This window comes from Erinaceus europaeus, chromosome 1, assembly GCF_950295315.1.
Source record: "Erinaceus europaeus chromosome 1, mEriEur2.1, whole genome shotgun sequence".
In the NCBI taxonomy this organism is placed as follows: Eukaryota; Metazoa; Chordata; class Mammalia; order Eulipotyphla; family Erinaceidae; genus Erinaceus; species Erinaceus europaeus.
Window position 1 is genome coordinate 152490668 of NC_080162.1, and position 144179 is coordinate 152634846.

At 39.0% G+C, this 144179-nt stretch overlaps 1 protein-coding gene, 1 long non-coding RNA gene and 1 other non-coding gene across 10 annotated transcripts; 2 read left to right on the forward strand and 1 right to left on the reverse strand.

The window, feature by feature from the left end:
- Positions 1-2882: 2882 nt before the first annotated feature.
- LOC132540468 (uncharacterized) lies at positions 2883-5025 on the reverse strand. The gene is made up of 2 exons (XR_009551666.1): positions 4622-5025; positions 2883-3068 (listed from the first exon to the last, which is right to left on the reverse strand). It is a non-coding gene; the product is annotated as an uncharacterized LOC132540468 (long non-coding RNA).
- Positions 5026-5120: 95 nt separating this feature from the next.
- On the forward strand, positions 5121-100985 carry ATP6V1H (ATPase H+ transporting V1 subunit H). 8 transcript variants are annotated; one of them, XM_060198370.1, is made up of 15 exons: positions 5123-5257; positions 7996-8146; positions 18713-18815; positions 20723-20812; positions 23120-23233; positions 26366-26470; positions 29199-29252; positions 44356-44453; positions 48485-48677; positions 56437-56615; positions 59489-59614; positions 69851-69952; positions 84317-84380; positions 91997-92087; positions 100477-100979. In XM_060198370.1, the coding sequence occupies exons 2-15, from the start codon at positions 8034-8036 to the stop codon at positions 100614-100616; spliced, it is 1572 nt and encodes a 523-aa protein (XP_060054353.1). In that variant the 5' UTR covers positions 5123-5257; positions 7996-8033; the 3' UTR covers positions 100617-100979. The 8 variants fall into 8 exon arrangements, with proteins under 8 accessions (XP_060054374.1, XP_060054353.1, XP_060054392.1 ...); XM_060198375.1 differs by having other exon boundaries at positions 5124-5261; positions 100477-100981; XM_060198391.1 differs by lacking the exon at positions 7996-8146 and having other exon boundaries at positions 5121-5257; positions 100477-100829.
- A 7314-nt stretch (positions 100986-108299) lies between these two features.
- Positions 108300-108464, forward strand: LOC132542501 (U1 spliceosomal RNA). Its single transcript, XR_009553511.1, has one exon. It is a non-coding gene; the product is annotated as a U1 spliceosomal RNA (small nuclear RNA).
- The last annotated feature ends 35715 nt before the right edge of the window (positions 108465-144179 follow it).

Genomic DNA, 144179 nt, shown 5'->3' on the forward strand with positions numbered 1-144179 from the left:
ATTTTATTAAAGTTTTTTTTTTTTTTTAAACAAAACCAGAGCGCTAATAAGCTCTGGATTTTGGTGGGGGAATTGAAACTGGGACTTGGAGCGTCAGTCATGAGAGCCCCTCTGCATAACCACTATGCTATCTCTCCTACCCTTTACTACTGGTTTTAATGAAAGATACAAAGGACACACACACACACACACACACACACACACACACACACACACACACACACACAGAGTATTACCCAGCTCTGGTTTATGGTAGTGGTGGGGATTGCACTCGGTACTTCAGAGCCTCAGGCATTAAAGTTCTTTTGCATGACCATCCTGCTGTTTCCCCTGCCCCTTGCCCTATGTCTCAAATATTTTTACAGAAATTTACAAGTTGATTATATAATACATATGGTACTATAAGGAATTCAGGCTATCCTAAACAGTCTTACAATAAAAATAAGAGTTGGAAGATTCATACTTAATATTTTTACCAGAGCATTATTCAGCTCTGGGTTAGGGTGGTGCTGGGGATTGAAGTTGAGAATTTTTGTATAATCATATACAATCTCCATGGCCATTCATATTTATTTATTTATTGTTAATTTTGCCACTGCAGGAGTTTCACTATTCTGCTTTTTTAAATTTTTATTTATAAAATGGAAACACTAACATAACCATAGGATAAGAGAGGTACAATTCCACACAATTCCCATCATCAGAACACCGTATCCCATTCCCTCCCCTGATAGCTTTCCTATTCTTTATTCCTCTGGGAGTGTGGACCCAGGATCATTATGGGGTGCAGAAGGTGAAAGGTCTAGCTTCTGTAATTGCTTCCCTGCTGAACATGGGTGTTGACAGGCCGATCCATACTCCCAGCCTGTCTCTCCTTCCCTAGTGAGGAGGGATCTGGGGAGGTGGGGCTTCAGGACAAATTGGTGGAGTTGTCTACCCAGGGATTTTTTTTTTTTTTGATAAATAAATAGACTACACATGAAGCTTCCTTCACTGTGTAGGGGCTGAGCTTGAATCTGGGTGGTGCATATGGCAAAGCAGTATAGTATCCTGGCTAGTTATTTTGCTTGCCTGGAAGAATCATACTTATCACATGTAAAATTTGCCACGTAGCTGCAGGAATTAAGATTGTGTAGTTCTGACATAAAAGGGTAGATAAACTGATCGGCAAAATGGAGTGCCTTAAATAAATCCATACATTTATGGTCTGTTGACTTTTTGACAAGGTGTCAAGACACTGATGAAATTTATCTTATACAACAATTTGGATGGAACTTGAAGGATTCCTGTTAAGTGAGATAAAGTAGAGGGAGAATAAACACTAGACAATCTCGCTCCTAGGTGGGACCTATGAAACAAAGAAAGGGAGGTGCCGACTGGTAACTCACCAGGTAGAGCACCCACATTACCATGAGTGAAAACATCTGGTTCCCCCCTGCAGGGGGCAAGTTTCACCCGCAATGGAACAGAGCTGGAGTTGTCTCTCCTCTGTTTCTCACTCTCTATTAAAAATGGCTTCCAGGTATTCTGGAGTCATGTAGGTACTAAGCCCCAGCAATAACCCTGGTGATACATATACAGTTTATTTAAAAACAAACAAATAGGGAATATACAGGGTAAAACTTAGAAATGGTTGATGCAGCAGCTCCAAAGATCCTAAAGGAGGGAGGTGGGAAAAGACTGGTAAAAGGGAGTGGGTACTCAGTGTCCTGTGGTGGGGAAGAGGACAAGTTGGTGGATGGTGTGCTGTGCTGACAGTACAGTGATCTATGAAATGAAAGTATTTATTTACATATTTCATCTAAGAGACTAAGAGGGAGAAAGAAGTGAGGGAGAGATGCTAGAATACAGCTCCTCTCTGGCAAATGCAACACTGAGAGAGAGAGAGAGACCTGTAGCTTTGCCTCACTGCTTGTGAAGTATTTCTTCTATAAGTGGGGGCTGGGAGTTTGAGCCTGGGTCCTTGCACATTGTAACATGTATGCTCTACCAGATGTGAAGCTGCCTGATCCCTGAACCAGTTTTATTTTTTTAAATTTTTATTTATTTATTTATTCCCTTTTGTTGCCCTTGGTTTTTATTGTTGTAGTTATTATCATTGTTGTTGTCGTCGTTGTTGGATAGGACAGAGAGAAAAGGAGAGAGATGGGGAAAGACAGAGAGGGGGAAAGAAAGACACCTGCAGACCTGCTTCACCGCTTGTGAAGAGACTCCCCTGCAGGTGGGGAGCCAGGGCTCGAACTGGGATCCTTACACCGGTTCTTCCGCTTTGCGCCATGTGCGCTTAACCTGCTGCACTACAGCCCAACGCCCTTGAAACAGTTTTTAAAGTGATTATAATTTTGCATTATCAGAGTTTTTGTAAAAACAGACTTAGAGGACCCTCCCAACACTTCATCTGCACTATTCCAGACTTTAGGTCCATGATTGTTCAACAATTTGTTTGGCTTTGTATGTTAGCTCTCTTTTCAGCCACCAGGTTCCAGATGCTAGCATGACCCGTGACCAGACTTCCCTGGACAGACAACCCCACCAATATGTCCTGGAGCTCAGCTTCCCCAGAGCCCCACCCTACTAGGGAAAGAGAAAGGTAGACTGGGAGTAGGGACCAGCCAATCAACATCCATGTTCATCGGGGAAGCAATTACAGAAGCCAGACCTTCCACCTCCTGCATCCCACAATGACCTTGGGTCCATACTCCCAGAGGAATAAAGAATAGGAAAGCTATAAGGGGAGGGGATGGGATACGGAGTTCTGGTGGTGGGAATTGTGTGGAGTTGTATCTCTCTTATCCTATGGTTTTGTTAATGTCTCCTTTTAAAAATAAATTAAAAAAATTAAAAAAAGAAATAAAAAAACAGACTTAGAGCCATAACATAAACATAATTAAGGGCCCATTTATTTCTTCACTTACCAAATTATGATAAGTGTATATAGAGAAGGGCATGACCAAAAGCTGGGGGTGAAGGCAAGGAAATGGATTCTGGGGAAGGCAAGGAAATGGATTCTCCTGCACAGCCTTCAGAGAAAACTTGGCCTTTCAATGAGCTCAGTATCCACTTCTGATCTAGAAAACAGTAAGACAATAAGTTGGTAGCAAGTTGTTACAAGAACAATTGAAAAAAACCACAATAATTATATACTGTTAAAATATATGATTATACAAAATATATAATGTGGCTCTGATTTTTTTCTTTTTTGCTATGGCATTGCCCAACTCTGGCATACGGTAGCAATGGAACCTGGTACTTTTGATATCCCAGACATTAAAGTGTTTTAAAGCTAACCATAATTTATTATTATTATTTTTTTACTAGAGAAGCATTGACTAGACTTAGGAATCTTTTTTAGTGATAAAAATATTATTATATATATATACAGAATATGTATTCTCTCTCTCTCTATATATATATATATACAGAATATATATATAACTAGCTGCAGTGTAGTATTGCATATTATGATTTAAAATTTTTAAATGTTTTTTATTTACAAGACTATAGTTCCACATCAAAACCTACTACCAAAGTTCTGTGCCCCTCACATCACTGACAATAATTATACTTCTCACAAAATCTTAATGGCTACTTTAAAAATACATTTTATTTATTTACTATATAGATACAGAAAGAAATCAAGAAAGAAGGCAAAGACAGAGAGGGAGAGAGGCAACCCTACTTCATCACTCATGAAATTTCCCTTCCCCTAAAGGCAGAAATCAAGGACTTCAACCTAGATCCATGAATACTGTAACAGATGTGCTCAACCAGGTGAATTACCACCAGACTGACCTTCTTTTTTTCTTTTTGTAATCCTCTTTTTCAATTCTGCATATTTCACATATGAACAAAACTATGCTGTAGCTGTCTTTAACTTCTCCCCTTATTTCACTAAGCACAATCACCTCCAGTTTCATCCATTTTGTCTCAAAGGACACATTATCATCTTTTAAAGTTGCAGAGTAGTACTCCATTGAATATTTATCTTGTAACCTCTGGATCCAATCATCGGTCCAAGGGTCTTTCAGCTGCTTCCACTTTGCCTATACTAAATAGTGCAGCTAAGAACATATATGCCTCTTCGTATTAATTATGATTTTTTTCTTAGTGAAAGAAAATATTGGTTATGTGACAAACTAAAGTATGTATGTCTTAGCAATAAACTCTTAGAGAAAATTACATTTGATGCTTATGTATATGTGTGCTTGTATTTTTATTTAATATATATTATGTTATTAATAGTTTGTTATATAAGATTACAATGTGTAGTTCCACACCACACCCACCACCATAGTTCTGTATGCCCATCCACCCACCTCCCAATGATAACCACCTTACATGTCTTACAGTGTTTGTGTTTTCTTAATTAGGGAGTTAATGGTTGTTGTACAGTTGTTGGCACATAAATATAACCTTTAATCCCCCCATGCTAGGTGTCTAGTTGTCTGCAAGATACTCCCCAAAATTATGATCTTAAGACAAAGATAATTGAGGCCTTGAATGGTGACAAAGTTGGACTAACGTACAATTGTCAGGTAAAGTACAGGGTATTCCGTTACGTTTGCACTTTAGCTAAGCAGGGATTTTTTTTTTTAAGTATAATACATTGCGTGGAACATACCATTACTTGCTCGATCTGCAACTCTAAGACTAGTAACTTTGGTGACTTAGGTCTCAGCGTCAGTTTCTCATTTTAAATCGGAAGATCAATGTTTGTTGCACTGGCAAAGTTATTAAACCCAAGGGAAAGTCAAATCTATTTTTAAAGTACCAAACTACACTTTTTCTAAAGAGCGATGGAGGATAAAATGGGCTTGCGGCTGGCTCCAGGCAGGCCAGGCTCTGGGTTTGGGGGTCCTCCAGGAATTCTCCCTTTCGACCTCTGCGCCCGCACCCCTATGAGATCCAGATCTCTCTCTTCTCCAACGCAGATGCAGTCCGGGAATAAGCGCAAAGCTGTCTTCAGGCTATTTTGGACCCACCCGGCCTCCGGCTCCCGCCTTCCGGGGCGGTCACGTGCATGTGGTCACCTGACCACCACCACTGTCATTCTACTGGGGCGCCGCAGCTTCCTTCTGCCAGTGCTGCCCTTAACGTCTCCTTGGTGCGAGTCTTTACGTTTTCGGATGTTTTGAGTCTCCTGCTTCCACGCAGGCCTCCGGACGGGGCAGGAGACACCGACGTGTCTCTGACTCATCCCCCAACCCGGCTGTGGTCCGGTAGCTCTGGACCGCCGCCCGCTCCCTGCTTCCTTGGGGTGAGTTGTAGGGACCCCAGGTTGAGTTTCCGTGGTGGATACGTTTTTCTTGCCGATCGGGGCCTATCAACCCTTCCTTGTCCCAGGATTCCCAGATAGCTTCTTTTCCTAATCTCCGCTGGATTTAGGGAACTGGAGCCTCCTTACCCCCTTACCCCCGTCCCAGGGCAAGAAATTCGAGGGGGTGGGGTGGGGGGACTGGAGTAAAGCGGGAGCTCTGCCGAGGTTGGGCCCCATCCCGGCCTGCTGGAGGTAGTGGTTGTTCAGGAATCTGCGATGGCCGCCCTACAACTCCTTGGAGCGGCCACGGGGGCTGGATCTGTTTGGTTTCAGGGTTTCGGCCTGGCCTGGGTAGAGCTGGTTTCTCTCTGGCCTTTCCTGTCCCAGGTTCTTGCTTGTTTAGACAGCAGATCCGCAGATGGAGAGATTACGCTCCAAACTAAGGTCAGAATAGAATTTTGAGTATGCTTATGGCTTTTTTGGGGTGGCTGTTATCATGAGCTTTTGTTTTGTGAACCTATGTTTTGTGTGTGATAATGTTAGACTTAAACTTTCATCTGTAAGTGTAGGACTGAAGATTACTCAAAAGGACATTTCTTTTTTTAAAAAAAATATTTACTTATTTATTCCTTTTTGTTGCCTTTGTTTTATTGTTGTAGTTATTATTGTTGCTGTTATTGATGTCGTCGTTGTTGGATAGGACAGAGAGAAATGGAGAGAGGAGGGGAAGACAGAGAGGGGGAGAGAAAGATAGACACCTGCAGACCTGCTTTACCACTTGTGAAGCGACTCCCCTGCAGGTGGGGAACCGGGGGCTCAAACCTGGATCTTTATGCTGGTTCTTGCCCTTTGCGCCACCTGCGCTTAACCCACTGCGCTACCACCCGACTCCCAAAAGGACATTTCTGTAGGTGGTTGTTATCAGATTATTCTGCCTTTGCTAAATGGTAATTGATGTTTGTTTCAAAAATACTTGATTGATTTTTTTAAATACATATTTTGTATAGAGACAGAAATGGAGAAGGAAGGGAGGGATAGAGGAGAAGAAGAGAGAAACACCTGCAACACTGCTTCACCACTCCTGAAGCTTTCCTGCTGCAGTTGGGCTGGAGGTCTGAACCTGGGTTCTTGTGCATGGTAATGTGTGCGCTCTACCAGGTGCACCATTGCCCCTTCCCATTGATTTTAAAAACTACACTGAGCTTTGGTAAAATAAAGTTGACCTTTCTAAGAAATTAGGGTTCCAGTTTTGACTGAGTAATTTAAGGAAGGTCTTATGGGTATTATTTATTTTAAAATTATTTATTTATTTTTTGTTGAGTAGAGACAAATTGAGAGGCAAGGGGGAGATAGAGAGGGGAAGAAACAGAGACACCTGCAGCCCTGCTTCACCACTCATGAAGCTTTCCCCCTGCAGGTGGGGACCAGGGGCTTGATCCCGGTTCTGTGCATTGTAATGTGTGCATTTAACCAGGTGTGCCACTGCCTGGTCCCAGGATATTTTTATATATCATTTTAAAATGGTGTGAACAAAACAGTTGACTGAATCTGTTCTACAAGTTTTTGTTTTTTTCTTTGGCAGAAGGGGATAGTTGATTCCAAAAGTCTATATCAAAACATTTTTCTTTTCACATGCCTATTCCATTTAAGTATGATTTTTTTTTTTAACTAACATTTTTATTTACTTTCATTAGAGAGGGTGAGAAACGTGAGTAGATCACTGCTCAACTCTGGCATATGGTAGTTCTGGGAGTTTAACTTGGGAGATAGCATAGTGGTTATGCAAAGGACTTCCATTCCTTAGACTCTGTGGTCTCAGGTTCCCCAGTACCAGTGTAAAACCAGAGCTGAGTAGTGCTGTAGTTTCTTTTGCTCTCTTTCTCATTGTATCCCTCTTTTAAATGATTTTTATTATCTTATTTATTTATTGGGTAGAGACAGCCAGCAATTGAGAGGGTAGGGGGGAGGTAGAGAGGGAGAGAGACAGAGAGACACTTATAGCGCTGCTTCACCACTAGCAAAGCTTTTACCCTGCAGGTGGGGGGTCAGGGGCTTGAACGTGAGTCCTTTGCACATTATAACATGTCCACTCAACCAGATGTGCCACCACGGGACCCCTCTCACTATATCTCTCATTTAAAACAAACAAACAAGCAAACAAAACCCCTGTGATTTCTGGGGCCTCAAGCATACAAATCTGGTACCCTACTGCTGTTTACCTCTCTTTTATATTTAAGCATAATTTCTTTTTTAATATTTATTTGTTTTTTTATTTGACAGGACAGAGAGAAATTGAGTGAGGAGGGGAGATAGAGAGAGACAGAGATACACCTATAGCACTGCTTCACTACTCATGAAGTGTTCTCTTTGCAGGTAGGGCTGGGGGCTTGAACCCAAGTCCTTGTACATGGTAAAGTGTGCTCAGCCAAGTTCACCATCACCCAGCCTCTAAGAATAATTTCTGATACCAGTAATTTAAGTGGTTACTTAAAAAACCTGACCACATGAAATATCAGTGTCAATAATGTAAAAACCTTTTCTGGGAAAGTATAAAGCTATAGAGAACAGTTTTATGAAATAGTGCTTAATTGGGAGAGTTATGAAATAGATTGATAATACTGTTTAATATTTAGGATATTTAGTGTTAGAGGTGAATGCTTTTGGCAGAGTAAAGCAACGATGATGATGGTTATTAGAAATAATACTTGGTATTCTCATTTTTATTTTAATCTAAATAGAAGATTCGTTGAAAACCATTTACGATCATAAAAGTTAGATGACCAAGATGGATATTCGGGGTGCTGTGGACGCTGCTGTTCCAACTAACATCATTGCTGCCAAGGCTGCAGAAGTTCGATCGAACAAAGTGAACTGGCAGTCCTATCTTCAGTAAGTACTGAGTTATTGTGATTCATGGACAATCATGTGTTTCTGCATCAGACTTTTTCATGGTCATGTTTCTGTGAGAGAAATACTGGAAAAATACAAACGTGGAAGAAAATACTTCCATCTTAGGACAACTAGCTGCTCTAGGAAGAGAGTGTAGTATGGTGGAAGCAGTTTGATCTCTAGAGAGGAGGAAGAGCTGCTCATAGAACTTAGGCTTTTTTTTTTTTTTTTTGATATTAACACTATTCCCACCACCAAAGGTCTCCCCCCCCCCCCCCAAGTAAAGCTGAATGTCCTCATCCTCCACTCAGAGATTTTTAGTTTGGTGCCTTATTACTCAGTCAGATTTTTTAAAAAGTTTCTTTATTGGGGAATTAATGTTTTACATTCCACAGTAAATACAATAGTTTATACATGCATAACATTTCTCAGTTTTCCACATAACAATACAACCCCCATTAGTCAGATTCTGTTTTGGATTTCCTTTAGGTTTTTATATGTCTGGAGAGTTCTACTTTCTGAATGAGTTGGGAACATGGGAGGTATAGTCATAGGTTGTGGAGGGAGGGAGGGGGAGCTGACTAGCTCAACATGCGTTATGGCTGGTGTGAGGGCATAGCTGTTGCAGAAAGGTTCAGACAACTGGTAGAATGCACAGGTATTTGAATTTTAAGACCTGGGTTTGAATTCTGCTTCTGGCTACTAGTTTGGTGACCTAAAGTAAACCACCTAACTTTTCTGAGATTCAGTCAAGAAATTGTGAAATGGGGGGGTGGGGGGTTGGGGAGTGGAGCAGGCATATTTCCCACAGGGCTGTTAAAATGATGTCTTTAAAGTATTAGTGAAAAAATAATGGATTTATCTATCTGCCCAACATCTCGGAGTAATAACAAATTTCTGCATTTCCATCCTTTGTGCTAAGGGAAAAGAATTATTTTGAAAATTGTACAATATGTAGGACAGGGTTCTTCTTGCAAAATATTTTCCCTCCTACTTTCTTATTTCTGTTTTTAAAGTCTCACTATGGGAGGCAGGGCTGGAAGTTAGGGGACCTGGATTCTTTTTAAAAAAAATTTAAATTTTTATTTTTTTAAAGATTTTATTTATTTATGAGAAAGATAGGAGGAAAGAGAAAGAACCAGACATCACTGTGGCACATCAGGATGCCGACCAGACGTCCCTGGACTGAAGACCCCACCAATGTGTCCTGGAGCTCCGCTTCCCCAGAGACCCACCCTACTAGGGAAAGAGAGAGGCAGACTGGGAGTATGGACCGACCAGTCAACGCCCATGTTCAGCGGGGAAGCAATTACAGAAGCCAGACCTTCCACCTTCTGCAACCCACAACGACCCTGGGTCCATGTTCCCAGAGGGATAGAGAATGGGAAAGCTATTGGGGAGGGGATGGGATATGGAGATTGGGTGGTGGAAATTGTGTGGAGTTGTACCCTTCCTACCCTATGGTTTTGTTAATTTATCCTTTCTTTCTTTTTTTTTTTTTTTTCCCTTTTGTTGCCTTTTTTTTTTTTAAATAATTTATTTCTTTATTGGGGAATTAATGTTTTACATTCAACAGTAAATACAATAGTTTGTACATGCATAACATTCCCCAGATTCCCATTTAACAATACAACCCCCACTATGTCATTCATCATCTTTCATGGACCTGTATTCTCCCCACCCACCCACCCACCCACCCCAGAGTCTTTTACTTTGGTATAATACTCCAATTCCATTTCAGGTTCGACTTGTGTTTTCTTTTCTAATCTTGTTTTTCAACTTCGGCCTGAGAGTGAGATCATCCCATATTCATCCTTCAGTTTCTGACTTATTTCACTCAACATGATTTTTTCAAGGTCCATCCAAGATCGGCTGAAAACGGTGAAGTCACCATTTTTTACAGCTGAGTAGTATTCCATTGTGTATATATACCACAACTTGCTCAGCCACTCATCTGTTGTTGGACACCTGGGTTGCTTCCAGGTTTTGGCTATTACAAATTGTGCTGCCAAGAATATATGTGTACACAGATCTTTTTGGATGGATGTGTTGGGTTCCTTAGGATATATCCTCAGGAGGGGAATTACAGGGTCATAGGGTAGGTCCATTTCTAGCCTTCTGAGAGTTCTCCAGACTGTTCTCTACAGAGGTTGGACCAATTTACATTCCCACCAGCAGTGCAGGAGGGTTCCTTTGACCCCACAGCCTCTCCAGCATTTGCTGCTGTTACCTTTTCTGATGTATGACATTCTCACAGGAGTGAAGTGATATCTCATTGTTGTCTTGATTTGCATTTCTCTGACAATCAGAGACTTGGAGCATTTTTTCATGTGTTTCTCGGCCTTTTGGATCTCTTCTGTGGTGAATATTCTGTCCAAGTCCTCCCCCCATTTTTGGATGGGGTTATTTGTTGTCTTGTTGTTGAGTCTGGCAAACTCTTTATATATGTTGGTTATTAAACTCTTATCTGATGTATGACATGTAAAGATCTTCTCCCATTCTGTGAGGGGTCTCTTGATTTGGGTAGTGGTTTCTTTTGCTGTGAAGAAGCTTTTTAATTTGATGTAGTCCCATAGGTTTATACTTGCCTTAGTATTCCTTGTAATTGGATTCGTTTCATTGAAAATGTCTTTAAAATTTATGCGGAAAAAAGTTCTTCCAATATTTTCCTCTAAGTATCTGATAGTTTCTGGTCTAACATCCAAGTCCTTGATCCACTTGGAATTTACTTTTGTATTTGGTGAAATACAGTGATTCAGTTTCATTCTTCTGCATGTTTCAACCCATTGTTTCCAACACCATTTGTTGAAGAGACTCTGCTTTCCCCATTTAATAGTCTGGGCACCTTTGTCAAAGATTAGATGTGCATAGGTGTGGGGCCTCATTTCTGGGCTCTCAATTCTATTCCACTGGTCAGTGTGTCTGTTCATGTTCCAGTAACAAGCAGTTTTGATGACAATGGCCCTATAATACAGTTTGAGATCTGGGAGTGTGATGCCTCCGGTTCTGTTCTTTTTTCTCAAGATTGTTTTGGCAATTCTAGGTCTTTTCTGGTTCCAGATAAACATTTGTAGCATTTGTTCTATTCTCCTAAAAAATGTGCTTGGGATCTTGATGGGGATAGCATTAAATTTGTAGATGGCTCTGGGTAATATATTCATTCTGATGATGTTAATTCTTCCAACCCATGAACATGGAATATCTTTCCACTTCTTTGTGTCTTTTTCAGTTTCTTTGAGTAGTGACTCATAATTTTCAGTATACAAGTCTTTCACTTCTTTGGTTAGGTTTACTCCTAGATATTTTATTGTTTTTGTTGCTATAGAAAAAGGAACTGATTTCTGGATTTCAATTTCTTCTTAGTGTTTGCATAGAGGAATGCCACTGACTTTTGAATGTTAATTTTATAGCCTGACACCTTACTGTATTGCCTGATGATTTCCAAAAGCTTCTTGCTGGATTCCTTAGGTTTTTCCATGTATACTATCATGTCATCTGCAAATAAGGAGAGTTTGACTTCTTCTCTTCCAATCTGTATGCCTTTAATTCCTTGCTCCTGCCTGATTGCTATGGCAAGAACTTCCAACACTATGTTGAATAGTAATGGTGATAGTGGGCAGCCCTGTCTAGTACCTGATCTGAGTGGAAATGCTTCCAGTTTTTCAACACTGAGTATGATGTTGGCTGTAGGTTTGCTATATATAGACTCCACTATCTTGAGGAATTTTCCATCTATTCCCATTTTTTGTAGTGTTTTGATCATAAAGGGATGTTGTATTTTGTTGTATTTTTCTTGTTGTTTTAACCATTTTATATATTATGTTATGAGTTCCCTTTATCAGTACTTTTCAAATTATTGATCACTATTGCCTGGATTGACTTGTGTCTAAGTAATTTAATTAAAGGTTTTACCGTGGTGGAAGTTAACAGTTTTTTCAATCCCTGAGTTGGAGCTCAGTGGTGTAAAAGCCTCTTTTTTTTTTTTCCCCTGTAGGCTATGGGAGCCTGAGGGCTTTTAAACTATCAATAGGCTTCTTAGCTTAATCACTGACTCCTGACCAAGAGATAAAGCAGGGTGTGGCAGAGATAATCCAGTGGTTATGCAAAGAGACTTTCACAGCCCCTCAGCTATGCCACCGGGGTATAGGTCTTCTCCTGAGTTTCCCAGTTAGATCTCTGTCCCCTGGTGTCCCTCCCTGTTGCTGCTCCAGATTCTGAGGGTATTAGCAAGGGAGACTCAGAGTTGCACTTGGTGAGTCTCTGGGGAGTCCTCTCCTCCCTTCAGCTGTCTCCTTGTTGGTGGAGCAGACTGGAGGTGGTGTCTCCTCTGATAAACTGTCGAACTGTTAGCAGTCACTAATCTCTCCTTAGGCCCCTCTCTCCTCTCTGTCACCAGCCACGCGTGTTTGTACTCACGGGTGATTTAGTGGGTTCCTGTGGTCATTCTAGTCCTGTCTTGTTTCGGTCAGGGTGGTCGCCTTTGGTATTCCTAGTTGATCCGGGAGAGGAGAGGAGAGGAAAGGAGAGGAAAGGAGAGAAAGCGATCTGCTGCTCGTAGCTCCGCCTCCGGAAGTCAATTTATCCTTTCTTAAATTAAAAAAAAAAAAAAAGAAAGAAAGAAAAGGAGTATGGCTCCCAGAGGGTTAAAGAATAGGAAAGCTATCAGGGGGAGGAGATGGATACAGAGTTCTGGTGGTGGGAATTGTGTGGAATTGTACCCCTCTCATCCTATGGTCTTGTCAGTATTTCCATTTTATAAATAAAAATTAAAATAAAGAAAAGGAATATGAGACTGCTATTTAGAACTGTAGAAGCTATAGGCTCTTGAGTGAACTCCAGGAAGCCATCCAGGAGCATCAGGGAGCTTAACTCTCTACACATATGACAGCCAAGAAACCTACCAAACTCTGAAGTGTTCCAGCTGCCACAGAGTCCCTGTTGAATGGGGTCAGACCACCCTGCCAGTGAGAAAGTGATTTTGACCTTATAGTGGAGATTCCACTTTTAGGAATTAGTCTGGGAAGAGGAGGAGGTCTGGGATCTTCCAACTCTTCCCATGCCCCACTTCCCAGACTTGGACCCCCTTTTATTTTAATTTAATAATGATCAACAAGACCATAGGTAAGAGGGGTGCAATTCCACACAGTTCCCACCACCAAAGTTCCATATCTCCTCCCCTCTATTGGAGGCTTTCCTATTCTTTATCCCTCTTGAGAGCATGGACCCAGGATCATTCTAGAGTGCAGAAGGTAGAAGGTCTGGCTTCTGTAATTGCTTCTCCACTGGACACAGGTGTTGTAGGTTGATCCATACTCCCAACCTGTCTCTCTCTTTCCCTAATGGGACAGGGCTCTGGAGAGGTGGGGTTCCAGGACACATTGGTGAGGTCATCTTTCCAGGGAAGTCAGGTTGGCGTCATAGTAGCATCTACAACTTGGTGGCTGAAAAGCATTAAGATGTAAAGCAGAACAAATTGTTTAATAATGATGAACCTAAAGGTAAGAATATAGCAGATGAGATTTGAGGTCTCTATTTTGGAAGAGCTAGGAAATATACTTTAGATATATTCCAAGGGGCCCATGACTTTACTAAGTTTACCAGAGCCCACCAGCTAACATATGCAGGTGGGCTAAAGGTATTGCCTGGGGAGACGATGTCAGAGTTGGAAATAGGACCAGAAAGCTGGATCAGGGAAGAGAGTAACTCCCAAACATGGGAAGAATATATACATCAATACCATTAACTTTAAATCACATCAGTCTGATCTGGGGCCCATATTAGACTTTGACTCTTTTTAAGGGATATCAGGCATTATAATATTACTATATTGCTTCTTCAAAACCCCTCACTACAACTCACCTACAAACTGGAGCCCAGCACCATCTGCTGGCCAATAATAGAAACAAAACAGGTGGCTAAAATTAGGAGAATGCTGATTCTGCAACAGCAGGGTAACAGCCAGAAAGCTAATGGTGCAGATCCAGAAGTGCTATCATCAGATAAAGAATTTAAGGAGTACAATGTCAAGAAACTTAAAGAGATACGGAGCCCTCAATTTAATATGGAGAAATAGATTAATAAAGTAATCCATAATGTCAAAGAGTCACCTGATAGGAAAGTGGAAAACATGAAAACAGAATTTTAGGGTGTGAAGGACACATTGAATAGTAAGTCAAGGAAGTAGACATACTCATGTAGAAGAGAAAACATCAGGAATAGAAGATAAACTGGCCATAGTCTTTGACTTCAAAATAGAAGGAGGAAAAACGCTTTAGGAAAAATGAAGCAACTCTTCAAGAGATTGAAGACTCTATTAGAAATGCAAATATCAGAATTATGTATGTCTCAGAAGGAGAAGAGCAACAGAAGGGAGCAGAAGCCATAAGAAATAATGATGGAAAGATTTTCAACTCTGGGATGTGAACAGACTGTACATCTTCATGAAGCAGAAAGAACTACCAAATTCCTAAACCCAAATAGGCATACATGACACACCATTGTGAAGATATCAAAAGTCAAGGACAATGAAAAGATTTTACAGCACAGGTTTGGTAGTGGCAAATTCCTTCAGTTTCTGAATGTTTGCAAATATCTTTATTTCCCCCTCATATTGGAAGGATAATTTAGCAGGATACAGAATTTGTGGTTGGTAATTCTTACCTTTTAATACTTGGAATATGTCTTTCCACTCCCTCTTTGCCTCTTGGGTTTGTGATGAGAAACCTGAAGAAAGCTCAGTGGTTCTGCCTTTGTATGTGACTTTCTTCCTTTCCTGGCAGCCTGCAATATTTTGCCCTTGTCTCAGGTTTTGGATAGTTTTACAATGATGTGTCTTAGTGTGTGTCATTTTGAATTAAAAATTTATGTGTGCTCACTTTCTTGGATTCCTATATTTGGAACATTCTCAGGTATGGAAAATTTTCTAGGGGCCAGGTGGTGGCACACTTGGTTAAGTGCACACATTATAGTGAACAAGGACTCAGGTTCAAGTCTCTGGTCCCCACCTGCAGGGGGAAAGCTTCACAAGTGAAATAGGGCTGCAAATGTCTCTCTGTCTCTCTCCTTCTCTATCTCCCCCTTCCCATTCAATTTCTGACTGTTTCTAGCCAATAAAGATAATAAAAAGTAATTAAAATATTAAGAAAAGGGAAAAGTTTCTGCTAAAATTTGTTTGAATATGTTCTCTATTCTCTCCTCCTCTCCCTCTATTTCCTTATTCTGTTTTGAGGTCAAAGAGTATGGCCAGCGTGCCTTCTATTTCTGATGTTTCTCTCTTCTACGTGGGTATGTCTTGACTTACTATTCAAGAGGGTCCCACTAATTTGATGTTCATCTTTCTGATGAAGTCTGCTATTTCATTGAGAAGTGCTTCATTTTTCCTAAACCTTTCATCTCTTTAGAGTGTGGTGGTTGTGTCTTCTGGTGTTGATATTCTCTCTTCTACTTGACTAAATCTACTTCTGAGGCCTCTTTGTTTTTAATTACAAATTATTTATTTATTAATTGGACAGCCAATTAATAAATGAATAGAGACAGCCAGAAATTGAGAGGGAAGGGGGTGATAGAGAGGGAGAGAGACAGAGAGACACCTGCAACACTGCTTCACCAGTCACAAGCTTTCCCACTGCAGGTTGCAACGGGGGCTTGAGCCTGCATTCTTGAGCATTGTAACATATGCTCTCAACCAGGTGCACCACCACCCATCCCCCTCTGAGGCCTCTTACCTTAACCTGAACTGCACTTAAAGTATCCTTTAGGCCCTGTTGTTCTGTTTGGAGGGGTTTCCCCCCCATATTTTGTAATTCTTTAGTAAAATAATCACTGACTTATTGAACATAACTCTAGTTTTTTGAAGTGATTTTATAATGAGTTTTCTGAACTTTTATCTTTTTTTTTTCTTCTATTTTTCTAAATCTGTGCCTGTCTGGTCATTTGAGTTTTGTCATTGCTATCTGTGTATTTCTCAGTTTCCACATTTAGTGTTATTTTATTCTTGTGCCAGAAGGAAGTGCTGTGGATAAGGTGTTCAAGTTCCTTGTTTATATATCTTGATATATAAAGGAGGAGGGGAGATATTATCCTGAGTCACCAGGCCAAGTCGGTGCCCCGATGTCAGTATAGGGTCTCCTTGCTACTATTCTAGCCTTTTTTGGGGCAACAGCATTAAAAGCTCAAGAAGTCACAGTTGTAGATTGGTGAGTTTTTAGGTGATTTTTTTCCCCTTTTAAATAATTTCTTTGTTGTTTAAACTTGGTCCTAGAATTGGTATGGCTCAGCCACCAATCTCCCCCTCGCCCCTTCTTACCCCTTCCTCTCTTCCCTTCCCATCCCCTTCTTCTTTCACTTTCCCTGCTCTCCCCTGCCCTCCCCTCCCTTTTTTTTTTTTTTTTTTTGCCTCTAGGGTCATTGCTGGGACTTGGTGCCAGCACTATGAAGCCACATTCCCAGTGACCATTTTTTTCCTTTATTTATTTAATTTTTTTTTTTTTTTTATAAAACAAAACACCGACAAGACCATAGGATAAGAGAGGTGTTAGCAGGTCAATCCATGCTCCCAGCCTGTCTCTCTCTTTCCCAAGTGGGGCAGGGCTCTGGGGAAGCAAAGCTCCAGGACACATTGGTGGGGTCGTCTGTCCAGAGAAGTCAGGCTGGCATGCTAGCATTTGGAACCTGGTGGCTGCAAAAGAGTGAAGATAGAAAGCAGAACAAATTGTTTATTAATCATGAACCTAAAGGCTGGAATATTGTAGATGAAGATTTGGGGTATCTATTTTGGAAAAAGCTAGTAGATCTATTTTAGGTATGTTTCAAGCCTTTTTAAAAAAATTTTTTTAAAAGGTAGAAATCTTTATTCCCTGTTGTTGCCCTTGTTTTTATTGGTGTAGTTATTATTGTTGTTGTTATTGATGTCCTCATTGTTGGATAGGACAGAGAGAAATGGAGAGAGGAGAGGAAGGCAGGGGAGAGAAAGATAGACACCTGCAGACCTGCTTCACCCTGTGAAGCGACTCCCCTGCAGGTGGGGAGCCAGGGGCTTGAACTGGGATCCTTATGACGGTCCTTGCAATTTGCGCCACCTGCGCTTAACTTGCTGCACTACCGCCTGACTCCATGTTTCAAGCCTTTTCAAAAATTTTTTATTCAGTAGGACAGAGAGAAATTGAGAGGGGGAGGGGAAGACAGAGAGGGAGAGAGAAAGATAGACACCTGCAGACCTGCTTCACCACTTGTGAGGCGTCCCCCTTTCTGGTGGGGAGTTGGGGTTCGAGCCCAGTTCCTCGCGAAGGTCCTCACACTTAGTAGTATGTACACTTAAACCCAGTGTATCACCAGGCCCCTCCCCTTTTTTTCCTACTTCAATTTCTATACTTTCCACATCATATCTGAAAGGGTTGGCATAGATACTGAAATGCTCAGGCTAATGAGACTGGTGAGGCTGTTGTAATGCTGACATAGCCTTTCAATGTTAGGATTAGACTGGATTCTTTGTGTTGTGTATGAAGTGTTAATGAGTGTAGCAGTTGGGAGATCAAACTGGATTGGAATAGGAGGCAACAGGCTTATTTGTGGAGATTCTGAATTTGTGAACATGTTATGGTACATGTTCAAACAGCAAATAGATGGAAATGGTTTAGGAGAGCCAGATTGGACTCTGTAGACTTGGATCTCACTGAAAGAGTTTGGAAAAGATTGATTCCAAGAATTGAGCCATGGGAAAAGCCTTGAGGGGCAGAGACCCATTGAGGAAGGGACTCTGGAAGATGTAGGAAGAAAACAGAATAGTGTGGGGGGTCTTCTGGGAGGACAGGATCTGGATGGAGATGGTTTGCTGTAGAGGAGGATCATATTTTACTTAATTTGGAGGCAAGGAATATGCTAGGAAAAAAATAGTAGCAGGAGTTCATATGAAGTGGTATGGATCTTGATGAACTAGAAGGCCATGTAAATAGTCTTGTTTGGGGAGGGGACTATGCTGACTACCTCAAGTGGATTATTTAATTATGTCCTCAATTTTAACCTTTTTAAGACAGTGTGGTCACTTCTTCCCATTTTGCAGATCAGTTAATGCAGGCCCAGGGAGGTTGAAATATCAGTAAGTAGTGGAGTTAACTGTCTGCTACCTAATTCTCAAGTCAACCCTCAGTGTTTCTGTAGAGAGAGAGAAAAAAAACTAGGAATTCCTTTATCATGTGCTCGCTTTGGTTCTTTGGTTCTTTTTTTTTTTTTTTTTGCCTCCAGGGTTATCGATGGGGCTCAGTGGCTGCACTATGAATCCACTGCTCCTGGAGGTCATTTTCTCCATTTGGTTGCCCTTGTTGTTTTTGCTGTTGTTGTTGCCACAGGATAGGACAGAGCAAAATTGAGAGAGGAGGGGAAGACAGAGAGGGGGAGAGAAAGATAGACACCTGCAGACCTGCTTCACTGCTTGTGAAGAGACCTGCCCTGCAGGTGGGGAGCTGGGGGCTGGAATCAAGATCCTTGATTAACCTGCTGCACTACTGCTGGGAACCCTGGTTCTTTGGTACCTAAACAAGATAGATAAACCAATTTATTCTTATTTTCTAGGGGGCAGATGATTTCTGCTGATGATTGTGAATTCATTCAAAGGTTTGAAATGAAAAGAAGTCCTGAAGAGAAGCAAGAGATGCTTCAAACAGAGGGCAGTCAGGTGAGTGATATAAACTTACTTTTTTTTTTTTTTTTTTTTTTTTTTGGCCTCTAGGGTTATCTCTGGGGCTTGGTGCCAGCACTATTAACCACTGCTCCTGGTGGCCATTTTTCCATTTTTATTGGATAGGGCAGAAATTGAGAGAAGAAGGGGAGATAGAGAGGGAGAGAGAAAGACAGACACCTGCAGACCTGCTTCACTGCTTGTGAATCAACCACCCTGCAGATGGGGAGTTGGGGGCTCAAACTGGGATCCTTGCATTGGTCCTTGCGCTTTGTACTATGTGCGCTTAACCCAGTGTGCCACTGCCCAGCTCCATAAACTTACTTATTTTAAAAAAATTATTTAGTAGGAGAAGGAGTAATTGAGAAGGGAAGGGAATATAGGGAGAGAGAAAGAGAGACACCTGTAGCATTTATTACTTGTGAAGCCCTGTAGGTGAGGACTGGGGGCTTGAAACCTGGGTTTTTATACATGGTGATATGTGTGCTGAACTAGGTATGCCACCATTCAGCCTAAGTGTTATAAACTTATATCATGAATACTTATCTGTGTCATTATAAGCTTTAGAGAATTAAAAAAAAAATAGTTGTAACTGTTGGTATACATTATAATTTAACTAATAATCTTTTCATATTGGAAAACATTCTAATGACTTACAGTTTTAGTGCTAGTTTTTGAAAAATAATATATTGAGTATATATTATTTGTCTTTCTGAAAATTGTAGATTCCTAGAAGGAAAAGTGTTGTTTCAAAGTACATGGTGCCTTTAAAAGTTGATTTGCTACTTAAATTATTTTCATGAGAGAGACCAGGAGACCAGAGCCCTTGCTCAGCTCTGAAATATGATGGTATTGGGGATTGACACCCCCCTCCACCCCACACCTGTCTTCTCACTAGACAAAGAAGCAATTCCACCACCCATCAGATTTTCTGATATAAGAGCCTGGCTAGCTGAAGGAGTCCATGTGAAACTTATCTTGATCTTTAGGATAGTCCTCAGAAATTTGGCAAGGAACGTTGATGACTCCAGTTTCTGTTGAATTCCAGAAACTGTCTCATAATTCATAGGTAATAATTGGGTTGTTGGAGAACTCATGACACACTTTTGCATAGAAAAACAGAGAAAAAAATAAATGATGACTTTTTTTTTTTAAACAATCCAATAAAAAGGACTCAGGTTAAATCTTTGTGATTTTAATTCCTCTATTGTTTTTTTAGCTGCTTTATATGCTTCTGAGTCAGTGCCAGCAAACAGTCCTTCTCCCAAATAAAAAAAAAAAAGTGCTGATTTTCGATAGTCTATACAACTTAATCCACATATTATTGTGGATAATCAAAAGTTAGCATTGGCTAGGCCAATTTAAAAATAGTAAACTTGTAAAAAAAATAGTCACTAAAAATGATTGAAAGAACTGAGGGGGTCGAGTGGTGGTGCACCTGGTTAAACACACATATCACCACGCTCAAGGACCCAGGTTTGAGCCCCTGCTCCCCACCTGTATGCACGAGGGACGCTTCATGAGTGGTCAAAGAAGTCTTCAGGTGTCTATCTTTGTCTTTCCCTCTATGTCTCCCCTCCCCTCTTAATTTCTCTCTGTCCTGTCAAATAAAAATAGAAAGAAAATGGCTGCTGGGAGAGGTGGATTCATAGTGCTGGTACAGAACCCCAGCGATAACCCTGGTGGCAAAAACAAAACAGAACAAACAAAAAAACTAATACAAGTTATAGCATGGTCTTTCTCTACTTCATCACAATGCTTGTAAATGGTATTTATTTTCTATAATTGAACTCTGTTTATAGTATTCTATCCTAATTTATGCAACTGAATCATTTTTCTGAGATTTCATTAAAATGTTGTTATAGTTGAAAACAGTAATTAACATTAATTTCTTTCTTCTCTAGTGTGCTAAAACATTTATAAATCTGATGACTCACATCTCTAAAGAACAGACAGTTCAGTACATATTAACTATGGTTGATGATATGTTGCAGGTAGGTATATTCTTTAGTTAATACATTTGGTGACATTTTTTATTACTATGCAGTAACAACATTTTTGTAAGGTTTCACTTGTGTTGCTTCTCTAGAGTAATACATTTTTATTCATTATGTGATTTGTAATTTATTAATTGTTGTGTTTACACACAGGCTATCTTTGTTATTTTTCAGGGTGCCAAGTAATCATATATATATATATCCCACAGTACCTCAGCTTTGTTGAACATTGACAATGTTCGGTGAACCACTTGAGGTTTTCTGGAATACCCTTTTTACATGCAGATGATATGTAGTTCCTCTTCTTCATCCACTGAACAGATTTCAATGTCCCTGTGTCCAGCTCCAGGGAATATAAGTAAGATGCTTGAAGAATATAAGCAAGGAGGTTGATCCCAAAGTATGTGTCTCTGGCAAATGTTTTGCTTAGCATCTTAGACTTTTCTAGTTTCATAAACTTTCTGTTTACTGTCCCTGAACACAGAGGGTCCACTATAAAGGGGATATATATATATGTTTTATTGGGGGAATTAATGATTTAAAGTATACAATAAATACAGTTGTTGGTACATAGATAAAATTCCTCAGTTTTCAGCAAAACATTCTCACTCCCCACCTAGGTTCATTATGTACCAGGACCTGTACCCTCCCACCCCCAGTCTTGTACTTTGATACAATACTCCAAATCCATCCAGTCCAAGTTTCTGCTTTGTGTATCCTCTTTTGTTCTTATTTCTCAGTATCTCTCTATGAGTGAGATCATCCCATATTTATCCTTCTCTTTCTGACTTATCACACTGAACATAATTTCTTCAGGCTCCATCCAGTGGCGAGGAAAATGAGTTCACCATTTTTAATAGCTGGGTAGTGTTCTGTTGTGTGTATATATCACAATTTTCTTAGCCACCCATCTGTTGTTGGACACTTGGATTGCTTCCAGGTTTTGGCTATTACAAATTGTGCTGCTATGAACATAGTTATGCACAAATCTTTTTGGATGGGGGTGTTTTGTTCCTTAGGAGTTTTATATTTTACATGGAACAGTTCTCTCTCTCTCTCTTTTGAGATAAACCATCTGATTATTACATTTAGTGCTTACATGCCATATCTCAAACTTAAAGAGAAGTGTCCAGTCTGGCTACTTACTCTGTGTTCTGTAAGCTTCCAAGGACAGACATTTACTGTTGGTATAAATCATATCAAACATGATGTCATTGAGGATACTGAGGTAAGAATTGTGTAGTCTGCCTTGGTGCTGTGATCATGCCACTTATAGAAATATAGTGATGTTATATTGTAGATAAAGATTAATATTCAGCTTTGCCAGTCTCTGAATGTCCTTGTTCTCTCTCAACACCATTTCAATAAAAAGAAGTAAAGAAAAATGGGAAATGTGCGTCAGTGACCTCTTGGTTATTCTGGTTATTGTATGAACTGTACCTAGAATGAGTAAGCTGTGAGTTGGCAAACAAATCTCAATTTTATTTATATGTTTACACGTAAATGTATATGCATATACATGTCAGTATACTTATGCATATCTATAAGTAAAAATCAGGAGTACACCAATATTATAGTTTTCTGGTTTATCCTTCTTGCTTTTCTTTTCCAAAAATAGGCAAGAACTTAGTGTACTTTGTATTTCACCATCTTATAACAATGTATACATATTAAGATACATATTAAAGTACTACCTAGTAGGTATTCTTTTGATTTTTGAATGACTTACCAAAATATGCCAGAAATCCTTTTGTGTCAGTTCAGAGAGGTCTTCTGTATTCTTTTTTTTGCCATCTGTAAAATGGAGATCTTCCTCAACTTACAATGGGGTAGCATCCTGATGAAGCCATCGTAAGTAGATGATATATGTCAAAAATGCATTTACCACACTTAACTAGATGTGGGTATTAGGAGGGAAGTTCAGAGATTCAGGTTGAGAAGCTATTAAGAAGTGTATATTGGTATTATGAGACAATTTAGAGAGTTAGGCTGAGAAGAAGTAAAACCTAGAATGGTATACTTTGCAGGACTTGAGTCTCTTTCCTCAAATAACTTGACTTTAGATTATTCATAATAATAAAAGGTGATTTTATGTTAAAAATACCTATTTCCACTTTACCCCCACCCCATCTACTATGCCTCATAATAATAATGAATGAGGGAGACAAAGGGCTTGCACACTGGATATAGAAAGCATACTAATCCATGGGATATAAAATGAAAGGTTGAACAGTAGTGCTCACTTGGTATGATCCTAAGTAAAATATATATTCTGATTAGTAATAACTCTTCTTTCTTTTTTAGGAAAATCACCAGCGAGTTAGTATTTTCTTTGACTATGCGAAACGTAGCAAGAATACTGCTTGGTCCTATTTTCTGCCAATGTTGAATCGCCAGGATCTCTTTACAGTTCATATGGTAACATTTGCATTGATTGAATTTCTGATTTAAAGAAGAAACTAATGTGGGCCATTGGTAACCTTCTGCTTCCTAGAGGCATATCTGCTGTGATGTTAACTTTTCAAAATTGTGTTTCCTTATTGGTGTTTAGTAATATGAGGATATTGGGAAGTCACAGGACAGATGGTTGCTCTGAAACAGAGTTCTGTAGAGTATAATGAGCTCATTCATGAACTTTTGATTAACTTGTATACAGACAGCTCTTGACTGTCTCTGAGGAGATTAACTGAATTCTATTATGGAAGTTCTATTTTGAAGCAGACACTGTGTTTTAATTTTTAAAATTTCAACTAAATTACTTTAGTAGAAAATATTTTATTTATTTATTAATGAAAGAGATAAGAATAGGAAAGAGAAAGAGAACCAGAGCATCACTCTGGCACATGTGCTGCTAGTGATTGAATTCGAGATCTCATGCTTGAGAGTCCCAGTGCACTATTCCCTGCACCACTTCCGGGGCAGCCCTAATTGCACACTAATGTTTTTGGTGCACTCCTGTTTTAAACTTAGCCTGAAAGACTATCTTTGGAAATGTTAGCAGTCAACAATCTTTTTTTTTTTTTTTAACACTGTTCCTGTATCTACACCACACCCACTAACAAGTGCCACTAGCCATTCTACTCCCTTTACCTTTCCTCAGTCCCCCTCCCTCTCTGGTAACACAGATCAATCTCTTATGTAATATGGAGAAAGAATGAGAGAAAGGTTGAGTGGCCAGATCTTTTTTTCTTTCAATTAAAAAAATATTTATTTATTTATTTTTGGATAGAGACAGAAATTGAGGGGGGATGGATAGAGGGATGAGGAGGGGGGAGGAAAAAGTGTGTGAGAGAGACAGAGACAGAGAGAGAGAGACATCTATAGCACTATTTTACTGCTTGTGAAGCTTCCCTTCTGCAGGTGGAAGTCAGGGACTTGAACCCAGGTTCTTGTGTATTGTAACATGCTTATTCTACTAGGTGCGCCACATCTCAGCCCTGAGTGACCGGATCTTGTACTCCTGATGTAGAGTGGGCTGCAGGTAGAGCTCCAGAGACTGCTCATTTCAGTGGATATCTTTACTTTTTCTTTCTTTTTTTGGCTCTAGAGGTATCACTGGGGCTTGGTGCCTGCACTACAAATCCACTGTTCCTTCATTCATTTTTCCATTTGTTGGGTAGAACAGAGAGAAATTGAGAGAGGAAAGAAAGATAGATACCTGAAGACCTGCTTCACTACTTGTGAAGTGACCCCCCTGTAGGCGGGGAGCTGGGGACTTGAACTGGGGTCCTTGTGTGGGTCCTTATGCTTTGTACTATATGTGCTTAACCCCCTCAGTTTTCAAATTAATAACTACTGCCAGAGCAACATTTTGGAGCATACATGTCATGAGCATTATTTCTTTCCATGTGTATCTATTAATATATTCATATACTATGAAATGTATCACATATAGAAAAATAAAAATTAAAGACTCATGAAATAAGCTATATCATAAAATATTTCCTTTTATCAAAATGGAGAGTCTTACTTTCATTGTTTGGATATCTAGTTTATTATTTATTTTGATGGTTATTTTTTCCTTCATTGGGGCATAATTGACAAAATTATAACATTTTTGTATTATACAAATATAAAATATTTTATATAACATAACAAATGTAAATTTAAAAAATTTAAGATGTATGATATATTTTGATACATGTCACATATTTAATAAAATCATGCTTTGTTTTATAGCTTAGAGAAAATTGAGAATCTTTGAGTAAAGAGGAAGGATACTTGTTCATAACAAGAGATGGCTATTTAATCCTGAGAAAATATTTTTATTAGGGTATATATTTCTAATTTATTTATTTATGAGAAAGAGAATGGGGAAGAGCGAACTAGAGCATCACTCTGGCACATGCTATGCTGGTGATGGACTCAGAACTCAGATGGTTCAAGGCTTTATTCACTGCACGAACTCCTGGACCTCTCAAGGTTTAGACTTAATTGTGAGCAATTACAAAGGACTTGAAATGAGTCAAATAGTGCTTGGAAATTGTTGGAGAGATTATTCAGAATTCTGGCAAACAATTTGATGAAAGTCTGCCTTTAAGAAAGATTTTAATATTCTTTGGATTTTTAAAAAATTATCTTTTTTAATTTATTGTAGGTGGAGACAGCCAGAAGTCAAGAGGGAAAGGTGTTATATATATAGAGAGAGACAGAGAGATACCTGCAACACTGCTTCACCACTCAGTTCTTTTTCCCTGCAGGTGGGGACCAGGTCGGTGTGTATTGTAACATGTGCTTAGCCAGGTGCACATCCACCTGGCCCCTTTCTTTTAATTTTTACTGGTTTTGCATAATTAATTCTAGTCGTCCTTTTGTATCAGGACAGTCCTCTGTACTTTGAACCTCAGAATAATACAAAAAAAAAATCACATAATTTTTTTTCTCTTTATTTGGAGCTGATGCTTCAATGTGCATGGGCTGTTAATATTCCCGAAAATCATGAACTTTTTCTTTTTCTTTATATTTTATTATCGTTATTTATTTTTTTTGTAGTCACAGCCAGAAATTGAGAGGCTGGGGGAGATAGAGAGGGAGAAACTACTTCACCACTTGTGAAGCTTTCCTTCTGCAGGTGACAAGGGGCTTGAACCTTGGTCCTTGCACATTGTAACATGTGCACTCAACCAGATGCGCCACCACCAGGCCCCCTGAAATTCTTTCTTCTCGCTCTCTTTTTAAGATAGAGGCAGAGAGGGAGAGGGGATACTACTCTGAATAACACTGATGTTTCTGATAACATTGAAATTTCCTCTAATGTGGTGGGGGCTGGGTTTGAACTGGGGTCATAGCATGGCAAAGCATCACACTATGCAAGTGAGCTATTTCACCAGCTGTATCATGAAATCCTTAAAGCACAACTAGTTTTGCCAAACTTTAATGAAAACTTAAAAATATATATATTTTGAAAGTGTTTCAACATGAGTAAGCTTATTTTTGGAAAAATTCAGTGTTAAGACCATGTAACAAAATGTTATAAATCCTTATTTTTAAGGCATATTCTGTGATTTTTTAGGATTAACATAGTAGTTTAATGAATTTCTTATGTTTCAGGCTGCAAGAATTATTGCCAAGCTAGCAGCTTGGGGAAAAGAGCTGATGGAAGGCAGTGACTTAAATTACTATTTCAACTGGATAAAAACACAGTTGAGTTCACAGGTAAAAGACATTTCTTTTAGAGTATTTGGAAGGACCCTAATATCTATGTTCTCTTAAGCGACTTATGGTTGTAAAAAAGGTTATACTAAAGTAACACCATTTTTGGAGCTGGATCAGTAAGCCAAAATTACTTTTTAGGCATGGCAGCATGCTTCACTTTCTTTCCTTTTTTGACTGGCTTCAACTCAAACCTTTCTCTTTTTGGCTGCTTGAGATTTTTGCACTCTTGCTTTTCAGAGGACAGGGAGTATCTTCCTTCCAGGTAGCTGCCAAGATCGTTCAGGTTGGAAAACTGACAGCAGTCTGCATAACACCTAAGAGCATACTCATGGCAAGTTTGTAATAAAGGAGGAGAAACAGCACAGCAGGAGAGAGTTGACTTCCCCATCTGCCTTGGGACTGTGAATCACCATCATTTGCAGGAGATATGTTGCTTTCGGAAGTTCTCTCCAAAAGTTTCTAGAGGGACCTTTTCTAAACCCTTCTGTCATGTAACCAGGTCAGGTTTTTAAGCAGTCACACCAGTAAGCAAACTGGCCCAAAGTCAGCTTGTTGGTCACCTTGGCTGATTTCAAGCTTCTCTGGCTTAGCTTTCCAAGAAGGAAAATGGCTCTCTGGTATAATAACATAGGAAATGACAACTTTTCTTTTTTGTTGTCTCCATGATTTCCCAGAATAGGTGAATAGATAGGATGCTTTTATTATAACTGGCTCAGTGGAGTATTTCTTTTAGGTTTCCAGTGTCTAAGTATTAAGTGAGTAAGGAGGAAAAATTTGGAAGTATGGAAATGATCCTATAAAAAGGAGTGAAATGCAAGTAGGCAGGTGAAGATCATTCAGGGGAAGAAAGTGTGGGTGAGTGACATGAAGGAATGGGACTAGGCGATGTAGTAATGGTGGTCCCTAAGTTATTGTGAGATTACAGATAAACAACAATTTAAATAAATTTTTGAAAGTTTGTACTTTGGATTTAAGCTGACTTTGTTATTTTAGTAGATTGTATATTGAAGTATAGGAGACACTCCACAGTATTTCACTAAGATTTATTTATTTTTGTCCTGTCATTGCCTGCCTTTTAAAATGTAGTTTAATTGACTTATATTTGGATAGAATACCTTGAAGTGTCTTGAACAAAGTTAATTTTTTATGTCAACAGTATGAATTTTAACACTCTTTTTGGCTTAGTTTCAAAAAGTAATTTTACAGGAGCCATACTTTGATTTTTTTGTGATATATTTAAAAAAACTATATATTAAGAATATACATTATTTAGTATCAGAGTGCTTATTAAGTAGGTAGCTCATCCTTTTATTTTCTATTCTGAATTCTTCACTTGAGCAAACTATTTCTGCCTCAGTTTTAACTTTATGGACCAGTAGTCATGTGAAGCTGATTCAGTAATATGAAAAGTGATTGCAAAGTATACTGCATTTGCTGTTAGTGTTTTGGATTATTTTTTCATCTTAGACTTTCCCTCTTTGGAATAACATTTATATTGTACCTCACAGAAGACTTGCCGATTTTGGAATGATTAAGCATGACTGTAAACATATCCAGCAACTGGAGGACTATTTCTGTCATCATGAATGGAAACAAATATTTCAGTATCTAGAACTGTTTTCATTAAAACTGAGTTTCTTGATATTAGAAAAACGCTTAAGATCGCCTCTGCATCTTTCTGGAGAACTCTTTATCACGGCATCCTTGCCTTGGCTAAGTTATGCTGTGGTCTTTCTGCTTTGCGAGTTCTTCTGCACTGGTTACTCTTCTCAGTGCCCAGACCCAGCCTGGCTTTGCTTTTCAAAGTCTGGTCACTGCTTCTGCTGTGTTCTGGATTGCTCTGTCTTACTTGCTGTGGGTAAACACTTCTTCCAGAGCCTTTTACTGGGATTAAACTATAGACTTCTTGTTTAAGTAGTGAGTCTATTTACTACTTTGCTCAATGTTCTCTGCTAGTACTGTGCTTGGAAGTTCTCTTTCTCTTAGGTTTTTTCTAATTTCCAGGGTTCTAGTAGAAATAGATTCTCAAAGGTCCAAATAAGCAGTGAGCTTGTTTATTTTATTCTTTAGCATTATAGTGAAAATTAAGAGAACATTTTGAATATTTTCATTGTATTGTTTATGAGTTTTGATAGTTTTATAGCATATATTCAGGTCTGGCATTTACGTGACAGTTACTGCATAATGCAAAATAGAAGTTTTCATTGATAAATTTATTATCACTTTTTTCTTATACATTCAATCTATGATGTAATACCTTAATTTTTTGGGATAATTTATGTGCAGTTTTATTGTTATTGTAATACATTAACTGTACTGTGGATAAGGTGATTGAAAGTTCAGTATAGTGTCTTTCCTGTCAGGCACTTAGTTTTGAAAACTCCGCCATAGAATCCTGTGTTTGTTGTTCACCTTAAAGCCATTATCTTATTAGAAAAAACAGTTCAGTAAGTGAAGTTCTGATACTTGAAAATTTAATTAGCTTTACATATGAAGTTTAGTTGAAACTTAGCAGTCAGCTTATTTTTGTTCCATTTAAATAATTTATTAAGCTATCTGGAGGAACACAATGATATTTCTATTTCATATCATTCCCATGCTTTTTATTAGTTGATGATTAAGTAGGATTAATAAAAAATATAAAATTTCCTTAGCCCCCTTTTGTAAACATATCAGCTAGAATAAAATTAAAACAAAACTAAGTAATAAGTTATTTATTTCATAATAGAAACTGCGTGGTAGCGGTGTTGCTGTTGAAACAGGAACAGTCTCTTCAAGTGATGTAAGTATGTCCTCCTTATTCACTGGCTTCCTAATACCATGAATTCAGTTATTGAATCATACACAGCTAAGATTTTGGAGATGTTTATGCTACTTTCCCAAATGCAAATCTGTGAATTGAATATCACCTCCAGTTAGGTGAATGGTATTATAAAAACTGTGTTTAAATATTAATCATCTGTGGTGATTATGATTTCTGTTGGTAAACATGAGACTATTTTTCCCCTGTTGCTCTTCTGTTTTAGGGCCATTTTTGAATCACAGTAGGAATTTGAATTTAGATACACAGTTGGAGAACGTTATCATAGTTATTTTTTTGAGATTTCAGATTCTGATAATCTAATAGTTGTCTAACTACTGTCTAGTACATCTGTGAACACTGCATCAAGCAATTAAAAGTGTTTGAATTAGCTGATGGCACTAAAACTTACTCCTTGCACTGTGATTTTTTTATTTTATATTTTTTTTAGGGGTTAATGGTTAACACATAGGCACAATCTCTCATCTCTTGCTTGGTGTTTAGGAGACACAACAGAACCTATTGTCCCTTTATCTTGCCCCTCTTGTTCCTTCCCCAGAGTCTCTTGCTTTGATGCAATATACCCCACCCAGTCCAAGTTTTACCATATATTTTCCCTTACTGTTCTTTATTCTTATTTATTTATTTATTTATTTATTTATTTATTTATTCCCTTTTGTTTCCCTTGTTGTTTTATTGTTGTAGTTATTACTGATGTCGTTGTTGGATAGGACAGAGAGAAATGGATAGAGGAGGGGAAGACAGAGAGGTAGAGATAAAGGTAGACACTTGCAGACCTGCTTCACTGCCTTGAAGCAACTGCCCTGCAGGTGGGGTGCCTGGGGCTCAAACAGGGATCCTTACGCTGGTTCTTGCCATGTGTGCTTAACCTGTAGCACTACTGCCAGACTCCCCTGTTCTTTATTCTTAACTTGTACCTATAAGTGAGATTGTTGGTATTGGTCTTTCATTTTCTGGCTTGCTTCATTCTACATGGTGCCTTTGGGTTCTGAAGACAATATTGGGAAGGAGATGACTGTATCATTTAAAATAGCTACATAGTACTCCATTGTATATATGTACCACAACTTCCTTAGCCATTCATCTGTCTTTGGGCATCTGGTTGTTTCCAAGTTTGGGTTGTTATAAACTCTGCTGCTGTGAAAGTTGGTGTGCACAGATGTTTTGGATAGGTGTTTTTCTTTTCCCTGGATAAACCCCTAGGAGAGAGATTGCTGGGTTATAAGGTAGGTCCATTTCTGGAATTCTGATGAATTTCCAGACTGTTTTCCGTAGGGGTGGGCCAACTTACATTCCTACCAGCAATGTAGGAGAGACCCTTTCTTCCTACAGGCTCTCCAACAGTTGGTGTTTTTGTCTTTTTTAATGTATGACATTTTCACAAGTGTAAATTTGTTTTTATTTGCATACCCCTGATCATCAGTGACTTTGAGCATATTTTCTTATGTCTGTTGCCCTTTCAATCTCTTCTCTGGAGAAGATCCGGCCCTTATCTTCCCTCCAATTTTTTTTGTCTTTTTATTGTTGAGTTATTTTTTATTATCTTTTAAATTAAAAAAAAAATTATTGGATAGAGACAGCCAGAGATCGAGAGGGAAGGGGGTGGTAGAGAGGGAGAGAGATGGACACCTGCAGCATTGCTTCATCACTCACAAAGCTTTCCCCCTGCAAGTGGGGATAGGGGCTCGGGGCTCGAACCTGGGTCCTTGCGCACTGTAATGTGTGCACTCAACCAGGTGTGCCTCCACCAGGTCCCTATTGTTGAGTTTTTTAAAAAAATGTATTTTGGTTATCCGTAATCTGTTCAATGCATGATATGTAAAGATTTTCTCCTATTCTTTGGGGGGGGGGTCTTTTTGTTTTGGTGGCAATTCCCTGTATTCTGCAGAAGCTTTTTAGTTTGATGTACTCCCACTGGTCTTTTATTGGCTTTTTTTCCCTTGCAATCCGAATTGAATCATTTAAGATGCTGCAAAAACATGTATGAAGAGAGTTCTGCCTGTGTTTTCCTCTCTCTGGTGACTTCTGGTCTAACTTCTAAATCTTTGATTTTTTGGAGTTAACTTTTGTATATGATGAAATTAGGTGATCCAGTTTCATTCTTCTGCATGTTTTAACACAATTTTCCCAACACCATTTGTTGAATTAGCTCTCTTGTCCATTTGATGTTTTGGGCACCCTCGTCAAAAATTACTTGACTGTAATAGTGGAGGCTGATTTCTGGGCTGCCAGCTCTATTCCACTGGCCTATGTGTCTTTGTTTTGGTTCTATTACCAGGCTGTTTTGATTATAGTGGTTCTGTAGTATGGTTTGAGGTCAGGAAGCAAAACACCTTCATTTTTGCTCTGTTCTCTCACGATTTCTTTTGCTATCCTGGGCATTTTTTTTTTTTTTTAAAGTTCTGCATAGGGCTCTCTGCGGGCTGTTTTTTTCCCCTCCTCATTCCTTTCTTGGAGATGATAGTCTCTCACGTTAACTTCATCTTGGTTAGATTATTGTCTCCATTTGAGCAGTACTCAGAATAACTCAAAAACTAGTTGTAAGACTAGTGAGGTAAGAACTGACATGATTGGAGCCAACTGAATGAGAAATGGAGGAGGGGGTTAAGAAATATATGTAATGCATTTCTAGTTTCACTTGTTTGAAGTATCTTTGGAAACCTGAAAACATCTTTAGAATCATTAGCCTGCTTCTAATAAACTGAAATTTAGCCCTGTAGAAGCCAGTAAAGTCCATGTTAATAGCTATCTATTAATAACTGAAACTTCATAATCTACAGGGAAGTACCTGTATATGTGTGCTCTAAGACAACTGATGTTACAAAAGTTTATGAAATGAAGTCCAAGCACTGGTGACATGGTATTTATGCTTTTCTCTTTTTTGTTTGTAATGGAAAAACAAAACCAGCTAATTGAATTGGCAGTGTGTTATAGTGCTTTAGCTGGTAGACACACACACATATATATACAAATACCTCGGATGGAATTAGCATCAGGGGTAATTGTGAGTAAAGAGAAAAAGATGACCTTTGTTTTCTCACCTTCTTTCCATAATTGCCTTTCAACACTGAATGTATTTTGTCTTTTTTTTTTTTTGTAGATTTTTTCCTTTTTCAAGTTGCATTCAACTTGAAAATCAAAATTCTTCAGCAGTAGTAAAGTTTAGCCATCCCCTTCAATACTTGCATTTTAACAGAGAAATATGAATTGGTTTAGTTAACATTTTTTAGCATTTTCTATGTGTCTGCCATGTTTCACTCATTTTATATTTATATCTCTCTGAATATTCACACTTGCTCTTTGACATGAAGGACCTATGTCCTTCTATAAACTAAGACTTGTGGGTAAGCACTGCAGAAAGGCATGACCAAGATCATATTGTTAATAAGTGGAAAGACTCTTAAAACAAAAAATAAACCTGTATTAGGGCTGGCTGATGGTGTACCTGGTTGAGTGCACATGTTACAATGGCTCAAGGACCTAGGTTCAAGACCCTGGTCCCCACCTACAGGGGGAAAGCTTTGTGAATGGTAAAGCAGTGCTGCAGTTGTCTCTCTTTTTTCCCCTCTCCCTTTCTGTCTTCCCTTCTTTCTCGATTTCTGGCTGTCTTTATCCAATAAATAAATAAAGATAATAAAAACATTTAAAATATTAAGAAAACACTTGTATTGCTCTCTGCATTACTTTTGCAACAACTGATTTGAATTTATTCCCTTTTGTTGCCCTTATTGTTTTATTATTGTAGTTATTGTTGTTATTATTGTTGTTGTTGGATAGGACAGAGAGAAATGGTGAGAGGAGGGGAAGACAGAGAGCGAGAGAAAGACACCTGCAGATCTGCTTCACCCCTTGTAAAGCAATTGCTCTACAGGTGGGGAGCTGGGGGCTTGAACCAGGATCCTTACGCCTTGCCCCACCTGCACTTAACCCTCTGCTGTACCACCTTACTCTCCTGATTTGGATCTTTAGATATTTTTCAAAGTCATATAGCCCAGTTAGACTTTAACAAAACATTGTTATTACTAGATCATAGAAACAAAATCCCTCTTGACTTTCAGAGGCTCTAGTAAACCTGTTTTGCGAACTGCATTATATGATACTGCCACTTGATGTCAGTATAAGACAAACATTTTACATTGCAAAATAAGACCTAAGCATTATCTTTTCATATGACCACAAAAACATCATCTAGTTTTGAGTGGCTAATCACATTTTTATTTATTTATTTATTTTTTTAAAATTAAGGGAGTCGGGTGGTAGCGCAGTGAGTTAAGTGCACATGGTGCAAAGCACAAGGACCAGTGTAAGGACCCCAATTCAAGCCCCCAGCTCCCCACCTGCAGAGCAATTGCTTCACAAGTGGTGAAGCAGGTCTGCAGATGTCTTTCTCTCCCCCTCTCTGTCTTCCCCTCCTCTCTCCATTTGTCTCTGTCCTATCCAACAACAATGACATCGATAACCACAACAATGTTAAACAACAAGGGCAACAAAAGGGAAAATAAATAAATATTAAAAAAAACAAATTAAATCTTCTTTATTTTTATTGTTATTTATTATTGGATAGAGACTGAGAAATTGAGAGGGGATGAGGAGACAGAGAGGGAGAGAGAGAGACACCTGCAACCCTGCTTCACCACTCCTGAAGCTTTCCCCCTGCAGGTGGGGACCAGGGGCTTGAATCTGGGTCCTTGCACATTGTAACGTGTGTGTTCAACCAGATGTGCCACTACTTGGCCCACTACAATTTAATTTCCATTACCTCAAAAAACAAACAAATAAAAAGCTCCCCCAAACAAACCACATATCAAAAGGCATTCCTAATTTCTTCTTATTCCCAATCTCTAACAGACTTTTTTTTCTTTTAAAAATTTTTTGGGTATTATCTTTATTTATTTATTGAGTAGAGACAGCCAGAAATTGAGAGGGAAGGGGTGATAGGAAGATTGGAAGAGAGATACCTACAGCCTGTTTCACCACTTGCAGAGCTTTACACCTTCAGGTGGGGACTGGGGGCTCAAACCTGAACCTGAACCTGGGTCCTTGTCCATTGTAACATGTGCACTCAGCCAGATGTGCCACCACCTGGCCCCTGACAGATCATTTTCTATCTCTGTATCTGCCTACTCTGGATGTTTTAGGTAAATGAATCATATTATATGTGGCTGGCTATGATGACTATTTTCACTCAATTTGATGATCATAGTTACCTCTCTTTGTGCAAGTTCTAAGAGCATGACTTAACATTATTCTTTATTATTTTCATGTTCAATTTTCAGTTGCCTTTCACTTTCCCCCCTCTAATTGCCAGTAAAGTTATTGCTGAGGTTTGGTGCCTGCATGATGAATCCACTGCTCCCAGCAGCCCTTTTTTTTTTTCTCTTTTCTTTTTGCTACAGAGAGAAATTGAAAGGGAAGTGGGAAGAGAGAAGAGAGACACTTGCAGTACTGCTTTGACCCAGGCCCTTGAGTATGGTGTTCTATACACCTGGCCTTTATTTTTACTTTCTCATCACAAAAAATACTATTGAGGATGGTTAAAATTTTTTTTTTGAGGAAGATAAAATTTATGCACAGAATGATTGTATAAAAAAAAAAAAGGAAAGATAACCCATGAGGTTAAAATAATTTTTTTAAAGGTTTTTCTTTTTGGTTTGTTTTTTAGAAGGTTTATATGGAACTATGTTCTGGAAAGGCAAAAGAAAATTAAACGGTAGATTAATGAAGAGATTATTTTTTTATTATTAGTGATTCAATATTAATATGCAAAACTACATGTCAACATGGGTACCATTTCACACTGTTCCCACCACCAGAGTTCTCAATTCCTGATACCTCCATTCCAGTACACTGTGCTTCTCCCAAGGTTGCAGACATCTCTACAACTATCAGTCTACATTTGTACACAATTACCCCCTTTTTCTTCTAGGTCCCTCCCTCTCTTCCCCTCTAAGCCACACATAACTCTATTACTTCATCCAAATATCTCTCCCCTTTGCATCCTCTCTCTCTGAGACCTGGTAGAGCTTGAGTTTAGAGCCCTCTTGTCCTCTTTTATCACTTCTCCCCCACTGGTAGTATGGATCAAGATTGCTTTTGGGGTGCAGAAGGTAGGAGTTCTGGCTTCTGTAGTTGCTTCTCTACTGGAGATGGGTGTTGGCAGGTCGACCTGTAACCCCAGCCTGTCTCTCTCTTTCCTTAGTGGGGCAGGGATCTGGAGAGCAAGGTTCTAGGACACATTGGTAAAAGTGTCTTCCCAGAGAAGTCAGAATGGAATCATGGCAGTGTCTGAAACTTGGTGTCTGGAAGGTGGTAGGGCATAAAGTGAGACAAAAAGGTTGATGAGCAGGAACCTAAATGTAAAAATAGAGCAGATGAGATAAGGAATCCTAGGGTGGAAGAAAGCTAGTAAGTCTACCCATGGCATGTTTCCAGGGGCCCATGTCTATGGTAGTCCCTGACTGAGTTTGATAGCTAGCATGAAGTTGTATAAAAACATTGTCTGAGAAAATGGTGTCAAAGTAGAGAAAAGGGCTAGAAAGTTGGGTTAGGGCAGAGAGTAGCTCCCATTCTTGAAAATATTCTGTGGATAGAATTAAATATTTACCTCTGTCCACCCCATGAAGAGATTTTTTTTTTTTTTACATAGCCTTTGCCAAATACTGCATTGATAACACTAGTAAAGTTATGCATTAGATGTCTCTCTTTATAGCTAGAGTTGGAGAGATAGAGAGGTAGAGAAATAGAGGAAGGGGGGCGGGCGGGTGGTGGCACACCTGGTTAAGCACACACATTACAGTGTTCAAGGACCTGGGTTTGAGCCCCTGGCCCCCACCTGCAGGGGAGAAAGCTTCATGAGTGGTGAAGCAGGGCTGCAGGTCTCTCTCTCTCCATTTCGCCCCCTTCCCTCTCAGTTTCTGGCTCTCTCTATCCAGTAAATAAATAAAGACAAACTTAAAAAAAATAAATAGAGGAAGGGGAGAGAGAGAGAGAGAGGGAGAGTGTGTGTGTGTGTGTGTGTGTGTGTGTGTGTGTGTGTGTATGAGTGAGAGTATGTGTGTGTGAGAAAGGGACCACAACATTGAAATTTCCATCAGTGTGGTGAGGGCTGGACTTGAACCTGGGTTGAACACATGGTAAAGTTGTGCACTATCCAGTGGAGCTATTCCACTGGTCCTAGATGTAGTCTTGAACATTGTATATACAGCAGCAATTTGCAAGTAAATTATGTTTCCATAAGTTCCCAGTAACTTTCCTTAAAATAAAGAATTCCAAGTAGTTCTTAAAATAAAGAATTCATGTAGTTGAATTACATGGCTAAGAAAATTAGGTTGGAAATTATAATTGACCAATGATTTATTTGTAAATTAATAGTGAAATTACTATTTCTGTAAGACTGTGTCTTCTGTTAGTATGGGTATTCATTTAAGGTAGGAATTTTATGAGTGTCAACTAGAGTTTCTACACTGGATAACCAGCTCAAAGAGAACTTTAGGACTATATGTATTTTAGTATCTAAATGTGAGGTTCCAATAACAGTAGCAGACCTTTTAGTTGCTTAGTACTTTATAAAAAATAATTTGAATAGATGACTTTTGTAAGAATCTGCTAAGTCTGATGTTTTCCTCTATGATAAGACACCTCTGGTTGGCAAAACCTTGCTTCCTCCTTCCCTTTTTACTTGCCATCATTTTTTAAAAGTATGCTGACCTTTAAATAAAAAATGCAAGTTTATATGTTAATTGTATGAAAATGTATCATAGGGGCTTCTACTCACTACTTTTTCTTCACCTGTACTCCTGCAAAGGTCATTATTCTGGCACCTGTTACTGTGGATAAGTCTTGCCTGATCTTGAATTCCATATAAGTGGTATTATACATTATTAGTTTTTAAAAAATATTTATTCCCTTTTGTTGCCCTTGTTTTTTATTGCTATAGTTATTATTGATGTCATTGTTGTTGACATTATTAGCTTTTATATATGTTATTATGTTAGTGATATTATGTTAGTGTTATTATGTTAGTGATATTCATCCATGAAACTTAGTAATTCACTCTTTTTATTGCTATGTAGCAATCTATTAAATTAATATTATACACTATCTTCTTGGTAAGTACTTGGGGGTTCTACTTTGGGACTATTGTGAATAATCTTGCTATTAACAGTCTTGTCAATGTTACTTGGTAGATGTAATCTCTTGTGTTGAGGTATTTAATTAGAGAATGAAATCTTTGTGTTAATAGGGTTGATGTCAATTTAATTTAAGTAGATATTGTCAATTTTCTAAATTAGTTTACGTATCTGTTAATGATGTATAAAAATTCTAGTTGCTCCAGTTCCCTATAATATTTGATATTGCCCTGTTACTACTTTTTCTTTAAAATGAGTATGTGACAGAAGCAAAAAAGAAAAGAAAAAGAAAAATCATGTATAGGAAAAAATTCATTTAAAGTTATGAAGTATTGTATACATTGGAATTGTTAGCAATATGCAAAATATGCAGTATGCAAAATTGGCTTTTGAAATTTATTTGTTTGAAATGTTCATCTGTGTGCTTTCTTGATATAGATGTATTATTCATTTCCACACTCTGGAACAAATGTATCTTGCTATAGTGTAGACTTATTTTAAGTATCCAAAATTTATCTTACTCTTTCTCATTTAGTTTGTACTTAATATTTGCCAGACTACGGCTTGGTTGAGGCATATGATGATGTGGGGGATTGAACCTAGGGCTTTGGAGCCTCAGGCATGAAAGTCTTTTGCATAACAATTATGCTGTATCCTCTACCCTCTATTTAGTTTGTACTTAAAATCTGCATTCTGGATGTTGATATTAAACTTTTGTCTATATACATTTTTATGACATTGGTTTCACTTACGTGCAACTGCGTCAAATTTCTATTCATTTTTTTTCTCTACTTTCTGACTTGCTTTGTAATTCTGTATAGTATGGGTCACTGAGACAGTGTTTAACAGAAGTTGAGATCTAGAGTAGGAATTCCCCCATGATTTGATTATCCCACCATAAAGTACAGGAGAGTTTACATTTCCTGTTGTAACACAAAGAAACCTTGCTGAAACCTTGTACTGAGAGGCTGGATGCCTACTGACAACCTAAGACTAAATTACTATTTTAATCTAAAAAAATTACATTGCTTTTTATTTTTGTGTGGTACCAAGGGTTGAACCAGGGCTTATATCCTTGGTCCTGTATCACCTTTTAAAGCCTTGTGTTCCTTATCTGAAAAAAAAAGGGGGATATTATAAAAGGGGAGCTTTTTATCTTTCATTTACTTCATTAAATTTTGTTTTTGTTTGGATTTTCTTTTTGGCAGGTTTTTAAAAAGGTTTTATTATTATTATTTATTTATTGGATAGAGACAGAGAAATCGAGAGGGAAGGGGAAATAAAGTGGGAGAGATACAGAGAGACCCCTACGGCACTGCCTCACCACTTCTGAAGCTTTCCCTCTGTAGGTGGAAACCTGGTGGTAGCTTGAACCCAGATCATTGTACGTTGTAACATGTACTCAACCAGTTGTGCCACTGCCTAGCCCTTATGGCAGTTTTTTGATAGGCAAGATAATTAGAAGATACATTTTGATTATAGAAAAAAACAAATTTTTTACATCGAAGAACTATGGTTGAGTGACATTTAAGCAGATGATATTCAGAAAACAAAACAGTGCTTATCTAAATTATCTTTTTTAATTTAAAAATTTTATTAGTGATTTAATATTGATTTACAAAATTACATGTCAACAGGGGTATAATTCCAAATGGTTCCCATTGGAGTTGTGAATCTTCAGTCTCCCCACTGCAAGCCACTGCAGTTCCCCTAAGGTTGTAGACATGGGCCAACCATCATCTCTACAGCTAGCTGTCTACATTTGTACATAATTGCCCCCTTTTTCTTCCAGATCTAGCCCTCTCTTCTCCTCCAGGCCATACATAACCCTATTAATTTATCCAAAATATCTCTCTCCTTTTCATCCTTTCTCTCTGGGACTGGATGGAGGTTGAGTTCAGAGCCCTCTTGTCCTCTTCCTTCTATCACTTCTCCCCGACTGGGAGTCCATCTTACTACCACTAAATGGCCCTCTCCTTTTCCTCCTCTTTCTCTGAGTACTAGTAGGCTTTGAGTTCAGAACCCTCTTATCTTCTTCCTCCTAGCACTTCTCCCCCACTGGTAGTATGGAATCAGGATTGTTTTTGGGGTGCAGAAGGTAAGAATTCTGGCTTCTATAACTGCTTCTCTGATAGACTTGGGTGTTGGCAGGTTGATCCATACCCCCAGCCTATTTCTGTCTTTCCTTATTGGGGTAGGGCTCTGGAGAGGTGAGGTTCCAGGACACACTGGTGATGTTATGTGCCCAGAGAAGTCAGGGTGGAATCATCGTAGCATTTGCAACTTGGTGTCCGGAAGGTGGCAGGATATAAAGTTAGACAAAATGGTTAATGAACAGGAACCAAAAAGTAGGAATAGAGCAGATAAGATAAGGAATCTTAGGGTAAAAGAAAGCTAGGAAGTCCATTTTAGTCATGTTCCTAGGGGAACACACTATGGTACTTTTGCTCGAGTTTGATAGCTAGCCTGATGTCTGAGAAAATGCTGTCAGTGTAGAGAAATGGGCTAGAAAGTTGAACTAGGGCAGAGAGTAGCTCTCATTCTTGAAAAAAATTCTGTGAATAAAATTAATTATTTACCTCCATCCATTTGACCCAGGGCCCATATATACACATTTATATTTAGCACTAGAGCCTGTATAACCTCTGAGTCCCTATAAGTCTGAACTCACAGCTCATGGTCACAGCTGGGAACAGTGCAGGCTGCACTCATTTCAGGACCTAAATTATCTTTTTGGTATCATTTTTTTAAAATGTATTTTTGTTAAGTCATTTCACCTGGTAAGTGAATTAGTTTAGTAATTCAAATGGAAACAGTCCCCTTGTAAAGTGAGCTCTTTTTACCATATCTTCCCCCAACGCCCCCTTTCTTTCCCTTCCTTCCTTTCTCTTCCTCTCTCCCTTCCTTCCTGCGGTTCCTCCTTCATTTCTTTTTCCCCATTGGGAGTATCACTGGAGATGTTCTGTACTGAATAAATACTTTATCATACTATGCATAAAGCATTTTCTGTAAAATTCAGGCCATTAGAGGTCATGTATACAAATCCCAATAATGTTCTATATTAGTTGTCATTCATTCCTTTGATTTTTAAAATATAATTGATACCCAGCTAATCATATAGGCTCCTATCTTTGAGAGTTCTGAGACAGGAATCAGGAGGATTCATGGAAGGGTCACCTGGGAGAGGTGAAACTGTGGTATAGTTTGAAGGGAAGGCACAGAGATATACTTAACCTATTTGATTCTTTCTTGTGACAGTTGTTTGTAAAGAACATTATTGGATCACCTCAAATATGACCTTATCAGTTTGGTGGTTTTTGATATTGATTTGTAAGATAAAACATTTCTCTGCTTTTTTACTCTTGTCCTGTTTGTCTTTGAAATCTTGTAAGATTGCAGATTTTCTTTCAGCAGTTTACCTATTTCAAGAATGCTTTTCGCATATCATAATGCCTGCTAGTAGAGTAGGACATTTTAACAAAAAGAACTATACTTAGCAAACTTAGTATTTACAATTAATTTGTATGGAAAATAGTTGTATATTACTATATTGTCATTGGAGTCAGCTTATGGGAATTGATAATAAAAAATTTGGAGTCTTACGTACTTTGTCTTAAAAATAACATTATCTTCCTAGACAAAAACAAAAATCACTTTACTTAGACATAAAATCTTATTTTTTTCCTTCTAAGTTCAAATGACAAAATAGGAAAAATAATGATCCAGTAGAATGAGTATTCTGTTGCTCATTTAGCAAAGAAACACTTCTTAGAGTGCTTTTATTTACTATGGACTGTACTTATGTGTTGAGATTAAAGAAATACTTTTTTTTTTTTGCCTTTTGGGGCTGATTGTTATGTACACTCCAGGGCCTTGCTCCAGGGCCTTTTTTTTTTTTTTTCCTTCCCTAGAGTGTACTACTTAGCTATAGATTTTGGTGGTGCTAGGGATTGAACCTGGGATGTTGGAGCCTCAGGCATGAAGAATCTTTTTTCCCATACACATTATGGGTGTCTTTCTTCTTAACCATTATGCTATACTATCTTTCCTACATGCCAGATGAGTTAATACTTGATACAAGACTTGCAGCAAGTGAACCAATCTATATAGGATGGAGGATGGATGAAAAATTTCCACTAACTAGTTGGGGTGGTCTGGTTTTCAGGTGGTTCTAGTAAGTGATTGGAGAGATCTGGTTCTCAACGTAACTAACTATTGCAACTGGCAGTTGAAAGTCACAGGTGATTCTAGCACTTTCTGTTAGTGGAGTGATAAAATAGAAATAAGATTGGGTGAGCTTTTTAAAATTTATTTATTTATTTATTTCCTCCAGGGTTATTGCTGGGGCTCGGTGTCTGCACTATGAATCTACTGCTTCTGGAGGCTGTTTTTTCCCTTTTGTTGCCCTTGTTGCTTTATTGTTGTTGTTATAATTATTGTTGTTGTTATTTGCTGTTGTTGTTTTTGGATAGGATAGAGAGAAATTGAGGGAGGATGGGAAGACAGAGGGGGAGAGAAAGATAGACACCAGCGGATCTGCTTCACCTCTTGTGAAGCAACCACCCTGCAGGTGGTGAGCCTGGGGCTTGAACCAGGATCCTAAAGCCAGTCCTTGGGCTTTGTGCCATGTGTGCTTAATCCACAGCCCTTTAAAATTTATTTTTATATGCTGGGTGGAGAAAGATTCAGAGATTGGTAGGCTTAAGGAAAGTTTAATATGAGATAGGATTGATTATATTCAAACACTGAGGAGAGGAAAACTATGAGACTGAAGGAAGTCACAGGAGAGGGGGGTGATAGATGGATGGGGCACTCTGGGAGGAATGGGATAGAAACCCTGCTGGGGCTGTGGTTCCTGGACGAGGAGAAGGCCACCCATCTACAGATGAGAGAGGTAAAAATGTAAATGTTCAGTGAGAGGGGACGTGTTGGTAATGAGCTAACTAGTGGCCTTTTTTTTTTTTTTTTAATACTAAGGGTGAGGGAAGAGAGAAGTACACAAGGACCATGGCATGAGAACTGCTTTAGGGGAATGGCAGAGAGAATAGTCTAGAATTGCTTATAGTTCAGCAGTACTGCATTATTTTTGCATTAAGATTAATCATGGTGATAGTTTTGTTTGGTCAAAGGGTGATTATTTTCATTATAGAAATCACTGAGGAATTTTACACGTGAAACTAATATTGTATGTGAAAGACAAAGTTGAATGCAACCTACTTACTTAGATGCAATGAAAAATTCAGTCATTTACCAGTGTTACCTGTACTGTATGTTTAAAGAGTAACTTCTGGAATTGCATGTGGACTACCTCAGTAGGAGAGTACAATTTTGGAATGGTCATCTTTTCTAAGTTATTTATAATGTGAATCCTGAGGCTGTAACTAACAGAGGGTACATACTTAAAATGTGTCTTGTGTTTCAACATTGCATGATAGATGGTCAGAGAAAAAACTTGCAAAAATGGTTTTTTTTTAATGTTTGTGTGTGTTGAGAAGAAATTGATGAGAAATGTGAGAGCAGAGAGTACTCTAGATCACCTTTTTATTATTCCATATGAAAACTTAGACTGTTTCCCTAAACAAAGATGATAGAATTCCTCCTTTACATCAGATTACTGCCTGCTCACTTAGTTGAAAAAGCACATTTTTCCTCCCTACTATAGAACATTATTTTAATGCTGAACATTCATTATTTTTTGTCCATTAGTTCCTGCTGCTTTTGGGCAGCTATATTCATTCCTTTCTAGGTAAACTCTATAATAACCTTTTTCTTGTTAATGTTTGAGTATTTTATCAAAGATTCTAACATCATTGTGTTTTGTATTTGAATGTCTGGAATGTCTTTGAAGTGCTAGGTTTCATTAACTTTGTTTAGATTGTAACAGAACTTAGTAGCATTATCTATATAATGACTTTTGTAAATGTCTCTAACACCCATTGTTCTTGTCACACTGTCCTTTGTTTAGACTGAATTTCCTCTTGCTTTTCCTTTTGTTATAGATGTAGGGCTCATTGGAAATACTTAGAGAAGAACCCAGGCCAACCATTGCTACTAACTATGATAAAATAAAGAATCTTGCAATTTCAGGGAATTTTTTCAAGTTTCAGATTTAATCACAATTTCTCTAAGACTGGACCATTGAAATAATAGTTTTTAAATTTCACTGACAGTCTTGTTAAAGTATACTATGGTATAGTTTTTTAAAATTTGTTGAATATCAGTGAATTGACTAGCTGTATGTTAAGTGGATTCCTTCTAATTAATCTAACAGTTTATGTTTGGGAGTATTTGGGGTGTATCCACATTAATGAGGAAGGAATTGAGTATTGAGAAAGTCAGTAACTTTCCCAGTATCCTTCAGATAGATGCGTGTCTTAAAGCTTTCGGTTCTTTTAAATTTTATTATTGTTCTTTGATATTTGTAGTTATGAGGACCTATATCATCTCTAAATAGTGCCTCTTTGCAGAATGAAATGAGGTACTGAAAGGTAATGTGTTATTTATCCAGCTATATGAAAAATATAATTCTCAATACTCTATTCCTTCATTTCTTTAGCTATGTGTGGTAAATTATCTTGAACAGTGTTGACTTAATTGGACAGAGTAAAATCAATTTCTAAATAGGTAGAGAGAGAGACAAAAAATGAGGTTTGACTTTTGAGGAAAAAGAGCTGGGGAGACAGCATAACAGTTATGCCAAAAACATTGACATCTGAGGCTCTGAGATCCCATGTTCAGTCCTCATCCTCACTATAAGCCAGAGCTGATGAGTGCTTTGGTTTCGCTCTCTCTTTCTTGAACAATAAATAAAATATTAGATAATTTGTGTGGCCTGATAAGAACTTCTAGTGGAAAAAAACCCTAGACTTTTCATAATGTAAGATGCCTTGATTTTGAGTATGTTCTACTTTTAAAACCTTGTCCTTCTTCTGTAGAGCTCTCAGTATGTACAGTGCGTTGCTGGGTGTCTGCAGCTGATGCTTCGGGTCAATGAGTACCGCTTTGCCTGGGTGGAAGCAGATGGGGTAAACTGGTGAGTGCCCTTTTCCTTTTAAAGCAGAGGAACATCTAAAGTATTTATCCTTGACATTTGCAAAGAAATTAATATATTTAATCATCTAAATCAAGTTTTTTTTTTATAAATGTCTATTTAATGATGGGTTGTGCTAACCTTCATAGAAATCATTAGCTACCAGACTGAGTGTTTCTCCTTCCCCTTGCTTAATCAGAGCAATTACAAAAGGTTAAGGACTCCTAGACATATAATGCTTGAAGAACACATTTTTAATACTCAGGATGGGAAAGTAGTTATCAGTGTTTTGTGGTAAAGGCAAAAAGAAAATCAGTTGGAAAGAATGAATATAAACCATTTTCTGTAACGCTATGTAACTAATCCACTTAAAAATACTATTTGTTGGATAGAGAGGGAAGGGGGAGGTGGAGAGAGAGAGTGAAAGACACTTACAGCATTGCTTCACCACTTGTGAGGCTTTCCCCATACAAATGGGGAACAAGGGGCTTGAACCTGGGTCCTTGAGTACTTTACCATGTTCACTCTACTTGGTGCACCACCTCCTAGCCCCCTGCATATAATTTCTCAGGTGAACTACTTCAGCAAGTGAATTACATTTGAATTGTTATGAACTCTTAAATAATCACTGACTCAGTAAAGTAATAATCTTATATTAGTATGGAATGCTTCGATTTATATTCAACTGTCATTTTATCAGAAAAAACAGTATTATAATTTCTGTTCATTTTATGAGTAATTAATATAATTAAGAATAAAGAGACAGAGACCCAGGAGATGACTTAGAGGGTAAGAGGTGAGACCATGTGTTTGATCACTGGCTCTACAGGAGATAGACAGTACCAAGAGAATTCCATGGATGGTGGAGTAGTGCTTTGATGCCTTTCTTTCTCTCACTTCCCCTTCCCATCTTCCCTTCTCAAAATATAGAATAAAAATTGGGCCAGAGATCACACTCAGTGTTATCATATACATTTGTGAGGTCCTGGGTTCTTTGCAAGCACCACATTAAGGAGAGAGAGAGAGACAGAGACAGAGAGAGAGACAGAGAGACAGAGATATTAGAAATTTAACAGGAACATATATAGCAAACCTTTTTTGTAGTAAGTAAATTTTAGTACACAGATATTACAATAGATAAATCCATCATAGATCTTTTTAGCAAAATGGAATGGTGTAGGTTCTTACTGTAAACTATTGTGTTAAAATCTTTCATGTTGAATTAGGTGAGCATGTATTTCCTTCTTGTCCTTAGAGATATGTTGTTCACTTATTGATTTGTGGAGTTCGAGAAAGTGTATTTACAATAATAGAGGGCTGAAGACTCAGCCATTTGAAATCTTACTTATCTGACCAATTTCACTGTTGTTAGAGAATAGATTGCTGTTTTGTCCTATAGCTTTTATCTTCTGAGTCATCTGAAAATGGTGAAACACTTTCCTTAGATAATAGCCATTATGGATGGAAAATGTAAAGTTTTGGATTTTCAGACTCAGGATTTTCTCCTCCTTTTCTTCCTTCTTCTTTCTCTATGAGAGATTTTTATTAATTTATTAATGAGAAAGATAGGAGGAGAGAGAAAAAGAACCAGACATCACTCTAGTTGCCATGGATTGAACTTGGGACCTCATGCTTGGTAGTCCAATGCTTTGTCCACTGTGTCATCTTCTTGACTCAGTTGTTCTTATAGTTGAGATTTATAACAAGAGACAGTGCAGGAATATACAGCTGCTCCCTAAAAACTGTGATACAAGCTGAGTCTGGAGGTTTTCTTATGAAACTTCCTCTTCACTCTTTCCCTTGAGGAAAATGTAACATTTGTGCAGTGTTTCTGCCCAAGAAACCTATTTGATTCTTGACACCCACATTTTTTTTTGTCCCCAGGGTTATTGTTGGGGCTCAGTGCCTGCACTGTGAATTCACTGCTCTTGGAGGCGATCTTTTTCCCTTTTGTTGCCCTTGTGGTTTATCGTTGCTGTTGTTGTTATTATTATTGTTATTATTGCTGTCATTGTTGTTAAATAGGACAGAGAAATTGAGGGAGGAGGGCAAGACAGGGGGCAGAAAAAGACATCTGCAGATCAGTTTCACCTCTTGTAAAGCAATCTCCCCTGCAGGTTGGGAGCCAGGGGCTGGAACTGGGATCCTTAAGCCTCTCCTTGCACTTCCTGCCATGTGAGCGTAACTTGCTCCACTACCACCTGGCGCCTGGCACCCACAGTTTTTAATGGATGTGTATCCTCTGCCTTGCATGCAGCAAAATTCTATACTTTCACAAGGAAAGCGGGTGTCTACGCTAAATGTGAGCATATTGCTTGTACTAACAGTTTTGCACTATAAACGACCCTTAACATTAAGGAAAAGTTTTGTATTAGTGAAAGGAATTATGTTACCAGTCAGATTTCCAGGAACTAGCTAGGGCCCAACTTGCAAGCAAGTCTTACCCCCTCCTTCACTTCCTTCTACCCTCCCCTTCTTCTTTTCTATCTTTTTTGGAACTAGGCCTTTGTAATGTAAAATTTCATTGTTTCTCGACTCCTTCCTTCCTCCCTTCCTTCCTTCCTTCCTTCCTCCCTTCCTCCCTCCCTCCCTCCCTCCCTCCCTTCCTCCCTTCCTTCCTGCCTTCCTTTTTTTTTTATTTTTTTTACCAGAGCACTGCTCAGCTCTGGCTTATGGTAGTATAGGAATTGAACCTGTGACCTGGGAGCCTTGGCATGAAAGTCTGTTTTTTATTTTTTTGCCTCCAGTCGCTGGGGCCAGCACTATGAATCTACTGCTCCTGGCAGCCATTTTTTCCTTTTTTTTTTTTCATTGTTTTATTTGATAGGGCAGAGAGAAATTGAGAGGGGATGGGGAAGTAGAGAGGGAAAGAGAAAAAGAGACACCTGCAGACCTGCTTTACCACTTGTGAAGCATCTCCCCTGCAGGTGGGGAGTCGGGGCTCTCATCTGGGTCTTTGCTATTGGTGTTATGTGCACTTCATCAGGTATGCCACTGCCTGACCCTTGTGAGTCTGTTTGCATAACCATTATGCTATCTCCCTCACCCTTGACCACTATCTTACTCAGCTAAAGATAGCTTCATTGAAGCTTTTTTATTTTGCTGCCATAGCACCTCCCATATGGTGTTAGGGGCTTGAACCCATGGAACAAGTGTGACAAACCATCCTGGTGTGCTATCATGTGGCCCTGCAAGCAAATCTTTCCAAGGGATAACAGCTACAGAACTATGATGTTATTTCTTTTCTGTACAGAAGCCTAAATACACACTGCAAAAATAATGTTTTCAGTATTTTTACCTTCTTGAAAAATGTTTTGGTATTTTAGGATACAAGAATAACCATTTATTAAAATAAGAACAGTTATTTGTTTCACTCATTTCTTTATAGGTGATCTCATCATTCACCCAATTTTCTTAAACTTTTACTTTTTAACATGTGGCTTAGTGACTGAATAATGATGAATTAATACTTAAGATGGTAAAATAGTGTGATTCTTCAAGATATAGGTAACATAAGGTCACTGTGATCCTGTAGTATCTCTCAGGTCTATAAATGGGTCCAGTATATGGTAACTAAAAATTAATTTAATTTTATTCTTTTAACTATGCTTTCCATGCTCCATAGTATTCAGAGTTGGGACACTTAACCCCCTAAGGGAAACTCTTCATTATTCTAGTTAACAGGAGCTTCATTTTGCTTTATTAGGATTAATATTTAAATATTGATAACTTGTCCATATATCTCGTAGACTCACACTTATTGTAGATAACTTTTAAGTTTCCAAACTTCTCTGCAGTGTTCATTATTGCTGTCCATGCCTTCCATTAAAACCTCTTTTGTCTCGGGTTTTTGCAATAGCATACTGACTGGCCTTGAGCTTGACATAATCTTTATGGCACTTAAATTTTACGTTCTTATTGTTATTTATTTATTTTACCAAAGCACCTCTCAACTCTGACTTATGGTGGCTTTGGTGATTGAGCCTGTAATTCAAAGTCTTAGGCGTGTTTTCTAAATGTTTGTTCCTTTGCAGCATAATGGGCGTTTTGAGTAACAAGTGTGGCTTTCAACTCCAGTATCAAATGATTTTTTCGATATGGCTCCTGGCGTTCAGTCCTCAAATGTGTGAACACCTGAGGCGCTATAACATCATTCCTGTTCTCTCTGATATCCTTCAAGAATCTGTCAAAGAGAAAGTGACAAGAATCATTCTTGCAGCATTCCGTGTAAGTGTTTTGTGGTCATTTTTTTAATGGTGTGTGTTTGAGACTGAGGTGCAGAGCATATCTAAGGGCTTTTAGTATGTGGGGGAAAGTGGCTAGTTCACCATATAGATGTACAGCTATAGTCTTGGTAAACTTGGAGTGAGATATCACTGATCTGTATTTAGTCATGGGGGTAGGGGGTAGGATAAGTGAGAAAAAACAATTTCAGTGGAGGGGCTGGGTAGTGGCACACCTGGTTGAGCACACATGTTACAGTGCACAAGGACCTGGGTTCAAGCCCCCGGTCCCCACCTGCAGGGGGAAAGCTCCACAAGTGGTGAAGCAGTGCTACAGGTGTCTCTCTGTCTCTTCCTCTCTGTCTCCCCCTTCCTCTCAATATCTGGCTGTCTCTATCAAATAAATAAAGATAAAAAAAACCAAAAAAATTTCAGTGGATAAAATGTATGTGCTGTAGACTGTTAGCTAGGAGATTAAATTGTATTATGATAAAATAGAGAAAGTTCTTTTGTTGTTGTCAAGATGTATCCCAAACACTGTTAATGAGGTTTTTCTCTCAAGTCCCTCAACTTAATAATGGGGTTTGCATTTTGAAGCAGCTACAAAGATCTGTAGTAGTTTTGAACAATAAAAGGTATTTTATTGGATACTAGGATTTTGATGGTTAGCTAAATCAGCCCCCTCCCTTGAGCAGATGAGGAAATTGATGACAAGAGGGAGAACCAAGCAAGACTCTGAATCCTAGATCATCTGACTGCCAGGCAATATAGGAATGAAACTTTGCTAGGCTTACTTAGAGTCAGTGTATTTGCTGTAATAATTGCTGACTTTATTAGTTTTAAAATGGTTTTAAGTATTACTAGGTGGGCTCTAGTACTTGTAAAGATCTGTCTTTGAATAATAATAGTGGGCATATCTCCTATAATGCTTATCTTGTGTCTTTCAGTGTTCAGGCCTATCTGTTAATTCATTTATTGCTCACTACAGTTCGAAAACATGGTATTTGCTGTTATTGTTAGTATGTAACTTTAGTGCTGGCCTTCTCATCTTATAAATGAAGACACAGAGGCGTAGAGGGAGAGAGAGCCTACTTGTGGAAGGCAATAGACATGCAAATCCAAGTTGACTTCAGGCTCTTGTGCTTTCAACAGTAATTTGTTCTTATGCTTTCTTTTTTTTTTTTTTTTTTTTTTCTTCCAGGGTTATTGCTGGGCTCGGTGCCTGCACCATGAATCCACCGCTCCTGGAGGCCATTTTTTCCCCTTTTTGTTGCCCTAGTTGTTGCAGCCTCGTTGCGGTTATTATTGCCATTGTTGATGTTGCTTTGTTGTTGGATAGGACAGAGAGAAATGGAGAGAGGAGGGGAAGACAGAGAGAGAGAGGGGAGAAAGAAAGACACCTGTAGACCTGCTTCACCACCCGTGAAGCAACTCCCCTGCAGGTGGGGAGCCAGGGGCTCGAACCGGGATCCTTATGCCGGTCCCTGCGCTTTGCGCCACGTGCGCTTAACCCACTGCGCCACCGCCTGACTCCCTTATGCTTTCTTTAATGGCAGCTACTGATTTAACAAAGAGTAATGCAGCTATGATGCAGACTTTTGCTAAGAACATAGAGATTAACTGTATAAGTAGGTGTGTAATTTTGTTTTGCATTTAAAGATGAAAATTATTACTTAATATATATTTCTTTTTCATTAGTGATTAAATAGTGATTGACAAGATTGTGGTATAAGAGAGGTACAATTCCATACAATTCAATTCCTACCACCAGAGTTCCATATCCCCTCCCTCCCTCCCATTAGAAGTGTTCCTATTCTTTATCCCTCTGGGAGTATGGACCAAAAGTCTTTATGGGAAGCAGAGGGTGGAAGGCCTGGCTTCTGTAATTGCTTCTCCGTTGACAGATCCGATCTGATCCATACTCCCAACCTGTTTCTATCTTTCCCTAGAGGGGTAGGGCTCTGGGGAGGTGGTGGGGTTCCTGGACACATTGGTGGGGTTATCTGCCCAGGGATGTCAGGTTGGCGTCACAGTAGCATCTGCAACTTGGTGGCTGAAAATATTAAGGTGTAAAGCAGAACAAATTGTTTAATAATCAGGAACCTAAAGGTAAGAATATAGCAGATGGAATTTGGGGTCATCATGTTGGAAGAAGCTAGGCAGTCTATTTTAGGTATATTTCAAGGGACCCATGATTTCACTAATTTGTGCCTGATCCCAATAGCTAACATGCAGGTGGGCTAAGAGTGCTGTTTGGGAAGATAGTGCCAGAGTTGAGAATAGGACTAGAAAGCTGGATCAGGGCAGAAAGAAGCTCCCACATACAAGAAAAGCATATAAATGCCATTTACTATTATTTTTATAACTTTTTTAAATCAAGACTCTCATTTTAAAATCTTTATTTATTATTGGATAGAGCCAGAGAGAAATTGTGAAGGGAGGTGGGGATAGAGAGGGAAAGAGACAGACTCCTGCAGCCCTGCTTCACCTCTCAAGAAGTTTTCCCTCTGCAAGCATGAGCCGGGGTCTTTAGGCACCGTAATGTGTGCGCTTAACCAGGACTCCCACCACCTGGCCCCTTGTAATTTTTTTTCAATGAATTAATTTTGGATAGAAAAGGAGAGAAATTGAGGAAAGGAGGAAGGAGAGAGAGAGAGAGAGAGAGAGAGACACCTGCAGCACTGCTTCACAGCTTGTGATTCTCCCTGCAAGTGGGGACTGTAGCTTTGAACTGGGGTCCTTGTGCATTGTATGATGTTTGCTTGATCAAATGTGCTACCACCTGGTTCCAATAAATACTGTTTTATAACTTTATTCTTAATGATATACAATAATATGTCTTTTTATGATAGGTGTTTATCATCAGTATTCTTTTAATTAAAATTTTTTTATCTTTATTTACTGGATAGAGACAGTCAGAAATTGAGAGGGAAGGGGACAATAGGGAGACAAAGAGAGATACCTACAACACTGCTTCACCACTTGGAAAGCACTCCCCCTGCAGATGGGGACTGGGGGCTCGAACCTGGGTTCTTGTGCACTGTAACATGTGTGCTCAATCAGGTGCGCCACCACCTGGCCCCATCAGTATTCTTTTAATGGGTGTTTTCTACTGTAATGCTATAACCAGTGTCCTGTTGACAGGAATGTAAGGTGCTTCCAGTTTCTCCTACATGTGTTTGCCCACTGTGATGAATGTGTCTGTTCAGTATAGTTCTAGAGATGGATTTGTTAAGTCACAAGTCTTGATATTATCCAGTCATCTTTCAAAAATGTGAAGATTTGCATGCTTGTTCCCTTTGTATTGGGAGTGCTTATTTTTAGTTCTTTCACTTGCATTTAAATGATCTTTTTAAAAAATTTTACCAGAAACTGGGTGTGAATGAAATCATTGTTTTAAATTTGTGCAACTGAGCATCTTCTAATATTTTTACCAGCCATTTATATTTATATTTCTCTTATAAATTGATTATTTATAGCATTTGCCACCTTCTACATCTTAAAATTTGACGTGCAGGAATTTTTTTCTCTATGTTTGAGGTTAATAATAATAGTATCCAATGCTTATTAAGAACTGTTCCTGCCAGGCACTGTTTTGGTTGTTTTAATTGTATTGGGCATTTGATCTCCCAGGAACTCCATGTGATGGAGCATCAGGCCTGGGAAGAGTAAATAATTTGCTAGAAAGTAGACGAGCAGGAACCCCAGCTCTGGCAGAATGACTTATGCTCCTAATACCTCACTTAGTATGTTCAATACTAAGAATAATACATATGTAATTTATTGAATAAAATTTTTGCATTGCCTTAGTTTTCATGATTTTACAATAGGTTCTTTCTATTTTTTAAAAAAATTATCTTTATTTATTTGGATAGAGAGAGTCAGAAATTGAGAGGGGAGGGAGTAATAGAGAGGGAGCAAGACAGAGAGACACCTGTAGCCCTGCTTCACCACTTGTGAAGCTTTTCCCCTGTAGGTGGGGACCGGGGGCTTGAACCCAGGTCCTTGCACACTGTAACATGTGCGCTCAACCAGATATGCCACTACCCGGCCCCCTCTTTCACTATTTTTTACTGCAATTTTTTATTAGTGATTTAATAATGGTTTACAACTATTTCCCTGGCCTGAACTCTCTGGTTCTAAATTTCGGATAGTATAGTCAATAAAATTGAAGGTTAGAACATTTTTAGACATCCGCAACTTCTATGTACACAGCTGAATTAAAATTTAGCCATTACTAAGGCATTATAAGTCCATTTGATTTTGTTCATCAAATAGTTCCCCACAATTTCTTTGACAAGTTGTTGAACTACTTTAAAGTTGACCCTGCTTTACCAACATTTGATTGTATCATTCTGTCCACTCTCCCTCCTCTTTCCTTTGTTTATGATTTTTCCTGTTGCTGTGTTTGTATTACTGGTTCTGTTCTACCACTTATCACCTCATTAAGAGTTGGGACTCCTTTGCTCCTTTTCATGGGGGACTCCTTTCAGTAATTTTTGCAAGGAAGAACTGGTAGTAAATTCCTTCAGTTTCTTTATGTTTTAAAAGATCTTTACTTCTCTCTCACACACTTGATGGATAATTTGGCCAGATAGGGTATTTGTGGCTGATAAGTCTTATCTTTTAATACCTTGAATAAGTCGTTCCACTCCTTCGCCTTCAGGGTTTATTATGAGAAATGTCATGAGAGCCTGTTGATTCTGCCTATGTATAACAGATTCTTTCTTTCTCTAGCAGCCTGCAATATTTTTTCCCCTTGTTTTTGCTTTTGAGAGTCTGCCTATGCTGTGGCTTGGTGTGGGCCTTATTGTATTTAGGAACTTTAGTGTTGTTCATCTTCCTGGATATCTTATGTTTTGACCATTGCCCAGATATGGAATTTTTTTTTCTTTGACTGTGACCTGTACTATTCTCTCCTCTTCTTCCTCAGGTTCCCAATAACTCTCACATTTATCTTTCTGATGGAGTCTCAGTCTGTTTCAGATTGAAGTACTTCATTTTTCCTAAATCATTTCTCTCTAATAACTTTAAATTCACAGTGTGGTGGTTGCATCTTCTATCCATGATATTCTTGCCTCAGCATGATTTCATCTATTTCTTACTTTTCATCTGAGCCTGAACTGTATTCAAAGTGTCTTTCACACCCTGCATTGGATTTGTTCTTTTTATGTATTTGAAGTTTTTTTTTAAAATTTCCATCAGGGTTATCACTGAGGTGACAGCATTACAAATCCATTGTTTTTGATAGCCGTTTTTTCTTCTTTTTATTTTTATTTGCTAGAACAGAAAAAAAAATTTAGGAAGGAGGGGCAGAGAGGGAGAGAGAAAGACACCTGCAGACCTGCTTCACTGCTTGTAGTGTATCCTCTGTGGATGGGGAGTGGGAACTCAGACCTTTATTTTTTTCCCCCAACTTTACATCTAGTTCTATTTGGAGGTTTTCTTCTGTATTTTTTTTTTTAAACACTTTGGTGAAATGATTGCTCAATTCTTGAGTAACTTTATGCATTTTAGGTTTACATTCTTGATTTGCCTTCATAATGAGGTTTTTCTACTTTTGACATTTCCCCCAGGTATATATACATCTTATCTTCTTCTGTACATCTTGACATAGCTGCATCTTTTGTATTTCAAAGCTTGCATATCTGAGGTGGTTTTGTTGCTGAGGCTGCAGGTGTTGCTATGGCTATAATATCGGATTTCCCTGTTTATATAACATGGTGGAAGAGTGTGTGGGGGAGATGCTGTCATGTGTTTCCAGTCTGGTTTAGTGTCTTTGATGTCATTGTGGGATCTCAGTGCCATGCTTCTACCCTCTGTGGCTAGGTGAGTTGCTTAAGAAGTCCCTGTTGTAATTTGATGAGTTTCCAGGTGATTTTTTTTTTCACTGCTATAACTAGTTGATCTGGGGAGTGACTTGTAGCTGCTACTCCATGCCCATACTTCTAGAAATTGGCTGGAATTCATTTTCCTAAATAATTACTGGGGACTGAGCAGACCACAGGGCTTTAGTTCTTGGTCAGTTTTTTTTTTCCTTAAATACCTGCAAGTCCCTGTGGGAAATTCAATATCCTGTTATCCCCCTACCCCCCAGTTCACAGTTAAATTCCCAGAAATCCCCTGCCATTCTATTGCAGACAGTCTTCTTCTTTGCCTAGTCACCAAGATAGTACCAGCTACCCCCCAAAATAGCTTAAGTCTTTTGAATCTCTCCCTCATCACCTCCACTCTTTTTTCCCATTCACTGACCATAGCCACCTGTGATTGAGTGAGTTTCTCAAGAAATGCCTGGTACAAGGGACTGGTGTGCACCTGGTTGAGTGCACACATTACCATGCACATGAATCTTTGTTTTGAGCCCCTATTTTCCACCTGCAAGGAAGAAGATTCACAAGCAGTGAAGCAGACATGTGTCTGTTATCTTCCCTCCCTTCCTCCCTCCCTCCCTTCCTTCCTCCCTTCCTTCCTCCCTTCCTCCCTCCCTCCCTCCCTTCCTTCCTCCCTTCCTTCCTCCCTCCCTCCCTTCCTTCCTTGTTTTCCTTTCTATTTCCCTGTACCCTTTCAGTTTCTCACTGTCTTATCAAATAAAATTGAAGGACAGAAAAAAAATTTCAGTTATAATTTGATGAATCTTAAGTGATTTTTCTTTGCTTTAACTTATTAATCAGGGCAGTGACATGTGGCAGCTGATGATCCTTGGCCGTGCCTCCAGAAGTCTTTCGCATGTATAATTTCCATCTCTTCAATATGTCACATGTTTTGCCCTTCTTCAAGGCACCAATATCCCTCCACTAAAATCTAATGGATCCCACTCCTAACCATTGTAGTTCATGACTAGTGATTTGTTTTTAACCTTGCTTAGTTTCTTTATTTTTCCATATGAGGGAACATTCAATATTTTCCTTTTATAAAATCTGCCTTAGTATTTCTTATAGCAGGATTGATTTGATTGAAGTGAATTCCTTTCATGGTTGCTTGTCTGAAAATCTTTTCATTGCTCCTTCAACCCTAATTGTTAAGCTAGCTGGATAGAATGTTCTTGGGGGATGGTCTTCTCCATGAAAACCTTTGAATATGTCCTGCAAGTTCTTCCTACCCTTTATAGTTTCTGTCGATAAATTAGATGATTGTCTTATGGGAGTTCCCTTACAGGTGGATTGAGTGTATAAAGATGACTGATAGGAAATTGAAGAAATATTTAGAAAAATATTTATTCCTTTGTATTCTTTTATTTATTTAATGAGAGGGGGATACAGAGAGACCAGAACATTGCTCAGTTCTGGCTTGTGGTGGTGCTAGGGATTGAACCTGGGAACTCAGAACCTCAGACATGAATGTCTTTTGCGTAATTATTATGCTGTCGTTATAGCTCACTGAAAAGATATTTGAAGAAACTTTCTTCATGTCCTAATGTTCTCTAGAGGTTGCCAGTGAATGGAGAAATTCCCTGTTTTGTGCCCTGGAAAGAGTGGTAATAGATTTGATAGTAAATGTGTTCTGTATTTTAAGGTTTTCCTGGATCAATAACTAAAAGTAGGCATAAATTAAAAAATATTCTTCTGAAAGGGACCAGACACTCAAGAGGGGAAAAATCAAAACAAAACAGGAAAGACTTTTTACATGATCATTCACTTTGAACACTTTAATGTGATCACTAATCTGCAAGTAGTAGGAGGAGAGAGAGTAAAAGGAAAAAAGTACACTTGTCTGAAATTATCATGCAATAAGTAAATTTCTCACTATGTCTTTGTCTAAATCAGAATTTCTTAGAAAAATCAACTGAAAGAGAAACTCGCCAAGAGTATGCTTTGGCTATGATTCAGTGCAAAGTTCTGAAACAGCTGGAGAATCTGGAACAGCAGAAGTATGATGATGAAGATATCAGTGAAGACATAAAATTTCTTTTGGAAAAACTTGGTGAGAGTGTTCAGGACCTTAGGTATGTTACTCTTTTTAACCTCACAGACTCCATATATTTGGCGTTATTTGACTTGTGCATACTCTCTCTTATACACATCTACTTTTAAGTAGGGTTTTATATCCTTGTTCTTTCTTGTTAATGTTTAAGACCTTTCTCATTAACCATATCTTTTAAACTTTAAGTACAAGTGAGCTCTCTAGAAAGAGCTTTTTGTTTGTAGATAGATTAGATTTGGGAGCAGCATTGATTTTGCTGTAAATTGACAACTTCACATGAAACTTGGAACAAATTTACTGATTTTTAAAAAAAAAATGTTTACCTTTTTTTGAAAAATATTAATAGAAATTCTAAACATGTAGGACTAGTCTTGACATTTGAAGAATCTAGTGAATACCTTCTGTGCAGTATTTTTTCTAGAAATGTACTTACCAGTCAATTCAGTACAGCCAATAATTCTAAGGTCTAAACAGTTTATGAGAGGAATTACCCATACCTGTGGCTTTTAGTGGCATTCTGTGGCGAAAGGCAAATGATTTTGTCTTTCTGAAATTTCAAATGTGAATAAATTTTAATGATAAATAGGCCAGCAATAGGGTTGCAGTTTTTACAAACTGTTTTCATTTTACAAAGCTTATCAGTTTTTGTTAAAATACAAAAAATTAAAAAGTTCTGTAAAAATTACAAGAGATTAGTAATAATTGACTTTATAAGACCTGCTGATCACTATTACTACTTTAGTTTTTCATCTTGAATTGAGTAATTTGAAAAGTACTGTGATTTATATAATGTTAACAGAAGGATGGATGCAGTTGCAAGAAATTTGTTGTTTTTGCTATATGGTTCTAGAATCTTCATGTTAAAAAAAATGCTTGTTTTAGGAGGGTCTGTAGTAGCAAACTCATTACCACCATTGCCCACCTGCAGGGGCCAAGCCTCACAAGCAGTGAAGCAGGTCTTTAGGTTTCTCCGTTTCTCCTTTTCTGTTTCCCTCTCCCTTCTCAATTTTTATCTATCCTCTAAAATAATAAAAATAATGAGAGAAAAAAATAAGGAGAGAGAAAAACAAAAAGGAAAATGGCTACCAGTGCAGACATTGAGCCCCAGTGATAACCCTGGTCATTAAAATAACAAGCCTTTAGGGAGTTGGGAGGTAGTAGTGGGTTAAACGCATGTGGCGCGAAGCGCAGGGGCTGGCTTAAGAATCCTGGTTTGAGCCCCTGGTTCCCCACCTGCAGGGGAGTCGCTTCACAGGCAGTGAAACAGGTTTGCAAGTGTCTGTCTTTCTCTCCCCCTCTGTCTTCTTCCCCTCCTCTCTCCATTTCTCTCTGTCCTATCTAACAATGACGATGACATCAATAACAACAACAATAACTACAATAACAATAAAAAAAAACAAGATAAAAAGAAAAAAATAAATAAAATAAAAAGCCTTTGGTCCCTATCTATGGGGGCAAACTTCACGAGTGAGGAAGCAGTGCTCTCTCTCTAACTTCCTCACCCCTCTTGATTTCTCTCTGTATCTGCCCAGCAAACAAATAAATAAATAAATAAATAAATTCTAATGTACTGACTTTACATTAAAGCAAATTACTACTTTATTCTGCAGGATACCCTTAACAACTTAAATAGTAAATCCTGCTTATACTCAGTTACCAATAAATATTTAAATGGCTAAAAAAAAAAACCTTTATCGTGAGGACTGGCAGGTATAGTTCAATTCAACTTGACATGTATGAAATGATTTAATTTCTCATACTACTTATGCCAAAGCTGAGTGGTGGTAAGGTCTTTCTCTATATCATAAAAAAAAAAAACCTTTTAATTTGTTACTTGAAAGAAAGTTCAAGCAAGTTGTGCTACTATGTTTATACAGTGGATAATCACATTAATTAAAAAAAATACTTGAATAAAAACACATTGTAGTTTGTCACATGTTCAAAGATAAAAAATTTTAATTTATAATAGATGAGTTCACTTATGTCTACATTGTTAATAATAATCAGTATTATAAAATACTGTTTAAATCATTGTATGTTTACTTTTATAATTATGATAGTTGATATTTATATAATAGTATTAGAATATTTTCTCTGTTAAAGTGTATATTGTTGCATAAATTTTCATGAATGTACTTAAGTATGTAGTATACACATCATTTTAAGTATCCTGGTAGAAATGCTACAACTTATCAAAATATTTTATTGATAACAAATATTAGGTTTACTACACATGTATAAATACACGTGGAAAAAAACCAGGGGGGCTGGACGGTAGCACAGCGGGTTAAGCACACAGTGCAAGGTCCAGTTCAAGGATCCTGGTTCGAGCCCCTGGCTACCCCACCTGTAGTGGGGTCACTTCACAAGCGGTGAAGCAGGTCTGCAGGTGTCTTTCTCTTTCCCCTCTGTCTTTACCTCCTCTCTCGATTTCTCTCTGTCCTATCCAACAACAACAACAATAGCAATAACAATAATAACAGCAACAATGATAAACAAAAGGGGCAACAAAAGCAAAAAAAAAAATAGCCTCCAGGAGCAGTGGATTCATAGTGCAGACACTGAGCTCCAGTGATAAACCTGGAAGCAAAAATAAATAAGTAAATTAAATAAGTACACGTGTATTAGTTATTAAGGTAAGAATTCTGTTGGCTAATGCTTTCTCATCATCTCATGTTAAACATTCCAATTTGACAGGAGTATTGGACCATAGTGACCTGAATAAATTTCACATATTTTACAAACAGTCATTTTTAAAAAGTCGGAACATTGTTTTTAGATAGTTTGCTAATGTAGAATAATGGTCACGTTTTGTATTTACATTATCATGAAGGTTTATCATGAAGGAATAATTCAGAATCTTAATAATCTTTGAATTCCTTACAAATTCTGTAGCTCATTTGATGAGTACAGTTCAGAACTTAAATCTGGAAGATTGGAGTGGAGTCCTGTGCACAAGTCAGAAAAATTTTGGAGAGAAAATGCTGTGAGACTAAATGAGAAGAATTATGAGCTCTTGAAGTAAGTTTTAAATTCAAACATATATATATATATTTAAAAATATTTTTATTTATTTATTTTGTTTTTATAGTTATTATATTTTTACTGGACCACTGCTCAGCTCTGGTTTATGGTGGTGCGGGGATTGAACCTGGGACCTCAGAACCTTGGGCCTGAGTCTATTTGTATAACCATTGTGCCTCTCCCCTACCCTACCTATATTCTTGTCAGTATGTTTTTGTTAGTTTTAAAAATATTTCCTTTTACTTTCCACTTTAGTATCTTGTTACTAATATTAAATTTCTCATATTATCCTGTCTGGATTATTTTTCTTGCAAGTTTATGAGTATCAGCTCTAGATTTTACATATGAATGAAACTATCTAATAGTTGTCTTTCATCTCTTTAAGGTTTCATAGGTTTTAATTTTATGGTTCCTTTAGTTATGCCCTTTAACCTTTGTGTGACTGTCATTTCTATGAATAACCAGAAGTAATTGTTTGTGGCAGTTGAGTTTTATGCTTATGCGATGAGTTCAGAGTTTTTTTGTTAGCTTTTATTACTATGCATTTTTGCATGGACATGATTTAAAGGTGGACCATACTAGTACTGCCTTTCAAATTAGTTGATAAAATACAGAAGAGATCTTTTTTCTGCTACAAGCAACAAGAACAAAAACACCACTTTTTTTTTTTTTTTTTTTTTAACCAGAGCACTGCTTTGCTCTGATATGGTGGTGCAGGGGATCGAACCTGGGACTTTGGAGCCTCTGGTTGGAGAGTCTCTTTGCATAACCATTATGCTATCTACCCCTGCCCACCACTTTTTTTTTAATCTGTGGAACACTGTACTGACATCAGACTTTGGCCTGTTTTCCAGGTAATTCCAAACATAGCAAGTATGTGATATAAGTTCATTTATTTTTTTTCTTTATGACTTTTGAATGTGATAGCATTCCAAAAATACTTTGTAATCTTGTATGCTATAATTTTGAAATAAGTATCTATTTTGAATTAGAAAATGACTCTAAAATATAAGAAACCATATCAATGATAAGCGAAAAGAAAAAGCCTAGGGAACAAACTCATTTTTAAAATTGAGGAAAAACATTGTGAAAGAGACCTAGAACAAATTGGTGGAATGATCCATTAGAAAAATAATGTCAATTCTATTTTGGGCTGCCATGATTACATTTCTAGGAAATATCAGAGTCAGAATTCACATTTGCTCTTTTTCCAAAGCTATGATATATTGTTCTCATGATCCCATTAGAGTATCTGGCAGAGTTTCAGCTTGTGGTTAATGTAGTGATACAGATTTGGATTATGATTATGATTAGTGAATCTGTTGTTAACAACTGTATTCTGAGATGACCTGGAAGGAGTGCTCTTGCTGCTTACCATAGATTCTGTCTCTCTTTTGAACATGTTAGTTTTGAACATGTAGATTGAACTTTAAATAAGGAACTAGAAAGCATACTTATAATAGGCTTAAAAATAATAAAGATACTTTTATTGTTACTGAAGCTCTTCAGCAGACTTAAATGGACTGAAAGAATAATCATTGAAAAAAATTCTGTATTAACAAAGAAAGGGAAAAATACAGTATGCAACTTACACTAGCTATGGTCTATTGTAGCCAATCCAAGGAATTTAAAGGGAAAGGCATAGGAGGTCGGAAGGGGCCTTGGACCCAGTGGTAGAGAAAGATGTCAGTTGGTAGTGGGTGTAGTACACAAATGCCTGTCACTGTCAAATAAGAAATTGTCTTGCAAACATTGTTTCCCCCAGTTAGATCATTAAAACTTATTTATTTTCTTTTATTAATATAACAATTAAAATTTACTAGTGACTTAATATTGATTTACAAAATTATGAGATAATGGGTGTAATTCTACATCTTTCCCACCACCAGAGTTCTGTGTCATTTCTGCATTTTTTTAAGATTCAATTATCAATCTAAAATCTCCATAATTCTTTCTGATTCTAAAGCTCTCAGAGTCTCTGAGACTGTGCTTTTCAAATGTTAATGGAGACTTTATCAAAATGCATATTTTAGATTGGGTTGTGACTCGTGCTTCCAGGTGATGCTGGTTTGTAGCTTTTGTTCTATTCTCTTAAAAAAAAAATGATGGAACCTTGATGAGGACTGTATAAACTTTGTATGTAGCCCTGGATAGACTACTCATTTTTATGATGTTTATCCATGAACATGGGATATCTTTCTTCTTCTTTGTATCTTTTTCTGTTTTCTTGAATAGTGACTCATAATTTTAAGTATAAAAGATTGTCATTTCTTTTGTTATGTTTATTCCTAGATATTTTATTATTTTATCTTTTAAAATATTTATTTATCCCCTTTTGTTGCACTTGTTTATTATTGTTATTGTTGTTGTTATTGATGTTGTTGGATAGGACAGAGAGAAATGGAGAGAAGAGAGGAAGACAGAGTGGGTGAGAGAAAGATAGACACCTGCAGACCTGCTTCACTGCTTGTGAAGCAACTCTCCTGCAGGTGGGGCCCCGGGGGCTCAAACTGGGATCCTTATGCTGGTTTGGGCTTTGCACCACCTGCGCTTAATCCGCTGCACTACCACCTTCCTTCCTTCCTTCCTTCCTTCCTTCCTTCCTTCCTTCCTTCCTTCCTTCCTTCCTTCCTTCCCCTCTCTCTCTCTTTTCTTTTCTTTTCTTTTCCTTTCTTTTCTTTTCTCTTTTCTTTTCTTTTCTTTTCTTTTCTTTTCTTTCTTTCTTTCAGATTTTATTTATTTATAAATGAGAAAGATAGCAGGAGAAAAAGAACCAGACATTCCTCTGGTACATGTTATGCCGGGGATTGAATTTAGGACCTCATGCTTAAGGGTCCAGTGCTTTATCCATTGCATCACTTCCCGGACCACTTTTTTTTTTTCTTCTGTTATAGTGAGTGGGACAAATTTCTGGATTTCTTCTACTACTGACTTAGTGTTTGCATAACTTTTGTATATTAATTTTGAAGTCTGATACCTTACTGTATTGCTTAATAATTTCCAGGAGCTTCCTGCTAGATTTTTTAAGGTTTTTATATGTATATTATTATATCATCTGCAAATAGGGAGAGTTTAACTTCTCTTCCAATCTATATCTCTTTAATTCCTTTCTTCTGCCTGATTGCTATAGCAAGAAATTCTGACACTATGTTGTATAGTAATGGTGATAGTGGGCAGCCCTGTCTAGTATCTGATAAGTAGAAAGACTTCCAGTTTCTCATCATTGAATATGTTGTTGGCTATAGGTTTGCTGTAAATGAACTCCACTATCTTCAGGAATTTTCCATCTATTTCTACTTTTTGTAGTGTTTTGATGCTGAAGGGATGTTGAATTTTGTCAAAGGCTTTCTCTGCATCTATTGAGATAACTATGTGGGTTTTGGTCTTGCTTTTACTGATATGGTGAATCTCATTTATTGATTTATGTATATTGAGCCATCCTTGTATCCCTGGGATAAGCCCCACTTGGTTATGATGTACAGTCTTCTAAGAATTTTTTTTTATTGATTATCTTTATTTATTGGATAGAGATAGCCAGAAATCAAGAGGGAATGGGTTGATGAGAGAGAGAGGGAAGGAGGGAGGGAGGGGAGGAGGGAGAGAGAGAGAGAGATTGACCGACTGACCTGCAACACTGCTTCACTACTCGCAAAACTTTCTCCCTACAGGTGGGGTCCATCGGCTTGAACCCAAGTTTGTGTGCACTGCAGTGTGTGTGCTCAGTGGGTTGTGCCACCACCTGGCCCTGATGTACATTCTTTTTAATATACTGTTATATGCTGTTCGCTAGAATTTTTTTTCAGTATGTTAGCATCTACATTCAGGAGAAATATTGGTCTGTAGTTTTCTTTTTTTGTATGTCTGCTTTTGCTATCAGGGTGATGTTGGCTTCATAGAAGGTAGAAGGAAGTATTCTTATGTCTTTAATATTTTGCAAGAGCTTAAAAAGTGTAGACGTTAACTCTTCCTTGAAGGTTTTGTAGAATTCATTTGTAAAACTTTCTGGACCCTGGACTTTTATTTATTGTTAGAAAGGTTCTTGATGACTTTGAATTTCTTTGACTGTGATTGCTTGCTCATGTTTTCTAGTTCTTCTTGGTTGAATTTGGAAGTTTATATATTTCTAGAAACTTCTCCATTTCTTCCAGGTTCTCTAGTTTGGTGATATATAGTTGTTCATGGGCTTACTTTTAAATTGTTCTAAGAGTTAATGAAATCTTGAGCATGTTTGACAAATTAAGCAATTAAAAAATAAAATTATGTGTATGTTTCTACATCTTTGTATCTAAGTTTTATCAGTTAGCCTAGCCAAATCATTCAGACACTCATGAAGCACACAGAGTTAAAGTGAAAAAGATGTTTATAGACACAGCTGTACTTGCATCATATAAAGTTAATTACGTGTGTCATCATACTAAACTTGTTCCTCTCCAACACAGTCTTTTTCGATTACTGTGGCTTAGAGTCTCTTAAAATGAATGTTTTTGGCGATGATTTTCTCACTGAGCTTCAGTTTTTCTCTCTGTAAAATAAGTTGTAGGGGTTAGATAAAACAGGAAATCTGAAACTGCTTGTATATAAAGTCATTGTTATCATCAAGGAGAAATCAGTTATTTTCAGTATGGAAGGGAAAAGTCCAGACTTTTCAATGTAGTCTCCACCCTCTTGCCTTTTCTTTTAGTTATTCTTAAGATAGTGTACAGACATCTTTGGGGAAGTATGAAAATTTTTTGGTGGGTTATAATTTTAGCGATAAAATTGCTAGATTGAATGTGCTGTGTGTTTTAAATTCCATTAGGAGCTGTCAAAAATGGTTTTCTCAAGTGCCGTCACCATTATGCACTTAAATATTCATTCATTTTTTTTTTTGTCAACAACTATTTTCTTTACTACCACTTTCTTGAGAAATATTGATTCACGTGTATGTTATCTCCGGGGTACGGTTCCATATCACCCTGAGCCGGGTGTCACTGCACCTTCCCCTCTACCCAGCCATCATTCTTCTCTGCCATAAGGCACTGGATTCCCAGCCCACCCTCACGTACCTTTGACTGTTGTTGGAGATTTGGGTTTTTTCCTACTTTGAGAAATTACAAATAGTGCTACCACGAACCTAGGCAGGCACAGGTGTCTTTGGATAGGTGTTTTTGTGTTCTTTAGATAAATCCCTAGGAGGATTGCTGGGTCATGGCCATTTTTAATGTTCTGAGGAATCTCCAGACTGTTTTCTACAGGGATGGAATCAGTTTACATTTCTTCCAACGGTGTAAAAATATCCCCTTTTCTCCTCATCTTTACCAGAATTTGAAGTTTCTCTTTGTTTGAAGTATGGCGCTTTATAGGTGTGAGATGCTGTATCATTGTCTTGATTTGCATTTCTCTGGTAATTGGTGACTTTAAGTATCTTTTCATATGCTTGTTTGTCTTCTGAATATCCTTTTTAGTCCTTCCCCTTTTTAAAATTTGTTGTTGTTATTGTTGCTGCTGAATCTTTGAATTCTTTATACTGATAAATTTTGGCTATTAACCCTTTTCTTTCTATTTTGATGATGGTTCGTTGAGCAGAAGCTTTTCAGCTTGACATAGTCTCATTGATCTATTTTTTGCTTTTGCTTTCCTTGCTATTGCCAACAACTACTGACTATTTTTAGTGTGGTCAGTACTATTTATTCTGGGTGTTGCATGTACAATGGCAAATTGGACAAAATGACTATTTTCATTAAAGTAAATATATAGTGGCTGTTGGTGATTAGTTCTATGAGAAATGAATAAGGAAGAAAGGATAGAGAATGCAAAGGGGAGAATATTATCACTGGAAGTTTCTAAGTCAGAAGTAACATTTGAGCTGAAAATTAAAATTCAGTACTGTTTTGGGCCCAATTCACTAAATTAAGGTTACATTTTAAAACCTAAAATTCTTTTTCAGAACTTAATTTTGTCATGAGAGCAACCAAATGATAGTTCCATATGTTTTTTTAATTGTTTGTATTTGTGGTTAGTATTAGGTTACAATATTGTAAGATTACAGTATATAGTTCAACACCACACCCACCACCAGAGTTCTGTATCTCCACCAGCTCACCCCCCAAAAACGATCACTACAGTTCTCATAAGTCTTACAAACACTATGCTTGCTTCATCTTCTCCCATCCCCCCATTCATGCGTATCAGTTTTCTAGATTCCACATTAAGTGACACCATCTGGCTCCACCTGTTTTAGTTAAAAAATATATTTTTTGTTTATTCTATGTTCTTTTGTGTGTTGTCAGGCATTAAACCCAGCGCCTATCGTATGCAAGTACATGCTATATAACTAAGCCGCCTCCCTGGCTTCACTCATACACTGTAATACTCTGGAAGGTTTTTATGCAACTGTATCAAGTGAATGGTCACTGCTGGCATATTGAAAAGCAATTAAAAAATATGCTAGTTTCCTACCTGGCCTAGCGAAAACCACTTGCTCTGCTTACAGTTATGCTTAACTTGTAGATTGAGTTGAAAGAAGTTTTCATTTTTGTGTTTGAGAGCTATTTCCACTCATGAGGAAGGAGTCCCTTCCCAAAAGATTTGGTTCTGAGCAGTGTAGCCTCACTTTCTTCACTCCCCAGGACACATGCATTCTTGGGTGAAATGAACCCTCTCCCTTGTGGGCCCTCCTGGAGGCAGGAGTCTGTGGGGTGTAGCTTTAGGCTTCTAATAGAGAACCTTTCTAATAGAGAACCGACCTGTGCTGGATTAGCACAGTCAACGGCCAAGCCTTTCCCGCTACGAGACAAGTTCTCAATATCTTCCCGCACAGTCATCACCGCCCAGCTATCATCCACATTGGTCTCCAGCTCCCACTGATTCTGTGCTCGGAGAAACTAAGATGGAACTTTCGGAAAGCAAACTGGCGTCTGTTCAGTGATCTTACCAACAAATCTATTCCTGCAATTCCAATTAACTCTATCCCCTCTGAAGATCCCTACAGGCGCTTCCGCCAAGCCATCTTCAAAGCAGCTTCCCAAGCCATTCCTCGTGGGAGACGTGCTAACTGTATGCCTTGTCTTGATGCTGAATGCGAGCAACTACTAAAGCAGTATGATGAGTCGGGCGACCCAGATGTGGCTGACCATCTCATTGCCTCCCTGGATGCAGCACGCCAAGCCCGCTGGCAACAACTCACGGAAAGTCTGAACTTCACCCACTCAAGTAGGAAGGCCTGGAAGCTTCTTCATAGTCTGGGTGCTGGTAGCCAACCCCCTCCCGTCTCCCATCCTCCCGTATCTCCAAACTCAGTGGCCAGTCACCTAACTCAAGTTGGACGTGCTAAGATCGACCCAGTCTGGAAAAGAGAAATTTCCCATGAGTGGTCATCCCACTTCCGTTTATCTTGTCCATCTCCAAAACTCTCTCCCTTTACACTGTCTGAACTGGAAGACGCTTTGAAGAGGGTTAAACCGGGAACAGCTGCTGGCTATGATAACATCACCCCAGAACTCATTCTTAACCTGGGTCCCGCGGCAAAGAAGTGGCTCGCTTCATTCCTGTCCCACATCTTGGAATCTGAGTCTATGCCCAAAGTTTGCCGTCGTGCGAAGATTATAGCGGTTTTGAAACCAAAGAAAGACCCAACACTGGCCGCCAGCTGTAGACCAATCTCTCTCCTCTCTGTGTGTTACAAATTCCTTGAGAGGCTGCTTCTGTCACGTATTTCTCCTCTTACAGAGAAATTCCTATCACCCGCCCAAGCTGGTTTCTGCCCAGGAAGATCTACCTGCGAACAAGCCCTGGCCCTCTCAACTTACATTGAAAATGGATTCCAGAAGAATTTAAAGACGGGTGCTGTCTTTGTTGATCTCACAGCAGCCTATGACACGGTCTGGCACTGTGGTCTCCTAGTCAAGATCTCAAGATGCCTGCCTCCATGGGTGGCCAACACTATACGTTTCTTTTCCAAAACAGAAGATTCCGGGTGCATCTGGGTGACAAGTCTAGCAGATGGAGACCTGTCTCAAGTGACCTCCCCCAGGGCTCTGTTCTGGCTCCTACGCTATTTAATATATATATATATTTTATTGTTGTAGTTATTATTGTTGTTGTCGTCGTTGTTGGATAGGACAGAGAGAAATGGAGAGAGGAGGGGAAGACAGAGAGGAGGAGAGAAAGATAGATACCTGCAGACCTGCTTCACCGCCTGTGAAGCAACTCCCCTGCAGGTGGGGAGCCGGGGTTCGAACCGGGATCCTTATGTCGGTCCTTGTGCTTTGCGCTACCTGCACTTAACCCACTGCGCTACAGCCCGACTCCCCCGCTATTTAATATTTACATCAATGACCTCCCAGAAACTTCTTCAAGGAAGTTCATCTACGCCGATGACATCTGCTGTGCAACTCAGGCATCCAAGTTCGACATCCTCGAGGAAACACTCACGAAAGACATGTCTCTGATATCTGATTACTGTAAAAAATGGCGACTAATCCCTAGCACTGCAAAAACAGTATCATCTGTTTTCCATCTACACCATGCCTCGTCCTCGCGTGAGATTAATGTGCAGCTTGGCGATACGAGAATCCGGCATGAAGCCCAGCCAGTCTACCTTGGCATTACTCTCGATCGCACTCTGTCATTTCACGAACATCTCATAAAAACTGCAGCAAAGGTGGGCGCGAGGAATAACATCATTGCAAGACTGGCCAGCTCCTCATGGGACGCGAGCGCTTCCACACTACGATCATCATCTCTGGCATTATGCTATTCCACTGCAGAATACTGTGCCCCAGTATGGTCCCATAGCCCCCATGTCCACTTGGTCGATTCCAAATTATATTCCTCCATGAGGATCATTTCTGGAACCATCCGTTCCACCCCGGTTCCATGGCTGCCAGTTCTTAGCAACATCGCCCCGCCAGATATTCGTCGGGATGCAGCATCATCTAAGTTCATTTCCCACGTCTACGCTCGACCGGACCTGCCAATATACGCGGATATCTTCGCCCACCCTGTCCAACGCTTGACGTCTCGTCACCCAATCTGGTCCCCTACGCCTACACTGAACTTCTCTGTTCCAGTCTCTTGGAAACAGAGTTGGCAGTCAGCTGAGGTAAAGAACAAACACCTCATCACAGACCCCTGCAAGCGTCAACCCGGCTTTGACCTAGCACGTTATGATTGGGCCCTCCTCAATCGCTATGGAACAGGCCATGGCCGGTGCGCCGCTATGTTCCATCGCTGGGGAGCCAGAGACGACCCGAACTGCCCCTGCAGCTACAGACAGACTATGACCCACATAGTCAACGACTGCCACCTCTCCAGATTCAAAGGAGGTCTCGAAACTTTACATCAGGCTTAACCTGATGCTGTTGACTGGCTACGGAAGAAAGGCAAATGCTAGAAGAAGAAGAAAACCTTTTCTGCTGGGGGGGGAGGTGGTTGGCTCCTATTCTCAGAAGTACACTCCAGTCTCTAACAAAAGTTTTACTTGTGTGTATGTTGCTCTGGCCAAGGTACTAAGGACAAGGGCTCAGGATTGTGAATTTGGAACTTCACTCTTTCAGAAAATCTACTTGCTATTAATGGATTTCGTTGTATTTGTGAAGTTCATCTTAAAGTTTCTTTGTGAAAGTTAAGAGCAGGAGACAGGGGAATTGTGTGTGCTCAGTGCTTGGCTTAATCTTGATCACAGCTGAAAGTAATTTGTTCCTGATACTAACAATTTACATATGTTTTATTTTCAAAATATGATCGGCATGAATCTACTGGTATTTTATATTAAACTAACATTTACTGAATTTCTAGTTGTCTCTTACAGAAAAGGAAATCCTTGACTTGTTTTTTAGTTGTCATTTTATTGTGTGTGTGTGTGTTGGGGGGGGGGTTGATGGTTTACAGTAAGAGTAAGACCCTAGGTCTTTTTTCACCTTCATGCACCAAGGCTCCAAAAGCCCCCACCCCCTCCTCTGCCCTCTTCCTCAGTAGTCCTTTCCTCTGGTGCAGTACACCACATCCAGAGTCTTACTTTGTGATTTCCCTTTCTGTCCCTGATATTATGAGAACCCTGCATGACATTTGAATCTGAAGGTATCCTGTTACACATGTATAGAGGTTTGAAGACTGCTCATTCATGGTAATATATATATATAGCAAGATATGTAGAAAGCATGTATAGACCTCTTTTTTCAAGAAGATAATATGCATATCTGTCCTCTATAGAAGAATCAGAGCCAGTCGCTTATTGTTTTAAATTCATTTCAGAATTTTGACGAAACTTCTGGAGGTGTCAGATGACCCACAAGTCTTAGCTGTTGCTGCTCACGATGTCGGAGAATATGTGAGGCATTACCCACGAGGCAAACGGTGAGAGAAAAACCGGTACTTCTCTTCCAGTTTTCTAAAACACAGCATAGGATCACAACTAGTATACTTGCCAAATTAAAATAGATTAGCAGAAAAGTTAATGGATTGAGCAACATTAAGATTACCACAATAATGGGAATTCTGTTAAACCTGATTAAAAATGGGTAGAATAAAAATATGTGCTCTTGGGGGCCGGGCAGTAGCACAGCGGATTAAGTGCATGTGGTGAGAAAAGCAAGGACCAGTGCAAGGATCCTGGTACAAGCCCCTGGCTCCCCACCTGCGGGGGTAAGGGGGGGTCACCTCACAAGCGGTGAAGCAGGTCTGCAGGTGCCTATCTTTCTCTCCCCCCTCTCTGTGTTTCCCTCCTCTCTAGATTTCTTTCTGTCCTATCCAACAACAATGACAACAATAATAACAACAACAGTAACGATAAACAGCAAGGGCAACAAAAGGGAAAAAATGGCCTCCAGGAGCAGTGGATTCATAGTGCAGGCACCGAGCCCCAGTGATAACCCTGGAGGTAAAAAAAAAAAAAAGATACCCTCGTATAACATTGTTTTAGTAGCTAGCACAGATCACATTAGAAATTTCATGTTCAGGGATTTGTTGCTTCTTTGTTTATATGATTTAATTCTTTAAAAAAATTAGTATCTTTATTTATTAGATAAAGCCAGAAATGCAGTGGATAGGAGAGAGGGAGAGAGACAGAGAGAAACCTGCAGCCCTGTTCACCACTTGTGAGGACCAGGGGCTCGAACCCAGGTCCTTGCACACTGTAACATGTGCACCCAACCAGGTGTGCCACCACCCAACCCCTATATGATTTAATTCAATAGCTATCTTGTAGTCACTGGCTATTCTTTGCATGTTATTTGTAGAGAGGACTAAGACATTTTAATTGAGCACAGTAGTCTCAAATGCATAAAAGGAAATATATTCACTATAAATGGAAGTTACAGTAGGTACATAATGCTGGAATTATTTTTTATGATATTGAAGAGAGAAACTGTGGAAGGAGACTGGTATGACTGTACAAAGCTAGTAATGTTGCCTTTCATTAGCAATAAAAAGATAGGCTTTTTTCTTCTGCAAAGAATAAATCTCTGTGCCAGTATTATATAGATGGGAAACACATTAGGACAAAAAGGCTTTGGTTTGAATTGTTAGCACTCTGTTAATTGGTTTCTTAATCAAGAAAATAGAGATCGTGTGAGAACTAGAGGGGTTAAGCTATGCACAGTGTTTAATACAGTGCTAGTAGATGCAGAGTAAGTATACTAAGTTTTTACTTTATTTTTTAAATTAAAAATTTTTTTAAAAATATTTATTTAATTTATTTATTCCCCTTTTATTGCCCTTGTTTTTTTTTTAATTGTTGTAGTTATTATTGTTGTTGTCGTTGTTGGATAGGACAGAGAGAAATGGAGAGAGGAGGGGAAGACAGAGAGGAGGAGAGAAAGATAGACACCTGAAGACCTGCTTCACCGCTTGTGAAGCGACTCCCCAGCAGGTGGGGAGCCGGGGTTCGAACTGGGATCCTTATGCTGGTCCTTGTGCTTTGCGCCACCTGCACTTAACCCGCTGCGCTACAGCCCGACTCCCAAGTTTTTACTTTATTATTTTTTGAATATTTATTCCCTTTTGTTGCCCTTGTTGTTTTATTGTTGTAGTTATTATTGTTGTTGTTATTGATGTCATTGTTGTTGGATAGGACAGAGAGAAATGGAGAGAAGAGGGGAAGACAGAGAGGGGGAGAGAAAGATACCTGCAGACCTGCTTCACCGCCTGTGAAACAACTCTCCTGCAGGTGGGGAGCCAGGGGCTTGAACCAGAATCCTTATGCTGGTCCTTGCGCTTTGCGGTACCTACACTTAACCCACTGCGCTACTGCCCAACTCCCTATTAGTTTTTTAACCAGAGCACTGCCCAGCTCTGGCTTTTTTGGTGGTGCAGGGGATAGAAAGACTTTGGAGCCTAGGGCATAAGAGTCTCTTTGCATAACCATTATGCTACCCCGTGCCCTACTTTATTATTGTTATTACTATTATTATCAGTTTTCCTCCAGGGTTATTGCTAGGGCTCAGTGCCAGCACTACGAATCCACTGTTCCTTTGGCCATTTTTTTTTTTTTAAGGGGGACAGGACGGAGTGAAATTGAGAGGGTAAGGGAAGATAGAGAGGGAAAGAGAAAGACATCTGAAGACCTGCTTCACTGCTTGTGAAGAGACCCCCCCTGTCTGTAGGTGGGGAACCAGGGGCTCGAACTGGGGTCCTTGCATAGGTCCTTGTGCTTGGTACTCTGTGTTTAACCCAGTGTGCCACCGCCTGTCCCCCTTTATTTTATTTATTAATTATTATTATTATTATTTTTATTTATTTAAAAAAGGAGACATTGACAAAACCACAGGATAAGAGGGGTACAACTCCACACAATTCCCACCACCAGATCTCTGTATCCCATCCCCTCCCCTGGTAGCTTTCCTATTCTTTATCCCTCTGGGATTATGGACCCAAGGTCATTGGGATGCAGAAGGTGGAAGGTCTGGCTTCTGTAATTGCTTCCCTGCTGAACATGGGCGTTGACAGATCGATCCATACTCCCAGCCTGCCTCTCTCTTTCCCTAGTGGGGTGGGGCTCTGGAGAAGCAGAGCTCTAGGACACATTGATGAGGTTGTCTGTCCAGGGAAGTCTGGTTGGCATCATGCTGGCATCTGGAAACTGGTGGCTGAAAAGAGAGTTAACATACAAAGCCAAACATATTGTTGACCAATCATGGACCTAAAGGCTGGAATAGTGCAGATGAAGTGTTGGGGGTACTCACTGCAGACTCTTGTGTACTTCTGCTTTCAGGTATATTTTGCCCTAGTTTATGGATATGTGTGAACATATGCTCTATCTCACAGAACCTAGTGTATATCTAGGTTTTGGGACTTTTGTGAACCACCTGGAATGGAATTAGAGAATACTATGAAAGGAAAGGTCTCACCTGAGTAATGAAGCTGAAGGGTTGTCATTCCACACCTGAAGTCTCTGGACACAGTCTGAAGTGAAGCAGGCTAAGGTGGTACTTGTTGCATTGATTAGGTTGGGATCGGCAGATGCAATATCATTTGGTATGAATTGAGAGAAGCATACAGGAAAGTGCGTCCCACCCTAGAGGTTCCAGGACTGGGGGAAATATAGGCTCTATAGTGGAAATGTGAGATTCCTGTTGTCGTAGGGTTCAAGAAGACAAGAGATAGTTATTATTATAATCACATTATTTGGTATTTGGGTTAACTTTGAAAAATCTCTTTGTTAGGATTTGCTGTATAATACCCAACATCACCATAACCAGAGCACCTCTCAGCTCTAGCTTATGGTGTTTGGGGACCTCAGCATCTCAGAGAGTAAGAAAGTCTTTTTGCATAACCACTATGCAGTGTCCCTGGTCCACCTCAATAAGTTTTATCTACCTCTGTTATTAGTAATACTGACATTTTATATTCATCAAAGCTATCTGTAAGGGAGAAACAATATGTATATTATTTATCATAAAGTAGTGTCATATAAAAGCAGAACTTCTTAAAATGTGAAAAAAAGCTAGCAGAGCCATAGTTTTAGTTGTCTACATTCTCAAATACTTAATGACTTCTTTGTCCTTATAGTTATGAATATTTAAGCATCATAAATCATATCAATGGCTGCGTAGAGGAGCATCTTGTAAAGCAGAGGAATTGCCTTTCCCCCCCCCCCCCCCCAGGTGTCTGTGGAGTGTCTGGAATGTCTGTGTGTGTGTGTGTGTGTTTGATCTTTGCCTTGTTTTTTTTCTGTTTGATTTATAATAACTCAGGCTGCTTTGTACTGGTAGATTTTGGCAATCCTGATTCCAAAATTATGACAATTTGATTTGTAGTAGAATTTGCCAGTGCTGTGGAAAGAAAGGAATCTGTTGAGTTAGACTTGAATTTAGAAAAGCAAAGCCCACTTTTGGATTCAGATAGGAGAAAGTGGTTGCCATTTAGTCCCATTTGGAATGAAGTGGATTTTTTCCATTGGTATTTCTTCTGGGTTGAAATAAGGACCATGCACAATTCTTGAACTCCATGTGATGAACAGTTGTGCAAAATGTAACATGGTAACTTCTAAATTTGGAGGCATGGATCTGCCCCAGAGTTGCAGCTCTTTTTGGGATCAAATGAGGTAAGAAATATTAGATAACTAGCATATTTCAAACTTCTCAAGATATTGATACTTATTTGGAGGAAAGGAAAGCCAAACCAAACCAAACTAAACTAAACAGAGCATTTTGTTCTGATCCAGCACTAGGTGACCTGGTCTTGCATTGAGCTTTAGTTGAGAAGTACTTCAGAAGTCTGATGACAGAGAGACAGGTACGTAAGTTTTAGTACAAAAGAGCTTAGGCATCATCTCGTGAGACACATAGTGGCCATGCAAAAATATTTTGCTTCCTGAGATTCCAGTGTCTCAGGTTCAGTCCATAGTACCACCATAAGCCAGAGATGAGTGGTGGTCTGATAATAATAGTAACAACAACAACAACAACAACAACAACAATAATAGTAATAAATCCAAAGAGCTAAAGGAGGCATAAGAAACTCTGTAATAGTAAAAATAAAAAATCAGATTTGAGGCCAGGCAATGGTGCACCTGGTTGAGTGCACACATTATAGTGCACAAGGACCTAGGTTCGAGCCCATGCTCCCCAGCTGCAGGGGGAAAGCTTCACAAACGGTGGAGCAGGGCTGCATGTGTCTCTCTCCTTCTCTATATCCCTCTCTCCTCTCAATTTCTCACTGTCTCTACCCAGTAAATAAAAAGATTAAAAAGAGAAAGAAAACAAAATCAGATTCATGCCTCATTTCATATGAAAAGTAAAGTATTAAGAGAGTCTATATTTTTCTTGCAGCATGATTTAAAGTAGCAAACATAATTTTAGTTTAGCTTGAGAAATATATATATATTTTAATATTTTATTTTATAATAAAGAATAGACACAGAGGGAAAGGTACACACACACACGCATGTACACACACACACACACACACACACACACACACACACACACAGAGAGAGAGGAGAGAAACAGCAGACAGACACCAGAGGGGGATAGGGGGAGAGAAACAGCAGACAGACACACTAGAACACTGCTCAGTTCTGGTTTATGGTGGTGCCAGGGATTGAACCTGGGGGGCTTCAGACCCTGCCTTGAAAGACTCTTTTTTTTTTTTTTTTCCCCTCCAGGGTTATTGCTGGGCTCGGTGCCTGCATCATGAATCCACCGCTCCTGGAGGCCATTTTTCCCCCCTTTTGTTGCCCTTGTTGTAGCTTTGTTGTGGCTATTATTATTGCCCTTGTTGACGCAATTTGTTGTTGGATAGGACAGAGAGAAATGGAGAGAGGAGGGGAAGACACAGAAGGGGAGAGAAAGATAGACACCTGCAGACCTGCTTCACCGCCTGTGAAGCGACTCCTCTGCAGGTGGGGAGCCGGGGGCTCGAACTGGGATTCTTACGCCGGTCCCTGCGCTTTGTGCCACATGCGCTTAACCCACTGCGCCACTGCCCGACCCCCCAAGACTCTTAAGTAACCATAATGCTGCCTCCTCAGCTCCCTGAGAAATATAAATAAAAGATCATTTACATTATAGAAACCAGGTGTTGGAAAAGGATGATAGAGGACCTAGTGGGGGTTGTATTGTTATGTGGAAAACTGAGAAATGTTATGCACGTAAAAACTATTGTATTTACTGTTGAATGTAAAACATTAATCCCACAATAAAGGAGAAAATAAAATAAAATAAAAACCAGGAGAGAGACAAGCAAGTCTTTTACAAGGAGAAGGTATCTTGCATACAGGGATGGAAACAGACAAACCTGCCTCTTAGGATTTGTGTCTGTGAATAGATCCTTGGTGCTCGACTTTTCTTGGGTTTCTCATCTTCTGACATTGCTGAAAGTTCTACCTTTTTCTTTGATGAAAATGGCTGCTGGGTGTTTGGTTGCTCACAGGCAGTGCAGTGGCGGGGCTCAGGTGTCACAAGGTGTCTGAGGCTAATGGAAGTCAGGGGCTGTTGCCTAAAGTCTGATAGCAAAATTACAACAATTAGCCTAAATCTGAAATATTAGTGACATCATTAAACATGATAATACATTCATATATAGTGGTAATGGTAATATTTGATGATGGCACGGGGAACTGTTTCTTTATAGTGTGTAATTAGCAAAGCCCCGTTTAAGCTCATTTATTAGGTATGAACCCATCCATAGTTGCTACCTGAAACAAATCAGCTAAAGTGCTACATGTCTCCCATCTGCTGGATTAAAGATGATTTCTGGGACATTCTCCAGTTGTGTATGACAACAGCATTTTCTTCCTTTCTCATTCTTTAAATCATTTTATTGAAGGATTAATGGCTTATAGTACAGTTGACACATGAATGCAGTTTCTCCTCTCTCTCTGACAGGTATCTGCAAAAGACACTCATCTCCAACCTTTCCCACCATCAAGCACCGTCAGAACCCTAACATCTTCTATGCCTCTTTCATTTTCTTCCTGCCCCAGAGTCCTTTGCTTTGGTGCAATATAACACAGCCCTTCTGCATTTTTGTTTATTTGTTTTTTATGTATTTATTTATTTCCCCTTTTGTTGCACTTGTTTTATTGTTGTAGCTATTGTTGTCACTGTTACTGATGTTGTTGTTGGATAGGACAGAGAGCAATGGAGAGAGGAGGGGAAGACAGAGAGGGGAGAGAAAGATAGACACCTGCAGACCTGTTTCATTGCCTGTGAAGCGACTCCCTTGCAGGTGGGGAGCCGGGGGCTCGAACCGGGATCCTTACGCTGGTCCTTGTGCTTTGCGCCATGTGCGCTTAACCCGCTGCGCTACCACCCGACTCCCTGCCCTTCTGCATTTTATCCTGTTTTCCCTGTGTGTCCTTATTTCTTAAATTCCACTTTTAAGTGGGATCATTTGGTGAGAGAAAAGCATTTCCCCCATGTTCTCAGCAGCACCAAGTGCTCTCATTTCTTGTTCACCTACAGAGGGGGAAAATAGTAACTGGTGCTTTTAGTTTATGTCTTGATTACTTACAGATTTACTGGGACTGGTAACTGCTATATTTAAGGTACACATTTTGAAGTTTGCTATTTATTTACATTGTTAATTAGTATATAACATTTTTACCATAATCTGTTACTATGTAGTGAAAATTACCTGTTAATTTGCTGTTGAGGTTTCATTGAGCATTTACTGTGTGTTGGTACCATTTGAGTATTGCATCGTGGAGGTTATATTCCAGGCCTTTGTGGTTTCTTCACTATCCTCATCCTAGAAAGAACTCCCCATTTTAGAAATCTATTAAATATTCTCCTAAATTATCTTTCTCTTTAAAAAAATGTTAAAGATCTTTTCTGTAATTATAAGGAGAACAAAGTTATGTTATTTCTGTGCTTATTGAACTTATAGACTCTACAGAGTGTGTTGCTACAGAAACTTGAAAGCATTTACTTTCTTTTTTAATTCTTTAAAATAAATCTTTTTATTTTACATTTATTTAATAGGACAGAGAAAATTGAGAGGGGAAGGGGGGATAGAGTGGGAGAGAGAGAAAGACATTTACAGCACTGCTTCACCACTCATGAGGCTTCCCCCTGCAGGTTGGGACCAGGGGCTTGAATCCAGGCCCTTATGCATTGCAGTGTGTATGATCAACCAGGTATGGTGCCACCTAGGACAGTGAAAGCATTTACAGTCATGTAAATGGAATCATACATAACTTAACCATTTTTAATGTGTTGTGCAAATACATAATTGTATGATATAATTTATTAGTTATGACTAGAAGGTAAATAGAATTTTATCAACATATTTTAATGTAACTATATTATCCTTTTTAATCTTCAACTATACTAAAAGAAAAAATGACCTTTAAAACAAACAAAAAGTGTTGTGTTATTTAGAATATTTAAAGCTTATTCTAAAATTACATTTCTGTTTCACCAGCTGGTATATTCTCTAAATATTCTTTTAGTGTTGAGATTGCTAATCATGTATTATACTATTCCAAGTCTTTAAGGCTTAACATGGCATTAACTCAATGTGTTTTGAAATGTGGTTATCAGGATTTTTCTTTCTATACAACAGCTAATAAACAAAACACTCAATTTTGGTTCTAAATTAAATCATTTAAATATTCTGGCTTTTAAATGATATCTTAGTCTGCCAACTGGAAAGATTCCATTCTCATGTTTTCAAGCATCTAGGCTTTTAGACATCTGTATAATCTAAAAGTAATTAGTTGCATCTTAAATTTAGGGGACAGAAAATATTTGTTTATCTTATAGCTGTGACTTCACTGGAATGAATGTTGTCCATGCTTTTTGTGAGACCTTTTGGAATCTCTAAGGTAGAAGGCAGTCATCTGTATAGCTTGACAATGAATGTTTAAGTGATAAATGTAATAACCTAAGCTTTCTAAAAAAATTTTTGGCTGGTAGAAGATAGTGTAGGGGTAAGTATAGAGGAAATATTTGAAATCCTTCATTACTTTACAGAGAACTAAGCAGTACATTTTACTTTTTTTTTTTTAATATTTATTCCTTTTTGTTGCCCCTTGATGTCTTTATTATTGTAGTTATTGATATCGTCATTGTTGGATAGGACAGAGAGAAATGGAGAGAGGAGGGGATACAGAGAGGGAGAGAGAAAAATAGACACCTGCAGACCTGCTTCACCACTTGTGAAGTGACTCCTCTGCAGGTGGGGAGCCAGGGGCTCGAACTGGGATCCTTATGCCGTCCTTATGCTTTGCGCCACCTGCGCTTAACCCGCCCGACTCCCACAGTACATTTTTCTGTCAGGAGTACATGGAAATATGAAGCATTTAGAGTACTCAGCATGTATAACAAATGCTGTTATTATTATAATAAAAATGGTAGGTGATCACTTTATTTACTTCTTTTTGTGGAGCTAATATTTCACACATACACTGTTTGATACATGCCCCCTTGCTGCCTTTTCCACTCAGGGGTAGAGATACCACAGCACTGGAACTTCCTCTGGTGCCAAGGCATTCAATCACAATGCATGCACCCTAACCAGTGAGCCATCTTTTAAGCCACTAATAGTGCTGCTGTCTGTGGGTTCAGTGCTAATGAGTCTACACTAAATGAGATATATTTAAACAGAAACATGTGAAGCCAGGCCATATATTCATCAGTTGAAAGAATGTGAGCAGAGGCTTGCAGGAATCTATCTATCCATGTATTTCCCCTAAGGAGTTTCAGTGTGCTCCATCATCATTTCTAGTGACTTTACGTAAACTGTAATTGCCATGAATAGTGAGAATCAACTGTTTCCGCACATTGGAGGTATTCAGAAGGGACCCAGTAAATCACTTCCCCTCCTGTGTGATTGTATTCTGAAGTACATGACTAGGGGAAGTAACAGACAGAGACCAGAAAATAATTCTACTGATATGGCCAATATTGAAGTAAGTGTATGTGAGGAAGAGGAGGATGGGGGAGGAAGAGGAGGAAGAAGAATAGGAATAGTAGTAAAAGAATTAGATAGGATGCCTTCAGGTGCTTAATCCCACAGCCAGATCAAGCCACTAAGTTGCAGGTAGTACTAGACTGATGTGGAAGAGAAAGGAGAGAGTAGACTTGCACATATTGGAGTTCCTGCTTCCAAACTCACCCATCATAGAAGTCCTGTCTGAGAAGGGAATGGAAGGAGCAAAGGGGTCAGGGGTTACAACCTCAACAACACTGGGAGGAAGCTCGTCCTGCCAGCCTCCTCAATGTAACTCATGTACAATAATTCCAGGCAGGTTGGTTGGTGGGAGAAGCAGTTCATGGTGAAATAAGAATGACTTTCTGTTGAAGTTCTCCAATTTCTTTAGAATCAATTCAATAATGATATTCTCTCTCTCTTTAAAATTTTATTAGTGACTTAATATTGATTTACAAAATTATGAGATAACAGGCATCATTCTGCATTGTTCCTACCACCAGAGTTCTGTGCCTCCGTTGGAAAATTGTAATAGTTCTCTCAAGGTCATAGCTGTGGCTTTACTATAATTTCTGTAACTATCTATATTTGTATACATTAGCTCATTTTTTTTCTGTGGTCCTGTCCTCTCTTCCTTTCTAAATCACACCTAACCTATTGCTACTTCTGAATGTCATTCATTTTTTACCTCTTCTCTCTCCGGGTCCTGATGGAACTGGAGTTGAGAGCCCTCTGGTCATCTTCCCCTATCATTTCTCCCCCTCTGGGAGTACAGACAAAACAATGAGGTACAGAAGGTGGGAGATCTGATCTCTGTTATTGCTTCTCTGCTGGACATGGGCATTGTCAGGTTCATCCATACCCCTAGCCCGTCTATCTTTCCCTAGTGGCTTAGGGCTCTGGAGAGGTAAGGTTCTGGGATACATTGTTGAGATCTTCTTCCCAGGGAAGTCAGGATAAAATAATAATAACATCTGAAACTTTTTTTCTCTCATTATTTTTATTATTTTAGAGGATAGATAAAAATTGAGAAGGGAGAGGGAAACAGAAAAGGAGAAACGGAGAAACCTAAAGACCTGCTTTACTGCTTGTGAGGCTTGGCCCCTGCAGGTGGACAATGGCGGTAATGTCTTGGACATTTATTTATTTATTTATTTATTTATTTATTTATTTATTTATTTATTATTTTATCAGAGCGCTTCTCAGCTCTGGCTTGTGGTGGTAGTGGGGATTGAATCTGGAACTTCAGAGCCTCAGCCATGAAAGTCTGTTTGTATAACCATGATACTGTCTCCCCAGCCCTTGTCCCAGGACATTTAGTCATCCTCTTCATGACTGCTTCTAATACAAGACTTTTCCATTTTCTCTTTTCTTTCCTATTTCTGATGCCCTTGGCAGCTGGTGACTTCCTTTCCCTTTTGGGCTTTGCTTCCTGAGGCTGGTAAATGAGGAAGGAGGAAGGGATGGGAGAGAAGTAGGGCATTTCTTACCTACTGTTATTATTCATATGTGATCTCATCCTAATGACTGTCTGAAGCTAATAATTCCTCTCAGTAACATTATTTTTGGTTGATTGGAGACACTTTTTCTGGGCCATCCTACTGCAGTTCCTGTATGCTGGGATGAGCTATGCTTCATCGGCCTACGGTGACCCTCAAAACCCTGTGTCTGTCTCTCTCACCTCCAGACTGAGGGAATATATTCTGATCCTAACATGACCTGCTGTACTTTGCAGTTATAGGTTGTTGTGATGTCTCAAGCTTTCACCACTCAGGTACCAGAGAATACAGTGTAGTGTTTGCTTTTATACCCTTGACATGAGTTAGGAAATGTCACCTCTTTTACTTTGTAGGGAAGGAGCCTACAGCATGGCATAGAGGTCTTTTTGGTACCCTCACAAATCATCCTTCCCTTTCTTGGGTTCTTTTTGTGTTTGAAATCGGATTTTTCTAAAGGCCCCAGGAAATGTGGTTCTTTGTGAATTCCTTAAATGATCTTCTTGTACAGATGTACTTTAAGATGACCTGTTGATTTGGCCTATCAGTTGAAACTGAGACAAGAGTTTTGTTTTATTATCCTGCCATGCACCTATACACATGCCAATTTCACAGTTAAAAAAAGAAAAAGATCAGGTCACAACAATGTGTGACTGGTACTGAATAAATTCAGTAGTGACAGCAGACCACTATCTCCTAGTGTGACAATAGATAATTCTAAGTCTTTGAAAATTAGACTCATTGCATCTTGGAACTGCCTTTTCTTGAATATTACTGCTGATTTGTGTACTTTTCTTTTAAATTTCTACCCTCTGTCTTCTCATATGGCCATCTCACAACTTTTAAGAGAGTGTGTTAATATAATGTAATTAATAGATGTGAATCCTCTTTGTTTTGGGCCCAAGACCAGAAATGTAAATATAATAAGTACTAAAGGTACTTCTTATGGAGAAGACAAATGTAATACTTTTCAAACAATAATTCAGATATAAAATTGTAACTCACATATGAGGGAGGAAGTGTATAATGCTATGAAAAGGGGGGATATATTAGAGGGTTTAAATGATGTGGGTAGGGAAAAAACTTAATGAGGTAGTCACAACTGACTCTAGGTATGAAGGATGATTGGACAATACCTACATAAAATGAGAAAGCACTGAAAGAGAACACCATTGCCGAGACCTTGTGTCTGGAGTACCCGAAGAGGACTAGTACAGAGAGTATGACCTTAGTGACCCTTATCCATGGAGCTTAACAGGGTCTTCAAATCAGACTGTGAAGGGTTTGTTAAGAAAGGAAATGATATTCAGTATTTTGCAAAGATCCCTTTGGCACCTGTGAGGAGACTGGATTGAATGGACCCATATGGGTCAATACTGTCAGGTCATGGTTGGTTGGTGATTGTTGCTGTTTTGACCAGAGCACTGATTATGGTGGTATGGGGATTGAACTTGGGACATTTGGTGCCTTAAGCATGAAAATTATCTTGCATAACCATTATGCTGTCTCACTAGCTCCAGGTCAATGGTTTTATGCCATTTAGTCTACAGAGCAACTCCATAAGGGAAGGAGTTTTGTTCTTCAAATCTCACAGGATGAAATAAGTTGAATTATGTGATAGACTTTAGCAGGTAAAGAGCAGAGCTTCACATATGAGATAAGGTGCTGTATTAAAATATAGTACCTGACAAATCAAGAACACAATGTTTAGTTATTATTATATCATACTTTTGGGCGCTAGCATAGTGGTTATGCAGAAAGACCTTCATACCTGAGGCATCAAAGGTTCCAAGTTCAAACCCCAGTACCACCACAAACCAGAGTTTAGCAGTGCACTGGTTAAAAATAATAATAAATAAAAGTTTATCATATTTTTATCTCTTAATGTAATTTTTTTTGCCTCCAGGGTTATTGCTGGGGCTTGGTGCCTGCACCACGAATCCACTGCTCCTAGAGACCATTTTTTCCCCTTTGGTTGCCCTTGTTGTTTTACTGTTGTTGTGGTTATTATTATTGTTGTTGTTGTTGCTGCAGGTGGGGAGCCAGGGGCTTGAACCGGGATCCTTATGCTGGTCCTTGCACTTTGCGCCATGTGCACTCAACCCGCTGCGCTACTGCCCGACTCCCTTAATGTAATAATTCTATAAAGGAGTGATTTAGAGATAAAAATTAAGAAGGTTGTAGAGGTGAAAGCCTCATATACTCATGTTGTGAGGTTTTCTTAAACCACCATATGCCTTATTATTTTTTAATTTTTATTTTTAAGAAGATTTTATTTATTTATTTATTTATTTATTTATTTATTTATTTATGAGAAAGATAAGAAGAGAGAGAGAAAGAACCAGACATCACTCAGGCACATGTGCGCTGGGGATTGAACTCAGGACCTCGTGCTTGAGAGTCCGATGCTTTATCCACTGTGCCACCTCCCGGACCACCCACCACATGCCTTATTATATTAAGGTGTCACTTGTAATTATGACACCCACTAGATAGTATATAATGGAAAATCCATACTACCATGCTCGAGTTAAGAGCCTCCACAGCCACTCCTTTGCAAAGGACATCTTTCCCCTCATAAAGCCAAATAGCCTTTTTCACTTTGCTTTTACTGCTGTCAAAACTAGGTTTTTTTGGGTATTAGGAGATGCAGTGATGGAAAACCGTGTTAGTTGTCAATCCTCTTGTTGCTCTTGACAATAAAAAATTTCTCCTCGGTTTCACTGCCCAGGAAGCCATCTGGCATATTCCATCTTTACAAGAAAGGGCAGCTATTTTAAAAATCAGTAATCTTTCTCAGGAAATTAACATGGCTCTCACTGGGTGCTTTTAAATCCTGTTTCCTGGTGACTTGGAGACTTGATACTGTTCTGCTATTATTGTGGACATTAGGTGGTATTTCTTTATATTGACTTTAAGCAAATCAGAAGTGCTGGTAAAAGAAGTTAGTATTCAACTACTTAGAAAATTATAATCTTGGATACAGCAAGAGTCTGTGAGATGTTCTGGGAAGTGGTGCAGTGGATAAAAGCACTGAACTCTCAAGAGTGAGGTTCTCAGTTCAATCTCTAGCAGCACACGTGCCTGAGTGATGCTGTGGTTCTCTTTCCTCCTATCTTATAAACAAACAAACAAACAAATAAATGAACTCTTTTAAAAAACTGAAAGTACTAAGGTAAGATTTTACTTAATTGGAAATGAATGATGAAAAAGGAATGTGTTGGTACACTTGCCTATATTATGACTTTTAAAAATCCCATGGCACTTTGGTATCTGGACTTTCTGCTCACAAAGTGCCTGGGTCTGAGTGTGATTGCAGCCACCTCACAGGGTGACTTCTGTTCTGCAGGGTTATTGAACAGCTTGGTGGGAAGCAGCTGGTGATGAACCACATGCACCACGAAGACCAGCAGGTTCGCTACAACGCGCTTCTAGCTGTGCAGAAACTTATGGTGCACAACTGGTATGTGCTTGCTTTCTCTTCCGTCCACACTTTTAAAAATTCTCATATTAGAGTTTTGGTGAATTTTACTTTAAAAAAAATCAGTGCTTTTGATTAAACATATAGGAATAGATCTTAGTAATGCAGAGTAATGGCACTAAAAATTTAAAAAAGACCAATTTTATTAACGTTCTGGAGAAATGTATATTCAAAATGCCAATATCAAAAACAACTCCAGAAGTAACTTCAGGGTCCCATGTGATATAAATGAGTCAGTCTCTTTTTTTGGTGTTGAATGGAACATAGTTGGAGTCCTGAATAGAGCCTCTACTATTCTACATAATTTAACTATTCATCGTATTTGACCCAAATGGATTTTTACCTCTTCAGATGAGAACACTAAAAGCTGAATGAGTATTAAGGTTCAATGTTCATATTTCATTTATCATAGGCTCTTGCTTTTGTCGTGATCCAAGTCATGTTTTTCCCCCTCATCTGTGTTTATTTTTAAATAAAAACTGTTGACCTTGTTGGTAACCACCTAAGGCAAGATGAATTAAGGGATTTGTGCCTAGAAATAATGGTGTATCTTTGGTGTACATGACAGAAAAACCAAAATTCCCTTTTGCCATGGCTACTTTTGGCCCTAGGCTGGGTGTTAACTGTTTTCACTGCTTTTCTAAACAGTTCAGATAACTCCCACCCTTCAGAAGGAAGCTCTAGGGTTGGGCTGTTTTCTTAAGACTCACTGCTTATAACTGACTAATTGTACCAGTATTTAGTAAGGAAAGAATGATAGTATATTAAAATGAGTATTTTTAAAAGATGCAGACAAAGTATAGGAGAATATTCAAAAATGCTGCTGTGACAGCATACATTTAATATGATTTTACCACCTAAACACTTCATTCAAAAATGAAGGTATTTATGTGCTCTCTCAGCAGCTGCATTTTGGGCACTGAGTTTGTACCCTGTTATCTTAAGAACTGGGATATAGATTTGATGAAAGTGGGTGCAGCTTTATATTGGGTGGCTAGAGAAGGCCTTTCTGAATAGACCAACACAGCTAAACCGAGACAGTGATGATGAGGAACCCAGCCATTCAGCTCAAGTATTCAGGGTAAGCATTGCAAGTAGAGGGAATGAAAGGGGAGAAGGCCAGGGAGCAAGATTGAGGTTGGCTTCTAAAACAAGCAATGATAGAGACATAATCCGGTTGACATGACAGGTCTCAGTGCTGGTGCTGCTGGCACCAAGCAGGTGAAGACCAGGGATACTGCTAATACTCTGCATAGTATGAACAGTCCCCTATAACAAAGAACTGTGCTGCTCAATCAGTCAGTCAAGTCAAGGCAAAGAAGCTGTAATTTGAAGGACAGTGTGAGGGTCAGCACAGGAAATGATGGATGAGAAGTTGGCAGGAATCTGATCTCAGGGTCTGGTAGTGAGTCACTGGACTCTTGTGAGTTGAGAGTGATTGAAAGGTTTTTCAAATGGGGATATAATAAGATACAATTTATTCTTTAAAAAGATTGCTCAAGTTACCCTGTAGAGAATGGATAATACAGAGAAAATTGTCTTAATGGATTCTCATTATAATATATATATATATAATATATATATATATATATCTTTTTTTTTTTTACCAGAGCACTGATAAGCTCTGGTTTATGGTGGTGTGGGGGATTGAACCTGGGACTTTGGAGTCTCAGGCATGACAGTCTGTTTGCATAACCATTATGCTATCTACCCCTGCTCTCATTGTATTCTAAAGTGGAGATGGTTGGTGTCCAGGAGTAAGGTGATGAAGGTTGAGAAAATAAGAAGTAGGTGGACTTGGGATACATTTTTGAAATTCTTTTTCTCCCTTCTTTTTTTTAAAAAATTAATTATTTATTTATTGGGTAGAGACAGTCCGAAATCGAGAGGGAAGGGGGTGACAGAGAGGGAGAGAGACAGAAGGATACCTGCAACATTGCTTTACTACTCACAAAGATTTCCCCCTGCAGGTGGGGACTTTGGGGCTTGAACCTGGGTACTTGATCATTTTAACATGTTTACTCAACTAGCTGTGCCACCATCTGGCCCCAGGATACATTTACTTGTGATGGCAGCATTTGATGGGCTGAAAACATTTTTTACTTTCTTTCTTTTTTGTTTTTTCTTTGCTGGTTAACTTAATTATTTTATTTTTCTCACCAGAGCCTTGCTCAGCTCTGGCTTATCATTGTGAATGGTATCAAACCTGAGACTTTGGAGCCTTAGATACGTGAGACTCTTTATTATGTTATCTCCCTTCCCTTTACTTTCTTTATATTCTCATAGCAAACATGGGATCAAAGCAGAGATTACTTAAAAATGCTTTTTTAATATGTGTACATTTTTTCTCAGTATTTTTTTTTATTGATTTAATAATGATCAACAAGAACATAGGATAAGAGGGGTACAATTCCACACAATTCCCATCACCAGAGTTCCATATACCATCCCCTTCATTGGAAGCTTCCCTATTCTTTAACCCTCTGGGAGCACGGACCCAGGATCAATATGGGGTGCAGAAGGTGGAAGGTCTGTCTTCTCTAATTGCTTCTCTGCTGGACATGGGCATTGGCAGATCGATCCATACTCCCAGCCTGTCTCTATCTTTCCCTAGTGGGGTAGGGCTCTGGAGAGGTAGGGTTCCAGGACACATTGGTGAGGTCATTTGCTTAAGGTTGGCGTCATGGTAGCATCTCAACTTGGTGGCTGAAAAGCATTAAGATATAAAGCAGTGACATACCAGGCACACATAGTAAGATATAAAGCAGAACAAATTGTTAGAGAATCAGGAACCTAAAGGCAAGAATATAGCAGGTGAGACTTGAGGTCATCATGTTGGAAGAAACTAGGAAGTCTATTTTAGGTATATTACAATGGACCCATGACTTCTCTAATTTTTTCCTGCGCCCAATAGCTAACATGCAGGTGGGCTAAAGGTATTGTCTGGGGAGATGGTGTCAGAGTTGAAAATAGGACTAGAAAGCTGGATCAGGGAAGAGAGTAGCTCCCAATATGGGAAAAGTATATAAATATTGTTAACTGTAAACCCCATAGATCTGATCTGGGGCTTATATTCAGCACAGAAGCCCGTGTAACCTTTGTATCCCTCAGTCTGAGCTTGCATTCCGTAATCATAGCTAGGAACATTCTAGGCTGCATTCATTGCAGGACCCTTTCAAAAATCTACCCTAAAATGAGCAGGTTGATATATACTGCTTACATATTTATAGTTAAATGCAGATAGTGCAAAGTGCAAGTTCCAGTGCAAGAATCCTAGTTTGAGCCTCCCAGCTCCCCACCTTTAGGGGGTTGCTTCACAAGTGGTGAAGCAGGTCTGCAGCTATCTGTCTTTCCTCTCTGTCTCCTCCTCCTCTCTGTCCTATTCAATAACAGCAGCAGCAGCAGCAGCAGCAGCGACAACAACAGTGGAACAAAGATGGCCTCCAGGAGCAGAGGATTTGTAGTGCAGGCACCGAGCTCCAGCAATAACCCTGGAGGCACACACACAAAAAAAAGCAAACAGTTATTTTTGCTTGTGAAAAAATTCATATCCCAGCTCTTTCCCAGGGTTATTTCATTTATCAAAAACTTACACTAGAATTTTTGCATATATTCATTGTAGAAACCACAAAAATTTTTTAGAAATGGGTTCAACTATAGTACAGCTACTTGGGAATAATAAGTTTTTCATATTTTGTGCATAATTTTGGCTAACATAATACTTTACTCTGTTTATGTATATATTCAAACTTATTTTTCTCCCCTTAATGGTCAGGGTACATCTTGAATGTCAACATACTTCTGTATCTATCCTATGGATATACAGCCATTTATAAAGCCCACTATCTGCGTTCTTACTACATTTCTGTCAGAAATGTTTTTTTTTTTAAATCTATTTAGCAGGAAGAGAAACTTTCCTTTTTTAAAAAAAATATTTTATATTTACTTATTCATCATTGGATAGAGACAGAAATTTACAGGAGAGGGGGAGATAGAGAAGTAGAAAGACAGAAAGATACCTTCCAGCCCTGCTTCACCACTTGTGAAGTTTTTCCTCTTCAGGTGGGGACCAGGGACTTGAACCTGGGTCCTTGAGCACTGCAGTGTGAGCGCTTAACCAGGTGTGCCACCTTCTGACCCCAGGAAGAGAAACTTTCAGTCTGTCAGTAAAATATAAAATACTCTTAATTTCTTGTTTCACTTTCATAGCCACACTTTTAAACAAAAATGAATTGTTTAGTTGTATCTCTTTGTTTTCCTCTTTCATAAAACTGGTCAGATGTTTTTCTAAAGTTTCTGTGAACAGTTTCATTGCTGAAGATTAGGGTTGCTGAAATATAATTCTTATTTTTGAATAGAAAACAGTTTTGTTTAACAGTTCTTTCTTTTGAAGAATTTGTTGATGCATCTAGATTTTCTTATCCATATATTTCTGGTGTGAAAGCAGAGTGGATGCTGACCTTTTGCCAGTGGGGAACTTTTTTTTTTTTTTGGTTGAAGAATTTTCTTTTTGTTGAAATGATCACCCATAGAAGATGAAACATTTAAATTTGAATTATTTTCTTGAGTTTAGGAGCTTGATCTAGCTTTATAGCACATTTTAAATATATAATTGCAAAAGAAAGTTGTATATTTAATATATATTTAATATATAATTGCAAAAGAATGTCTGTATAGTAAAAAAAAAAACCTTCATTGATTCAGTCTGTCATTAGTCAGTGGTGAGAGAATATCTTTTTCTCTGCTATAATTAAGTGGTAATCTTATTTTAAATGTAATGTTTTTGTTATGTTAAATAACCTTTTATCGAGCTTAGTGTCAATATTTCTCCATATTTTCTTTGTAAAGAAAATTTCATATGAAAATTAAATGAGATATATGTGACCTATATGTCTTGTGTGACATATACTTTCTTTTTAAATTTTTTTTATTATCTTTGTTTATTTATTGAGTAGAGACAGCCAGAAGTCAAGAGAGAAAGGGAGGATAGGGAAGAGACAGAGAGATACCTGTAACCCTGCTTCGCTATTCATGAAGCTCCCCCCCTGCAGGTAGAGACCAGGGACTTGAACCTGGGTACTTGTGTATTGTAATGTGAGCGCTTAACCAGGTATGCACCACCTGGCCCCAACATATACTTTCTGTGACTCTGCCACAGAATAAATATTGCTGAAGTATATTATTGCATTCCTCCAGTGTGAGGTTAATACTATATCAACTAAAATGCCATGCAAAAGGCTTTTGAATCAGGAGATTTACTCATACAACCAAGCTCTCTTATTAAAGTGTGTAGATCTTTATCAAAGATTTTTAAACATTTTTTTAATTATTTATTTTCCCTTTTGCTACCCTTGTTGCTTTATTGTTGTAGTAATAATTATTATTATTGTTATTGATGTCATTGTTGTTGGATAAGACAGAGAGAAATGGAGAGAGGAGGGAAAGGCAGAGGGAGAAAGAAAGACAGACACCTGCTTCACCGCCTGTGAAGCGACTCCCCTGCAGGTGGGGAGCCGGGGCTCGAACCGGGATCCTTGCTCTTTGCGCCATGTGCACTTAACCCACTGCGCTACCGTCCGACCCCCATTTTTTAAACATTTTTAAGAATCATCCTGGTATAGACTACCCTTCTACTTACTTAAAACAGAGGCTTTTTATTTTTTTATTTTTTATTATTATTATATTTATTTATTTAAGAAAGGAGACAACAAAACCGTAGGATAGGAGGGGTACAACTCCACACAATTCCCACCACCTGGTCTCCATATCCCATCCCCTCCCCTGATAGCTTTCCCATTCTCTGTCCCTCTGGGAGTATGGACCCAGGGTCATTGTGGGTTGCAGAAGGTGGAAGCTCTACGGCTTCTGTAATTGCTTCCCCACTGAACATGGGCACTGACTGGTCGATCCATACTCCCAGTCTGCCTCTCTCTTTCCCTAGTAGGGTGGGTCTCTGGGAAAGCAGGGCTCCAGGACACATTGGTGGGGTCGTCAGTCCAGGGAAGTCTGGTCGGCATCATGCTGGCATCCGAAACCTGGTGGCTGAAAAGAGAGTTAACATACAAAGCCAAACAAATTGTTGAAGAATCATGGACCCAAAGGCTGGAATAGTGCCGATGAAGTGTTGGGGGGGGGGGTGTACTCTCCTCAGACTCTTGTGTACTTCTGCTTTCAGGTATATATTTTCCCCTGGTTTATGGGCACGTGTGTACATATGCTCTATCTTAGGGGACCTGAGGCTTTTTAAACCTAAGTTTTGATACTGGTGCCTTAAAAATGTTTATTGACAGAATGTTATACAATTCTCTTCTAATTGCTGCTTTCACATCAAATAAACACATGAGAGTATAGTTAACTTAGTTTCTTCTTAGCATTTTGTTTTCATTCAGTTAAGTTTTTAATAAATTGTATATTTTAGCACCACATAGTAAAATTGATTACAAAATTATGGGTTAAGGTGGAATCAAAGTGTAGTCAAATGGCAATAGCCGCAGTTTTTTCACTTGCATGTGCTAGTATTTTGCTTCTTAAATTACACGTTTAAGATTTGCAGTCCACTTACATCTTTTTTCTGTCCTAAGTGACTTTTATATATTTGATATTGCACTGTTTGTCTAGAAGACTAAATCACAATTTTGGATATAGTCAAGTTGGATTTTTTTTTTAACTATAGGGAATTTTTTCCTTTAATTTATTTTTTATTTAAGAAAGGATAAATTAACAAAACCATAGGATAGGAGGGGTAAAACTCCACACAATTCCCACCACCCAATCTCCATATCCCATCCCCTCTTTTTTTACCAGAGCACTACTCAACTCTGGCTTATAGTGGTATATGGGGGATTGAACCTGGGACTTTAGAACCTTAGGAATGAGAATCTTTTTGCATAACCACTATGCTAGCTACCCACACTCCATAGGGGATTTTTTAAAAATATAAGTTTAAATATCATTTTATGTATAGGTTGGAGACTTAGGATTCATGGGATTGGACTTCTATGGACCTTGATCTTGATTGTAAGGGGCTAAATACTAAGTTTCTTGATAATACAGAGGTAGATTTCAGTTTGTATAACATGGGATATAGAGTTATAGATCCTATGAAAATACCTCTCTCTTTTGTGTGTGATATTATGATTGATTTTAAGGTTATTTCTATGAGTTTCGGGCCTCAGAGCAGTCAGTATCTCCTTTTTTGTATTTAATGTCTGTATTTCCGTGGAATTCTAGATTGCAAATGATGGGGTATAGGGTGGTGGTGGGTGGAACAGAGCTGAGACTTTGGCGGGTGCTGGTGCCCCCTCTGTTCAGGAGGCTGGAGCAGGTTCACCCCACTCTTAGCCCTACCTGCAAAGGACAGCTCTGAACTTTCTGTCCCTTCTGTGCCTTCCTGGCCTGTCCCTTGTCCCTTTTTTTTTAGTACTAAATTTTTATATCTCATAAATTTGATAAAATATACAATGACAGCTTACTCTAAGAAGCTTTTATATATTACACCCTCAATTTATACTTTACAACTTAACATAAAATATCATTTTTCTCCTACAGAATGATTTTAGATGTAAACAGCCTCTAATTCAGAAGGAACAGTATGTGCATATGGACAGCTCAGGACTTCAGGAGAGAAACATTGACTTTTGTAGGTAGCGGATGTCATGTAGATTTTTCTATTTGTTTCTAGATTCTTTTCAGTTTTTTTCCCCCCAAACAGAATAATAAGTTTTAAGAGTGTTATCCTCTTTAGGTCTTTTCTGTGCAGGTAAATATAACTGAGAACTCACCATGCCAGGTTATGAATGGTACTTTGTTTTCCAATGTTTATATCTACTTAGGATGTTTTAGTAATTTTATAATTTTGAGTTCATAGGCATAAGTTCAGTGATTAAAATAACTACTTATGAATCGAAGAAAAGACTTTGTGTTAATCTTTCCAAATTAGTACTCATGTTATGAAAATGTTCCATATGATTTTTATTTAACATACATTTTCTGGGGTTTGGGTGTAGTGCAGTGTTATAAGTGCACATGGCACGAAACTCAAGGACCAGCATAAGGATCCTGGTTTGAGCCCCTGGCTCCCCACCTGCAGGGGGGTCGCTTCACAAGCAGTGAAGCAGGTCTGCAGGTGTCTATCTTTCTCTCCCACTCTCTTTCACTCCTGTCTTCATTTCTCTCTGTCCTTTTCAACAATGACAACATCAATAACAACAATAATAATAACCACAACAACAATCAAACAACAAGGGCAACAAAAGGTGAAAGAAAAAAAAAGCCTCCAGGAGCAGTGGATTCCTGGTGCAGGCACCTAGCCACAGCATTCACCCTGAAGGCAAAATAAAAAAATAATAAAAATACATTTTTCAGAATTAATTTAGGAAAAGTGCCTCTTTTTGAGTATTTGGAGTCTCATGTTATTCTTATGACATTTTTAGTAGGTTTTTAAAATTTATTCTTTAATAGATATTTACAAAATAACAGGGTTATAATTTCACACTGTTCCCAACACCAGAGTTCTGTGTCCCTATTCTCTCCATTAGAAACTGCTGTAGTCCCCCAAGGTCACAGATATGGGTTGACTATTATTTCAGTAACTACTTGTCTTTCTTTCTTTCTTTCTTTCTTTCTTTCTTTCTTTCTTTCTTTCTTTCTTTCTTTCTTTCTTTCTTGTTAGCTAGCTAGCTAGCTAGCTAGCTATATTTTTTCCTATGGTCATACCTTCTCTGTCATTTTAAGTCACACCCACACCTATTCTGACTTCCAAATGTCCTTCCTTTTTTCCTTTACTCATCTTCCCTGAACATTTCTCCCCCTCTGGGAATAGGGACTAAACTTATAGGGTATAAACTTTATAGGGTATAGAAGGTAGGAGGTCTGGCTTCTGTAAGTGTTTCTCTGCTGGACATGAGAGCTGGCAGATTGACTCACAACCCCACCCTGTTTCTGTCTTTCCCTAGTGGGGTAGGGCTTTGGAGAGATGATAATTTGGGACATACTGGTGAGGTCAGGGAAATCTGATAGTATCTGCAATTTGGTGACTGGAAGGAGGTAAGTTATAAGGCAAGACAAAATGTTTAATATGAACCATAAAATAAGACAAGAACAGGTGAGCATAGGGGTTTTAAGGTGGTAAGAAGCTAGGAAGTCTATTTTAGGTATGTTCCTGGGGGCCCATGACTTGAGTAGTTTTTGCCTGAGCTTAAAAGCTAACAATGTGGTGGGCTAAAAATATTATCTTGGAAGATGGTGTTAAAGTTGAGAATAGAGCTAGAAAGTTGGATTAGGGCAGAGAGTAGCTCCCAAACTTGAAGAAAATATATAAATACAGGTAACTATTTACCACATCAATCTGACCCAGGGCCCATGTATATTCATATTTAGTGCAGGAGCCTGTGTAACCTCTGAATCACTGTCAGTCTGAGCTCGCAGTCCATGATCACAACTGGGAACATTCTAGGCTGCACTCATTTCAAGACCAGTTCTTACTCAAGTAGCCGAGTAGGCTGACACAGCTTCCCTTCAGAAAAAATCAGGGCCGGCTGGTGGTGCAGCTGGTTGAGTGCACATGTTATAATGCACAAGGATCGATCCAGGTTCAAACCCCCGGTCCCCACCTGCACAGGGGAAAGCTTTGTGAGTGGTAAAGCAGGGATGCAGGTGTCTCTCTGCCTCTCTCCCTCTATATCTCCCTTCCCTCTCCATTTCTGGTTATCTTTATTGAATAAATAATAATAAAAAACATAATAAACAGAAAGTGGGGCAGTCCCTACCATTGCTACTTTACAGTGAGGCTAAGGTCCTACAGAGGTCCACATGAGGGCTTATGCTAATGTTCCTGATGGAAGTGACCAGTGATAGTGGAGAGAGGGGTCTGTTAGAGTTTTAGGTCCATTGTGTTTACAGAGGAATCCTAGGACCCCCTGACTTGGGCCCTGGGAATTTAGATGGCTACCATTAAGTGAGCCAGTCTAAGAGGAATTTTTTTTTACATTTATTTCATTATTCTCTTTTGTTGCCCTTGTTGTTTTATTGTTGTAGTTATTATTGTTGTTGTTACTGATGTCATTGTTGTTGGATAAGACAGAGAGAAATGGAGAGGAGGGGAAGACAGAGAGGAGGAGAGAAAGAGAGACACCTGCAGACCTGCTTCACCGCTCGTGAAGCGACTCCCCAACAGGTGGGGAGCCGGGGCTCAAACCGTGACCCTTATGCTGGTCCTTGCTCTTTGCGTCACATGCACTTAACCCGCTGTGCTACTGCCTGACTCCTAAGAGGAAATTTTTATAGCTGTTCTCTCACCATCAGTTGAGTCTTCCAATTTAAGATTTTTTTTTTTTCCACTCTGCTAGCTCATGATGTTTTAGGCTCTACTAACAACTTAGTTTTCTGGACACTGTGTACTATTAAATTATAGCTTGTTCGGAAATACTAATATAACATTAATCTTAGATTGTCACTACACACCAACCTATAAATAACTTGAAAGGTGGGTAATGAGAAGTTTGACAGTAAAGAAAAGAAAACTACTGATGGATAATGTTGTTTATGTATTTTATCCTTAAGTATGTAAAATCAAATGTAGATTTCAGCTACAGTATTAAGTGTCTGTGACCAAATTTATGTTGTGGATTTTGTTTTATTAGAATTGGCTTTTCTAACAGAGATCTCAGTTGAATTTTGCAGGACCCTTTAAACATGGACAAAAGAAAAGTTTTATCTAGTAAGGAGAGGTAGAGAAAATAAATGGTTATTTTTTGTTTTTAAAAAATCTTTATTCTTTCAGTGGGTAAGAGCATTTTTAGTTTTATACATATTTTTGGCTGTGTGCATGTGAGTGTGTGCATTTAAGCACTTGAAATAATTGAAGAAAGCTGAATAAAACAGGTTGTGTTAAAAATTAAAAAACCAAGTATACTTTGCATTTACTTAAGAGATATAATTAAATGAAATTTTAAAATTATTTCATGGTTTCCTTTTATGTATGCCACTAAGATACTAACCCATAGCTTGAGAAAAATTGCCATTCCCACCTACTGCTTGGGATTTTATTTTTTTATGTATGTAATGTCTTTTGAGCCGGTGGCCTATAATAATTAGTTCATAGAAAACTGGATCTTAGGAAGAGATAATTGAGCATCAGTAAGGACCCTTGTGGGGGGAGGAGAGGATGGCGTGGCATTTTGTATTCAGAGCTGAGCTCTCCAAAGCTAGCCATAATTGTCTCTTATTTTCCTTCTTTCTCCCTTCTAGGGCCTCAGAATGATATGTTTTATTTCAGTTCATCATCTTGAGAGCAATTGACTGATTTTTCAACTTCCTATCATAATTATGATTTTTCTGAAAATGACATATCTTTGACCTTTCTTTGGGGGTTTTAATGATGGTGATTAAAAGCTTTTAGAAAAATATCCCCTTAACCCATGCTTTTCATCAGAAGTTAGAAGTAGAGGTTTTATTTGGCACAGTAAAAGCAATATTATCCAATATTAAAATAATCTGAGGAAGTTAACACATTACTTTGTTCAAAGACTTGGATTTATCCCCAGTCCTCTTTTTAGGCAGTAAGATTCACGAGTGGTGAAGCAGTAGTGAAGCAGTGCTGCAGGTGTCTCTCTCTCTCTCTTTCTCCCAATCTTCCCCTTCCACCTCAGTTTCTCTCTGCCGCTATCAAAAACAAAATATTTCTATATATACACACTTGTTTTCTAAGTCTTTTGGGAGGCATATTCTGTATACTTAAAGTAAACTATGTCTCATATTTTCTAAACCTTTGTCTACTTTTTTTCTTAAGTATGTAAAAATATGTGTTCTGATATGTTAGCTTATAGTTTTGGTAGAATTGAAGAATAGTAAAATTTATAATAATAAAAATTATTACGTGATAATAAAAATGATAATAAAAATCTGGTAATTTTAATAAAATTACGTGATAATAAAAATCTGATACGTGATAATAAAAATAATAATAATAAAAATAATAAAAAATAATAATAAAAATACGTGATAATAAAAATCTGGTAATTTTTTAGATTGTCAATTGTATTTGTCCCCCCCAATCCTGAATTGCGTGTAGAAAGTCTGGCAACATGTAGATCTTGTCTAGTAGTCAGGCGCCCCTTTCTTAATGTGGAGAATTAGTGGGGTTGATTGCCTACCCTTCCTTTCTTTTTGCTTCATCATGGCCTGCTGCTCCTCACTCTCCTTTTGTTGACTGAGTGAGTTAATTTCCCAACCTGAATTTTGCTTTAGGATGAGGAGTCTTTTGCCACAGGAGAGAAAAGTGATTTACTTTCCAGGTGTTAAGAAAATGACATCTAAAGAGAGAGAGAGACACCTACAGCACTGCTCCACTTGCAGGTTGGGACTAGGGCCTGAATTTGGGTCCTCAACTAGATACACTGCCTTTCATAGGTTAAATCAAGACTATTCTTTGTTTGGTATCTTGTCTTTTTAACTCATGGGCTTGACTTCTCATTTAATCACTTTACCATGCCCACTTGACCATGAAGAATGGTCAATGAAGAAAATAGATTCTTTCACTTAGATTAAATATAGTAATATAAATATTAAAAAGAGACATTTAAGACTACATTAAATCTACATCAGAAAATTTTAACACATATTATTTTATAACTTGACAGTTTCAAGGTCCCCTTTTTCCTTCTGTAGATCTCTATTTACATTTGTAATTATTTGAATCTTATTATTAATCATCATATGCTAAAATGAAATACTTTATCATCATTTGTTGTCTCTGTGACATGTTTCTCACACACCTCTCAGCTGAAAGAACATTTTAAAGATTTCTAATATCTTGACAGTATTTGTTTACTTGTTGGGTAATGATAGAATATGGCAGTTTTTTGGTTCTTTGTACTCTAAATAATATTCTGAGGTTTGTCTTGGTAGCATGGCAAAGTAGTATCTATTCAGAGCAATTTTAGGACAGTGAAATGACAGATAATAGATCATTATGTGTTTATCCAAGTATTACAGAATGCACAGTGTCAGTAATGAACTCTAATGCAAGCTTTCGCATTGGAGCGACAAACATTTGAACAAGGCGACAAATACACCGCTGAGTTGGGGGATGCTGATAATGAGGAGTGTGTGTGTTACCAGGACTGTTTGCCTATGAACAGTCTCTGTACTCTCCTCTCAATTTTGTTGTAAATTAAAAAATTAAAAGAAAAAAGAGCTTTGACCTCCAGCATTGATGATTTGAGTGGCTCCACACATGGCATAGTGTAGCTTAGAAGGATAAAGCTGGCAGTGATACGTAAAAGCCTATTCTTGAACAAAAATGAGGGGTGAAGTAACTCGGGATTTGGATGGTGAAATTTAAGTTTTATAGCTAGTTTTGAAATAATTTGATTATGGCAATCCCTATGGGAAAAATAACTGTTGTTGTCAATTTGTCCTAAATTGCTTTTATAATGGAGTTTGATGCAATTGCTCCTCAAACACACATTTTGGTTTGTTTGGGCCAGAACTCACAGAAGTAGACTACTTTTACAATAAAGTTTTTTTTTTTTTCTTAATTTCATGGATTATTTTTTTGACTTTAGGTAAAGTTAGCCAATGGGTGATTATGAAGCTATTTAGCAGGAAATAAATTGAGGGCTCACATTACGATGTTCCTAACTAAACTCTTCTCACAGCTACATGATACTGTCTTGAACCAGTGGGAGGTAAAATTACCACTATCTGTAATGGTGGTTAAGTGATTAAGATAGTGATCAAGACTCTTGAGTTTTAGACTCAAGCAGGTAGTCATTACACATAACCTTTTCTGCCACTGACTAGCCAAACTGACTCATAGCATATCACTTATCCAGCTCCTTAACTGTAGAATGGGGACTCCTTATTGTGAAGAAGAAATAAGAAAACTGTATGCCAGGCATGTGCTCAGTGAACAGCAGACCCTAAAAGTCAGCACACATTGTGTTATTAAGCACTACTTATTTCTAGACTGAAATCTTTTTAAGTATTGTGGAAGTCGTGTGACTCTTATTTTTGGAATTGAAATGACTCTATAAATTAAATGAAGATGAGATAAAGCGTTGTGCTTTGTACATTATTCAGTTGCTACACAGAAATGTTAACTCACTAGAAATGAAATTTACTGCATACTTAATATTCAAAATCATGATTAAATCCTGTAGAACAGTAGTCTGGGAGACAGCTCAACTTGTAGAGCATCACACTTGCATGCCCGACCTTCCGGGTTTATCCTCAGTGCAAGTAGTGCTCTGGCTTCTTGTTCTCTCATATGTGAAAAGTAAGTCTTAAAAACTGTCGGAATAATTCAATCATAATTAAGCTGTAGTAGGTTAACATTAAAATAAACAAGGCCATATGAAATACCGAAATAATGTTTTCACTTTACCCCATAGAAATATACATCATAAACAACTTTAAAGTCCGTATTGTCTGAGATTGTTTTTACACATTCAGATTAGCACATTTCATTTATGATTTATGATATACCTAGGGTAGGTAAAGGAGAAATGAAATTACAACTCAGTTGAACTTTTAATAATTATAATAAACTCAGAATGATGTGGTATATATAATTCAAGGTCCATTATCATTTTACTGATGAAAATTTGTACAGTGGAAGAAGACTAGAGAAAATAATACAAAATTGATGGTGGATTTTCTGTTGTGTTTCTCAGCAGCTAAGGCAAAAAATAAAAAGGAAAACTCTCATTTTCATAGATGACTGTCAGGAGAAATTTCACTTTTTAAATGTTATGTATGTGAAGTTACAGTTTCTGTTTTTGAATTCTGTCACTGGAGTTACTTTGTGTTTGAATTATATTGGCAAAGTTAGTTTGTTGAGACAAACAATATCTTCCACTACAATTGTAAAGAATAAAAATGTTTGAGCCTTTTGACAGCCTTAACTATAGTGAGGGTTTGGGACTTACTTGTAATGTAATAATGTCCTTCCTGTTGTTCTAAGGGTTAATTAGGTGAGGTCAGTGCTTCCTGTTGTTCTCATTTTTTAATTTAATATTATTTTATTGGATAGGTCAGTGAGAAATTGAGAGAGAGAGGTAGAGAAGGAGGGAGGGAGGGAGGGAGAGAGAGAGAGAAAGAGAGAGAAAGAGAAAGACAAAGGGAGAGTGGGAGAGCATGAGTGCACAACAGACCTGCAATACTGCTTGACCACCTATGAAGGTTCTTTCCTGCAGGTGGGGACTGGGAGCCTTGAAACCTGGTCCTTATGCACTGTAATGTGTGCATTCAACCAGGTGCACCACCACCTGTCCCCTTGAGAATGCCCCTTCTTAGCTCTTGTGATTGTTCTGCGGATGCAGGCTGGCCACCTTGGTGATGGTTTTAGATTGTGCTGTGCAGAGTAAGTGCCCGGTAACATGTAGCTGCTATAGATCTTTAGCCTTTTGTTTTCTCCTGCTGTTATATTCATTCCTGGATGGAGACACTTAAATCCCCCAACATCAGGATATTTGCTTTTTATGTAGCAGGTACTGACATAGACTTATACTTAAGTTGATTTGGATGCTCCTTCTATTGTAGTCATCATAGCAACTCTACATCAAACTTTCACCTAAATAGGAATGTGGGTGTCCTGAGAAGTAATTGCATTGCCTTCTTAGGGCGTGAAAAAGTACTGATTTGTGTGTGTAATGACTTGCTTGTGGACGGCATATAGAGTTTGAAATTTGTACAGTACAGGTGCTTTTGAAATTTGGAAAAGTTAGTTTTTAGGGGCTGTTTTATAATTTTTAGGTATCAAAGGAAGTATATGTGACAGGGCATTTTATGCTTAGATTTAGAGATTCTCTGTTGTTTCATTTATTTAATCTTATTTATTTTTAATAAGAGGGAGAGATACAGAGAGAAAGGTACACAGAGGAAGGACAGAGCACTGCTTATGGTGGTGTGAGAAATTGAAATCGGGACCTCAAAGCCTCAGGCATGAAAGTCTTTTGAAGAATCATTATGCTGTCTCCCCAGTCCTGCTGTTTCAATTCTAATTTGTGTTGCTACTTTATTTTTAGGGAATATCTTGGTAAACAGCTCCAATCTGAGCAACCCCAGACTGCTGCTGCCCGAAGCTGAACTCTGGTCTTTTCAACCTGGACTCTCCAGTCTTCCTACTTCACCCGAGACAAGACACCTAGAGTGGGAATCTCCATAGTTAGAGTCAATCATAAATACATTTTTGTTTTACTTGTAATTTTCTGAGGTTGTGTAGCTTTTGCTCTATGCTGATTTCTGATAAAAATAAAAGTGATTGCGTGCTAAGTTGTGTAAAAGTAGGTACTTTCTGTGTTGAAAATATTAACTGTTACATATACTGCTTGTAATTTCTGTATTTATTGGCCCATGGGAATGAATCTAGTTATTAAAGAATTCTCACTCCAATTTGTGTGTGTGTTTCTTACTCGGAGTTTAACAGAAGCCACCTGTTACTCCAACCAAATTGGGAGAATTGTTGCAAAGTAGGGAATGGAAAATGTCTTAAAATTGTATGTGTGTGTGTATATGTGTGTGTTTCTGTGTCTTATTCATCCAGCCATTCATCCACACATGCACATGGCAGTAATTCTCTGTTAATGTTAAAAAAAAAAACGCTTTAAAATGGTAAATTAAAACTTTGAGACATACAATTTCCCCCCTCTCGTATTAATTAACTAGTGATTTATATGACTACATATTTTACTAGGAGTGTACATAAACACCATTCCCACCACCAAAAGAATGTGACCCATCCCTCCCACCCACTCCCACCCCCCACTGGCCCAGGAAGCTGCATGTCTACTCCTCACCACAGGGTTTTTACTTTGGTGCCCTACTTACAATTTGGTCAGGTCCTACTTTTAGTTTCCCTTTCAGATCTTCTTAGTCAACTTCTGTTGATGAGTGGGATCATCCCATACTCATCTTTATCTTTCTGGCTTAGCTCACTTAACATAATTCCTTCTAGCTCTGTCCAAGATGGGTCAGAGAAGGTGGGTTCATTGTTCTTGATAGCTGCATAGTATTCCATTGTGTATATATACCACAGCTTTCTCAGCCACTCATCTGTTGTTGGGCACCTGGGTTGCTTCCAGGTTTTAGCTATTATGAATTGTGCTGATATGAACATAGGAGTACACACCTCTTTTTGGTTGGGTGTTATGGAGTCCTTGGGGTATAACCCCAGGAGAAGAATTACTGGATCATATGGAAGGTCCATGTCTAGACTTGTGAGAGTTTTCCAGACTGCTCTCCACAGAGGCTGTACCAATTTACATTCCCACCAGCAATGTAAAAGGGTTCCTCTATCCCCACAACCTCTCCAGCATTTGTTGCTGCTGTCCTTTTTGATGTATGCCATTTTTATAGGAGTAAGGTGGTAACTCGGAGTTTTTCAAAACACAAACTGAATCTTTTCAGTATATAGGCTGTGTAATTGATATGCAGACTCTCTCAAAAGCCTAGATCAAGTAGATCAGAAGCAACCAATAGCACAGCTATATACAAGATACTGGGTACTGTACAGCAAACCCTAACAAAAGGACTTTTCAAAGTTAACCCAATTACCAAATAATGTGATGATAAGATTAACTATCGATTGTCTTTTTGAACCCTAAGACAGCAGGAACCTCACATCTCCACTATAGAGCCTCTACTCCCCCCAGTCCTGGAACCCTTGGATAGGGTCCACTTTCCCGTATGCCTCTCCCAATCCATATCAAATAATATTGCATCTGCCAATCACAACCTAACCAACACAACGATGGCCACCTCAACATGCTTCACTTCAGACTGTCCAGAGACTTCACGTGTGGAATGACAACCCTTCAACTTCATTACTTGGGTGAGACCTTTCCTTTCATAGTAAACTCTAATTCCATCTCAGGTGGTTCACTTTCTAACAAAGTCCCAAAACCTAGATATACACCAGTTTCTGTGAGAGAGAGCATATGTTCACACGTATCCGTAAACTACTGCAAAATATATGCCTGAAAGCAGAAGTGCACTAGAGTTTGCAGTGAGTACCCCCCTAATACTTCCTCTCCACTATTCCAAGCTTTGGGTCCATGATTGCTCAACAATTTGTTTGGCTTCGTATGTTAACTCTCTTTTCAGTCACCAGGTTCCAGATGTCATCAGAATGCCAGCCAGGCTTCCCTAGACTGAAGACCCCACTAATGTGTCCTGGAGCTCTGCTTCCCCAGAGACCCACCCTACTAGGGAAAGAGAGAGGCAGACTGGGAGTATGGACTGACCAGTCAATGCCCATGTTCAGTGGGGAAGCAATTACAGAAGCCAGACCTTCCACCCTCTGCAACCCACAATGACCCTGGGTCCATGCTACCAGAGGGATAGAGAATGGGAAAGCTATCAGGGGAGGAGGTGGGAAATGGAGATTGGGTGGTGGGAATTGTGTGGAATTGTACCCCTCCTACCCTATGGTTTTGTTAATTAATCCTTTCTTAAATTAAAAAAAAAAGGAAAAAAATGGTAAATTAACTTGTAATACAGTGCTGTATTGAAAATACTTGTTTATGGAGCTCAATGAAGAATTTTAGTCTTAAGTTTTATTTATTCTGAGATTTTTAATACTTAAAGCCTGTTGTCTTTGAGTAGTTTTGGTTTAAGTATTGCCAGATATTTTGTATGTAGTTATTTTGTGTCTATGCCTCCCCATTTATTTGGAAATGATAGGCCTTCTGAAGGCACCCCTAGCGCTCACTCCTCAGCAGCTGGTCTTCCTGACATCATTTACTTTCATTTTATTTTCACTTTTCATTTTTGGTATTTTTTTAAAGTCCAATTGTTGATTATATGTCATAAGGCTAATGAGCTGTTGACTTGGTAGTATATATATATATATATATATTTACAGGATCCATTGTTATTTCACTTTTGGCAGAGCTATCCCATGTAAATAGTTAAAATGATGGATATGTTTCTCACTCAGTAAGTTAATGTAATTCAGTGATTTTTCTCAAATAGTTGAATTCATTTTTGCTGTGTACATTATTCATTCTTTTTTTTCTTAGCCAAAGGTTTAAAAAAATCTAAATTTCTTCAACATAGGTATTTTTTTACTTTTCAAAAAATGGTAGACAAAACTTTCCTCAGACATAATTCCAATTTTTTTTGCATTAGCTAGGATGAGTTTTCATATTATCACTAGTTTATGAAGTTGGATTTTTTTTAGAGAGGATTTTACTGTTGACAATTATTTATTGGATAGAGATGAGAGAAATCAAGAAGGAGGGGGAGAAAGACACTTGCAGCACTGCTTTACCACTCATGAAGCTTTCCTCCTGCCTATGGGCACTGGGGCCTTGAACCCAGCCCCTTGTAGTAACATGCACTCAACCAGATATACCTGGCTCCTAAAGTTAGATTTTTAAAAGACATTAAACAACAATGACTTATTATCATTATTATTTATTGCCATCAGGGTTATTGCTGGGGCTTGGTACCTTTACTGAGTCTAAGTCTGTACTACTCCTAATGACTCCACCACTGCTGGTACCTTTTCTGTCCTTTTTTCTTCCTTTATCAGATAGAGCAGAGGAAAATAGAGAAGGGGAAGAAAGAAAAACAGCTGCAGAATTGCTCCACCACTCTTGAACAAGTTTTCCTTCTGAGGTTGGGGGCCCAGGACTTGAACCCAGGTTCTCAGACTTGTTGATGTGCTCTACCAGATGTTCTACTGCCTGGCTCCAAACCATCTAATTATTATTATTATTTTATTATTTTAATGTATTTATTTATAAAATGGAAACACTGACAAGACCAGAGGAAAAGAGGGATACAGTTTCCACGACCAAAACTTTGTATCCCCTCAACTCCTCTGATAGCTTTACTATTCTTAAATCCCATGGGAGTATGGACCCAGGGTCATTGTGGGATGCAGAAGGTGAAAGCTCTGGCTTCTGTAATTGCTTCCCAGATGAACATGGGAGTTGACAGGTCAATCCATACTCCCAGCCTGTCTTTCTCTTTCCCTAGTGGGGCAGGGCTCTGAGGAAGTGGAGCTCTAGGGCATATTGGTGGGGTCGTCTCCCCAGTGAAGTCCATTTGGCATCATGGTAGCATCTGGAATCTGGTGACTGAAAACAGTTAACATATAAAGCCATACAAATTGTTGAGTAATCATGAACCTAAAGGCTGGAATATTGCAGATGAAGATTTGGGGTCTCCATTTTGGAAATAGCTAGTAGGTCTATTTTAGGTATATTCCAAAAGGCCCATGACTTCATTAGTTTTTGCCAGAGCCTGGCATCTGATATGCAGGTAGACCCAGGTTATTTTCTGGGGAGATGATGTCATGGCTGGAAAAAGGGCTAGAAAACTGGATCAGGAAAGAGAGTGGCTCCCAAATGTGGGAAAAGTATAAATATTATTGACTGTAAACCCCATTGATTTGATGTCATCTGGAGCCCATATTCAGCATAGGAGCCTATGTGACCTCTACATCCCTGTAGGTCTGAACTTGCATTCTGTGGTCATCAGTAGGAACATTCTGAGTTGTACCAATTTCAGGACCCATCTTCTTCACGTGGTAGAGTATGTTATCCAACGCCCCTTTGGAGGATGGCACATTCTCTACCATTGTTGATCCACATTGAGAGCAAGGTCCTATGGGGACCCCCAAGACGTCCATTATGTTGTCCCTGGTGGAGATGACCAGTGATAATGGAGAGAGGGAACTATTCAAGGTCAGGGCTTATCGTGTTTGTGTGGGAATTCCAGGACTCCCCAACTAGGGCCCTGCCATTTAATTTTTTAAAGTGCGGGTCACCGGAGACCCTATAGTCTTCTGAATTTTGTAAGACCACACTGATTCTCTGAGGTCACATATTTTCATTTTAGGTTGGTCTTGCATCATTTTGCATTTCAAAGTATTAGTCACATCTTTCTGGTAGAGATGGTTAGTCCTTAAGTGCCCCCAGAGTTCTTTTTTTGTATGTGGGAAACAACCCTCCCATGTCCTCAAATTTTCATTACTATCCTATATGTTAACATGAATTACCTTCAGGCACCTTTTTCCCTCTTAGATCTTGATTACATCAAACTGCAAAGCTCTGCACAGCAAAAGGAGTCATCACCAGAACAGACATTCTACAGAATGGGAAAAGATACATACATGTTATATGTTAGTAAAAGGGATAATAACCATGATTTATAAAGAATTAACAAAAGTCAGTAACAAAAAAAAATTGGGAGGAAAAAACAGAACACTTCTTTATTTAATTGCCTCCAGGGTTATGGCTGGGGCTGGCATTACAAATCCACTGGTCTGGGTGGTATATATAATACTTGATAGGAGAGAGAAGTTGAGAAGGGAGGGGAAACAGGGAGAGAGACAGAGATGCCTGCAAACCTGCTTCACTACTCATGAAGCATCTTTGCAGGTGGGGAGTGTGGGCTCAAACCTGGGTGCTTGCCCATGGTGATGTGTGTGCTTAATTGGGTGTGCTGCTGCCTGACTCCCCCGCTCCTTTTTTTTTTTTAATTAGTGATTTACAAAACTGTAAGATAATAGTGGTATAGTTCCATACATTTCCCACCACCAGAGTTATATATCCCATCCCCTCCATTGGAAACTGCAGTAGTTCTTCTAAGGTCACCAATAATAAGCTGACTCTATAATTATATCTCTATTTATACCTATGTCTGTCTGTCTGTCTATCTACCTATCTACCATCTAAACTGCCCCCCCTACATTTTTCAATGGTCCTGCCTTCACGTCATTTCTAGTTCACTCTTCATCTATTATTTCTTCTGGGTATCTTTCCTTTTTTCCTCTTCACTCTCAAATAATAGAAACCTTGCCTGGATTCCTCTGGTATTTTCCAGATTCATTCCCCTTTCATTGATGGCCCAAACATTTTGCAGGTCCTGGTGGAATGGAGGTACAGATCCCTCTAGTTCACTTCCCCTATTGTTTATACCTCTGGGAGTATGGACCAAACTTGATATTAAAAAGTGTTTAAAATCACTAATCATTAAAGAAATCAAATCAAATTGAGTGGGATCATCCCATACTCATCTTTGTCTTTCTGACTTATCTGACTTAACATAATTTCTTCTCACATTCTATGCTATGACCACAGAATGCAAGCTCAGACCTATGGGGATGCAGAGGTTACACAGGCACCTGTGCTGAATATAGGCTGCAGATCAGATCTATGGGGTTTACAGTTAACAGTATTTATATACTTTCCCATATATGGGAGCTACTCTCTTCCCTGATGTAGCTTGCTAGTCCTTAAGAAAACTTAATAAAAATCATTTTTTATTCTATGTCAGAGTAATTGAGATTAATTTTCATATAATTAAAATTTAAATAACTGTGCAATCTTTATCTGTCAAATCTTGGAATATGCAGATCCAGGCTTTGATGCTTTTGAGTTATTTGATAATTGTTTAAAAGACTCTTCTCACTTTTTGCCTTTAAAAATGAGACTATCTGAGACTCAGTTCTGAAACCTTTCAAAGTTAGTAGGTGTCAAAGTTACTTTCCGAATCTGAACCTTATCATGAAATTACTTTTTAGTTCAAAATTTCTCTTTTATTTTGCTGTACAAAATGTTCTGTTCTGGCTAAGAGCTGTAACTCTCAACTTTCTGAACAAGGCTCCAATGGAAAATTTAGTTGGAAAGAAGAGTGTCATGTTGTTTCAACATTTATGCAAATTTCACATTAAGTTCACTTTCGGTTCTTAAAGAGTGCTGGTGATGTGATACTGATTCTAGATGCTTTCCCTTCTCGTAGCTATATCTGTCTTTATCTTTCTCTCAAAGGAAGAAAGAAAAGAATTAAGGAATTTGGCTGAAAACTGAGTCACTGCACAAAGATCACAGCATAACTGTAATATGGGTCAATATGTTTGCAAGAAAAGCACAAATGTTGCAGAGGCTAAAGTGGAATCAAACTCCTACAAGGTTCTCACATTCTACTTCAAGTGGCATAACATTCAAACAGACTGATAAACAAAGAATACATTTTTAGTTCCCTAGGACAACTTCAGAAGCAATAAACCAAAACTAAGTGCTATAGCTTAAGAGCAATTAGTAAGGATAAAATGGAATACTGAAAATATGTGATTGCTCAGGAGAAGGGAGAAAAGGAACACACAAAGGAAATGGAATACAGAGAAAATGAAAAACGACATAGGCTTAACCCAACAGCAATGATAATTGTATTCACGGTCAGGATCTGAACTCCCACTGTTTTACCTTCACTATTTTAGCTGTTCAGTGCCACCACCTTGCTCTTCCTTTCAGCAGCTAGCAGAATATTCCTGTTGCGCTTGCTGTCATTTCTTTTGCTCTCTTTGTCTTTTATATTTTCTTTGATAGAAAACATTTTTAATCCATTTTTGTCATTTAAACAAATTTTAAGCCTTTGGTGTATGGTTAAGAGGAAGAGATGATTGTGTGTGCTCTGTTGACTGGGTGTCACAGAGATGTTAGTTTTATTTTATTTTTTATTGTCTATTTTATTAGTGATTGTGGGATAAGAGGGGTACAATTCCACATAATTCCCATCATCAGAGTTTCACATCCCATCCCTTCCATTGGAAGCTTTCCTATTTTTTATCCCTCTGGGAGTATGGATCCAGGATCATTATGGGGTGCAGAAGGTGGGAGGTCTGTCTGGCTTCTGTAACTGCTTCTTCTCTGGAAATGGGTGTTGGCAGGTCAGTCCATACTCCCAGCCTGTTTCTGTCTTTCCCTAGTGGGGCAGGGCTCTGGGGAAGTGGGGTTCCAGGATACGTTAGTGAAGTCATCTGCCCAGGGAAGTCAGATTGGCGTCATGGTAGTGTCTGCAGGTTGGTGGCTAAAAAAGCATTAAGATATAAAGAAGAATACTTACCTGGCAGGGGAAATAACCATGATTACGAAGGTGGTTTTCCCAGGGCGAGGCTTATCCATTGTACTCTAGATGTGCTGACCCCTGCGATTTCCCCAAATGTGGGAAATTGGACTGCATAATTTGTGGTAGTGGGGAACTGTGTTTGCGCTTTCCCCTGGCTTAAAAAAAAGGGGGAAAAAAAGAGACAAGGCAGAACAAATTGTTTAATAATCAGAAACCTAAAGGTAAGAATATAGTAGGTGAGGTTTGGGGTCTTCATGTTAGAAGTAGCCAGAAAGTCTATTTTTTTAGGCATATTCCAAGGGACCCATGGCTTTACTATTTTTTCCCTGAGCCCTACAGCTAACATGCAGGTAGGCTAAAGGTATTGTCTGGGGGAGATGGTGTCAGAGTTGGAAATAGGACCAGAAAACTGCATCAGGGAAGAGAGTAGCTCCCAAGTATGGGAAAAAGTATATAAATACTGTTAACTGTAAACCCCATAGATCTGATCTGGAGCCTATATTCAGCACAGGTACCTGTGTAACCTCTGTAGGTCTGAGCTCACATGCCATGGTCATAGCTAGGAACATGGTAGGCTGCACTCATTTCAGGACCAGTCTTCCTCAAGTGGCAGAGTATGTTAACCCAGTCTCCCTTTGGAGAGTGGGGAAGTCCCTATCACTCTTGTTCTACATTGAGGGCAAAGTCCTGTGGAGGCCCACAGGAGGGTTTATGATGTTGTTCCTGATGGAGATGACCAGTGATGGTGGAAAGAGGGATCTGTTAGAGGTCTAGGCCCATCATATCTATGTGGAAATCCCACGATTCCCTGACTATGGCCCCAGATTATGGTGTGGCCTGGTAGTGACCAAAAGGGTCATAATTAGAGTGTGCCAGTCTCTTGCCCTTATCCAGCTTTTGTAGTCCTTATTTCGTCTGGCAGGGTTAGACTTAGAGTGATTGAGGGAAGTGAAATAGGAAGTAGGTGAGGAGAGTATATAGGTCTAAGTAGAATATATTTGATTAAGTACTTTATGGTGTCTTTTTTTAGGTCTTTCTAATTACTTGCTATAGTTATTGAGTCACTGAAGATCATTGCACACTTTTACTTAAGGTATATATATTTCCCCTAACTTATGGATACATGTGTGCATGTACCCTAATCTCCTAGACCCTGGTCTATATCTAGGTTCTGTAACTTTGTTAGGAGGTGTGCCACCTGAGATGGAACTAAGGAGTCCTATGAGCTAGGAAAGGTCTCACCAGAGTATTGGAGCTGGAGGGTTAACATCCTATGCCTGGCATCTCTGGACACAGTCTGAAGTGAAACATGTCAGGGTGGACTGGTTGCATTGATTTGGTTGAGATCAGCAGAGGCAGTATCAAATGGTATGGACCAAGAGTAGCATGAGGGAAAATGAGCAAAGTCCCAGAAGCTCCAAGACAGGGAGAAATAGAGGTTTATACAGAATGAGAAAGTTTCCTTGCTGTTTTTTAGTTTAAGAAGGTAATTGATAATTATTGTTGTAACCACATTATTTGGGAACTTGGTTTACTTTGAAAATCCCACAGTCCGGATTCACTCTACCATACAAGACAGTACTGTGATTTATGCCATTTAATGCTATTTACAAATAACTATATCTTATATACTGATAAGACCAGTTGCTCCTGGTCTAAAATTATAGGTGATTTAATATTTCAAAAAAGTTATTGTTAGAAATGCATTAACAATTTAAGCCCAGTGTTAAAATTCAATCAGTTTACTAATTTGAAACCTTAATTTCTTAGATTGATGGAATATATACTCAGAATTGAAGTCTATGCATTAAAAAGCTTGAGACATTCAATCTAATTTTCCCCTCTTACATTGATTAAATTGTGATTTATAAGACTATATGTTAATAGGAGTATATGTTTAATACCATTGCCACAACCAAAGGTCCCTCCTTTCTCTATTTAATAGTTTGGGCCCTCTTATCAAAAAATATATGCATTTTTATTTATTTTTATCATTTTATTGGGAGTTTAATGCTTTACGGTACAGCTGTTGACACATAGGTGAAAGTTCTCATCTCACCATGATAGGTGTCTGCAAAACATTTTCACTGCAGACATCAGTTCTTTTCCATCATCATGCACCAGGACCATCACCCCTACCCCTAACACACTCATTTCCCTCCTTCCCCAGAGTCCTTTGTTTTGAATCTCTTTATATGCCACTTAGTCTTTAGCACAATGAGATTGAAGGATTTCTGAAACTGGAGCCCATTTCAGGAAGTGACTATAGACACTGGACCCAGATTCAAATTCCAAAATATAGGATGGACACTTTCTTTCACTCTATGGAAAAAAAAAAAAAGGTCCAACCCTCAAGGAGGAAGCTTCACAAGTGGTGAAGCATAGCTGCAGGTGTCTTTCTTACTCTCCCCCTTTTTATCTCTCCCTCTCAATTTCTCTCTGTCCTATTGATAGTTACCAACTATTTCTAGACTCTGTAACCATTTATTCTCAGGTTATTTTCACAGAGCAGGGCAACCCTAGACTCATCCAGGTGATAAGGACTTAGCAACCAACCCCTGACTCCATCCCCAGAGCCTATTTTAAGATTTCCAAATCATAAGTAGGGCACCAAAGTAAAAGCCCTGTGGTAAGGGGTAGACATGCAGCTTTCTGGGACAGTGGGGGGTGGGAGTGGGTGGGAAGGATGGGTCACAGTCTTTTGGTGGTGGGAATGGTGTTTATGTACACTCCTAGTAAAATGTAGTCATATAAATCACTAGTTAATATGAGGGGGAAAATTAATTGTATGTCTCGAAGTTTTTTAAAACACAGACTGAATCTTTTTAATATATAGGCTGTGTATTTGATAGGCGGACTCTCTCAAAAGCCTAGACCAAGTAGATCAGAAGCAACCAATAGCACAGCTATATACAAGATACTGGGTACTGTACAGAAAACCCTAACAAAAGAACTTTTCAAAGTTAACCCAATTACCAAATAATGTGATGATAAGATTAACTATCGATTGTCTTTTTGAACCCTAAGACAGCAGGAACCTCACATCTCCACTATAGAGCCTCTACTCCCCCCAGTCCTGGAACCCTTGGATAGGGCCCACTTTCCCATATGCCTCTCCCAATCCATATCAAATAATATTGCATCTGCCAATCACAACCTAATCAACGCAACGATGGCCACCTCAACATGCTTCACTTCAGACTGTGTCCAGAGACTTCACGTGTGGAATGACAACCCTTCAACTTCATTACTCGGGTGAGACCTTTCCTTTCATAGTATACTCTAATTCCATCTCAGGTGGTTCACTTTCTAACAAAGTCCCAAAACCTAGATATACACCAGTTTCTGTGAGAGAGAGAGAGCATATGTTCACACGTATCCATAAACTAGTGCAAAATATATACCTGAAAGCAGAAGTACACTAGAATTTGCAGTGAGTATCCCCCTAACACTTCCTCTCCACTATTCCAAGCTTTGGGTCCATGATTGCTCAACAATTTGTTTGGCTTTGTATGTTGACTCTCTTTTCAGTCACCAGGTTCCAGATGTCATCAGGATGCCGGCCAGGCTTCCATGGACTGAAGACCCTACCAAGGTGTCCTGGAACTCCGCTTCCCCAGAGACCCACCCTACTAGGGAAAGAGAGAGGCAGACTGGGAGTATGGATCGACCAGTCAACGCCCATGTTCAGTGGGGAAGCAATTACAGAAGCCAGACCTTCTACCTTCTACAACCCACAATGACCCTGGGTCCATATTCCCAGAGGGATAGAGAATGGGAAAGCTATCAGGGGAGGGGGTGGGATATGGAGATTGGGTGGTGGGAATTGTGTGGAGTTGTACCCCTCCTACCTTATGGTTTTGTTAATTAATCCTTTCTTAAATAAAAAAAAATTAAAAAAGCAAAATTAAATAAAGAATAAAAGAAAGAATCCAACTGTTAAAAAAAAAAAAAGACTTACTGCCCATTCTTAGTTCTAAGTAAAGGAATTCTGGCAACAACTGAAACTCATGGACCACTTCTTTTATAGCTTTCTCACATGTTGTTATTATGGACTGAAGTGATTGTTTTCACGGAAAAATCTATACACATGCCTCATATTTTGTGAGGTCAAATAAGTCACATTTAAGGTTCATGAGTATTGGAAAATAAACTGTATTCCTCTTGTTTCACTTCTGAGTTCAGTGTGATGCTTAGCATATGATAAATATTCATCCCATGGTATTATATTTAGCAAAAAACTGGTGGGAGAAAAAATAAGATAAGCATAATCAAGGAGATTTATTTATTTTTTTTAAATTTCTTTATTGGGGTATTAATGTTTTACATTCAACAGTAAATATAATAGTTTGTACATGCATAATATTTCTCAGTTTTCCATATAACAATGCAACCCCCACTAGGTCCTCTGCCATACTTCTTGGATCTGTATTCTCCCCACCTACCCACCCACCCCAGAGTCTTTTACTTTGGTGCAATATGCCAATTCCAGTTCAGGTTCTACTTGTGTTTTTTTTTTTCTTTTTCTGATCTTGTTTTTCAACTTCTGCCTGAGAGTGAGATCATCCCATTTCATCGTTCTGTTTCTGACTTATTTCACTTAACATGAATTTTTCAAGGTCCATCCAAGATTGGCTGAAAACAGTGAAGTCACCATTTTTAATAGCTGAATAGTATATATATATATAATATATTATAATTATAATATATTATAATATATATTAATAGCTGAATAGTATATATATAATATATTATAATTATAATATATTATAATTATAATATATTATATATATATTATATATAATAGTATATATATATATATATATATATATATATATACCACAACTTGCTCAGCCATTCATCTGTTGTTGGACACCTGGGTTGCCTCCAGGTTTTGGCTATTACAAATTGTGCTGCTAAGAACATACGTGTACACAGATCTTTTTGGATGGATGTGTTGGGTTCCTTAGGATCTATCTCCAGGAGAGGAATTGCAGGATCATAGGGTAGGTCCATTTCTAGCCTTCCAAGAGTTCAAGGAGACTTATTTCTTACTTTAAATGTTCTAATAAAAACTGCATTGTAACCCCATAATTTGGATATGTAGAGTCACTCAATTAATTCAGAATAATTTGTATGAAAATGTGTTTTATAAAATTGGATTTTAATATATAAATATAGTTCCAACATTTGTATTCTAAGAGCACAATCTAGGAAGGACTATTTCTTCTTCTTCAGCCTTATTTGAAAATCTACAGCCCGTACAGAAGAGGACCATCGCCACCACCACCCACCATCTATCTCTCTGGTCTCTGGGAGACCAGCACAAACCTGGAGGCATGTGTTATCTACAGAACAAGCATTTGAGACTGTACAAGGACAATGAAGAGGAGGGGATGATTTAAAGGCAAAAACAAAAACGTAAAGGAGTATGAAGATAGTTCATCTGAAAGAATACACACTTTAACAGGTAACCTGAAGGGCCCAGGTTCAAGACCCTGGCCACCACATGAGAGTACCGCCCACGGGGAAGCTTCACAAGCAGCAAAGCCGTGCTATGGTGTCTCTCCTTCTTTCTCTTTCTCTCACTTACTATATGAAAAAAAAATTCAATCTGTATGGAGGAAGCTTCACAAGTGGTGAAGCATAGCTGCAGGTGTCTTTCTTACTCTCCCCCTTTCTATCTCTCCCTCTCAATTTCTCTCTGTCCTATTAAATAAAATAAATTAAGTAAATATTTTTTAAAAATACAAGAGGAGGTTGGGCATAAGCGCAGTAGGTTAAGTGCACATGGCACAAGGCACAAGGACCGGCTTTACCAAATAATGTGATGATAACATTAACTATCCATTGTCTTTTTGAACCCTAAGACAGCAGGAACCTCACATCTCCACTATAGAGCCTATATCTCCCCCAGTCCTGGAACCTTAGGATAGGGCCCACTTTCCCGTGTGCCTCTCCCAATCCATATCAAATAATATTGCATCTGCCGATCGCAACCTAATCAATGCAACGATTGCCACCTCAACATGCTTCAGCTCAGGCTGTGTCCAGAGACTTCAGGTGTGGAATGACAGCCCTTCAGCTTCATTACACAGGTGAGACCTTTCATTTCATAGTATTCTCTAATTCCATCCCAGGTGGATCACTTTCTAACAAAGTCACCAGGTTCTGTGAGAGAGAGCATATGTTCACATGTATCCATAAACTAGTGCAAAATATATACCTGAAAGCAGAAGTACACTAGAGTTTGAAGTGAGTACCCCCCCCCCCCAACACTTCCTCTCCACTATTCCAATCTTTGGGTCTGTGATTGCTCAACAATTTGTTTGGCTTTCTATGTTAACTCTCTTTTCAGCCACCAGGTTCCAGATGCCATCAGGATGCCGGCCAGGCTTCCCTGGACTGAAGACCCCACCAATGTGTCCTGGAGCTCCGCTTCCCCAGAGACCCACCCTACTAGGGAAAGAGAGAGGCAGACTGGGAGTATGGATCGACCAGTCAACGCCCATGTCAGTGGGGAAGCAATTACAGAAGCCAGACCTTCTACCTTCTGCAACCCACAATGACCCTGGGTCCATGCTTCCAGAGGGATAGATAATGGGAAAGCTATGGGGAATGGGATATGGAGATTGGGTGGTGGGAATTGTGTGGTGTTGTACCCCTCCTACCCTATGGTTTTGTTAATTTATCCTTTCTTAAATAAAGAATAAATTAAAAAAAAAAGGATCCTGCTTCGAGCTCCTGGCTCCCCACCTGCAAGGGGCACTTCACTGTTGGTATGCTTTTAAAAACCCCTTCTGTTTCATTTGGTTTAAATCCCCCCTGCTTAACACTATTCTATTTACATAACCACTTCATTCTATTTACATAACTGTTGTTAACAAGCACCACCCTCCCTCCAGGGCATTGGTGGTTCAGTGATAGAATTCTCGACTGTTCCGCCCCGTCTCCTTGTCATACCCTGATTTTCACCAGTCACTTTTCTCTCCACCCTCTCTGCATCATATCCTGTTCCCACCCTACTGGGCTAGTATATTTATAAGGACAAGATTGTTTGTAGTTTTTAGTTTAGCTTAGCTTGGTATAGATTGTGCTGTGTCCTGCACGAATAAAGAGATACTGTGTACAACCCAGCCATGAGTCCCAGGTCGTCTGTTACCCGCCTGTGATCCCAGCCCGTCGAAAACAACACTTCACAAGCAGTGAAGCATAGCTGCAGGTGTAAAAATAAATAAATAAATAAATAAATACATAAATACATAAAATATAAATAAAAAAATAAAAGAATTTTTAAAAGTTAACTGGGGAAATGAATTCATGTAGGCATGAAGCCCCAGCAATAAATATGTAAATAAACACAAAGGAAGTCCATCAAAGTAATACCTGCTCAGGGCAATGTGTCTTCTATGTCTTAAGATACTAAGAGTCAAATCTGGGAGTCAGGCGATTGTGCAGTGGGTTAAGCACACGTGGCACAAAGCACAAGGACTGGCATAAAGATCCTGGTTCCAGCCCTCAGCTCCCCACCTGCAGGGGAGTTGCTTCACAAGCAGTGAAGCAGGTCTGCAGGTGTCTATCTTTCTCTTCCCCTGTCTGTCTTCCCCTCCTCTCTTCATTTATTTCTGTCCTATCCAACAACAACTAAACCAACAACAACAACAACAACAACAACAATAATAATAACTACAATAATAAAACAACAAGGGCAACAAAAGGGAAAAAATAAAATTTTTTTTAAAAAAGAGTCAAATCCACTGAAATATTTATGTATCATTGCCTTATGGTTTAAATTGTATGTCAGAGTTCCAAAAAATTAGGGAATGAGTATAAGTATATTGTGTAAAAGACTGAGATCTTGTTTTGAAATGTAGAGTTCTTACCCAGGGAATACACAGTCCAGAACTAAGAACAGTGTTCACACACCACCCTTCTTCATGCTGCCTATTGTTGGAAGATAGGTTCAGAAAAGAAAGACAGGGTCAACTTTTTTACTTTGAGACCTACTGAAGTGGAAAACAGAATGTCAAGGCAAAGAAATTGTTAACTAACTGAACTATAAGAAGTCAAGAAGCCTTTGATCACTACCAAGCCACCCCATCATCTGGGATTCCCACATAGATATGATGGGCCTAGACCTCTAATAGATCCCTCTCTCCACCATCAATGGTCATCTCCATCAGGAACAACATCATAAACCCTCCTGTGGGCCTCCACAGGACTTTGCCCTCAATGTAGAACAAGAGTGATAGGGACTTCCCCACTCTCCAAAGGGAGACTGGGTTAACATACTCTGCCACTTGAGGAAGACTGGTCCTGAAATGAGTGCAGCCTACCATGTTCCTAGCTATGACCATGGCATGTGAGCTCAGACCTACAGAGGTTACACAGGTACCTGTGCTGAATATAGGCTCCAGATCAGATCTATGGGGTTTACAGTTAACAGTATTTATATACTTTTTCCCATACTTGGGAGCTCCTCTCTTCTCTGATGCAGTTTTCTGGTCCTATTTCCAACTCTGACACCATCTCCCCCAGACAATACCTTTAGCCTGCCTGCATATTAGCTGTAGGGCTCAGGGAAAAAATAGTAAAGTCATGGGTCCCTTAGAATATGCCTTAAAAATAAAAAGACTTTCTGGCTACTTCTCACATGAAGACCCCAAACCTTACCTACTATATTCTTACCTTTAGGTTTCTGATTATTAAACAATTTGTTCTGCTTTATATCTTTTTTTTGTTTTGATGGTTGTTCACTTTTTATTTTGTTGTGTTATGTTTTCTCTCCCCCCCCCATTTTTTTAAAAGTTATAAAATGGAAACATTGACAAGACCATAGGATAAGAGGGGTACATTTGCACATATTGCCCACCCCCAGAGCTCCCTATCCAATCCCCTCCCTTGATGCTTTATATCTTAATGCTTTTCAGCCACCAAGTTACAGATGCTACCATGGCACCAACCTGACTCTCTGGGCAGATGACCTCATCAATGTATTCTGGAACTCCACTTCCCCTGAGTCCAGCCCCAGTAGGGAAAGATAGAATCATGCTGAGGGTATGGCTCTACCTATTAATGCCCATGTCCAGCAGAGAAGTAATTACAGAATCCAGATCTCCCATGTCCTGCACTTCATAAAAATCTTTGGTTCATATTCCAGAGGGATAAAGAACAGGAAATCATCCAATTGAAGGGATGGGATACAGAACTCTGATGATGGGAATTCTATAGACTTGTACCCCTCTTATCCCACAATCTTGTTGATTATTATTAAATCACTAATAAAATAACATTAACTAATATAAAGGTAAAATATAATCTGTTATTAATAACATATAGAAAATTTTAAAAAAACAATAAAATAGTCTTAAAAAAAGAAATAAATTCAGTAGACAGAATCATTCCTTGTAAGAAAGCTACAACTTCATTGGGAGACAGGGAGGATAAAGTTGGACAGTTAAGAATCCCCAAAAGGCAAAGCAAATGGGATTGTATTAAACTAAAAAGCTTCTGCACAGGAAGAAACCATCATCAAAGTGAAAAGGCACTGATATAGCACCATTCAACTAAATTGATTTCATCTTTTTCTTCTTCCCCTTTTAATTTTTTTGTTATCTCATTCTATTCTTGTTTATGTTTTTGATTCTGAATTACTGGTTATTATTTATTCAAAGTGTTGTGATTTTTGTGTGTGTGTGAAAAGTGTGTGCTTAGTGTATTGGTAGTGAGTTGATAGTGGCACAAAAGACTATCTTAAATACAGAAGACTGACGCAATTCCCCCAGTTACTACAAAATTGAAATCTAGAATAGATTCATTAAAAAGAAGAAATGACAAATGATAAAATCACCAGGGAGAAATCATCCAAATGAAAATGCATATAGAAACTCATGGAAAAGAGACACCTGAAAAACAAAAGGCAGTAAAGCAAAAGATAGAATCATAAGAACTACAGCTCAGATATCTGGACCAATGTACTTGTGAATGGACTGAACTCATCAATTATAAGAGGAAGGTCCATTCATATTGCACATACAGGAAGCCCACATGATTTATAAAGACAAACATAGATTCGTTACTAAAGCGTACAATAAGTTATCTCAAGAGATTAACTCAAAGGAAGAAGGCAGAGACAGCTATTCTGATATCTGGAAAAATTGACTTTCAGCCAAAAAAAGCTAGTAAAAGACATTGACAGACACTAATAAGCAAAGAAACAATCCATCAATAAGACATTTCTGTCATTAATATATATGTACAGGTGCCTTGAATATCTAAAATTTATGTTATTAGACCTTAAGGGAGACACTGACAGCAACAGATTAGACATTTCTCCCTTCTCCCTTTCTCTTTCTTTCTTTCTTTCTTTCTTTCTTTCTTTCTTTCTTTCTTCCTTCCTTCCTTCCTTCCTTCCTTCCTTCCTTTCTTTCTCTCTTTCTTTCCTTCTTTCCTTCCTTCCTTCTATCTTTCTTTCTTCCTTATTTTCTCTTTTAAATTTTTTTATTGGGGGATTAATGTTTTACAGTTGACAATAAATACAATAGTTTGTACATGCATACTATTTCTCAGTTTTCCACATAACAATACATCCCACACTAGGTCCTCTGTCATCCTTTTCTATCCTTTCTTGCTCAGTTCTGATTTATGGTGGTGCAGGTTATTGAACTTAGAATTTCAGAGCCTCAGGCATGAAAGTCTTTTGCACAATCATTATGCTACCCCCTTCCCCAGTAGATTTTAATATACGTCTTGTAGAGATGCAGAGATCATACAAACAACTAATAGGAAAATAATGTCTTTAAGTGAAATAGTTCATTAGTGGACTTAGGAAATAAACACAGAAACTTCCACCTCAAAAGAAATGAATATACATTCTCAAGGTTAGTCAGATGTTGAGATATAGGGCAAGTCTCAATAAATATATGAAGACAGAAGTCATAACAACTTTTCTGACTACCATAAAATGGAACTAGAAATAAATCCCTAAAAGAAAACAAGAACTATCTCAAACATACAGAAACTTAACAACAGATCCTGCATAGCTATGAGGTCAGCAAAGAAAGCAGAGTCACTGGAGGTAGTGCAACCTACAGAGCCACTGATCTGTGAGCATGAGGTCCTAACTTGATAGACCCCCTGTAATGCCTATGCCAGTTTGATGTTCTCTCTCTCTTCCATTATAAATCTTTGAAAAATCAGAGTAGGTTGTCTTATCTTGGGTGGAACTTGAAGGTATGTTAAGTGAGATAAGGCAAACGCTAGAAGAAGAAGAAGCCAAAAAGAGAAGGACAAATACCAGATGTTCTCACAGGTGGAACTTAAGAAATAAGTACTGAAAAGGGGAAACACAAAGTGAAACTTGGATTGGGTGTCTTGTATTGTAACAAAGCAAAAGGCTGGGGAAGGAGGGGGCCAGGTGTCAGTGCACCTGGTTAAGTGCACATAGTACTAAGTGCAAAGACCTGTGCAGTACGATCCCCTGCTCCCCACCTGCAGGTGTCTATCATTCTCTTTCCCTTTCTGTCTTCCATATTGAATAAGAAATTAGAAAAAAGTAAATAAATAAAGGAGAAAAATGGCCCCTGGGAGCAGTGGATTTGTAGTGCTGGCATGGAGCCCCAGTGCTAGCCCTGCAGGCAACAACAAAGCAAAATACACAAACAAGGACTGAGGGCCAGGTAGTGGTGCACCCAGTTGAGTCCACCTGCAGGGGGAAAGTTCTGCGTGTGGTGAAGCATTTTTGCAGGAGTCTCTCTGTCTTTCAATATTCCCCTACCACCTCTACTTCTGGCTGTCCCTCTCCAATAGAAAAAGATAAAAAAATATATTCTGGGGGAGGGAGGGGATGAAAGTGGGTGGAGAGGGTCTTGGGATCCAGGTGCAAGGTGGTAGAAAAAGATCCATGTTGGAGGTGAGAGTGTTTTGCAGACTCCTATCCTGGGGAGATGAGAAATTATATCCATGTGTACAAATAGCTGTCCTATAGTCCATTAACCTGCCAATTAAATGATAAAAAATATCGAAGGAGAAAAAAATGACCTCATGATCAATAAAAATGAAGAAACAAACTATTAGATTATACAGCAAAAGAAGGATTTGGTGGGAAGTTCAAAGCAATACATGCTCACATCAGTGAATAAGGAAGGTCGGGTCTAAGTGAAACAGGAAAGGGGGAAATTATATGGTGGTGAATGAACATTAGGCTTTTGGAGTGATCAGTATAGCGGTCATGTAATGTTGTTTATAGATGTTAAAGTATAAATCACTGGAGATTTATGTAATGCTATAAACTGATGCTATCTCAGTAGTAGCAACTATAATAATATAATCTAACAAAACAAAAAAGAAATGAAGTACTGAAACATGCTAAGTGTAGATAAACCTTGAACATATTGAATAGAATGCTGAATGAAAGAAGCCTATCAAAGAAAATGATGTCTCAATTCCCATGAAATATTCAGAACAGAGAGTGAGCTGAAGGGACAGAAGGCAGATTTACTGTATAAAAACCTGGTAGATGGAAGAATAGTGGAGTGATAGCTAAGAAGTGTGGGGTTTCTTTTGGAGGTAATAAAGATTTTCTGAAACTTTGGTGATGGTTGTACACATCTGTAAATATACTAAAAACTTTTAAATTGTATATTCTGATGGTTCAGTTGTGCAGTATGTGGATTATAGCTCAATAAAGAAATATATTATCTTTATCATCTATCAAGAGGGATATGATACACACACACAGACACACAGACACACACACACACACACACACACACACACACACACACACACACACACGGAAAGAACCCACAGTTCTGAAGATTCCTCCAATGTAATAAGGGTCAGATTCAAGCCTGGGCTTCACACATGGCAAAGCAGTGCACTATGCAGGTGAACTACTTTGCCGGATCAATGTATGTATATTCTCCTCTAAGGAAATGGTAAATATAAAGCGAGGGACACAGAACAAACTCAGCTTTTTGATCTGACATTCACTCAGCTAGAGATGTTAAGTTGGTGCAAGTGCTGCTAGAAACACGTGATTGTTAGGATCAGCTGGGGGAAGGGTGAGGGGCCTGTACATCTGTGGAGTCAGAGCAGTATGGGGGAGTGAGTGTGCACTTGGCAAAGGGAACACATCTCAATTACTGCTGTTGTGAGTAAATGATCTAGAATAGTAGAGTCTCATACCACCCCTGGTTGCCAAAGAGATAATTATCACAAACTAGTGAAGAGGTGCATGGGGCATCCAGGAGTGATGTACACAACAGACAGATGAGCAGGTATTGGGAGGACTCTAAGTATGATGTGCAGGTGGCTGGACCAATGCAGAGACAGAACTGAACTCTCAGTATGTGCCAGCTGCCGTGCATCATTTCTTCAGAGTAAGCCTGTAAGTCAGGGGTTTTGTTTGTTTTCTGGTCACCAGTGCTTTACTAGGGCTTCATGTCTGCTTGATTCAACCACTCCTGGTGAATTTATTTATCTTTCATGTAGAGGACAAGAGACAGAAGGAACAAGAGAGACATTACAACACTGCTTGGCCACTCCTGAAGCTGCCCCTGTACTTGGTGCTCCTGTGTGGTATCTGGGAGCTTGAAACTAGGTCTTTGCAATATAGTGAGTGTGAGCTTCACTGGATGAGCTATTTCTGAACCTCCAATTAAGGTCTTTTATATATATGAAAAGTAAGTAACATGTAGATGAAATATCTTGTTCAAGGTCTCTAGCAAATTGTGAGTTTGGATTTTACATCGGAATTATTTTTGAACTATGGTTTACACTTCTTACAGAGAACCAATAGGGCTTGAGAACTGCCTGGACATGTTGAGGATCATGATGTCAAGATTTTGAATCCAATTTTCTGGAAATATATTCCATTTTCTTTTCCTTCCTTCCTTCCTTCCTTCCTCCCTCTCTCCCTTCCTTCCTTCCTTCCTTCCTTCCCTCCCTCCTTCCTTCCTTCCTTCTCTTTCTCTATCTTTTCTTTCTTTCTTTCTTTCTTTCTTTCTTTCTTTCTTTCTTTCTTTCAATTTCTTTATTGGGGGATTAATGTTTTACATTTGACAGTAAAAACAATAGTTTTTACATGTATAACATTTCTCAGTTTTCTACATAACAATACAACCCCCACTATGTCCTCTGTCATCCTTTTTGGACCTATGCTCTCCCCTAACCCACCCCAGAGTCTTTTACTTTGGTTCTCTCTCTTTCTTAGTGAAAGAGACCACAGCACCAAAACTTCCTTCAATTTGGTGGGGGTCAGGCTTGAACCTGAGTCATGCACATAACAAAGCAATGTATCATCCAAGTGAGGTATTTCACTGGCTTAGAACATATCAATTTTCTTACTAGAATTGGAAGAGGGGGCTTGTGAGGCTGGTCTTAATAGAACTAAGTGTAAGAAACAGATGAAAATGCAAGCCAGAAGAGGAATTAACCAATACAAGAGCAGAAAGATTCTTATAGGACCAGGAGAGAGGGGGATGAAAGATGAGTCTTTTTTGTCATTTAGACAACAAAAGAAGAAATAAATGAGAAGCTAGAAAAAAGTATAGTTGACATTGAACATTATCCATGCAGTTAAGGGCATTGTCTCCCTAATAATTGTATTAGTCTGTTGACTACCAAATGACTAAGAATAATTTATTTCTGGACACTTCTGAACTGACTTTGTCATGTAGATAACAAAATATTTCTTAGATATGCCAAAAAATATATAACAACTTAGAATTTTATTAAATTCTGAGTTTATTAAAGAATCAAAGTGAGGGCCAGGTGGTGGTGCACCTGGTTGAGTGCACATGTTATAGTGCACAAGGACCTAGGTTCTAGCCCCTGGGCCCCCCTTGCAGGGGGAAAGCTTTGCAAGTTGTGAAGCAGGGCTGCAGGTATCTATCTATCTGTCTATTTATCATCTATCTATTTATCTATCTATCTACCTATCTATCTATCTCCCCTTGCCCTCTCAATCTGGCTGTCTCTATCCAATAAATAAATAAAGATAAAAATTTAAAATAAAAAAAGATAAAAGAAAAAAAAGAGTCAAACTGAGGACTTGAGCTCAGGAAGAACTACTGGCAATATATTCCATTTTCTTTCCTTCTTTATTTCCCTTTATTTCTTCTTTCTTTCTTTCTTTCTTTCTTTCTTTCTTTCTTCTTGGAACAGTACTCACATTGCTCCGAGAGATTGGGCCCATAGATTGGGTTTTATACATTATACTTGATAGGAAGTTATAATAATCAATTTCTAAGAAATTCTGTAGCATGGGGGAACAGACCATATTTTTCACGATTCACTGTTATCTATACATTGAGACTACTAAACAAAGCTATTTTATTTTATTTTATTTTATTTTATTTTACATAGTATACCCTGCTAATCTGTTTTTGTGGGAACTGGGGGTTCAGGCAGTAGGGACTGGCTGTTCTGTGTATTTTCTTGATGGTTGGTGAATATCCTATTGTAGGCTTTTGTACCCTGGACCCCCCACCCCACATTATCAGGAGGTCTGAGGGGTGTGGTCTCATCAGAGGACCAGATCAGTTGAGTTCTGACTTGCAGCAGCTCATGGCTCATACACATGTCCAGGCTGATAGTGGTTTTAGGCAGAGTTCTTTGACAATTCATGATTGTTTTAACAGTACAAAATGACTTTGATATATACAACATTTTAAAATCACTTTATTGAGGAAATGTTGATCTAATACATGGTTATTGTCACCAGGGTAAAATTCCACATTTCCCAAGATGGATGTCACCACACCTCACACTCTACCCAGACACCATCCTCCTCCAGCCCAGGGCACTGGGGCTGCAGCCCTACTTTCTCCACCCAATTTTCCCCCTCCCCTGCATTGGATCTGCTGCAAAAAAAACTGTAATCCATGACAGTTTCATTATCTATGAATGTTTTGTGCCAAATAAAAAAGCAGGTTTTTCTATGTATTTCAGATTTTTCAATAGACTATTCTGTATATAATTACACAGAGCTATGAGACCACCTTAAACAGAAGTGAGGGTGACTCACAAGTCCCCAGACAGCTCACTCATTGCCAGAGCCCTGGCTGTGACTAAGGAGACAATAACGTGCCTTTCAGCCTGAAAAAGCTCAATAGTCAAATCATTCTGAAGCCTTCTGCCTATCTTCTCTTGCTTATTTTTGTCTCAGTTATCATCATCCTCACCTAACCTCTCGCTTAATACTAGCTTGAATAACTAACTTTCTTCCTTCCTTCCTACCTTCCTTTCTTTCTTCCTCCTTCCTTCCTTCCTTCCTTCCTTCCTTCCTTCCTTCCTACCTTCCTTTCTTTCTTCTTCCTTCCTTCCTTCCTTCCTTCCTTCCTTTCTTCCTCCTTCCTTCCTTCCTTTTTTTTTTTTTTTTTTGCCTCCAGTTGCTGGGGCTTAGTGCTGACCCTAAGAATCCACTCTTCCTGGTGGTCATTTTTACTGGATAGGGCAGAGAGAAATAGAGAGAGGAGGGGGGAGACAGAGAGGGAGAAAGACAGACAGCTGCAGACCTGCTTCACCACTTGTAAAGCACCCCCTGGCAGCTGGGGAGGTGGGGGCTTGAACCCAGATCCTGGGTCCCTGTGCTTAGTACTATGTATACTTAACCGAGTGTGCCACCGCCCGGCCCCCTTGTACTTTTTGTTTCCCATTAAAGTTTATGAGTAGAAAAAAAATTCCTTAGTAACTCTCATTATTTCAGAATCTAGGCTTGGTTCTTACCAGGACATTCATCATAAATACTATCCTATCATCCACTACAAATAAAGATGTATTCTGAAGTTCTTAGAGCATTGTCCAAAAGCTTATGGTAAATTCCATTTCTGAGCTCTTAGGTGCTGGGGTAGCAAGGAGGGAGTGCATATATCTCAGACCTGTAGCTTTACAGAAGAACTGATGGTGTGGGAAAACCAGGAATCAAAGAATGTCAAAGGTTATTTTCCAGAGCTTCTAGAAAAGCTGCTTCAGGGACTGGATAGTGATATTATATTTGGGGGAGGATAGTCGAGATCGCTTTTCACAGGGTTAAAGATTTGTCACACATAAACTCAATAATGAATTGAGAAGAAAGCATAATTTTCAGTTTTACTCAGGAAAATTGAGAACACACACATGTTAGAGTACACATGAGCAATGAGAGAAAGAGAGAGAGGGAAAAAAAAGAGAGTGAGTGAGAGCCAATTACTCACATATTGATTGTCCAAGGCTTGGGGGGAGAGAGAGAGAGAGAGAGAGAGAGAGAGAGAGAGAGAGAGACCCATAACAGCTTCTTATAAACTTCTTTAAAAAAAAGATTATTATTATTATTTATTTATTCCCTTTTGTTGCTCTTGTTTTATTGTTGTCATTGATGTTGGATAGGAGAGAGAGAAATGGAGAGAGGAGGGGAAGACAGAGGGGGAAAGAAAGATAGACACCTACAAACCTGCTTCACCACTTGTGAAGTGACTCCCCTGCAGGTGGGGAGCCAGAGGCTCAAACTCGGATCCTTACACTGGTCCTTGTGCTTTGTGCCACGTGCACTTAACCCGCTGTATTACCGCCTGACTTCCTCTTATGAACTTCTAAGGCCCACTTTTACATCCTTTCTCAGGCATACCACACCTGTTACCATTCCCATTTCCTATGTAGTATTTGCTTTCTTTCCTAAAAGCATGGGGAACATGTATTCAGGTATGGTGCAGCAGTGTCTGTGTTTGTCTGCTTCTCCCTATTCATTTCCTGACCTCTGCAGTATAGCCAGTAGAATGCGTCTGTTGCCACTTGGTGCTGGTGCTCACGTGGGTGGCCTCACAACAGAGGTAAGCCACTGGCTTCCTCATTGCCCATTCAAGGGATATGCGCAATGCAGAAGGGAATGCGAGAAGAAATTCCGGTATGAACTTGCAATTTGTTCAGAAAAAGAGAGGGCTTACATAGCATAAAGTGGAACAAAGAACATTTTTCACATATGTCAGTAATCACAGGTTTCTAAAAGGTCAGTACCCCTATGGTGGGGAGGGCTAAGGAATGACGAGGATTGATGAGATACCAAAAGGTCAAGACAATTAATTACCATGAGGCAAGAGCTGTTAATTAACCAAAGGCATTAAGAAAAACATGGTGGTTAAACCAGCAGAGTGAGATAAAACAGAGAAGGGCAGAGTATTGATGTAAGACATGATGATCAAAGAACAGAGAAATAATGTGTGGGGGTCTAACTGTTGAGTTACTGGCAAGGCAGGGTGATGAAGTGTAGTTTGTATGTGATCAAAGATGGTGAACTTATAGTGAACTTTAAGTGAACTTTCATGCAGGCAACCACTTGTTTTGTAGCAAGGGAATGAGTTAAGTGTTAGAGGCTGCAGGCCTCCGTGAAGCCTGGGAGACTGACAAGGGGGAACTAAGTCAGGAAAGCATTTCCTTCCAAGCTCTATCCCCGAAAGGGAGAGACTCACAGGTGGGGTGTCTTTTCAGACCTCCATCTCAAGGATGGGGGAGTTCCCCTATGCTCTACCATGCTTTCACATAAACCCACAATTTGCAAACACCTAGGTTCAAGCCCCCAGTTCCCACCTTCAGGGTGAAGCTTCATGAGAGCAGTTGAGCCCTGTTGCAGGTTTCTCTCCTTTCTCTCTGTTTCTCATCCTTATTAAGGAAAAAGGAAAGGAAAATGACCTCCAGGAGCCATTTTGGAAATGTTGTGCAGATAATGTACCCCAGCGATCAATCTGGTGGAAAAAAAAATTAAATTTATTCTCTCTCTCTCATTCTCCAGAGCACTGCTCAGCTCTGGCTTATGGTGGTGCCAGGTACTGAATCAAGGACCTTTCATATGACCACTTCCCAGGTCCTCTGACACAGTCTTTAGGAACTATCTCTGTGTGCTAAATTGACCTTCCTGTATGTTATACCACTATTGGGGGTGAACACAATCCCTCTTTGCCCATAGAAGTTATGTTCTAAGACCCCCAGTAGATGTCAGAAACCATAGGTGGAACAGAGTCTTCTTCAGCAGGCATTCCAATAATGTCATTTCATTCAACTTCTTTTCTTTTTAAAAATATTTATTTATTTATTTGAGAACTACAAGGAGAAAGACACACACAGAGAGGAAGACCAGAGAACTGCATGAAAGTCTTTTGTATAACCACTGTGCTGTCTCCCCCACCTCTCAACTTTTTTCATTTATAAAAGTGATGAGAAAATAAAAGCAATGATTTTTTTTTTTTTTTTTTTGCCATCAGGGTTATCAGTAGGGCTTGGTGCCTGCACTAGGAATCCACGGTTCCCAGTGGCCATTTTTTTTCTTTCTACTTTTTATTTGACAGGACATAGAGAAATTGAGAGGGGTGAGGGAGATAGAGAGGGAGGGAAAGATAGATACCTACAGACCAGCTTCACTGCTCATGAAGCATTCCCTCTGCAGGTAGGGTGTTGGGGTTTGGGGTTTGAATCTGGGTCCTTGCACATGGTGATAAGTGCCACTGCCTGGTGCCTCCAACAATGACTTTCATTAAACTCCAAATAAAATGATGAAAAGGAGAAGGAAAAAAAAGAAGAGCAAAGAAAAGCAACAACTTCCTGGCAGAGGCCACTCTATGTGTTGACATGCCCTCCTCAGGTTTGCAGTGGCTTTCCTCTGGGTGCTAGAGTATCTCCCCATGTTCCCAGGATGTGTGCATAAGGTTCACTGTGTGTCTCCATTGCGCCCCTTGGAGTGAGTGCATGTCTGTGTGATGTGCCTAGTGCTAGAAGACTGTCCTGTCCAGGCTTGGGTCTGGCTTTGCATCTCTAGAGCTGTGAGAGTAGGCCCAGATTACCTGTAGCCCCAAAGTGGAAGAGATTAGACATGGAATGGATGGAAGGGAGGAAGGATGGATGGATGGATGCAAGTGATTGCTTATGAGGGGAAGTGTTTATGATCTTTATTTATTTAGATGTCTGGTGATTTTCCTTGAGCAGAAATATGCACTGGAGAGGAAACTCTTGCCTTGGGAGAACTACTGCAGTTTCAAATGGAGGGGATAGATACAGAACTCTGGTGGTGAGAAATATATGGAATTATACCCCTATTATTTTACAGAAAGAAAATTATTTCTTGTATCAATTACCCCACGGTCAAAGTGTTTTCCTTACAGAAAAAAGCAAAACAAAACAAACAAAAACCAGTTTGGTTTCCTTAAGTAATTTTCTTTAAATCCACAGTTTCCAAGAATCTTTTTAATGACTTGACAGTGAGGACTTACTATATATTATACTTTTTAAAAAAATTGTTGTTACTAGTGTTTTATCGCTGCAAGTTAACTTTTTTCAGAGAGAGAGATAGAAAGAGATATAGACATCACAGCAGTGAAATTTAACCCAGTGAAGAGGAGGCCAGACTTGAACTTCGGTTGAGCACATGACAAAGCAGGCAAACTATCCAAGTCAGCTATCTCATCAGTCCTACAGTAGTCACTGCATATAGGAGACACACAGAAGGTTTTTCTAGACTTATGTACATACCTAGGTTAAAGTTTCATTTATAAATCATGTACAGTGAGAGATAAACAACAATAAAATAATAGTATGACTGGAAACTTATAACAACATAGTGTAACAGAAGTTATGTGAATGTTTTTTTTTTCCTTCTTCTCTCTCTCAAAACACCTTGCTATAATGTGTGGTATTTTCAGATGTCCACTGATGATGTCTAACTGAAACCATGGAAATGAAAATAGGGGTGAGCTAGAACTGGAAAGAGTTTGTCATTAACTATGAGCACTGAAAAACTATCCCACCTCCACACATTTTTTTGTTTATTCCACTTCTTGGCAATTCACATCCTTGGCATCCAGGCTTCTCAGGGTCTCTCTGCCAGACTTGGTACCAACCATGGTCAATATGGGTATGTGGGCATTCTGTGCCAGAGAGGAGAGGGTGAGTCTTAACTATTGGGGTGTTGTGAACCTTTACAGGAAAGGAAATGACCTGCACACAGAAGAAAATAAACAATCCTTTTCTGTAAGTGATAGAACTCTGTGGAACTATGTGACTACCTAGTAATCCCAGTAAATAATCTCAAAATGAATTTTAGCAGTCTGGGAGGTGAGCACTGGTCATTATTTTAATTAAATTAATTAATTAAGTTCTTAGATAGAGATAGAAAGAAACCAAGAAGTGAAAAGAAGTTGAGATGGAGAGAGAAAGAAAGGCACCTGCAGCACTGCTTCACTGCTTATGAAGTGTCCCCATTTCAGGTGGGGGTTATAGCTTGAACATGGGTTGTTGTGCCTTGTAACACACAATTGAACCCCACAATCACTGGTCCTCAGTTTGATCACTGGCATCATATGTGCTAGGATGATGCTCTGGATTCTGCTTTCTCTCTCTCCTCTTCTTGTTACTATATAAATATATATATTTTAAAAAGAAATGCATTTCAAATGTTAGAAACCAACTATTAACATTTAGGTTAGTAAATGCTACCCAAATGACATGGGTTTCAGGGCCTTGAACACGGGATGTAGTATCTTTCTCCACTGTGGAATCACTTCTATTCTGGAACATGGGAGACAGCTCATTCCAGGCTCCTTCTACTATGCAGAGAGTGAGTTAAATGGACCAACAAGTCCACATGCCCCAACATGTAGAGACAAGAGATAAACATGGAAGTTTGGAACACACACAAGAATACAGGATAACTTTAAGGTGAGTGCAATTTTCATAATAAGAAGTAATCCTGGAGGGTGAGGGAGAGGAGGGCTAGAGGAGGCTTCCATGCTTGTGGGCACTGGAAAAAGGGGGCACTTTCACTGTCCACTGGGATGTCCTAGGACCATTATATCAGTGTATCTACTCTCTAGCTATTGGACTTGGCAAAGGGCCTTGCTGAAATATAAAGTGGTAGTTTTGCCAGGTAGAAAGTCACAAAGATTTCCAGGTGAAGAGAGCTGAGGTCATGGAGGTAGGTAAGACAGAGGCTATGGGCTTGCTGGGGAGAACCTGTGTTGGAGAAATGGATAGGCATAAAAATATGTAGAGCCATTTTATAAAAATACCACCAGGAGGGGCCAGCAGGAAAAAATACACTGGCTTATCTAAGGACTGTTGCTGGGTACCAGACTGTGAGGAAAAGCTAACTGGCTCAGTTTTTGCTCACATCTCAGAAAGGAATTTCAGAATCCCAAGTCTGTCAATAGTAAAGGTAGCAGTTTATCATGTAAAGCTGGAGTGTGGGAGTGTGGGGGAGTGTTCTAGTCAGTGCCAGAGCAAGCAGAAACAAACCCCTGCAGGACTGGATAGGCCTGCAAGCATTCGATATTTATGTTTTCTTCTTCTTAGTCCCCACTCTCCCCTTCCCCCACCAGCCTTATTCATGCCTGCATGACAAATCCACTGCTCCTGGTGGTTAGTTTTTCTTTCCTTTTCCCCTTCCTTTTTCTTCCTCCTTCCCTTCCTTCCTTCCTTCCTTCCTTCCTTCCTTCCTTCCTTCCTTCCTTCTTACCTTCTTTCCTTTCTCTTTCTGTCTTTCTTTCCTCCTTTCTTTCTTTCTTTCTTTCTTTCTTTCTTTCTTCATTTCTTTCTTTCTTTCATAGAGAAATTGAAGGAAGAAGGAGATGGAGGAGAGAGACACCCACTTACTTGCTTCAGCCCTGCAGGTGGGGAGCTGGGGTTTGAACCTGAGTCCTTGTGTTTAGTAATGTGTGTGCATTACCAGGTATGCCATCACCAGCCTCTGCTTCCTCTTTGTTTAGTGTTTTTGATTCAAATATGCACAAGCTGGATCACTTGGGGTCCAGGGCATTTTAGATAGGGATCTTTAGTTGCCAGTGATATAGTGTGGTCTCTTAGACTATTATTATTTTCTAATTTGAAAGGACAAAGAGAAATTGAGAGGGGAGAGAAGAGAGGAAGAAAGAGAAACACCTGCAGCCCTGCTTCACTGCTTGTGAAGATTCCCTTCCTGCAGGTGGGGAATAAGGACTGCAGCCTGGGTGCAAGAGCTTGGCACTTGGTAATGTGTGCTCTCAACTGGACACACTACTGCCCAACACTTGGATGACTTTTACATCAGCTAGATGCTCTCTCCCTCATAGCTGACTCCTCATTGTTGCCATGAGGTCTTCCATGTTGAAATGCCTCCACTATTACCTACTGTAAAAGGACCACTTATATATCCAGGAGCTGCTTAAGATTCAGTTATTACTGAATCTTATCAAGGAAATCCATCCTCCTCAAGTCTACAGACAGTGGATTGATTTGAGACAATTATGATGAACAATAACACTATAGCAATCTTCTTCCCACCTTCTCGCTTATGTAATAGATTAGCAGTTATAACCAGCAGGGCAAACTCAGCATGAGCAGAATCATGTGGAGAAATGTCATTTTTCCATCTTTCTCCTTTTTCCAACATCAAAGGGGCAAGTAGTTGAATGGAGGTGAATGTGTATGAGAGACAGCAGGAGCCCCTGTACTCTCACCCCCCTCCCTGCAGCTATAGGATCAGTGCCTTCAACTGGAGAGTGCAGCAGAAGGAGGGGGAAATAATATCCACAGACTATGAGATTAACACTTTGACTAGATGGTTCTGATAACTAACATGATGGAAAGTGTGCAGTCAGAGTGCTGGGCAGTGGCATACCTGGTAGAGCACATGCTACCATGCACAAAGATCTAGGCTTCATGATTGTGAAGCAGTGCTGCACGTGTCTCTCTCACTCTCTCTCCTTTCCATTTCAATCTCTCTCTTCTCCACAAAAGAGAAAGAGAGGATGAGGAAGAGAGAGAGAGAGAGAGAGAGAGAGAAGTATGTCATCATACTTCCATTAAGGGAGCTAGTTTTCTAACTAACAAATGATGGAGCAAATTATTGAATAATAGAGGAACAGTTTCTGAAAATAATATCTGTATTTAATGATTATTCAATCAATTATATAATTTTTACTTGTATTTATAAATGTAGATATATAATCTATAAATATAGTTATCTACTATGTTCCCTAGTTCTGTAGCACCAGGTTATAAATATCATAAGATTGAAGACCAAATTTTATTCACTAAAGCATATCTTAATCTGAGCCATACCTACACTAAATGAAGTTTGATAATTATTTGTTGCATGGAATCCAACAATTATTTGTTTTTTTGGAATTCTCTTCTGGATCTGTCCTGTTCCTACTACTGATGACTGGAGATTATAAATATGTTGAATAGCCTTTCTAGTTTAATTACGAATAGAAAAAAATGGACTGGTGAGATAGCATAATGGTTATACAAAAAGACTTTCATGGCTGAGGCACCAGAGGACCCTGGTTCAGTTCCCAGTACAATCAAAAGCCAGAGCTGAGTCATTGGATTCTCCTGTGGTAGGCCTTGTTACATCTGCTTTATGGGAACTGGCCTATTTTTGCCCCTCAAGAATGCTGTGAGGTGGGTGTTCCCTGTACAACTAGGAAAGAGATAAGGAAAGTCATAAAAGACAAAGCAGGATTTAAATTCAAGCCAGTATTCTTTAACATTTACCTTGGAAAGAATCTTTATAGGGGATGGGCGGAGGCACACCTATTTAAGTGCACATAGTATGAAGCATCAGGGCAAGCATTTTGGTTTGAGCACCCCTTCCCCACCCGTAGGGGGATACTTTGTGAGTAGCAAAGCAGGTTTGCAAGTGTTTGTCCTTTCTCCTTCTCTAGATCACCCTCCTTTCTCAACTTCTCTCTCACCTATCAAGTAAAAAATGAAGAAAAAAAAAAAGGGCAGGGGAGATAGCATAATGGTTATGCAAAGAGACTTTTGTGCCTGGGGCTCCAAAGTCCTATGTTCAATCCCCAGTACCACCATAAACCAGAGCAGAGAAGTACCCTGGTCTCATTCTCTCTCTCTCTCTCTCTCTTTCTCTTTCTCTCATCTCTCTCAAAAATAAAATAAATAAAAAAAAAAAGAAAAAGAGAGATAGAAAAAAAGAGGCTGCCCAGAGCAGTGGATTCATAGTGCTGGCACCAAGCCCCAGTGATAGTCCTGGGGGCAAAAACTAAACCAAACCAAAACAGGATCTTTATTCAGGGAGTATTCATCAATCACCCTCACAATAATTGTTCTTATTTTTATGAGACTTACTGCATCTTCTACAGAGCCTAATGTTTATGAATTTTTGGATAATGCCCCATGAAATATTAAATGAAATATATTCCTTTTTCTCTTTAAAGTAGAGTCAGATTTCTGCCCCTGAAATACGAACTGGTGAGATTTTATATTTGTTATCTATTGCCAGATAGCAGTATCACTACAAACTAAGCTAATACATCACAATTTGAGTAGGTCAGAGGACCGGGCAGAGCTTAGATGGACCTTCTGATTTAGAATCTCATAAAGCTGAAACTTACTGAGGAAATGGTTTTATCTGAAGTTCTATTGGGGCATGAATCCATTTCCAAACTCACAGTTTTTTTTTTTTTTTAAAGTCCAGTTCTTTGCATGATACTGGTTTGAGTGCTCTAGTTTTTTGCTGGCTTTTGACCAGAGAACATGCTCAACTCTTTGACATGTGACCCTATACAACAGAAAGTTTACAACCTGGACATAGTTAATGAGTGGTGAAACAGTGCTGCAGGTGTCTCTCTTTCTCCCACTCTATTTTCCCCTCTCCTCTCAGTTTCTCTCTATTTCTATAAAAAAGAAAGAGAAGTATGTTATTATACTGAAATCCCAGTAAGGGAGTTTCATCACCCATGAATATTCACAATGTGGACAACTTGTTTCTTCAAAGTCATGGGTTTGAGGATGGGGTATGTGTTAGGGAAGGGCAATAATATAATGGTTATGCAAAGAGACTTTCATGCCTAAGGCAAGTCTCAGGTTTAGTCCCCTATAACACCATAAACCAAAGCTGAACTGTGCTCTGGTAAAACAACAATAACAAAACACCACTGCCACCAAAGGAAAGGGTATTACCTCCTTAGGTGGGCATTACAATCTTATGTGACACCATCACATACACACATCCCATCACCTTTGTCAAATCCGATTAGACAGAAGGAGGTATAGGCCCTGTCTATACTCAAGGGTAAAGGGTCACTCAAGGGTGTGTAAGGACATGAGAGTCACCAGTCCACCCTAGAAATTTCTCCCATACTCTCCTACTGTAGAACATTAGAAAATCAGACAAAATATAGAAACAGATTTTTCCTACATTGAAAATAGCCAGTACAAAGGTAAGAAATGAGGTAGATGGTCCAGATGACTAATTTAGCTGAGTTGGTTGTAGTGATTCTGCTTAGCTGAAGAGAAACATCAGCATTTGGAAAAACCAAGGCAGTTAGTTTTTGTGGGCAGAAGATTGGAAAAGAGGGACCTACCTATACAGAGCAAAATCTGAAGATCTACAGAGAATTCTTTTCAAGTTTTTGGCTGAAAACTGCCATGCCGTTACCCAGACTGAAAGGCAGTGAGCTGAATGAACGTTCTCAGAGATTTCACAGGACTGGAAAGAATCTATGCCCCTGGAGGGCTGGTTGGTGGCACTCCCGGTTAAGTGCATATATTATTGTGCACAAGGACCTGGGTTGGAGCACACCTACAGGGGGGACTCTTAGTGAATGGTGAAGCAGTTCTCTTCCCTCTCCTCTCTCAATTTCTCTCTGTTCAACCCAATAAAAAGAAAGAAAGAAAGAAAAAGACCACCAGGAGCCAATACCAAGTACCAGAGATGAGTCTGATGGCAATAAAAACAAAAATAAAAAAACAATGCTCTTCCTGCATAAGGGAGAGACTTTGTAATGCACGAACAGATAACATCCTCAGAAACATTTAACTTTAGTTGTGGGGCTAAATTAACGCTAGACTAAGATTCTTTTGGATCTTCCTTGAAAAGGCTTAAAAGCAAACTCTGAAAAGATTGCTAACTGTGTGCCAACTCCCTTTATGGTGAAATACAGTACTCAGAAACATAAAAGTCACAACATCTGGGATTCAATTAAAAAACCCATAGAACATGCAAAGAAGCAAAAATTAAATAAGTAAATAAAAAATGTGACTGACAGAGGAGGAAAATCATCTAATTAAAAAAAAATTCTTCAGAAGCCAGACTTTCCACCTGCTGCATCCCACAATGACCTTGAGTCCATACTCCCAGAGGGGTAAAGACTAGGAGGAAAGCTATCAGGGGAGGGGATGAGATATGGAGTTCTGTTGGTGGGAATTGCGTGGAGTCGTACCCCTCTTATCCTATGGTTTTGTCAGTGTTTCCTTTTTATAAATAAATTAAAATAAAAAAAAGAAATGGGGCAGAAGAGATAGCATAATGGATATATATATAAAATAAAAAAAAAAAAACGAAACAAAGACTATCTTGTCTAAGACTCCAAGGTTTCAGGCTCAATTCCCCTGCACCACCATAAACCAGATCTGAGCAGTGCTCTGGTAAACAATGAATGAATATATATCTCAGAAATGATACAAATAAAAAATAATAGAAAAAGTTGTTAAAATTACTAGTATAATATAATCCAAATATTTATTTAAGAGTTACCCTAAGTATTTCACCACCTTCTATACCCCTTAATGATCCTGGGGATTCTTCTTCTTCTAGCGTTTGCCCTTCTTCCGTAGCCAGTCAACAGGTCAGGTTGAAACCTGTCAGGAGCTGCTTGTTGCTGGCTTTGAAAGTGACTGGGATCCATGTGGATTCAGTCGGCTAGGAAGGATCATCAGTTTCCCCAATAAATGGGTACTCACGGGATGCACCACGAGAAAGTCGATCCAATGCATCCCCCTGGGGATAAAGAATAGGAAGACTTTTATGGGGGGGATGGGATATGGAGTTCCAGTAGTGGGAACTCTAGCCCTCTTATCGAATGGTCTTGTAAATATTTCCATTTTACAAATAAAAATAAAAAAAGAATATGTACTTTTTAAAACTAGAGAGTTAGAGGGTTTCTTCCTCTTAAGCAAAACTGGGACCTTAGGAAACAAACTCAGATCATAATATTTACAAATCACATTATACATCCCCAATGTTTCTGTTCTGTCTTGTTTTTACTGTAATCTCCCCAATTAGTCATAATGTGTTTAGTTTGTTCTATTAAGCTCTCTTTTCGGACTCTGGTCTCACTGGTTTACATGCCGATTTTCATGCCCATGTCACATCCATGTCAGTGTTCTGCAATCAGTGAAACTATACTATAGAAGAGCAAAGTTCAGAAACAGAATATGTTCATTAGGATATGCATTAGAGTAAAGTCATTACTACCTGGTTTATATATTTATATGAAAATATGAATCACAGAATAGCCAAAACAACTTTGCCAAGGGGGATCAAAGTTGGAGATTTATAGTACCTGATTTGAAGACTTAAAGATATATATATATATATATATATATGGTGTTATTGGCAGAAAATATATATACACACATATATACATATATGTATATAGATGTACACATCAGTGAAATTTAGAAATGTCTGTTATTTGATAAAGTTTAGAAACAGATACCATATTTATTACCTTCTTTTGTCACAGAGCAAGGGCAATTTGGTGGCAAAATGATAGTATCTTCTCTTTTATTGTTTTTGTTTTTGTTTATATTTTAATGAAAGAGAGAGAGAGAGACTAAAGTCTGCTCATCTCTGGCTTATGATGGTGCTGGGAGTTGAACCTGAGACCTCTGAGCCTCAGGCATGAAGGTTGCTTACATAACCATTGTGCTATCTCCCTATATCCTTTAGATATAGGCCTTGGAATGGTATTAGTGAATTATAAGGTGTTTCTATTTGAATTGCGTAAGGACTCTCCATTCTCTTTTCCATAGGGAGCTGACCCATTTATGCATTCTTCTTGATTAAATCTATGAAGTTAAAAAAACCCAAGGACCTTGCTGGGGTGTTCTTTAGATTCTGAAGTCTCCAGCTAATTTGCTCTCCTACTCTAGCTTTCAGAGAATATTTTACTTGTTTATTTTAATATGGATTGCCCAGGATTTGTAGCTAGAGTTAGCAGGAAGGATAGGAAAATGACATCTCCAACTCCCCCAAGAGGCAGTTCTGGAAAGCCTTTGTTTACTGAAACAGCCTGGGGCAGGGTCTTTAACTGAGTGATTCTGATAAGAACCAAGCAGGAGTTGGAGATAAATATCCCTTCTGTAAAGCTCTCTGGCTGGTAGCAGTAGTGAATTTTAAAACATGTCCTATAAAAAGCAGTAGACAAAACAGTATTGGAATAAGGGCAGGAAGAAAAAACATTTTCTTTTGTTTAAAAATAAGCTTTTAAACTTTAAAAAAGTATTTATTTACTTATTATTCTACAAAGATGAGAGAAATTGAGAGCAAGGGAGATAGAGAGGGAAAGAAATGGAATTACATAGGGGGTCATGCGGTAGTGCAGTGGGGTAAGCACATATGGCGCCAAGTGCAAGGACTGGTGTAAGGATCCTGGTTCGAGCCCCTGGCTTCCCACCTGCAGGGGAGTCGCTTCACAGGTGATGGAGCAAGTCTGCAGGTGTCTATCTCTCCTCTTCTGTCTTCCCCTCCTCTCTCTATTTCTCTTTGTCCTATCCAACAACGATAAATAACAACAATAACTCAACAACAATAAAACAACAAAGGCAACAAAAGGGAAAAAAATGGAATTACCTGCAGCCCTACTTCACCACTTGTTAAAATTTCTCCCTGTAGGTGGGAGCCAGGGGCTTGAACCCAGGTCCTTGCACACTATAATTTGGGTGCTTAACCAGGTGCATCAACCACCTGGCCCCAGAAGAACATTTGAAGACATAAAACTAGACACTATATGGGGGGCGGGGAGGTGGGAAGAATGGGATGGGACACAGTCTTTTAGTGGTGCTAATAGTATTTATGTACACTCTTATTAACTTGTAGTCATAGAAATCACTATTTAATTAATATGATAGGGAAATTGATTGAATATCTCAAACTTTTTAGTGCACAGACCATAGGCTGAGTCTGAAATGTTGACTCCTTTTTTAAAAAGTTTTCATTTATAAAAAATAAACACTGTCAAAACCATAGGATAAGAGGGGTACAACTCCACATAATTCCCACCACCAGAACTCTGTATCCCGTCCCCTCCCCAATAGCTTTCCTATTCTTTAACCCTCTGGGAGTATGGACCCAAAGTCATTGTGGAATGCAGAAGGTGGAAGGTCTGGCTTCTGTAATTGCTTCCCTGCTGAACATGGACATTGACAGGTCGATCCATACTCCCAGCCTCTCTCTTTCCCTAGTGGGGAAGGGCTCTGGGGAAGCAGAGCTCCAGGACACATTGGTGGGGTTGTCTGTCCAGGGAAGTCTGGTCAGCATCATGCTAGCATCTGGAACCTGGTGGCTGAAAAGAGAGTTAACATACAAAGCCAAACAAATTGTTGACCAATCATGGAGCTAAAGTCTGGAATAGTGCAGATGAAGAGTTGGGGGGGGGGGTCCTCCAATGAAATGTTGACTTTCTTAACAGCTTAGACCAGGGAGAACAGAAGCAACTGGTGGCATTACTCTATAAGACACAGCTATATACAAATAATGTCAAAGGATATAAATTATGGTGATGTTGCGTATGATACAGCAAATCCTAACAAAGGGATTTTCAAAGTTAACCCAATTGCCAAATATTTGATTACAGCAATAACTATCTATTGCCTTCTTAAACCCTAAAACAGCAGGAACCTCCCACCTCCTCTACAGAGCCTATATTTCCCCCAGTCCTGGAACCTCTAGGGTGGGGCTCACTTTCCTGCATGCTTCTCTCAATTCATACCAAATGATATTGCATCTGCTGATCCTAACCTAATCAACACAAGTACCACCTCAGCATGCTTCACTTCAGAATGTGTCCAGAGATGTCAGGCGTGGAATATCAACCCTTTAGTATCATTACTCAGGTGAGACCTTACTTTTCTCATAGGACTCCTTAATTCCATTTATGGAATTAAGGAGTGGTCCATTTCCTAACAAAGTCCCAATCTTAGATATAGATCAGGTCCTATGAGATAGGGCATATGCTCACATGTATCCATAAATTAGGTCAAAATATATACCTGAAAGCAAAAGTGCAAAATAGTCTGCAGTGAGTCAGTAAGCTTGCTCTACTTGAGCAAGCAAGTAGAAAGACCTAAAAAGACACCATAAGGGTTCCTAATGAAATAGTGTCTATTTAGACTTACATACCCTTCTCACCTACTTCCTATTATACTTCCCTCACTCACTCCAAACCTAACCTTATCAAAGTAAGGACTGCAAAAGCTGAATAAGGGCAAGAGACTGGCTTTAGTCACTATCAGGCCACCCCATCAGCTGGGGCCCTAGTCGGGGAGTCCTGAGATTTCCAAACAGACATGATGGGCCTAGATCGTGAATAAATCCCTCTCTCCATTGTTACTGGTCATCTCAATCAGAAACAACACAATAGACCCCTTTGTGGGTCTCCATAGGAGCTTGCCCTCAACATGGATCAATAACAGCAGACCACTTCACTGCTCCTGAAGCAGACCCCCCAGCAATTGGGGAGCAGAGACTCAAACTGGGATCCTTGTGCAGGTCCTTGCACTTCGTACTATGTGTGCTTAACTGGGTGCACCACCACCCGCCACTCTCCCTGATCAAATTCTTCAAGTGTTTGTCATGTGCAAAGCATCAGTTCTGTGGTATGATATAGGATTCTGTATAAATATTTCTAGAACAGGAAAGCAAAATCATGAAAGACAAAACATACTCCGAAGGGAGGCTTGACAACATGGTCTATGCTCCAACCGAGGAAGATGGGTCCTGAAATTGGGGCAACTTGGAACGTTCCTATTCATGACCACAGAATGTGAGTTCAGATGTACAGGGATGCAGAGGTCACTCCTAAGCTGAATATGGGCCCCAGATCAAATTGATGGGGTGTATAGTCAACAATATTTAAATACCTTTCCCATATTTGAGAGCTACTCTCTTCCCTGATCCAGCTTTCTGGTCCTTTTTCCAGCCATGATGTCATCTCCTTAGACAAATAGCTTTGATCCACCTGCATATCAGATGTCAGTCTTGGGGAAATAAAAAAAAAAACTAGTATAGTTATGGGCCCTTTTGAATGTAACTAAAATAGGACTACTATCTACAAAACAGATAGTAGTCCTATTTAGTAGTGCCCCCCCAACTTTTCATCTAAACTATTCCAGCCTTTAGGTTCATGATTACCCAACAATTTGACTATTTTAACTCTTTTTTCAGCCACCAGGTTCCAGATGCTAGATGCCAACCAGACTTCCCTGGACAGACGACCTCACCAATGTGTCCTGGAGCTCCACTACCCCAGAGACCCACCCTACTAGGGAAAGAGAGGCATATTGGGAGTATGGATCAACCAGTCAACGCCCATGTTCAGGGGGAAGAAATTACAGAAGCCAGACCTTCCACCTTCTGCATCCCACAATGACCTTGGGTCCATACTCCCAGAGGGTTAAAGAGTAGGAAAGCTATCAGGGGAGGGGATGGGATACAGAGTTCTGGTGTTGGAAATTGTGTGGAGTTGTACCCCTCTTATCCTATGGTTTTGACAGTGTTTCCTTTTTATAAATAAAATAAAAAACATAAAAACAAAAAAATAATAAAATGTAAAAAAAAATAGATATTACAGGAAAGGACCCATCATGTTTTGCACCATAGAATCTTAGCACAAGGTCCTTCAAAGGTTATACAGGAGTTACCAGATGTTTAATCCAAGGAAGTGAACATACCTAGTTCTTGCCGTAAGATATAAGATCTTTATTTTTCAAAAATTTAAAAACTTTATTTACTTATTGGATAATGTTATTATAAAAATTACAGACCAGCAAGAACCAAATAACACTCAGAGATTAGGAGGAGAACATACCTTTATTTTTATGGCGTGATCTCACCAAGCTCATGCTTTTGGACCTGAGCCCTGGGAACCCGAACAAGGTTTGCACATGGGTTTTTATCTTTCTTACGGTAGGAAATTCTCAGGGTGGGAATTTAAGTCTATGGAAGCAACAGAAGCAAAAATAGCTTGATCATTAGTTATGGGAAAGTTTTTGGCAAGAACTGAGTTTATAGAAGCAAATACATTATTAGTTAGAGGGAAGGGGTTGCCACACTGAGCCTTACCTCTGGGCCCAGAGTTTTCCATGGAGGTAGGACTGTTTATTAGGCTGGACATTTCTTTAGGTCCATGGCTGGTTTGTGAGTCAGTTCACATAATTGTGGCAGGGGGATTAATTTTTAGAGCTTCTTATTTATTTATTTATAATTTTTATATGTATCTATTTTCCCTTTTGATGTCCTTGTTTTTCATTGTTGTAGTTATTATTGTTGTTGTTATTGATGTCATCATTGTTAGGACAGAGAGAAATGGAGAGAGAAGGGGAAGACAGAGGGGGGAGAGAAAGATAGACATCTGCAGACACGTTTCACCACTTGTGAAGCAACCCCCCCTGCAGGTGGCGAGCTGGGGGCTTGAACCGGGATCCTTACGCCAGTCCTTGTGCTTTGCGCCACATGCGCTTAACCCAACTGCATTACCACCCGACTCTCGAGCTTCTTATTTTTCGTCAGAGACAGAGAGAAATTGAGAAAGGAGGGGAGATTGATAGAGAGACAGACAGGTAGCACTAATTCACTATTCCTGAAGCTTACCCTCTGCAGTTGGGGACTGGGAGCTTGAACCCAGGTCCTTGTGCATTGTAACACATACATAGTCAGGTGCACCGTTGCTTGGTCCCTCTTTTCCTCCCCCCCAAAGTAAATTCATTTTATTGTTGGCATAATTTATTGCTTTCATTTGAGGTTGATAGTTATATCTAGGAGGTCCATGAAGTGCAGAGGCAAAGTGAAATTCTCTGGTATAAGTCTTGCAAAAGTATTCAAGTCTTGTGGCTTGACTTACTCTTTTTGTTTGTTTGTTTGCTCCTTTTTTTCAGATTTATTTATTCATTTTTGCCAGAGAACTGCTCAGTTCTAGTTTATGGTGGTGCAAGGGACTGAAACTGGGACCTTGGAGCCTCAGGCATGAAAATCCTTTGCAAAACCTTTGTGCTCTTTCTCCAGGCCCCTCTTTCTACATCTTAACTGTTATTGTGTTGGTCCTATACTCTGATTAATGCAGGAATCAGGCTTTTAAGAGGTAAGAATCTGGAGAGGGAGAAACCTTTAATAGTAGGCTATTAGACGAAGAATGATAAAGATGGGCCTGGTTGATTCTGAGCTCATCTTTCCTGTTTGTGATGCCCTTTACTTAAGACACTTCCTCCTTATTCCTTCATTTCATACAGACCATGTGATGCCAGATGAATTCTCTAGGGGGACAAGTGGCAGAGCAGTGAGTCTCAGGGACTCAGGAGTGCTACTTTGGAGTCTTTACTTTCAGCCTTTTCCCAGAGTCACTAGCGGCTAACATTACCATTTCTTTTTGCCTTATTTTTTCTCTTCATTTTTTTTGTGTTCACAACCCAGAATGTCCAATGCTTGAAATATAACAACTGTTTCCTGATGGCCTACTTGGATTTAGATGTATTGTCCTTGATTACCACTTCCATCATGCCTTTCTTTGTTCCATTTTGCTCCCTTAGATTGCTTGTCTTTCAAGGCATCACACAGTTGGCTTTACTTTATCCATGATAAATCCACCTCACACTATTCTTCAAACCTACCCAGTCCTCCCTTCTTCCATGCCTCTGCTGATGTTACTTTTGTCTAAAGCTCATGATGGAAGCAATCTAAACAGCATGGTTACAACAGGTTTGCAAAGTGCATATAATCTTGTCAAAGTTCAGTGTTGATATAGTTTTACTATCAAAATACTGAGACTAGGAAATTATGTTATGAGCTTCAAGAGACCATATGCCCTTGTGTTACTGTGGTTAGAGCTTTGGTCTTAAAAATGTGAGGTCTTGAGTTTGATTTCTGGCATCACTATGCCAGAGTGATGCTCTGTATCTCTCATCTTAATAAATATATCTTTTTTTGCCTCTAGGGTAATTGCTGGGGTTTGGTAATTACTGGGGCTTGGTGCTGGCACTACGAATCCACTGCTTTTGGTAATTATTTTTTCATTTTATTGGATAGAACAGAGAGAAATTGAGAGAGGACAGGGAGATAGAGAGGGAGAAAGAAAGATAGACACCTGCAGACCTGCGTTGCAGCTTATGAAGCTTCCCAACTGCAGGTGGGGAGCTGGGGACTTGAACCTGGATCCTTGTGTGGATCCTTTTGCTTAGTACTATGCGTGTTTAGCTGGGTGCACCACTGCTCCTCCCCATAAATAAATCTTTACAACATAACAAGCAAACTAAAGTTTTAAAAGGCCAGAAGGTCAGAAATCAAAATCACTTCTTGAGTAAACCCATCACAGAAAACCAAAAGCCTCTGGGATAGAGGGCTATGTTGGGGTCACTTTGATTCCTGATCTATAAGCTAAGATTCCCTGTAAAGATTCTCCCAGGAAGCTAAGGGAAAGGACGAGATGGTAATTAGAGAGCAGGTGTGCCATATCTACTGATGAGAAAGCTTCCTCTGAGCCAGGCCCACACAGTACATGGTTCCGTGAGTTTTGTACACTCAGAACTATCCTTGGGTTGGAGAACAGGGAAACAGACACTGAGAGAATGCAAGAGATAACAAGTACCCAGTTAGATGGGAGAATGCCAGCAGCTGAATCTAATAGGCAACATGACACCTTAATGTCAAGTTGTGGAGGAAGAGAACACTAAACATGGACAGCAAACACTCATTTTCTCGTGTGCTCTATTTCCTTCTTCCTGCTCCTCAATCACCTCCTCTAACGTGTAATGTGGGATACTCTGAAGACTAGAGTAAAAGCATCAGATTGGCACTTGCTAGAAATGCAGTTTCCTGTGCCCCTGCCCAGACCCACTGACTCAGAAGCAC

Bases quoted from the DNA above. Each gene is read 5' to 3' on its own strand.
- ATP6V1H (XM_060198370.1), top strand. From the start codon at position 8,034: ATGACCAAGATGGATATTCGGGGTGCTGTGGACGCTGCTGTTCCAACT. The intron at 8,147-18,712 runs GTAAGTACTGAG...CTTATTTTCTAG, and splicing joins AACTGGCAGTCCTATCTTCA to GGGGCAGATGATTTCTGCTG. The intron at 92,088-100,476 runs GTAGGTAGCGGA...CTTTATTTTTAG, and splicing joins GGAGAGAAACATTGACTTTT to GGAATATCTTGGTAAACAGC.